This window comes from Pezoporus wallicus, unplaced genomic scaffold (assembly GCF_028554395.1).
Source record: "Pezoporus wallicus isolate ANWC-B61680 ecotype Strahan unplaced genomic scaffold, APGP_CSIRO_Pwel_v1 contig_5087, whole genome shotgun sequence".
Classification (NCBI taxonomy): Eukaryota; Metazoa; Chordata; class Aves; order Psittaciformes; family Psittacidae; genus Pezoporus; species Pezoporus wallicus.
The window spans coordinates 496,144-640,322 of record NW_026642916.1 but is presented as its reverse complement, the minus strand read 5'-3'; the positions used below and the strand labels follow the sequence as shown (position 1 = coordinate 640,322).

General features: G+C 38.4%; 1 long non-coding RNA gene across 2 annotated transcripts; it reads left to right on the top strand.

Moving 5' to 3' along the window:
• Positions 1-79,468: 79,468 nt before the first annotated feature.
• LOC130611951 (uncharacterized) lies at positions 79,469-126,212 on the top strand. 2 transcript variants are annotated; one of them, XR_008975360.1, is made up of 3 exons: positions 79,469-79,593; positions 122,624-122,709; positions 125,772-126,212. It is a non-coding gene; the product is annotated as an uncharacterized LOC130611951 (long non-coding RNA). The 2 variants fall into 2 exon arrangements; XR_008975359.1 differs by having other exon boundaries at positions 79,471-79,593; positions 122,645-122,709.
• The last annotated feature ends 17,967 nt before the right edge of the window (positions 126,213-144,179 follow it).

The following is a 144,179-nucleotide window of genomic DNA, read 5'->3' as shown; positions in this document are numbered from 1 at the left end:
CACCAGAAATTCAGCAACCTATCCAGTTCCCCTGTCTGAGTTGCATACTGATGTTTATAACCACACCAGGGTCCAGGCTGGATGGCAGGGAGCATCATAGAATTATCACAGAGTGGTCTGGTTTGGAAGGGACCTTAAAGCTCATCCACTTCCAACCCCCTTGCCATGGGCATGGACACCTTCCACTAGACCAGGTTGCTCAAGGCCCCTTCCAACCTGTGTCAGAGGTATGGTACTGTTTGAGCTGCAAACAAGCAGTCTTGCTGTTCAGGCTTCTGGAAGCATCTTGGGTGAGATCATGAATTCCACCATACCAGGAGGGATCTGCCGTCAGGTTTGGTGGGTTGCCCCTCCATGTGCTGAGCAGAGATCAGTGGCATTATACTTGATGCTTAGTCAGCCAGAGAAGGACCTCCTCCTGCCCCTTTATGCTCTTCCTGACAAACAGACCCATTATGGGTGAGTCCTTGAGCTGGGCTTGATGAGGTGAGGAGCAGGAGGCTCCTGCCCACCTGGTGCTCTGTCCAGCCAGGCTGCTCAGGTCTGCTGGATGCTGTGCCACAGCCTCACTGAGCCAGGGGTTTTCTCTAAGGAACTAAAGGGATTAGGCTTTTAAGGGGAAATCCAAGAGGAGTGCAGATTTAAGAGATGGCCAAAGGGGCACATTTACAGCTTTTTAATTAAAAGATATTTTGTCTTGAAGGCCAAACAGATTAAGGAATCAGTAAAACCAAGTTAAATGTCAAACGCAGGGTTAGAGCACAAATTAGGCATATTTTTAATGGATTTTTAGCTTCTATTTTTTTTTTTTTTCTGGTATTAAGCAATCCGTAAAGCTTATTAAGGTCATTTTCTATCAATCTTCTTTCACCACTCCTTCTCTCCTGCCCATATTTATGGCATTACAAATACATTTAAATTCAACAGAAGAATTTGGATGGCTCGTAGTATAAAAAGGATGACCTTTAACAGACAATGTCATGCTCACTTTTTTTAAGAAAAAGCTTGTATTTTATGGGAGTAATAACTGAATCTATATTTTTCAAGCGTAACCATGTTTGTTTTTTTAAATGGGATGGTCTTTTCTTTATTCCTCTTATGTCTACTTATTTTAAGTGATCCACAGTGTATGAAAGTCAAAGTGAGAAAGAAGCAAAGTATTGATCAGATTATACAACAGAAATTCTCACAGGCCTAATGCAAAAAAACTGTTCCTAATTTTCTCCATAAGCTCCTTGTCATTATACTTTCGAGTCATGTAGTACTATTTTGAACTGAAAGTGGTGTTAAGTCAAAAAAAGCAATTTTAAGTTTTTAATTATTCTACAAGTTATGCCCTACAGCACATTTTCTTAAATTTTCACCTTTTGTTCAGCACTGAACTGCATGAATTACTTACAAGTCAGGCAGATCAATATCTTAGAATGTCTTACAAATAATAATTTAATTCAGCTGGGATTTTTTCTGTTGTTGCTGTCCATTAACCAACATTTTATTCTCACAGTATTAATAGCAAAAAAAATCAGCTAGTGAAAGGTCTCTTATCAAATGAATCTGTGAGTTCAAGGACACAGCTAATTGTGGTGTGTTGATACTGCCACGCAGACATTTCCTAGCACAGCAGCCAGGACTGTCTCGAGTTGTGTTGTGTGTTTGATGCCTAGAGTCACTGGAGACGACACATTATTTCTTACCAGCTGCACTGGTCATCAGCTGCAGGAATAACCATTCCCACATCGGGGCTACACACCCTAGACCTGCTCTGCAGCTCAGCAGCGATAAAACCAGTAACAGGATTCTACCTACTAGAGATGTGCATAATGCATTGAGGAAATTTGAACTGTTTTCAGTATTACAGAATGGTGGAGAAACTTCTGGTCAATATGCTGAATGTATTGACAGGCATGTCAGGTGCTTGGCCATACATGCACAGATGCACTGTTTTGACTTCAGAGTTGCTAGCTGTATGACCTGACTGAGAAAACTATCTTCAATACCCAATACCTCTTCATTTGCCATCTTACTTACTACAGTCCAATTTTCTCTTTGCAATGAAGGCTATCAGAAACCTGAAGAAAAGTTATTTAAAATAATATTTAAGAGCTGCTAAAATCTTGACATGTCCAAACCATGAAGTAGGATAGATGAATAATTCTGAAAATTAATATTTCAGGTATACCATTGGCAAAAATTCACAGGAAAAGTGTTTTATGCATGGTAGATGTCTCTATCTGCTTGTGGTTTCAGTAAACTATATTATATTGTGTTAAGGTGAATTTATTAAGCTGTGCTCAGTCAGAAGCATCTGTAAAATGATCTGCTTTGAATATCTTTTGAAAGTAGCAGCAAAGTTTAAAATGATAAAAACAACCACCAGCAGCAGAGGAGGTAAAATGCTGGTTTGGCAGTCCCCAGAGCCTCTGTTTTTCTGAAGTCTAAGCAGAAGATATAGTGTCACTTGTGTCATTAAATTTCCACCAAAGGATTTCTGTCAGGACAGCACTGTACCTTTAGTGCTCTGCTGTATGCATGTCATTTGACCCAGTGCTTTCATCAGCTACCTGAAACTGAATCTGAACTAATCCATGCAGCCCCATTGCTCACTGGGTGTCTGAGAGTAAGTCAGTCAGAGCTGGGCAGGGCTCTGCTCTTCACTTTATGATACTGTTGCTATATCCTGAGCAATGCTAGGATTTACCTTGCTGTAAAAGACAATGGCTTCTGACCCTATCTCTCCATATTCTTTGATTTGTAGGATTCTCATATCAGTCCTAAAGCAAAAATACTGTCAGACCCCTTTATTTGTGAAATTTGTTGACCTGATGCAATGAAAAACATCTGAAAATATGTTCATCCATTGTTTGCTGCTTTCTGATGTTTTAAATAGATGGTGCAGTCAGGTTGGCTGTATTTTGCTTTCCATTTTAATGCAATGTTCAGGTTGGTGTTTACTGCTAGCAGTCAAAGGTTTTGGCATTTCAAACGCAAGTGTTCCTACTGTTTTAGTATCAGCACTTCTGTGTGTAGTCTAAGGATAGAGCTGGGATGAAATGGTGTTGAAATTTTGAAATGCTTGTGTTATTAATCTCAAAGGTGGGGATCCCCGTGAGTTGCCTGCCCAGCCTCCATGACTTTAATTAGAAATACGGTGTCTACCTGATGGGTTGCCTGGGCTTGGGGGTTTCTGTCCCTTACAACGTCTGGAGAAAAGACTTCCAGCCCCACCTTTTCTGAACGTGCATCTTGGATACTTGTAGTCTCTCACCTGGGTTGTAATTTTGACGCTTCCTTATTTTCCAGAAGAATCCCATTACTCACCAGCAGCCCAGTCTGTTGTGTCCCAAAGCATTTTTCTTCTTAAAAGAAATGATAACAGAAGAGTATTCCCCGGGTGCCAAATTGCTCATCCTGCTCTCCAGTCCATCAGGAACTTGGGAGGCCCAAATCTTGCCTCAAGTTGTGTTTGTAGTTACACAAGTTTAAATCTCTATTCAATTGGGATTACTTCATATTTACATTGGTACAGCTGTGCAGTACAAAACTGAAATTTGCATATTTTCCCTTTATCAACGTGTTAGGGTGCTTCTTTGTTCTTCCGGGATGTTTATTTCCATTAGCTCCTGATACTCTTTTCGAAGAATAATTCCTGCCAATATGTGGGAGGATAATTTCTTGCTGATTCCTGATTACAGTTTTTCTCTTTATTTTCTTCTGTTACATCTATATTTATGACATGCTATATATAAGGGAAAGTCATATTATCCTCCTATTTTATTTAATAATTTCACCCTGCATTGTCAGCTATTATTTTTGTATTGATCTATAACAGGCTGACATTAGTTACAGTATAATTATTTAATACCAATAACATCAGCCTATAAAACAGTCAAGTAGAACAACCTAAACCACATAAAAACACCTGCTTAACATTTTTACAACACTTTCTTCCGTAACAAACAGACCATGCTAGATTTCAACATCTGGTCTCCAACAATTCTTCTCTTTGCAAATGCTGGCCATTTTTTCATCATCATTTTTATCAGGGCACAGCTGTTACTACAGAGCACCACATACATCTGAAACATGGCTGATGCTCGCTTCTGTCTACTTCTACCTGGCATTGTTTTCCATTGGGTACAATTCATGAAGACAAATGTCTTCACTTTAAAAAGGCATCTCATCGCCATTTAAAAATCAACCTTTTCTTTGTGCTTATATAATAACCACAAAAATATGCTTCAGCACTTTGTCTCCTGAACAGAAATCTGGAGCAACTTCTTTCCTTGAAGGGATGGACAGTGGAGCAAACTCCCTTTGTATGGACTTGTGCTTTCAGGCATTATGGTGGGTTTTTTTAAACCAAGCCTTCAACTTCCCAGGGTAACTGCATTTACTTAAATTGGTCAAAAGAGCCCAGTCCACAACCATTCACAAAATACTGTGGTGATGTTTTTTTTAAAGCACCCCAAATACCTTGCATTTTTAGAGTACCAACTATACTTACTTTCACTTAGAAATGAGAATCTTTGTTCATCAAAAAATATGCTACAAAACCTTGATCTAAAAGAAATTTTTCTTTTTTTTGTCTGAAACAGTAGCTGTCACCATTTAATGTTGACTTTTGAACAACATTTCAGTAACCGTTTGAAAGACAGTTGCAGTTTTCAAAGGTTGAGCAGTTTTCATGGTTTTGAGAGTATTTTTTGTTTTGAAACTAGTAGAGTGGAGAATTATATATATAGTTCCAGTTTCCCAGCTCTGCATACCTGCAGCCCGGTAGTTTTTACGTATATCGATACCGTCATTTATGAAAAGTTGAACTTCAGTATTCTAAGGCTTAGTGCCTTAAACAAATAAGAGCTGTATGTTTTTGATAATTCTGAGTTGGCGTTGTGCAAAGCCATCAAAAACCTGAACTGTGCTGCAGTGAGTTAGCATCAGGTGAACAGTTCGATTCATTTTTCTCATATGCATGAGATTGCAGTTTAGGTGTCAGATTTTGTTATACCTGCTTCTTCCCAGCAGACAGCAACACATTTCATAGAATCATAGAATCATAGAATAGTTCGGGTAAGAAAGAACCTTAAGATCATCTAGTACCAACCCCCTGCCATGGGCAGGGACACCTCACACTAAACCATATCACCCAAGGCCTCGTCCAATCTGGTCTTGAACACCGCCAGGGACGGAGCATTCACAACCTCCCTGGGCAACCTATTCCAGTGCCTCACCACCCTAACAGGAAAGAATTTCCTTCTTATATCCAATCTAAACTTCCCCTGTTTAAGTTTTAACCCCTTACCCCTTGTCCTATCACAACAGTCCCTAATGAAGAGTCCCTCTCCAGCATCCCTATAGCCCTCTTTCAGATATTGGAAGGCTGCTATGAGATCTCCATGCAGCCTTCTCTTCTCCAGGCTGAACAGCTCCAACTTTCTCTAGCTAGTTCTCCTGATTGATATCTTCTGGAGGGGGCCTATGTCGTCCCTAATCTTTCTTTTATTTGGTACATACCTAGCGAATCCCTTCCTGTTTTCTTTAAAATCCCTAGCCGAGTTTAGTTCTAACTGGGCCTTAGCTTTCCTAACCTGGTCCCTAGCTTCTCAGACAACATCCCTGTGTTCTTCCCAGGCCACCTGTCCTTGCTTCCAGCTTTTATAAGCCTCTCTTTTCCCTCAAGGTTTCCTCAGGAGCTCCTTATCCATTCAAGGAGGTCTCCTGGCCCTCCTGCTGCACTTCCTTCTAGCTGGGATGCAACACTCCTGAGCTTGTTGCAGGTGATCCTTGAATATCAACCAACAGCCTTGGGCCCCCCGGCTCTCTAGGGCTGTATACCATGGAACCTTCCTAAGCAGGTTCCTGAAGAAGCCAAAGCCTGCTCTCTTGAAGTCCAGGGCAGTGAGCTTGCTGCACGCTCTTCTCACTGTCCTGAGGATCTCAAATTCGACCATCTTGTGATCGCTGCATCCAAGGCTGCCCTGGAGCGTCACATTTCCAACGAGCCCTTCCCTCTTGGTGAGCACGAGGTCAAGCATGGCACCTCTCCTTGTCAGCTCCTCTATTACTTGCAGAAGGAAGTTGTCTTCTACACAATCGAGGAACCTCCTGGATTGCTTGTGCCGGGCCATACCCTCCTTCCAACAGATGTCAGGGTGGTTGAAGTCACCCATGAGAACAAGGGCCTGTTAGCATGAGGCTGTTCCTATCTGTCTGTAGAGTGCTTCATCCAGAGGTTCTCCTTGATCAGGCGGTCTGTAACAGATCCCCACAGTAATGTCTCCGATAGCTGTTCTCCCTTTAACCCTGACCCACAAACTCTCTGTGGACTGCTCACCTGTCCCCAGACAGAGTTCCATACTCTCCAGCCTATCCCTAACATAAAGGGCAACTCCCCCTCCCCGCCTGCCAGGCCTGTCATTTCTAAAGAGCCCGTAACCTTCCATTCCAACACTGCAGTCATAGGAGCCATCCCACCATGTTTCTGCAATGCCTATTATATCATACCCCCGTAGACGTGTACACATCTCTAATTCCTCTTCTTTGTTCCCCATGTTACTGGTGTTTGTATAGAGGTATCTGAGCCGAGCTACAAATGAAGTTGGGTCATCGTCTGGAGAGGCTGGAATATCTCTACATTGCTCCAAGCATTTATTATAGGTGCTGACAACTGCCTGGGTCTGTTGGGATGGAATGATGCCTCCCTCCCCCAGCACATCTAGTTTAAAGCCTCCTTGACCAGTCTGTCAAGCCTCCTACCAAAACCTCTCTTCCCCTTTCCCCTACCTCTTCTCTCTTTTCCTGCAGTCAGTCTTAAAGAAAAAAAAAACCGAGGAATTCGTGCAGCATGGGCCTAACTTGTACAAATATGGTGTCCTGGGTTCAGCAGTAGCAGTCATGTTTCTCCTCCTTGGTAGCTGGTGCAGTGCTGTGTTTTGACTTTCGGCCTGGGAACAGAACTGATAGAGATTGGTTTGGCCAAGGACTTTGTGAGGCTCATGCTCTGCCAGGGAGGAGGGGAAGCCGGGAGGAAGCAGAGACAGGACACCTGACCCAAACTGACCAAAGAGGTATTCCATACCACAGCACGTCATGCCCGGGGTGGGGGGTAACTGGGAGTTAGCCGGAAGGGCTGGGAGACTGCAGGGTTGGAGGAGGTATGGGTCGGAGCTTGGTCGGGCTTGGGGGCCGAGTTATCGGTCAGCTGGTGCTGAGGTGTTGTATTCTCTTCCCTTGTTATTTCCTTTATCATTATTATCATTGGTGGTAGCAGTAGTGATTTGTGTTATACCTTAGTTACTAAACTGTTCTTATCTCAACCCGTGGGAGTTGCATTCTTTTGATTCTCCTCTCCATCCCTCCGAGAGCAGGGGGAGGGCAAGAAAGGGGGGGAAGTGAGTGAACGAATTACCTGACTGGGTTTAAACCACGACATATGGAGAGGAAAATAGTAAGAGGGACCCATTTCTGTAGTAACCAATTCTGCTTGAATGCCTTCCAGGTCTCTGAGGAATAACGTGTGTTTAATGGACATGGAAAATGTGGGAATCCTTGGGATTTTTGGCTCATACTGTGGACTGACTTTTAGCCATTGCCTGTGGTGTATTATCTTTTTATGGCAGACACCACCTGAATGCATTGGAAGGTGTAAAGGTATTTTACTTAGTTTTGTCTAATTTGTAAAATAAGGCTTTTTGGCCAAAACGGACTAAATCCTGTCTCCATTACCACTTTCCCCAGGTAAGTGTTTGGATATCTAAATTCTCTCCTTATCTCATTAGTGGAGAAGGAGGAGGTTGGGGATTTTTCAAGGAAACTTTCCCAGTATTCTCAATCGAGTGAGTTTCCACAGTGTTATGGGAAGTTTTTTCCACTCATTTTATAGTGTAGCATGGTTTTAAGTAAATTGTAATATAGCATTTAGCTATTCTGCCAACCTAAAAGCTCAGCATCTTCATGCTGTCTTTCAGCAGAAGATCTTAAAGTACTTTGATGAGTATTAATTAAACTGCAGAACATGCCATGTACTTTTATTCCAATTTTACAGAAGAAAAAACAAGCTATCAGTAAAATTTGCACAATGAATTCAAGTAAAAATGCCTACATGCAACCTGCTAGATACGTTAGTGGGTATTCCTCCACTGGGAGAGCTTTTAATAATGTATCTGTAAATGTTCTGGGCAGAGGCAAGGGAACACTGACAGCAATAAAAGGATTCAGAATTATATTTGATAAGGTTTATGGTGTTTATCGGTTTATGTTTTGTTTTTGTATATAAGTATTCATCTGTTCTATTTTTCTGGCAATTCAAATTAATTATTTTTCATAGATTCCCAAGATGCACTACACTCCATTTATTTGTTATACTGCTGACCATATTTAATGACCAACCACCGTTTGAACATCTCATTTTTAATGATCATGATAAATTGTAGCCTATCATGGTAATTTAGTATGCTTATCATGCAAGATCTAAGCCAGAAAACTTAAAATTATATTATAATGAGGAAGCACATCTTAGTTGGGAAGCACAAGAATAATTTGCCATTTTAAAACTTGCAGTACCATTCTTTCCCTGGAAGGGTTTTGTAGCACATCAACCTAGCAGTTCTGTTCCGTTCTTGCAGGAATATAGGTCATAATCTTTTCCATATTGCATCTCATACTGCAGGTATGTCTTTTTGCAAATTCTTTAATTGCAGTTTCCTTTTGAACCTAGTTTATGATTGATGGGGATAAGAGGAGTTCATCAGACAGGTCAGATGAAAGACTCTGTCAGGTAGCAAGATGAAACTTGAGAAGATTCTTCACAGGGCCTCTAGATTGAACAAGATACGTAACGGTCAGACTACTGTTTGCTTATAGCTATATACAATATGGTGCTGCATTCCCCAGTGTCCAGCATGCCCGAACTCCATATCATACTGAGAGGGGGTGAATGGTATCACTCCCATTTTTACCTCCTTTGATTTCACACAAGTAGGCTAGAGAGGAGCTGCAGCACATATGCACTGTGATATGGGTCAATGAGATATCAGGCATCACCCCATCAAGTAATCTAAATTCAGCCTTTTTGAGTGTCACATTCAGTATCATGCTTTCTCATACTTAGCTTCTCCCTACTGTGATGCCTTCCCTCATTCTGCTGTTTTTCATCATCCTTGGGATGACAGTGGAAGATGAGAGCACAGAACCATCAATCCCAGCCCAGTATCACCTGAGGCTACACTTGTGCTAAAGTTAATATTTAGCATAACCTTTGCAGTTTACCACTTGGTTTTAGTTTTTATGACAAACACCAAGCTCAGTAATGAAGATGGTAATTCGTATTTTCAGTGATTTTTTTTTTAAATTGCCACTATAACATTTATGGTTTCTCTAAACACATTTGTCAAATCATCTTTGAGATGGTGTCTTGCACTTGGCAAAATGTTATTTTGGAATGGTCACTGTGTTTGTATTTCACATCAAATAACATCATGTACTATACTGACTCAAGAGAAGCATGATCAGCAGTCAGTAGAACTAAAATTGGCTATAAGAAAAAACAATCAATTAACAGGATTTTTAAAATGCAGTATTAATTTTGTCAGCAGTCATGGGAGGGTAGTTCTTTAAGTCTTAAACTGCTCTCTTCCCGTCCCTGCTCTTAGTGGGGCCAGGAGAAGAAAAATCATAATATTCCTTCATCACACAACAGGTAGATTCTGTGAAGTGGTGGTGGGAAGAAGCTGGAGGGACAAGAGTTGGACCTCTCTGCTGTCACTGACAAAACAGCTCTATCAGGCGAGCTTTTCTTAATTTAGTAGTCAATACAGTAGTCAATACTTTGATCCTTAAAAAGGAGATGACAGAAATGACAAAGGTTGTGTAAAAGACATCTTAATAATGGTGGGAATTGGCAGAATAGCTTAAAGTGGACATCATTTAATCACAAAAAAACCCACCATGATTTAAAAAAGATTATTTTAAAAGTTAAAAATGGTTTTGCCAATGGAGATAGCAACATCATCTTATGCGATGATATGCAGAGAGCCCAAAACTCATTTCAGATGCATATTTTTTAAGACTAATTTATGGGGTCATTTTTAAAATACTCACTTTCAGTGCCGTCAGTGTTGTCTTAATGTTTTGTAATCATAATGTGAATTTGTAGTGCTCTTAGAACTTTAATTACAAAGCTAAATTGTACTAATATCCATTAGGTACTTCCTAATTGAAGCTACATCATATGTCTGATGTGGTAGTACTAATTGGTATAATTAAATTCTAATATGCACCAGTAGACTATTGGAAAGAGAGTTAAGAATAGAAGGAGGAATAAGCACAGCCACAGAGAAAACAACATGGATCTGAAAGTCACACCCAAGAGCATCCTGAAGAATGTCCATTTCAGAGATGGTGTGGAAGAGGCAGAGGCACCAGCCTCTCCTGGAATCAGCAGGCAGGCTGCAGCAGGACAAGCACAGTGTTGGGCACGTGCCCTGCACAGCCACAGAGAAAACAACATGGATGGGAAGGTCACACCCAAGAGCATCCTGAAGAATGTCTGTTTTGGAGATGGTGTGGAGGAGGTAGAGGCAGCCAGAGATATGCAGAGAGTGTCTCCTGTCCCAGCCGTTCCAATGGACACCAAACTGGCAGCTTCTACACTGGGTGGAGCTGCAGAGGAAGTGGAGCACCGCACACCTCTCACACCAGTGTCACCAGTGGAGGAAGTACTGGCACCAGCTTCTCCCGTCTGTGGCAAGCAGGAGGCAGCACCACAGGCACAGAGCAAGGTACGTGCTCTGCTCAGCCCAGATGCCTACGAGATGGTTGTAGAAGAAATGGCCAAGAACGTCACTGAAGAGGTCCTGATTACGTCTCTGGCTGTGGTCCAGGGAGCCAGCCAGCAGCTGGTGAAACATCAGGACATGAGGCAAAACTTATATGTGGTGATGGTAGTAATGACATCTGCAGGAACTGTGGACACTGAGTCTCTCATTTGTGGAGACCATCAAGGAAAGGCTGAAACAGCCATTATCCCACCACAAGCACACCAAGAGTAAGTGGAAGCTTCATGGACTGAGATCCCTGTGGCAGAGGCTGGATCATCCCACTCTACCCCAAAAGCAGCTGACAAAGGAGCTGCAGGAGTTTCTTCCTTTGCTCCTGACTCTCAGCACCCAGTGAGCAAGGCACGTATGGCTAGCATCAGAGATACTGAGGAGATTCAGGCAGGAGTCTTGCAGGGGCTACATGTGGCAGGGAGATTCCTGCTGCTCCCTATGCCAGAGCCTCTGGAAGAGCTGGAGAGGAGCAGCATGGCCCACACCAGGCACAGGCTCAACATGCAAAGGAGAACCAGCTTGCGTTGGTTGCTGGGCAGCTCTGTGAAAAGGGAGCCCCAGCAGCAGAGGAACAAGCGGCCTCATCTGTCCTTCTGGCACAGATGGATGCCCAGTCACAAGCAGATGAGTGCCAAGGACAGGATGGGACAGGACAGGGGAATGAGCCTCTGCCTGTGGCCAGCCACTGCTCCACCCAACTACAGCACACTCACCTCCTGCAACCTTATTGTGTGATTACAGGTGGTGCCAGGGACCTTGGGCAAGGAAGCTGATGATGAGGACTTGGACAAAAAGGAAGAGGAGGAGTGGGAAGAGACCACAGACAAAGAGCTGTCTGAAGGGGAAGAGATCAGCACCTCCAACATCTTGGTCAACCCCTTGGTCCAGGACCTCTTCCAGGACTCCCACGCAGATCCCCAGGAGGGATCCAGGTGCCCCACCAGCATGGCATGGATGCGACAGCGGAGGCTACTGGAGATCTGCAGAGAATGTCTCCTGTCCCAGCCATTGGACCCATGGGCACCAAACTGGCAGCTTCTACACTGGGTAGAGCTGCAGAGGAAGAGGAGGACCACGAACCTCTCACTCCAGTGTAACAAGAGGAGGAAGCACTGACACCAGCTTCTCTTGGTGTTGGTGAGCAGGAGGCAGCACCACAGGCACAGAGTCAGGCACTTGCCCTGATCAGCCCAAATGTGTATGAGGCGGTTCCACAGGAAACAGCCATGCTTATCACAAGGGAGCCTCTGGTCCAGGCTGTGGGTCAGGGAACCAGCCAACAGCTGGTGGAATATCAAGACACAACCCAAATCCTGAATGTGACAATGGCAGCATTGCCATCTGCAGCACTTGAGGACACTGAGTCTGCTGTGGCTTCAGAGCTTCAGGGAGAGGCCAGCGAAGCCGTTGCCTCCCCAACAGCACTTGAGGATGAAGTGGCTGCTTCATTGACTCAGATCCCTGCAGCAGAGGCTGGAACATCCCACGTTCCTCCAGGAGCAGATGACAGTGGAGATGCGGCAGCTTCTCCCTTGTCTCAGGACTCTCAGCGCCAGGTGAGTGAGGAGCGTGTGGCTGGCACTGGAGATCCCAAGGCCCTGGATCACAGCTCCCAGGGTGTTTGTGACAGGGGTATTTCTGGTGCTCCCTGTGTCATTCCACTGACATTGTCTCCATCCCCTGCCTGTGCTCTTGCTACCCTTCAGGGAATGGTCAGATGCTTTGTGAGGAAATAGGCTGGGCAAGGCTGTTACTGTCATCCAGGGAACCAGAAAGCAGCAGGTTGAAGAGCCAGACATGGCACAAATCCTGGATGTGGAGTCACCATCAGTGTCGCCCACTGTAGTTCAGGACACTGAGGACAAGCCAGGTACTTCTCTGAGTTGGGTGGCACCCAGGCCAGGCCAGCAGCAGTGTGTGCATGAGTTTAGGAGTGCCCCAGCCTACCCTCCATGGGTGGAAAGGGCCACAAGGATGATCGGGGACAGGGGCACCTCCCATATGAAGACAGGCTGAGAAAGTTGAGGCTGTTCAGCCTAGAGAAGAGAAGGCTGTGTGGAGACCTCATAGCAGCCTTCCAGTATCTGAAGGAGGCCTATAAGGATGCTGGGGAGGGACTCTTCATTAGGGACTGTAGTGATAGGACAAGTGGTAACGGGCGACTGTGAGGGTGGTGAGGCACTGGAATGAGTTGCCCAGGGAGGTTGTCAATGCTCCATGCCTGGCAGTGTTCAAGGCCAGGCTGGACAGAGCCTTGAGTGACATGGTTTAGTGTGAGGTGTCCCTGCCGATGGCAGGGGGGCATTGGAACTTGATGATCTTAAGGTCCTTTCCAACCCTAACTATTCTGTGATTCCATGATTCAGTGAATGCCCCTAGGGAAAGCACAGGCATGTGGTCTGGGCAGAGCAGGTGCACGGCTATGTGCCTGTGGTGCTGCTTCCTGCTTGCCACAGGCAGGAGAAGCTGGTGCTGGTGCCGCCTCCTCTTGTGACACTGGAGTGAGAGGTGCGCGGTCCTCCTCTTCCTGCAGCTTCACCCAATGTAGAACCTGCCAGGCTGTAAATCAGAATCACCCCCCCCCCCCCCCCCCCCCCCCCCGCTCCCAGAAGGACGCAGAGGAGAATTGAATTGAAAGAACGCAACTCCCATGGGTTTAGATAAGAACAGTCCAGTGACTAAGGTGTAGCACAAACCACTACTGCTGCCACCAATAATAATAATGATAAGCGAAATAACAAGGAAAGAGAATACAATACCACCTGTCGACATGTAGCCCGATTCAGCAGCTAGCCAGCCCTTCCAGGTAACTCCCAGTTACATCCCGGGCATGACATGCTGTGGTATGGAATACCTCTTTGGCTAGTTTGGGTCAGGTGTCCTGTCTCTGCTTCCTCCTGGCTTCCCCTCCTCCCTGGCAGAGTATGAGACTCACAAAGTCCTTGGTCAGACTAAACATTACAGAGCACTAACTAAAAACATCTGTGTTATCAGCACTGTTCCCAGGCCAAAAGTCAAAAAAACACAGCCCTGCACCAGCTACTAAGGAGAAAAAATGAGTGTTACTGCTGAACCCAGGACAAGGAGCTGCTAGGCAGAATTGTAGTAGACAATTGGAGTAGACAGAGTCTTGGTGACATGGTTTCGTGGGAGGTGTCCCTGCCCATGGCAGGGGGGTTGGAACTAGATGATCTTAAGGTCCTTTCCAACCCTAACTTTTGTATGATTCTATGCTTCTATGTGTGTGAAAAGGGAAGGAAGGCTGAGATGTGGTCACTTTAAGATGAATGTGGGATGAGGAGGAGAGGGAGAGTGCCATGAGCTGTAACTGGTAGCGCAGCTGATGTGTCTTGGCCACAGAACCTTGGCACCAGGTTCATCCATTTGTAAGGGTGAAACTGATGCTAGTCCTCAGAGTCAAACTGCAGTGGAAAAGGCAACAGAGAAGGTCTGGTGTCAGCTGAAAGAGCTGCTAAAGCTTACCAAAGGGGGAATAGCATATTAACAATAAATAATGTATGGAGAAGAATTTGGGATGTCAACCTATGAAAATTTCCCCTCCTACTATTTATAATGCTGTTTCCATTTCTCTCACTTTTATTAATTTTCTCCTTTTTATTTTCTGTTGTTAAAAAATCTAGTTTTTCCTTTTCATTCAGGGTGAACACGAAAAAGGCATGTTTGTCCTAGCATAAGAAATCAAAATCAGTGTCCATAAGAAATAAAAATCAAGGCCAAAAATATGTCAGTTCAGCAATGTTGAAGATAATAGGCAAAATTTTTACAATTATGGGAGATTTAATAATTGAAATACCAAGCTGATTTTTTCCTGAGAGCCTCATTTTCTGAAGATGTTCTGGCTGGAAAATATTGTAGATCTCACTGGAGTCAATGAGAAAAACTGGGAGAGAGAGCTGGCAAATAGAGATCCTTCAGCACAATTGCATGCTGCTGGAGCAGTCCCACTGCCAGGCCTGACAGAAGATGGGTAGAAGGGATAGGACTTCTATAGACATAGAGTTTCCTCTCTTCAGAATGCCTCTGAAAAGTATTTAGTAAAGCAGAAAGCAAGTCCTACAAGTCCAAGGAAATGATTTGTAGGGGAGAGATTTTTTTCCATTCTCCTTAGTAGCCTGAGTTTTCTGTGTTCAAAGAGCCTATGATGATCAGGTTTCTTCTTTCTTTATGTAATCTGAAAAAACAACAACAACCTGTTTTTGAATTTTAAAGCCTTTTGGCATGTCTCCTTACAAAAGGTGTTCTATCTCAAAGCTTCTGCCAACTCAGGATCCCACCAGAGAAATCTTCGAAGAATTTACAAGTTGAAGGTAACTCCACAGAAGATCCGTTGTTTATCAAATTTTCTTTGCCCAAGGTCTTTCCTTGCCCTTATAAAAAGAAATTCAAGAAGTACTCAGTTTTCTTAATCCTACTATTAGCAGATTTCTGAAAACAGATTTTAAAAGTAATTAGCAAAGTAACTTATAGATCCTTTGAACATCAGGGAAAACAACCTCTCTCTTGGGACTCCTTATTTAAACGGTGAATATTGAATTTGGGTATTTGACAGCCCAATACGTTTAACATTTAGTTAATCCTGCTCTGTGCTAAAAAGCTGCCCACTCCATTTTAATTCAAATTAATGGAACAAAAGCATTCATAGGATGCCTTGGAGCTCCCAAACATTAGATGCTAGAAGGAAGTGAAATGAAGTTTTTATGTACAAGGGACTGGATGGATTACATCACTTTCAAATATTCATGAATGAACTATGTTTGGCTAATTCAAGAGGAGTAAAAATAAGTGGTTTTATTCATCTTCTCATTATTTCACATTATAATCTCATTATGCATAAGCCAATTGCTTTTATGTCTTTTTAATTTACTTTTTTTTTTAAAGTTCTTGCAGGAGGAGTTCTAAGGCCTCTGTAAGCGGCTGTGCTGCTGTTAAATTTAATGGGCTCCAGCTGTGCAAAGGGTATTGTCAGGAAGAATGAACAAAACTCCTGGAAGAACAAACAAGAAAACAGGATACTTTTAATGGATTATTTGTTCATTGGGAGGAAATGATACATATGTGTGGGTTTGTTAAGCAGAACTGAAATCATAGTTACATATGTGTGCAGAATAACTTTGTTAAACAGGAGGACTCTGGTGATGTGATTAAGGATCTACAATAGAGTAACTTTTAACAGCTAAATATCCTTTCACGTATTCTTTGCCTAAAAGGGAATTCAGAATCATGTTTCCCTGCATGTTAGCCAGCTGCTTTAAGCTGGTTCAAACAGAAAGCCCTTCTGCCCTTTCCCATGGAGCTACAAGCAATCTCCTCTGCCACCCTTGACACCACCACCTCTTACTTGCTTCAGTATATGCACAGAGCTGCATCGCTAGCTGTGTTGCAGTGGCACTGACAGCTACCTAAGAGGACAAATACCAAATTCTGTCTCCTGTTACTCCCTGTGCTGCCTTATTTCTGGGATAGTTTGGGATGGGTGAAAAATGATTTGGCTACTGTTGTTGCTGTGTGCCCCTTTCCCCCTCCCTTCCCTATGACCTGCCATGTGTTGCATTTCTTGCAGTGTTTTGGTGAGGCAGCTGTTGGAGGTGACTGTGCCAGCAACTGTTCAGCAGAGGGTGATCACCATCACCCACACTGGACACCATTTTCTTGCTGAGGGGCTGCTGTTGCCTGATGATGACATCTGCCATGGACAAGATATTTGTGATGTTTAAGTGTGTCCATCATTCTCACATTCCAGACAGTGTCTTCCTTGCATCCTCATCCTTGCTTGTATTACAACACATAGCTGGTTCAAGCCAGTAGAGCATGAAGAGTGCAGTTAAAATAGTGTATAGGAGAGAGCAAGGAAGATTTAAAATTTGTATTTGCCTAACTCCAGGGACTAAAAATCTGATGCCATTAAAGAAGGTACTGATTGCCAATCTTATGAAAAATCAGACCTTTCTAGCCTTTTAATAATAACCCAGAATGCAAGCTACTTTCCTTAGTGCCTCCTCTCTAAACATGATTCATTTCTTCTACCTTACTGATTGAATAAGCTGATCTTGCACAAGCTGAATATGATTGAGAGAATAAGGCCTGAGTGCTCCTTGTTTACAAGTTAACTTGGAAATACTGTGAAATATATACCTTTGATTCCACCACCACCATCACACACACACACACACACACACACACACCAAACTATTACATAAGTATTTGAAATGAAATACAGAAAGCAAAGCACTCTGCCTCCAGAAGCATTTCCAACACTGGATGGAAAGTGGCATTGCAAGGCAGAATTGGTTAGACCAGCAGTTTCTTCTGTAGCTGGGCAAGGCCAAATACATACTTCTGCACCTCTGCCTGACCAGGTACTTTAGGTCATGAGTTAGAGACATCATACGTACATACCTGCACATGACATCCCCAGACTGGTATCTGGTGTTTTGCACTTGCCCACATCTTATGCAGTGCCATTTTTGTCTCCCCCATTGTTTATCGTCTAAGTCTGTTCCAGTTTTAAAACACTACATTAATGAGATATGAGACTAAGACTAGCAAGCACATTAAACTTACATTTAAAAATTGATTTTGCTGGAATTATCTAGTGCACTAACCGAAGTACCACAAATTTAACTATTATCTTTTGTGTGTAATGATGTGAGTTTGAATTTGCTTTTTAAGAAATACTCACCATGAATACAAAATGTTAACCTTCAAACATCATCACAAAAAGATCCATTTTTTCAGTATGTTTTTTGTCTTTCAGCTACGCTTTCAGGTTATTTTTAATGCTTAATCCATCATTTTGTGACCTCCACCATGGGAAAGGTAAATGTAAATCTTTCCAATACCAAAGAAACAAATGGAATGAAAAATAAAACTGTTTTGTGTTGCCAGAAATGCTAAAAATTAAAGCATAGAATGCAAGGGTAAAGCTCTGCTCTTCAGAGGACTGTCTGCAGACTTCATAGTAATTACTTGTTTTATGTGCTTGTATTTAGGATAGATAAACAAGACCACCTTCAGATTTTTAAACTGAGTCAAGGGAAAGGTTGCAAACCTGTAGGAAACTTGTGTGATTTATTGCTTTTGCTACATACTTAACCTAATGTTTATTTTTTTGTGTAACGCAGGCAGAAGCAGATGATTGCCAGGGTGCAAGGAGAGAGCAGCAAAGACTTGTGATCATCTCAACAATCCACCTCTACAGTCTCAACAGATCAGGCACTACTCCCTTTTGCTGTGTTCATCTTTTGCTTCCATACTACCTTCATTAATTGTGTTTCTCGATGCTTCTTCTCCCAGCTCCCCACGCTGTGAGGTAAGGAATGGTGGATGTCTTAACGCTGCCTCGACTGGTAAAGCCTGTTTCATTAGACCTGTCCTATCAGGGATCAGAAATGTCTAACTGAGGATAGATGACTGAGCCTGCATGATGTTTTTTAAGAGCTGATAATTTGTTGTCTGGATCTCTCTGTGTCTGGTCAACACAGGCTCTATATTTCATTCCCACCCATACCTTAATTATTGTTGGAAATCTCAGTTGTTAACTTTGGGACATAAATGAGATGCTACCTCCTACAACAAAGCTGGTAAACAGCTGTTTTCTTTTTCCCCTTCCACGTCACATCCAGGAAATGCGACACAGGGCTTTTAGTCATGAATATATTGTTGGCAGATTTTATCTGACTGCTGGACTTCTAAATCACTGAATGGTTTGGCCACTGCACAGTGAAGAGGCATGCCTCTATGATTTGCACAGATTTGTGGCAACAGAAGTGGTAAAGCTTACACATGGTTTTCAGACTAAAGCTCTTCTCACCTTTGGTGTGATCTGGATACCAGTTTTTCAGCACTGACCTTAGCCAATCAGGGTTAGCAAGGATATGTTCTCCACACTCATACTGTAGTTATCAGTGATGGTGAGTGCCACTTGAATGTAATGCTGCATCAGCATTGCTATGTTAGTAGTAGTTGTTGCCCCAATTACACAATATTTTCTAAGTGATTTCTAATTAGACGTTATTCGTTTTCTGTACATGTGGAAAAGGAAAGATACGATTTTCAGATAAAATCTAAGATGGCACAGCTTTTTTTTTTTTTTTATTTTTAAGACCTGTCAGAAATGTTTCCTTCTGGCTTTTCTTTTGTGTTTTATAAGTCTGGTTCATCTGACAGTAGGTACTTGTGTTGTTCTCTGACAGGGGTGCAGAAGGAGTGTGGTCATCATCCTGCTTACTCGCAGCAGAATTGTTTCACTGAAACAGCCTCAGTTGCAGAGATCTTTCTAAATTTGTGCTTAGCTTTGTAGAGTACTCAGGGAATCATACCAGACCTTAAACAAAAATAATGAATTACCTGCTATTCCTCTTATGATTGATTTTGTTCTTATCTTCAATTTATTGAATTAGTACCAGTTATTCCAAATAAGGAGACTGACAGAAAACTGGGAAAAGTGACAAGCCTGTTGACTTTTTTGTGCGTGTTTGAAGGACATTAGTATATAAAAAGGGACATGTTTCTCAGCAAGCTTGCTCTATAAGAGGAATTCTCTTTGTCTAACAGGAATAACTTCACTTAGTTTTAGATGTGTGAAGATGCTGATGTCTCAGATGAAATCCACTCAGACTAGTGTACTCAGCTAACGGTGAATTCAGGCTAAGACTAGCTAATACAATACAAGACATGCCTAACATGAAACCAAAGAAATTGCATCACAAAAGTCAACAGAGTGTTGTCACTGAAGTTTAAATGGTGTTCATCGCTTTTGAAGCAGGGAAAAACAAGAATATAGCTGCAGTGGTAGTTGGGCAGTGTCCATTATTTCTAATGTCCTTACAGAAATGTCCGTTCTGGTATTTACTCTTTTTTTTTTTCCCAGAGGACAGAACATGGCCTTTGTGGAAGTTCATGTCATAAGTAATGTTATACAAGGCTTTCTAGTGCCTGTTCCCTGGTTCTTACTCTTTCTCATTTTAGCATGTTAACGTGATTGGATGGAGAAAATGTATTATCTATATATTTTCCAAAGTCTCTGATTACTGTAATAAGTGGGCTTTTTTATGTTACTTATTTTTTAAACCACTTTAAGTATCTATTTATTTAATTACTTTGCTTTTCTTTTTTTTTAATTCCCTAAATACTGTCACAGGTGGAAATGAGATAACATTGTGGTTTATCTCAGGTGGAAGTTAGATGATATTATGGTTCTTAGCACTCTTATGGGTTCAGAGTATGAGTTAATCACTCTCATCATCTCTGAAATAACGGTAGGAAGTGTGAAAGTCCAAATTAGTTATGTACTAATAATTTTTTTAAAAGAGAAGGCAGAGGGGAGAGCTAGGTTGAAACAAGTATTTTATGACACTTCACTGAGTAGCTAGTAATCTGAAAGAGGACGAAAACAAGAAATCAGGTAAGGGTCAAGTAGAGACTTCAGGTAGAAAACTAGAATACCCACAACCATTGTAACCTGGTGGGAAAAAAAAAAAAAAACAAACAACAAAAACCTAAAACATTTAAGCACTTAGGGTACAAATCAATTTCCACCTACACAGTTAGGTATATAAAATTCTGATACTTCCTATACTCAGTGTTTCCCACATTTGTTGAAGCAAAATATCTTATAATATAGGAAGGTTTAGCTAAAAATTATTTGGATTAATCTGTTTTAGCTTACATCAAATTATTTTAGGTGTGCTCACAGCGGCATTGAAAATATCTTGGCTATGGGAGGAATAACTTCAAATTTTAAATATTTCACCTTCATTTGCCAAATTGTCTCCATTATCAGCTCCTATATTCCTAGCATACCAAGAGCACTGCAGCACAAGAGTTTTTGTACCAAACCATGAAGTATGATGGTCTACCTTTAGATAACAGTTTAGTGATGTTATGCACTCATTGGGCAGTATAACTCTTCAGATGCAAGTGGCTGAAGAAGGCATCAAACTACGATAGATGCTTTCCATGCTTAGCCAGATGCTCACAAATTAGGGCAGAGATAACACTGAATAGCATTATCTCTGTAAACTCAATTTAGATTAGAGCCTTTAGTCTACATATTCTACATTTGTGAGTCTGTAAGCTTGCTGGAGGTATGGGTTCTTGCATGTCGTCTCACAAATAAGCTTTTCCTTCCTGGAATACATTTAATGGTTCATATTTCCGTGTCTGAAATAGCAAATGTTCAGTAGTGCTTAATCTTAGCCACATCATGGGTCTTTCTGGTTGTACCCACAGAAGCAGCAAACTCTTGTTTCCAGATATTTAAATGGATAGAACAACTCTCACTTCCAGCCATTGACAATTCTGTAACATTTGCATGGGAATACACTTTCATGTATTATGAAAATTACATTAAAATCTCAAAAATCTCTTAGAGTACTGAGGGTTTGTTTTTGCAGGGGGGGTCAATGGCAGGCCATATGCACTTCCTCCTATCATTTGTGATTTTACAAACCTTCAGTTGTCATCCTTTCCAGGATGATGATTCTTGGCCAACTGTAGTTTAACTTAATATAGAAGTCATACCACTCCTCTCTCCATGCTGTAGGCAATCTCCTTCACATGGACTGAGCTGGTGCAGAACAGCAGCTAAAAATCATTATTGTTACAGGGGCTGAAAGAAAAAAATATGTCACTTTGATGCACTTAAAGAAATACCTAGCTCTTGTCCCTCTCCTCTCTTCGACCAAGAGCCCTTGGTTATGAACCTACACTTGCAGAATATCAAGTAGTGTGCATTCAGCTGTCTTCTTAAAAAAATGCTGGCAGGGACTCAAGTCAAATCTTGTCAGCATTCATTTACAATCCAACATTTAAAGGAGACAAGATTAAAATCATTTTCCCCCACTGCACAAAGCACCAGATAAAAGAATCTTTTCAGTAATAGTATTTCATTTTGAGTTTCACCAGTCCGTTTAGTTTTCATATTACAAGAAGCCTATTAGCTTTATATCCTTGTGCTGAATGTTGATGGATTCTGACAGCTGTCACTGAGAAACTGAAAGAGATGAGATTTTCAAGCGGAATACAAATTCTACTGAATAAAGGTGAAATTTGCTTCACTCACATAAATCATGAGAATCAAGCTATGGATGGATGGAGTATGGATGGCATGAAGTACATGCCCTTGCCTCTACATCTTGTCTCCCCCATATTATGTCACAGTCACTCCACAGTGGGGGAAAAATAAGCCCAAAGCAGGTACTTGGGGGGTGGGGAGGGTGGCATATGAGAATTCAATAACCCTTAGCAGGCCTGGTCTTGTTTTCTCATACTAGACAAGTCATCTGGAAAATACTTTTCATAACGATGAAGGGATGTGACAGTAACAGAATCTAATTCCCAACAACCTATTGCAGTATTTTATGTAGTGTGAAGGGCTCCTTTGGACTTTCTGTTATCCGTGGTATCACCCTCACAGACTACAGAAATAACAAAAAAAATCCCATTTGTTATATCTCATATATGGTCTAGAGAGAGCATGCTTCTGCCATTGACCACAAATTTGTTCACCTGAATTTACTGTTATCTAAAGAGCTGTCTTTTGTTGTTGTTGTTGTTTTAAGCATAAATATATACTTTTTATATTTATTTGGCACTAAAGAAGAATTTATAAAACTTGATCCTTCTCCTGATATTTTTTTACAATGATGGTCTCAGATGAGGTTTCAGAATATTTTGCTTTTTCATTTTTCTTTTTTTTTTTGTTTTAATGGGACAGTAAGAATGAGTAATTTGTAATCACCTTGCAAAAGAGATACATAGACTGGTGGAGAGATGAGTTGATGAGTTTTGGTAACTTGTTTAAAGCTAGTTCCCTTATGAATTCACCAGTTACAAACCGAGTTATTTAGCAGGATATTGCAATGCTGAATCTTTCTGCTGCTTTACCATGGAATCTCAAGCATATTTTATTTGAATTTTTGTTTCAGTAGTTGGTTTACTGCAAAGCAGATAATATCAGTAAACAATACAGTCAAATATTTAATAGTATGGCATTTTCAAAAATAAAATTAGTTTCTTTGTATTCTCTGTATAAATATGTTTTCAGAAGGATTTCTATGGTTCACTTTCATTATATTCTGTTTGGCTTATGCCTTTTGAGGCAACAGTTCCATTCCTGCAGAGCTACATTTAAAAGGCTGTCATTATTTAGAATGGATCATCTAATTAAGCTACCACAGGGTCTGTAAGTAAAATTAATCAGTGTAGGTATATTGCCTGTATGAGTCACAATTACTAGGCAAACAGCTTACTGCCCAATAGAGTTGCTGTAATCCAACTGTAAATAGCCTTGTAGAATTTAGGGAAAGGTTTTGTTTACTCTTAATTATACCTAATGCCATTTACTTCAGCTAGGCTGTAGCCTTTGTTGCTACTAATTAATTTATGTAGTTGATAAAATACTTTGGTTTAATACCAGTATGTGACACAATCTGGGATGAAACTGCCTGTCCTATAACTGGAGGGAATAATTACAAAGAAAATATATCAATTAAAATGAGCTTTATTAAACTATATTTATGTCACGAACATGGTTACCAAAACCTCCAAAGATCTGATCTGTATTCTTGGCCTTGGGGCACTTACTTAATAAAAACTTAATAGAACATCTTCAGTGATTCATACATTATGGAGCAATTGAATCATCAGGAAAACAAAGCAGATTGATCTTTCGTGTCATGATCTAAGCTCACTTGAGCTGTAGTAGACCAGGACTCAGTTTAGCTGCTGTTTCAAGAGTTGCTAAAGGTTCTCTAAGACAATTCAATTTTAGAGTGCTGAATTTAATATAGCAAATGGTGCGACCTCAAGATGAAAAGCACTGGTAGAGTATAAATTCATGCTACCAATGCAACTTTTTTCCAAAATGTGTGGAATATGACTTTGAGCTCTACCCAGAAATTATCCTAGCATTGTCAATCTCTGTACGCTTGTTGCAGGAACCAGCAAGCTTTCCCAGCATACCCAGCTGCTGTGTAGAATGGTCAGATATTTAATGCTAGTAGATTTAAGAATATTAGCAATGTGGCAATTCACTAAAAATCATATACAGGAAAAAATGCACTCAAAGAAGGTCTCAAAATCACATTTCTTGAGGCTTAAACTACTGTCCTAACTAGTGACTGATGTTCTTGTTTCTCTTACATCAGTATAGGAGGGTAGCTTCAGGGTCACTGTACTACTTGGAATAGGAGCAATACCTATAGGCGAGTAAGGGATTCTACACATACTGCTGGCAATTACAGTGCACATAGGGAGTTGGGATTACAAACCTGAAGATCTTAATGTGCTGGGTTTATGCAGCTATACTTGAGAACCACTTTTTGTGTCTGAATACTATGAGACAAAAGCATGAATTAACAAGGTACAGTTCAGTATGATTTTTTTTGAGTCTGAAAGTTAACATCAGCCTCTAGATATTGTGCGTGCATTTATCTTATAACTGCTAATGTCTAGTTTTATATGTCACATCTTTGCTGGTGAGAGAGTGAAGCCCTGAGGCTTTTGGTTAATAAAGGCATTTATGCTGGAATGAAAAATGGTAACATGGTAAGTATCCTTCAGACTCAATCATCTAAAATTTGCAAGCTCAGCAAAGAAAATCTGTTTAGATGTCTGGGGTTCACATAACTCTGTGAACCACAGTGAAAACAAATGTGGTTTTTGACAGTTCAAAATAGACGCTAGATGTTACAGAATTTATGGCTAAGACGATGCTTCAGAATGTTTCAATAATGTCTGGTAAGCATTTGCTTTTGCTTTCCTGTTTAATGATTTATAATTTGCCATGCTTTTCTGAATTCAGAATTGCGCCAAAGAAAAGTCTTCATGGTTTAGATCTTATTAGTGTTGGCACTAGCCAAGTTATGATAACTAGATGGCTAAAAATTAAGAGAGGTGATTTGTCAGTGAAGATTTCTGATAAATAGGATGGGCTTATCCTGATGTATGAAATTCTGTGTGGCTTTTCTGACAGGCCTGCATAAACTTTTAACTGATACCTAAGATACATACACCACATTGTTTCTCCTTTTTATTGCAACAGGTATGTCATATAAATTGATACAATTAAAAATGGGTATCTACAATAGAGTATTTTCAGGAAATAATTCATTTTCATGCATAGACTAACAGTCAAATTTTGTGGTGACATTTTCTAAAACAACAGTTACATTATATGGGGTGCTTCAATCTTCTGACTAGGGATTTATCACTAAATAACAGTATGCTTAGGGGAAAAGTGACATACTACACAGGAAGAAAAAGCACATACTTAAAGCAAGTAAACAAATTGTTCATTTGTTAGAATTTCATTGATTTTTAGTTGTAATCAACTGAAAATGCTGTATATGACTAAGAGAAAATAACCATTTTATTTGACAACTTACATTTTTAATCTCTACACCATTTACAGAGAACATCTATTGTTTTTACAATATTACCATATTTGGGGACATTACATTGTTCACATAAATTACATTATTTTTCCTATATTGCTTTATATCTCAGGCAATCCAGAAGTCCTCTACAATTACTTGTAATGTTTACTTAATCAAATAGTTTATAGTGAATTAATAAAGATGTATTTCAAAAGGATTAGCAGCTAATTTTAGCTAAAACCAGCTGGCTACATAAAGCCATTACTAAATTTAAACAATAATTTTAAAGAGTTCATAAAATACCATTTGTTTTCTCTTAGTCTGTGCAGGTATTTTGCTGGAATTACAAGTTTTTTAAGTTTAGTTTTTAAGAATGTCCATAAAATGTTTTTGTGTCCTTAGAAGTTTGTATATACATTTGTGGTGGATGCAGAAGACATCCATGCTGGTGACATCACTCATCTGGCAGTAGTGGGCAGCTTGCTCTGGCAGCACAGGAAGGCACGGCTGGGTACTCCATCCTGCAGCCACAACCAGGTCACAGGGGTCTGTGGGTGCTCCGGAGCTTTGTCCTGACTCAGTTTGTAAGGCCTCACGGCACAGTACCATGTTTTGTGGACTTCATCGAGTCTCAGTACAGGGTAATTGGGTATACACTATCAATGGGCTGATATCAGTGTAAAAAGCTACAACTTAATATGTGGTTTTTGTTTTGGTGGGAATTTTTGTTGGGTCGGGGTTTTAGTTTTGTTTTGGTTTGTTTTTTGTGTTTTTTTTTGTTGTTATTGTTAGTTTGGGGTTTTTTGGTTGGTATTTTTTTGTGTTTGATTTTTTGTTGTTGCTTGTTTGGAGTTTTTTTGATTGGTGGGGTTTTTGTGGTCTTTTGCTTTTTTTTTTTTGTTTGGTCACTTTTGGGGGTTTTGGTGGGTTTTGTGGTGATTTTTTTGTGTGGATGGTTTTGGAGGGGGATATGTGTTTGCTTGCTTTTTGTTTTTTGGGGGGTGGTGATTTTTTTTTTCTTTTTTTGTGGTGAGGGTTGTTTGTTTTTCTTTTATTTTTCCATCGAAATAGTATCCTGTTGGTGAAAGCTCAAGTAGGCAATGTAGAACTGAACCAAGACAAGCCTCAAAACCAGGCAACATACTATCTATTTAAGAGATTTAGTTATGAACTGGGTTTAAAAAGAATACTGTAAATTCAGATTTCTGCTAGAAAAAAAGTGAAAAGTTTAAGTAGCACTTATAAAATATATACACTCCTGCTCCTTATGTGTTTAGATTTTAACAAATCCTTCATCCCAAGCAAAGTACAAAGAACCCTAAATGAACAAACCAGCCAACCCAAAAATCAACTGTTAAACCTTAAGTTTTCAGATAAATTATTCCATGCAATGATCTGTAACATTGTTTAGTGGATATTTTTCTTCACTGTTGAAATTGTTATCTTAGAATTTATGCAATTTAAGTTGGAATTATCTAAAACCAGAACTCCAGTTCTAATTTTATATTGTCATTTTCTTCACTTCTGTATCTTATTGTTAGCTCATGTTCTACTTTGCTAGATTCAAAGATCTTCCTAAGTAGCGATTCACAAAGCAGTTATCCTCTTAACTTGAGGACTAACATAATTTCCAGAGTTTGGCTTATTCTTGAAGCATGTTTCTGAAACATCTTCAGTTTTATCCTGCTCTGTCTGAAGTGCAAAGAGCAGAAATGTACACAGCAGTTTTCTCATCACTGCTGGACAAGAGACAGCTCACAGAACAGCTTGTATATCTGGAAAACATGAGGGTCACAGAGTCACATTAGAAATTCATAGTGACTCTTTATGAAGGTATTCTTTTCAAAAATATCCTTGTTTAACATGACGGGATGACCATGAATTTCTCATCTTGCTTAAAATTAATGCGCACTCACCCATTTTCCTAAAATGTGGAATAGACTTAAGCAGCACAATAAAAAGCCTTCTCTTATCCCACCTTACCATCTTAGGCAGGGATTTATGCAGTGAGTGAAAGAATTCTGCTTTCAGGGCCATCAAAAAAAAGTAGTTTAGTAAAAGGTTGTGGAAAGAAATTGTTAAGTTTGTACTTCAAAGATGTGTTTTCTTGTTCTTTATCTCTATCACTGTTCTTTTTCTTGGATCAAACTAGATCCAATAACTGACAATGGAGAGAACAGCATTGTGTCCTTAGCACCACTATGGAAATAAAATGAATCAAGAAAATATTTTCTTCAGGCCAAAGAAAAATGATAAGTACATTAGTTTCCACTTAAATCACAACATAAAATCTATTAGCTTCAAACAATTGCTGCAGGAGCCAAATAGTTTTTTCAGGCACAATCCACTTAATGTTATAGTAATCGTTGCAACCTACAGCAAGATTGCTTGCAATATACAGCAAGACTTTAAAAAGGTTTTAGTATATAAAAAAGCATTACATAGACTGACACTGGAAACTAAATGACTGAGTCAACTATCAGGTATAACCAGAAGTAGCTGCAGGAAGAGATTCATAGAAAGAAGTGTATATGCTGCAGACTATAGCATAGGCTTTTGGTGTTCTAAGACTACTGAGGTGATGTCAATGCTGAAATCAACTCCTGTGGGAACAGAAAAACTAGAGTTCCTCCTGTAAGACTGGATACAAATTTCATACATTTGAATACAATTTTCAAGCAGTTCAAATGCAGTTGCTGAGATAGGATTGTTATTATGTGACCAGCTCTGCAGATGTGCTTCCTGGAAGACACTGATCTCTTGCCAGGCTATAGAGCGCTAGAGACCACACGCTGCTGTTCTCAGTGCTGTGACCTAAGTCATCAGTCCCATGGTGTGGCAGTAGCAGAATGGCTTGGAAATGAGGCTGGAGGTCAGCCATTATCTGCTTTCAATGTTTCCTCTTTGCTCCCTCTTGCATGTGTTCTGTGGCTCCTGATTAGAGGAAGATCCTGGTAGGGTAAAGGAAGGTTGACCACCCTGAAACGGTCAGAACAAAGAAAGGGCTCCCCTTATGTTCTCTGGGGTGGTTTGGTTTGGTTTTTTTTGTTTGTTTGTTTGTTTGGGGGGGGGTGTTCTGTTTGGTTCTTGGCTCTTTGGTTTTTTTTCGGGGGGGTGATTTGGGTTTTGGTTTTTGGTGTTTTTTTGTGGGGTTTGTTTTGGATTTCTTTGGTTGTTTGGTTTTGGGGTTTTTTGTTTGTTTGTTTTTGGTTGGGTTGGGGTTTTGTTTTTTTATTTCTTAATTGTTCATTATTGTTTGGATTTTTTTCCAAACATTTTCCATGATGGTACAATAAGGTATTTATAAAATGTGCAGCATTCTAGTATTTAATAGACTGTATTCAAAGAATTATGTTTAATATTAAAAAGTGTATTTCAAATGATATCCAGTGCAATCTAGAAACACAGAAAATTTGTTTATATAAACAAAATGGAAAATGCAAATGTAGAAGTAACATTTAATTATACCATTCCAAAAAACAAAACCAAACAGACACCAGAAACCAAATTCTGTGATACTTTGGGAGATAATGGAATTCCTAAACTAACCACGGTTTATGATGTTAGAAGTTTCATCTGTTGTCAGGTAGTATGATCAGAATAGCTGGATGCTACAGTATCCTTATCATTTTTACATTTTTCAAGCAAGTTAGAATCTAATGAATTTGAAGAGTAACTCTACTGTTACTTCACTTATATGTAAATACTGATAACATAGGAGGCTGCATTAATCTTCAGAAAAACTTGTCTGGCAAAAAAATTTCCTTCTTTTCCTTGCTTTCATTTTTACTTTCATTTTTCTTGAAATTTTTAATTTTGCAACCTAAAATACACACATTTTAAGAGGCATAAATTGCAGCATAAAAATATTTATGCTGTCAAATTGTATTTTTTCTTGTTTAGGAACTGAAATTCCTGTAATCCCTATACTAAAGGATACAAAATATAAAAGCTAATCTGTTCTAAGATTTAAGATGCTTTATTTATTTGGGGGAAAGCTGACTGGCATCTTCTACTTAAGTATGAAATACCCACCAAGAGTGCTATTTGTTTTTGTTTATTTGCTTATAGCTCACATTCTATTGCTGTGGAATTCAGAAGAAAATTGACACAGAATTCTTTGGGCATCAAACATGAGATGAACTTCACCTTTAACAGTAAGGTAGCTGGAAGAGGATTATCTCCAGTAACATTTTCTCACCCTCAGGAATTAGTTCAGGTTGAAGAAGCCTGTATATTCACAGTTATGAAAGGATCATTCTGATAATCTCATACAACTCCTCAGCATAGTCCAACAATTTATTCATCACACCAGTAGCAGGTGGCTGAGCTATGACATTATTTTAAGTACTTATCTACTGTGTGGGATAAGAAAGAGAACTGACTGAAATCTTCTGAGTAAACCAAAATATACAGTTGTAAATTCTGTTTTTTTAATGAATATTTAGTCCTGTGCCTAAATAGTTTAAAGCATCCCAGAAACATTCAGAAGTCCTATAGCTTCAAGAAAGGATAACATCACAGAAAATAGACCTGAATGATTTGTTAAGGTAAATAATTTCTAATTCCAGTAGCTTGTACTCTGGAAAGCAAACATGTCCAGAAGATATTGCTTGAGCTTTTGCTAGGGTGTTTCGTCAGGTTGGTGAGAAATGGCTGATTTTTGATGGCCTGCCAGAAGGCCACCTGAAATTGCACAGAGTGACTGTAAGGTCAAATGTAGAGGTAGAATAAAAGAAGAAAAACACCCTCAACAATGAGAAGTGTCCAAATAAAGGAAGATGATAAAGGTCATAACTCAGAAATCACCGCTGCCCTTAAGTCAGCCACTGTCAAAAAAATTTCCCTTTGCCAGGATCATGCTTTGCATTTGTCAGTGCCCAATACACATGGGCCAAATACATGTCAGAGAAAGGAGCAACCAGAAGCCTGAGATACTCCAAAGCAGAAGCTGTGAGAAAGAAGGCACAATTATTTTGTCTGTGGAACTTAGCTCAAATAATGTTTTAAAGCTATCCACTTAGGACTGGCTGCATCTTTCCATTATTTTTTTTTTTTTATCCCTAAGTAATAATGTGATACACTGATTTGTTCAGGGTGTCCCAAATCATCCCGTTCAATGGAATTTTCTATGAATTCAGGAGCAGCAGACCATTGTCAGAGAGTTCACCTTCCTGTCATTGACAGAATAGAGAAAGGTAAGTACAGGTGTGGTGCTTCTGTCTTCTAGAAAATGGTAACAAATCCTTAGCATATTTTGTCCCAGGAAAACACACAATAACCTGTGGCTCTTCAGGTTTGTGTTGGGGTCTAGAGCAATGTATGGTCACAGCTATTTTATTTGCCCTCCAGGGGGATGCCACTGAGAAGAATGAACCATTGGAGCTGAAATAGAGTACAAGTTGTTTAGCAAAATCACAGTGGTTTGCTTGTTTGTTTGTTTGTTTGGGGGGGAGGTGTTTGGGCTTTTGGTTGGTTGGTTTTCTTGGTTTGTTTTTTTTTTTTGCCAATTGGGAATCTTGAGATGCTTTACAGGAAGAGCAATGGTCCTGTGAAAAGCATGGAGGCATTACATAACCTCCACAGGCCTCATCACACTTCTGTAGGGAGCTCTCTTGCAATATACTGCCCATTACTGCTTTTAAAGCATGCTGCTTCCAGCCCCAGTCTCCTGTTAATCTTTTCCTTCAGTTTTTAATGCATGTAAGAGGGTGTCAAGTTAGAGGCTGCTGCTTGTTGGCTGCCATCTGAATGAGCTTCACAGATCATTCCTTTTCTTCACAGATCAAGATCTGTGAGAAGATTCAAGCAACTACTAAGATCCTTTCAATTTGCCTTAGTCTCAACAGGATTTTCTCTTGTTGCCTCTTAAGTTCAGCGGAGCAAGGAAGGAATGGGAAGCACACTGTGCGCTTGAAGGCACAAGATATGTGGAAGGGAGGAGAAAAAAACTATAGGATGCATGCTTCAGAGGCAGGCTTCTTGTACAACACAAGAGAGAGATACATCCAAACGTTTAATTCATATGTAACTGGTGAGCTACTGCTGCCCTGTTGTGTCTTTCTCGTCATAGAAGTTATGTTCTTTTTATCCATGATGCCTTTGAAGCACTAACTGTCCTCCAGCTGACCAGTCTACTATGCTATCTGCACTGAAGTCAACTGCAACTGCAGCTCAAGTTTTGCAAGAGCACTGTGGAACTTGAAGCAAGCATCTAGTCTTTATTTAGACACTAGAAGCAGTGCAGCCTGTAAGGTTTGTAGAACCAAATCTTTTACAAGAATACATTATGGAGAAGAAAAATCCCTCCCTCCTCCCCCCTGCCCCTCCCTCAGTTACTTCTGTTCTTTTTCATATAATCTTGCTTCTTTCAAAACAAAAATTTTACTAATGGAAGTAAAAGATAATATCCAGAATGCAGAATTTTAACATTTAAAGAAGATTCCCAAAATAACCTTTCTAACATTATTGAAAGACAAGGACTTAAGATCTGCTGCAATCTTATTTTTTTTTATTAATATACATTTTCCTCAGAATGTTGAATTCACTATGGAAACATATTTTTCTGAAATGTATGTGAAGGCAACTTCACTAAAACTGGCTATCAAGGAGTTATGTGTAATTTGCACCAAAATATAATGTATCTCTGAATCAAACCCCTTGAGATATTTGGAAAGATTATCATCACCTAGAGTGTGTTTGAGCCAGCCCCTTTGTTAAGTACCTGAAGGTAAATCTCTTTCTGACTTTTCATGTTACTTCACTGCAGTAACAAACAAAATCCTCTCCTGCACTGCATAGGAGCCTCCCATTGTAACAGGACAAAGCACTCAGGCAGGATATGGTAATATAACTCACTAGTCTTCAAGTTCAGCAATAGATTATTTACTGTGCTGTAAGTATTTACAGACACTGTATCTGATTTATATAAATCTCAAAATCTACACTTTATGATTTTTTTTTATTACATATTCCTCTCATTGTGTTTTCATTTCTAATTTACTACATCCCCCCAAAGGCTTTCCTTTAACTAGTTTGCTTGTTGTAAATTCAGCAGTGATATTCTTTAAATAAACAGAAGCACAGAACATAATTTCCTGGCAACATTGCTTAGAAAATGGATCAGAATAAGGCCCCAAAGCTATTCTGATGATGAATTAATTATAAGATTCCAGGAAAAACACAACATTGACATTTTACAAATTTCTGCATGCCGCCTTGCATAATGGTGCACACTTAATAAAGTTGTTTTGATGCTTACAGTATGAATAAAAGCTTAACTCTCCAAGAATCACAACGTATTTCAGCATAATATAAACTTAAACAGTAACCTTCTCCACCTATTTCTCCATTTAAAATGTATTTTTATTGTGCTAACAGAACAGTAGAGTGGATCTTAAAATGCTGGGCCTATGGTAAAATATCTTGGCTGGCCTTTTCTCTTGTGCGTCAACTTTCAGCAGCTTTTGCTTTACCAGGAGAAGTTTTCTGGTCTTTTATCATTAAAATGATCAAGGTGAAAAATTATACAGTAGTACATGTTTTTTCCTCACGCTATTTCAGTAGCAGTTTGATCCTTTTCTGTTGTACATTTACGCATTTTTATGTAGCCTGTCTATAATACTCATACACTTGTGTCTTCAACTCAGCTGCTCTTCAGTAATTAAAACTCTCCAAATTCTTGTTAAACCAAGGTATGTTATACCTGTTTTGCAGTTTGGGAATGGAATTTAATCTACCCAAACCCAGAATACCCATCAGAATGCAATTCTTTTTGAATAAAAAATGGATTTCTAATGCACCTTTTGCTGTTTCATTTGAAGAAATAAATCTACTGGCAGTTCTTGGCAAGGGCAACAAAAAATGCAGGTGAGAACTGCATGTAATGAAAGTAAAGCCCTTTAGTACTTCTAAAATTTTTACTAGCTGCTTAAGTTCTTTTGATACATCTTCACAACTCCTTCCACGTTTCTTAGATGTCTGCCTCCATATCTCTCACCGTAGGAAAAGTTACTTGAATACTGAAAAAGTTTCTATTCCTACTTTCAGAACACTGTGCTAGAAACTCCTGTGTTATGTGCAGGCAAACACAAGCACCCCTCTCTTTCAATGTTCCCTCACTGACTGGAGACTTGTGGCCAGCACTGACCGCTACTGCTCCACGGAGCGACAACCTCAGCGGGCGGCAGCCAATACCTGTGGCACAGCCGGTCACATACCCGCGGCTGCCTTACAGGTACCCGCGGTTGCCACACAGGGGCGCCGGAGCCAATCGGAACGCCGCACTCTGAGGGGCGGGGCGCCATGGCTGACGGTGGGGCCGCGCTTGTGAGAGGTGGGAGGCTGCGTCCGTGCGTTGTGGGCTCGGGCCGCGGGTGATAGGGCAGTCTGTGCGAGGAGCGACAGTGCAGGGCGAGCTGGGGTTGTGGCCGCAGCCTCCTTGTGCCATCCTTCTGAGCCCCATCTGTAGTCTCTAAGTAACCTGCCCAGCCCAGCAGTGCTGGGTGACAGGATCCTCAGAGGCTCTTGGCAGTCTGAGGAACTGCAGTGGTGCCAATAGGAAAATTTGAGCAAGTTTATGACTGAAGAGAAACCTGACTTAAGAGTTTCCGTGAGGAAGCAAGCTAAAGTTTATCACACAGTGGCTGCATTGTTTGTTTGCTCTTGCTTTTTTCCTTTCTTTGAAGAGAGTAAGATGGAGTAGTCACAGCTATTTTTGCCACCTTTGTTAATGTAGGAAACCTTTCTCAAGTTCTCACAAGTTGTAGGCGCTGCAGAGGTTCATTATCATTATGCTTTGCCGAACCTGATTAGCTCTTTTGAGAGCAAGGATGTACTATACCAGGAAGACTGCTCTGTTACGCTGCAGTTATCATGTTTATTTGATTAGTCCTAGCTTGGTTGTCTGTGAATTATTTGTGTGGCTTATAGCCTAGGAATTTTGACAATGTGGGGATTGCTAGAGAAACCTCATTAAAGTCTTTGTGAGATAATGGAGTGGAATCACTTGGGTGTGAAAGTATAACACACCTGTCTGATCCTTGATCCTATTCACCACCTTGGAAAAAGGGGCTTTGTACCTCTGTGTTGTGGTGTTTATGCATCTAGCTGTGGCCAAGAGGGTGCCATAGTCTGTGAGAAATAAAATGAACCTTCTGAATTGTTTAATAATCTCATAAAACCCAAATGATGTAGTGACGGGCCATGTAATTAGTCCTTGTTCTAATTTGTCTGCCTTTTCTGACTTTGGTATTACTTAGCCTTGGAAATTGCCTTTATTTGGATGATACTGATTTTTCAGTTATAATGCTTCCTACACAAAGCCAATATACTACATTATGTATTGAACTGTTACCCAATCTATCTGGACAGAGGACCTCCTTGCAGACAGAGACATAGGTTGTGGTAGCCTGTGCAGGAATTAATAATTAGGTATTTTCTTCTCCCTCTTGAACTTTGGGTAACTTGGGCTTCAGGTCAGAGTAGTAAAAACCCACATAGGCCAAGGATGCAGATATTTTTGCTTTCTTGGCAGCAAGTTGCTTATAATATTATCTCAGAGTACACTGTGAATTTCTGAAGCTCTTTTTACCTGTGCTGCCTGTGGGGTAGCTTGGCAGGGGCTGAGTATTTAGACTTCAGAGTCTAAATCAGTAGTAATATGTTAATTGCAGGTTTTTCTGATTATGCTGTCAAGATACAACGTTTCACAACTCTGCTGTTGCTTTTTTGATGATACTGTAAATAAGAGCGAAGAAAATTCTCTGAGCCGCAGTCAACCCTCTAAGAAGTAAATATAAGAAAATGAGCCTTTTTTTCTGCTACTTACAGTACAGTTGAATTAATATCAAACATCAGTGCAAACAATCCATTACTGCCATCATACACCTGTTAAACTCTCATTAAAATTTATGCTCTTTTTCTTTACTGTGGGGTTAGAGTCCAACCATTACATCACCGTTACAAGCATTTATGCCGGTGAGAATTCCATAAACTGACTACCACACTTTTGTCCTTACTTGCTACCTTCTGACATCTTCGTATTTTAAAAAACTTCATTTCCATATTTTTCAGTGTCTTATTGTTTCTTGCTACTGTTTATCAATAATATCAGAAGGAATGTTATTTCTTAAATGAATTCTTCAAGTAGAGAAGTTTTGGTCTCCTATTTGGTCTCAATGTTTACTCTTTTTAGCATGCTTAAGCACACATATATATGCAGAGGTACATTGTGTCTCTTTAATGCCTTAGGGTTTTCTGATGATCTTCTTTTTTCCTTCCACATGTTATTTGATACCACACAGCACTGGCCTTGGCCTAGGAGAAAATGGGGAGTCTGTTGGTTAAATGACTACGAGTAATCTGTAATTCTGGATGTGGTTCCAGGCAGTGTTACACAGATGATAGGTGTAACTCCGAGCAAGCCACTGCGATTGCAACTTAGGCTTTCTGGGATAGCTGTAAGCAAACATCCCAGTTTATCTTCCATGTTTATGATTTTCCTAAATGCTGAATATAAATGCTGAGTACAAGACTAATGGTGTTATCAGATTAATTAAAAAATTGGCTAAACATTTTCTTTTTTAGGAAATTAGTATTATTAAGAAGATATCCATATATTTCTACTAATTAAAACCAATATTGCACTGCTGTCAGCTATTAGTTCTAATAAAAGAATAAAAAGGAAACAGCTCTAAGGGTCTGGGCAGTACATTTACTTCTTAGTCTATTCTCTCAGCATGTTCCATTACACAAGAGAAAACCCTTCAATTATAAGATCCTTAATTTACCCAGGAAATTTCATAAGGAAAATGATTAATTACTTTAAGCAATCAGTTTTACAGATAATCACAGTTCTTTATTTAAACTGAAAAAGCAAAAGGGGATCTTATGAATAAAACATAAAGGAAAAAAGAAAAAAAAAAGCTTTTAGTTTAATAAATATGAAGTCACCATTGAAATATTTCTTCAAATAGAAAAATCTTATTAAAATTATACCTCTCTTCATATTAACTGTCAGTTATGGAATTATTTTGTGTTAATACAGTTGGAACATGGGCTTTAGCATGAGGTGTAAGTATAGTTTCTGTTAAAATGTCCCATTCCTACATATTCTTAAATATTTTTAATTCAGTTCTGTTAACCCTAACAGTCAGAAACACACAGAACATATGAAACCGGTACTGAAAAGCAGAAGAGTATTCTTGTGGTTGGACATGCTTGACATTTATTCAGTGACCTGTTGTTTTTTTATATTTTCCAGAGCAGTGGTGGGAAAGCCTTAACTTTCCTGGAGAACCATGATCAGAAAGTGAGAGGTGTAAGTAAGTTGCATCCACTGAAGCTACTTTGTAGCTCTCAAACCAGCGCTGCTTTCAGAGTTTGCATACTAGAGCAAGCTTATACAAGCAGGTAGACGAATTCCTGCATCAGCTTTTGTTTGTTGGCTGCTGCTCAGGTCACTCAAGAGCTTTGTGTTATGAGCACAACCATAAATATCCAAGTAATTTTACTGTGAAACCCCAAGGCACTTGTGCTGGTAAATGGCAAGTAGGCATCCTGCTTCAGAAGTGCTATTTTGTACTTAAGTCCTAAATTCTGCAGGCCTTTCACACTGGTAGCGTGAATAACATTTGGGTGAAGTGTTCTAAACACTACAAGAAAATAAAGAAGGAAAAATTTCCAGAAATTCTCATATTATCAGCTTTTACCTGATGTAGCTAAGTAATTTGTCCAGTATAGGGTATATTTGGTACTGTTATTATAGCGGACCAGGAATCTGCATGGCCAGAGACAGAATAAAATGATGTGCTTTTCAGCACAGTTACACTGCTCTTACTGGAACAGAGGTGTAAGTAATATCAGCTGAGAGGTTGCTACTTGTTTACGTTGAGTTATACGAAATAAAAAAATGCTTTCAAGTGTATGTAGAAGTACTTCACAGGGGTAAATTGGAAGAAATGTGTAGGTTATTAGGTTCTTCTAATGTTAGGGGAAATATGTGTCATAGCTATCCAGATCATGTTTATGCATCTTGGATTAAGCATATAGGGCTCTTGTTTTGGTAGATAACAGAAGGAAAATTGGCTATTTGAAGTGGTAGAGGCCATTGCCATTCTTCTGCAGTGGCATCCTGCTCTAAAGCTTTCTGAATGTCTCATTAAAGCAGTTAGGTTTCAGCTGAGAGGCATCTCATTTGTGGCATGGGCATTTGTCATCCTATACCTCTGATGGACAGATAATGTTTGCTGTTATTTAAAATTTTCCTCTGCAGTGCAATTTTGTCAATTGATAGGATTTCTTTCTGGAACTGTGGACTCAGGGTTTTTATTTTAGTAAGAATTGATTATTCTTATAGCTTTTCTTAGAAGGAAATACTTAAAGCATTTCTTATCAGAGTGGATATCTCCTCTAAGGAATACTCTGAGGTACTTTGGTTTTCAGGTTTTCTATTGACTCAGCCCCTGAGAATAACACAGCTGTTTTGAACTGTGGCTTGAGTGGCTTTGTAGGCTCGATGTAAACACCAGATTTGAGTCATGGGGCATGACAATGAAGAGACTGGCAAAAGAAAAAAAAACAAAACTACCTGCATTCCTTAAAAAACCTCCAAAAACACATGGGGGAGGGGTGGAAAACACCACCACCACTGTATTCCATGACTTATGCACAATTTTGCATCTGTCCATTACCTTTTCCATTCTGGGAACGTATGACATGTGTTGATAGAAAGCATGCTATTGATTTCTTAACTGTGTGCATAGTTGCCATACCTAGCAGCCCCTAGCTCACAGAATGCATTTGGTCATTCAGTGCTCCCTCTTCTTTCTGTTCTAGTTTGAGAAATCCTTTATGCATGCTAGGGAAGAAAAAGGTGCTTGGTGAGGGCATATCTGTCTTGATCCTAAGGGAAAGAACAGAACTACTTTGCAAGGAAGTGGTCTGCAAGCACATTTTTGGTGGGAACTCTTTTAGTCCTTGCACTGCTTATCTTTCAGTTTGCCTGTGACCTTGAGTCAAGCAATTTAATTTTCTTGCCAGCACAAGTGCCCATTTGTCACACAGCTGCAGAAGAACTGAGGTTGGAAACATGCAATGCTACTTCTAGATGCCTGAAGAAGACCGCTTCTTCCTGATGAGGCAGTTTGTACCAGACATGCATATCCATATCTCCTCCGTATCCTGTCTTCCCACATTCGCCAAAGATGTGGTATGGAACCTGAGTCTTGCTCACCAAAGCCTAGTTCATATTAGCTTCAGCCAGCTGAGCTGTGCTGATACTGATGTGCTCCATCTAGATACATGCTGTGTGCCCTTACCCTTGCATCACTGCCTTAAGAACTGCTTTGTCCAGACCAATGGTTTTGCCAGTACAACTTCTGCCTAGAGAAATTCTTGCAAAGCAATGGGTACATATATCGCATGTTGGGACCGGTCTTGTTTAACATCTTTGTCGCTGACATGGACAGTGGGATTGAGTGCGCCCTCAGCAAGTTTGCCGATGACACCAAGCTGCGTGATTCGGTTGATACGCTGGAGGGAGGGAATGGCATCCAGAGGGACCTTGACAAACTTGTGAGGTGGGCTGATGCCAACCTCATGAAGTTTAACCATGCCAAGTGCAAGGTCCTACACCTGGGTTGGAGCAATCCCAGGCACAGCTACAGGCTGGGCAGAGAAGAGATTCAGAGCAGCCCTGTGGAGAAAGACTTGGGGGTGCTGGTTGATGAGAAATTTAACATGGGCCGGCAGTGTGCGCTTGCAGCCCAGAAAGCCAACCATATCCTGGGCTGCATCAAAAGGAGCGTGACCAGCAGGTCGAAGGAGGTGATCCTGCCCCTCTACTCTGCTCTTGTGAGACCTCACTTGGAGGGACTGTAGTGATAGGACAAGGGGTAACGGGTTAAAACTTAAACAGGGGAAGTTTAGATTGAATATAAGGAGGAAATTCATTCCTGTTAGGGTGGTGAGGCACTGGAATAGGTTGGCCATGGAGGTTGTGAATGCTCCATCCCTGGCAGTGTTCAAGACCAGGTTGGATGAGGCCTTGGGTGATATGGTTTAGTGTGAGGTGTCCCTGCCCATGGCAGGGGGTTGGAACTTGATGATCTTAAGGTCCTTTCCAACCCTCACTATTCTATGATTCTATGATGTTTTTGAAATGGGAAGTGTAAAGCTTAATGCTTCTGCATCATCTCTTTGCTGAGTTCTTGGTTTTTGTTACTGGTGCTCTAAAATGTTGCTTTATATTTAATAAAAAACCAAAACCAACCAACCAAACAAACAAAAACCCAAACCAACAAAACCCAGAAACACACACCAAAAAATAACCAAGCCTCAAACACAGGAGTGACTCCTAATGATTTGATCTAGATTTTTGTCACTTGGGTCTGGGTGATACTGCTAAAACCAAAATGAGATGCTAGACAGCATAGACTTAAATTTATATTTTGCCTTCTACTACTGTGTACTTTTATTACTGGAGGAAGTCTAAGATGAAAGATCTGAAGGCTTGTATACTAACATTTTAATTTAAAGTGCTTGCATACTGAGCATAGTCTGAAAATATAGTCTGAGACACAGTTTTGTATGTTCTATGTGTTAACACACCATCTGCTTTCCGTGCAAGAAAAGGGGACAAGAGGCTTTTCTGTAGCCATCATCTTTCTAAACAGAATAAAACATACTTTATATTGGCTTAGTAGTTTGAGAAAAGATGCAGCATTAATTGAATAAAACACCTTAGCCAATTATTGCTTCAGAATTTTTAGAAGCATTTGAACCTTATTTGGTGCAAGCCATTGAAAAAAAATGCTGGAATAAATGGAACTACATGGAGACCCATTATTATGCTCCACCAATTCTTTTCCTTCTTACCTGTTCCACAGGATAGGAAAGAGTTTTTTTCAACTGCTGAAAAATCTGCCCTAGAAAATTTTTGGGGAAAAAGGTAAGGTAAATGTGCCAGGAACACTTGAACGAACGTAAACAAAGTAAGCCTATTTAATGTACAAATCTGGTACCTTGCAAGTATTCTACCTGGAAGCTTTGGGATGCTGAACTCCCAAACGATTTTATGAAAAGCCACACCCAAGTGAGGATGTTGTAGGAATGCATAGAATAACTATGCGCCAGGTTAGAGCAGCAGATGGAGTGTAACATTGTTATTTTTGAATACCAGAATCAGGAACTCTGCAATTCTCATGTCATTATATATGATTAGCACTTTATATGAGGCATTAAATACTTCATTAAAAGAAAAATCTCAGTTGTAGCTTATGTGTAATAGCTTCCTTAAAGTTTTGATTTCGGTTTACAGTTTGTTGTAGCTTGCACAACTCTATTGTCATAGTTTCCAAAACAGGCAGACTATAATAAGAGGGGAGCAGTAGTTGACCACATTTATCATGTTCTCATGTATGGACATTAAAAAACAAACAAAAAAAAAGTAGAAATAAGCCATTGTGAAAAGGAAATATGAGAAGATTATGTATTAAAAAAAAAAGTAATTATGAATAAAGCTTTTCTTAGGGTGTTATGCCAACTGACTAAGTGTTGTGAAATATGGGCAGACAAAGAAGAATGAATTAGGGATTCACTGGTAATTGGAACTGTTGATAAGGAACTGTCATTAAGGTCCAGAGGATAATCTGATAGCAGAGGAGCTATTCATACAGTTTATCACACTCAATTCATTAGTAAACAAAATACCAATCCAGGGAACTGCTCAGAGCCAAAAAAAGCCCAAAACCAAAACACCCTTCCCACCCACCCCACCCCCCGACAAAAATTAAAAAAAAAAACAAACCACACACAGAAAGAAACCAACAAAAAAAACGCAAACAAAAAGCAAAATGAAAAAACAAAATACACATACACACACACACACAAAAAACCAACAAAACACCAAACAACAAAACACCTAAACCAACCAAACAAAAAAAGCCAGTCCAGTAAAATAATGGAGTTAGCAGAGCAGTGTGTGTAGTGTAAAAAAACAAGTGTGCTTTTATCCACCCAGCCCAGAGAGGAGAAGAGTCCAGCATACAACAGAAAATGCAGCAAGCAATTTGCTGTTTGTCAGCCAAAATGCAAGAAAAAAAAAAAAGTAAAAAAAACCCCAAACTTTAAAATGTTTAATTATGCATGAAAATTTGCATGAGACTACAGCAGCATGCAAGGCAACAAAATGCCAAGATTAAAATCATGATGCTATAACCTCAATTTGACTTCAGTGGAGCTATGGTAGTTTTCACAGTCTGTAGCCTGACATTTTACATGGTGATCTGAAACCTATCCCAGAATTTTAAGACAGCTTTACAGGAGCACACGTTTGCTGCTCTTACTGTCATGTCTTACATAAAAGTGTATCATTCATAGATCTGTAAAACTTAATGCTAACTGAAGATTTGCCACTACCCCCACCACCACCTTTTGCATCACCTCTGCACTGTAAATGCTTCAGAGCAAAGTAACTGGGAAGATGCAAGAATAGGACTAATGCTGTTATAGGAGAAGACAAAAGAAATGTACAGAACATATTTAAAATATAATTTCTATTAAAAATCAAGAAAAAAATAAGTGCATTGTGTTGTGGGTTCAGCAGTAGCAGTCATTTTTCTCCTTCTTGGTAGCTGGTGCAGTGCTGTGTTTTGACTTTTGGCCTGGGAACAGAGCATCAGCATCATTGTTATCAAACAATGATGTTTTGGTTTGGCCAAGGACTTTGTGAGCCTCATGCTCTGCCAGGGAGGACGGGAAGACGGGAGGAAGCAGAGACAGGACACCTGACCCAAGCTAGCCAAAGAGGTATTCCATACCACAGCACATCATGCCCAGGATGTAACAGAGTTACCCAGAAGGGCTAGGAACTGTGGGGTTGGACAAGTTATCGGTGGATGCTTGGTCTGGTGAGGTGGGGCGAGTTATCTCTCAGCTGGTGCTGAGGTGCAGTCTTCTCTTCCTTTGTTATTTCCTTTATCGTTATTATTAGTGGTGGTAGCAGTAGTGATTTGTGTTATACCTTAGTTACTAAACTGTTCTTATCTCAACCTGTGGGAGTTGCATTCTTTTCGATTCTCCTTCTCATCCCTCAAGGAGCAGGGGGAGGCCAAAAAAAAGGCAGCGCGGAGAGTGACTGCTTGATTTGTGGCTGACTTTGTTTAAACCACGACACATTGCTAGATAAACAAAAAACTACCAATGACATAGACATGGTTCTTTGTTAGGAAGTAATTTATCCACAACTTTCAAGGTTATTATATGTCATTAAATAAAGCATATTGCATTTATCAAATCTTTGTCTGACTATTTCAGATAATAAGAGTAGTGACTCTGCCTATACAGATTTCTACCAAAATAAGTAATTGTGATCTAGCTTATAAAAAAAAGCAACCTGTTATTCAATGTTTGTTGGTAATTAAATCCCTAAATTCCAGAAAGATTCTAAAGCTTTATGCTACCAAATATGGTGCTTCAGGTTTTGCATTCTCATGAGCAGATTTTTAACCTAGTCATTACTAGTGAAAACGTTATTTAGATCAGTGTGTGCAATCTGAATACCAAATGCACAAACACATTAATATGTATGGCATGCAAACCATGAAAGTGTGCATTTAATCTTTTTGCTTTCAAGCAATAACTTAGTTAAGAAAGAAGCATGATGTTGAAAACTAACTTCACACAAAGGTATGATTTTGTGAAGAACACAATCCTAATCTGACAAATTAGAATTCTTTGATTGGTAAAATGCCTGTAAGCACAAAGTTAAACATTTTTATATCAGTACCTTTGGTGAGATTTGAGATTTATCTGATAATGTTAACTAGCATGTCCAGAGAATGCTTTCCAAACATACTTGCACAAAACAGCTAGATGAGGCTGTGAAGCCCTGCTGCTCTGTCCCTCACATGCCCATGAGTTGTAGGGCTACAGTGAAGAGCTTGGAAACCCTCCTGGCTCGTGTTTTTCTGCCCATGCGCTGTCAGTGTCCTGGCCTCATGTTGCCTAACCACCAGTTCTCCCACCCCCAGAGACAGCAGTTCATTTGTCGTGGTTTAAACCCAGTCAAGTAACTTGTTCACTCACTCCCAGTGACTGGTGCCGAGCTGACAACAATCGAGGTCCATGTCCGTCTCCCCCCCCCCCCCCCCCCCCCCCCCCGCACAGGGGCTCTCCCCTTCCCCGCTTCCGGGGGAACGGGGAGGAGGATCGAGAGAGTGCAACTCCTACGGGTTGAGACAAGAACAGTCCAGCAACAAATCACCACCGCTACTATCAGCTAAAACAATGATAAGGGAAAATAACAAGGGAAGAGAATACGATACCACCGGCCAAGAAAGAGAGTTCCACCCGGAAGCCCGTGTCCTTCCGGGTAACTCCCAGTTACCCCCCACCCCGAGCATGACGTGCTGTGGTATGGAATACCTCCCCGGCTAGCCCGGGTCAGGCGCCCCGTCTCTGCTTCCTCACAGCTTCCCCTCCTCCTTGGCAGAGCATGAGCCTCACAGAGTCCTTGGTCAGGGTAAACATCACTTAGCAACAACCGACAACATCGGCTTCACCAACACTGTTCTCAAGCTAGAAGTCAAAACACAGCACTGCACCAGTTAACACAAAGGAAAAACATGACTGCTACTGCTGAACCCAGGACATTATCCACCCCTTATTCCATACCATTCACGTCGTGCTCAGATCCCACATTTTCAATACACCATCGCTCTCCCACATATATACATCCATATACATACAGACCAAGAGGAAAAAATCATTTTCTCAGTGCATGGACCAATCCCTATAATGCTGCCGAGTCCATTCGGTCCATGATGTTCCAAGTTCATTCTCTGTTGGGATGATGGCTGGAGGGAAGTCAGGGCCAGTCGCTGGTGACCTGGAGACATCTAGTTGATGGGCTATAAAAGCATTACACAGCAGGCAACAGCATACAGTTGAGTTCACTGGCTGTTTTCCCCTAAAATCAAATCCCCTTGAGGTATACATCGGACTTCCCCATCTTCCCGCATTACCCACCAAGTATATCCAGGTCCCTGAGCAAAAGCAATCCCACGAGTGGGTTTGCCTTTACCTGAAGCAGGAATTACCCAGACTGTCTTCCCCAGCAAATTCTTCATATGCACCACGGGAACTTTGTCCCCCTCTACAATATGTAAAAGTTCTGACTGGGCTGGGCCGGCCCTGTTGGCAGATCCTCTGGTGTTGACCAACCAGGTGGCCTTTGGTAAGTGTGTATCCCAATGCTTGAAAGTTCCCCCACCCATTGCTCTCAGTGTAGTTTTTAACAGCCCATTGTACCATTTGATTTTCCCAGAGGCTGGTGCATGGTAGGGGATGTGATATACCCACTCAATGCCATGCTCTTTGGCCCAAATATCTGTTAGGTTATTCCGGAAATGAGTCCCATTGTCTGACTCAATTCTCTCTGGGGTGTCGTGTCGCCACAAAATCTGTTTCTCAAGGCCCAGGATGGTGTTCCAGGCAGTGGCATGGGGCACAGCGTATGTTTCCAGCCACCCGGTGATTGCTTCCACCATGGTAAGCACATGGCGCTTGCCTTGGCGGGTTGGTGGCAGTGTGATATAGTCAATCTGCCAGGCCTCCCCATATTTATACTTCAACCATCGTCCTCCATACCAAAGAGGCTTTAACCGCTTGGCTTGTTTAATTGCAGCACATGTTTCATGATCAATGATTCTATTGTATTACAAGTCATTACCATAAAGTACAATGGGATAAAAACCTTAGCCCAAGCCCCACACTTGAAAAACACTAATACAGCAAATACCGGATGGACGTAAGATATGATATACTGAAACTGTGAGATCAAGAGGAACAACCTTGAGAGCCAATAAATCAGCATTGTGATGAGTGACTATCAATCCAGTCAGATCTGTTCTTATCTCAACCCCTCGCGCCCCACGTTGGGCGCCAAAAAAGAACTGTCGTGGTTTAAACCCAGTCAGGTAACTTGTTCACTCACTCCCAGTGAGTGGTGCCGAGCTGACAACAATCGAGGTCTGTGTCCGTCTCCCCCCCCCGCACCGGGGCTCTCCCCTTCCCCGCTCCCGGGGGAACGGGGAGGAGGATCGAGAGAGTGCAACTCCTACGGGTTGAGACAAGAACAGTCCAGCAACAAATCACCACCGCTACTATCAGCTAAAACAATGATAAGGGAAAATAACAAGGGAAGAGAATACAATACCACCGGCCAAGAAAGCGAGTTCCACCCGGAAGCCCGTGTCCTTCCGGGTAACTCCCAGTTACCCCCCACCCCGGGCATGACGTGCTGTGGTATGGAATACCTCCCCGGCTAGCCCGGGTCAGGCGCCCCGTCTCTGCTTCCTCACAGCTTCCCCTCCTCCCTGGCAGAGCATGAGCCTCACAGAGTCCTTGGTCAGGGTAAACATCACTTAGCAACAACCGAAAACATCGGCTTCACCAACACTGTTCTCAAGCTAGAAGTCAAAACACAGCACTGCACCAGTCAACACAAAGGAAAAACATGACTGCTACTGCTGAACCCAGGACATCATTGAAACAGAAAGAGGTCCTTTCGTGAATGACTGGGAGATCGGCTTTGGGGTTGGCCATGGTGTCCCCGAGGAGGTGGTGGGCCTGCTAAAGGACAGTGACAGGAAGAGATGTGCCAGGGCTCTGTTTCCCTCTCATCCAACCCCATGCACCTGATACTAAAGACCCTATGATGGGATGGAAGCACATTTGGCTTCCTAATAGCTCCTGAATTGCAATGAGCTACAGAAATCCAAAATTCATAATGTTTTTCTTCTTGGCTTTGGTTAAACAGAAGTGAAAACTACCTTAATATTTGCTTACGTAGGTATTTCTGAATAATTTAATACTTGTGTGTGGTAACATTGGGAGGGCAGAGTTCAGTCATTGTTAATTCTATTTAGATTCTGCAAGTTATCTATGTCATACCTTGGGGAGATGGCTGGTTATTAGATAGCTGGTTCAGTCAGCAGGGGCGGGATTCTTATTGTTAAACATTAAATTATCAGAAAATGCTATATAGGTGTTCATACTACAAAGATACAAAGAATAGGATATAATCCCATTTCTTGTGTTTAAGTACTAACCTCGTTTGTGTCAAGTCGTTGAAGTTACATGCATTACTATATTGATGGCATTCTCTTAAATTACATTTTATATATGGTTTTGTGTTTTAAAATAGATGGTAAGGGATTTAAATTAGTCATGCCAATCTAGATTAAGGCAGACACCTACAAAGGTGCTTTGGGTTTGTGCATCCCAAGAAAAACTCATTACAATTTGAAGTAACTACAGATTTCCTAAGGGCCAAGCTGCAAGTTTTTATTCATTTATTCATTTATTTAGGCTTAAGAACTCCACACCAAAAAGGTGCCCCTCCAGTGCTCAGAGGCCCTGTGAAGAAACAGAATAAAGGTGAGCTGCACAATTGATCACTGTTACCTGAGCAGTACCAGATATTTAGGAGTTTCCTTGTTTGATTAAAAGACAGCTGTTTTGACAAAATTTCTGTTGCTGATCATTGTTCTTATTCACCTTTCTCCTGTTTGCACTTAAATTGCTATTCTGAAGTAAAGAAAACGACACTTAAAGCTGTCGTGGTTTAAGCTCAGTCAGCCACACAGTCTCACTTGCTCACTCCACCTCTTCCTTGCCTCCCTGCTTCTGGTGGGATGGGGAGGAGAATCGAAAGAATGTAACTCCCACGGGTTGAGATAAGAACAGTCCAGTAACTAAGGTATAACACAAACCACTACTGCTACCACCAATGATAATAATGATAAGGGAAATAACAAGGGAAGAGAATACAATACCACCAGCCTACTGATACCTATCCCAGCAGTGAACCACTCCTTCCGGGTTACTCTCAGTTACATCCTGGGCATGATGTGCTGTGGTATGGAATACCTCTTTGGCTAGTTTGGGTCAGGTGTCCTGTCTCTGCTTTCTCCCAGCTTCCCCTCCTCCCTGGCAGAGCATGAGACTCAGAAAGTCCTTGGTCAGATTAAACATTACTTAGCAACAGCTAAAAGCATCAGTGTTATCAGTGCTTTTCCCAGGCTGAAAGTCAAAAACACCAGCTACTAAGAAGGAGAAAAAATGACTGCTACTGCTGAACCCAGGACAAAAGCATGAAAACTACTGCCATTGTTTTCCATTACACTGTAGATGTTACCTAGTGTGTAAAAGTTATAAAGGGAATAATTACACAATTTATATTCTTTCTGGGTCCAAATTAGCAGGTGCTTTGAGGTAAAACATGGATGAATTTCCCATAACTGGACTGATGGTGCAAACAAGATAGCTAAAAAGTGCCTGCAGTTATCTTCAAATGAAGTTATATTAGAATTGTGTCCAATGTTCTTTATTACAAGGTGAAGACACTCAGAGCAAATAGAAAGTGATGGGTTTTTTTTTCATTCTCCATAGCTTCTGTTCAAGCTTTGCTTTATAATGTTATTTATACTTAGTTTTTGTTTTATAAAAATTAACTTTTGAGAGTGACATTTTAAACTGCTTGCAACCTCTTATTTCCTAACAGAGTTAGTCCACATATTAAAAATGCAGAGACTATGTGTGGTTCAGTTTTTCAGCTCTGAGTTCATGGCAGCAGCCAGCTGTGTCATGACTACCATGATGTTTTTAGCTATCAGCAAATGACCTTGTGAGCAGAGCCAGCCCTCACACTGCCTCCCCTTGTACATCGTCCACTCTGGTTTCCCCTGCATTTTTCCCTTGGATGGTGATGTGGCTATTCTTGCTTCACAGTGCAACAGTTTGAGAAGGTCAGGTCAGATTTACATTCGCACACTTTCTCTAACAGTTGTTTACGAGGAAGAATAATACCCAATAAGTCCCTACTTTCTGTTTGTGGTCCCTATGGTAAGTCAAACTGTATTGCACATCATTCATGTCTTATAGGCTGTATCTATAATTAGGTGCTTGATTGTACTTTGCAGGTTCCCAGGATTCAGGTCAGCTGCTTATACTGTGTTCTCAGTTTCTTTTCCATAAGGAACATGGGGCTGTTTATTCTCTTAGGGTCTTTTTTATCTTGTTCTAAGGATATCATGATCAAGCCAAATAGTTGGTTTACAAAACAGAGATTAGTGAATTACTTTGACCACTGTTTACCTAGAATAATTGTATTTTTAAACTTTATACTTTTAGAAACTTTATTGTATGTTTTTAATGTATCTTTTTTATATTTTTTTGTATATGTATGTATGGTTTTTTATATATGTTTTTATACTATCCATATGGGTGTCTTATATTCCATACCAGATTTATTGGTTCTTTCAAAATGTTTTACATTACCCCTTTCATTTTACTTTGTTATAAATGTTTGAAACACACTTGGGATTGAGTCTCATGGTTCAGTTTCACACAACTGCTCCAATGAGTGGATCAGATGCTTACCAAATATAAGAGTAAAATAAACTGAATATGAAATATGTTTAGAATGTCACCCTTTTCTACCTGAAAATAACAGAAACATCAATTAAAAGCAAGTTAGATGTGAGTGTATCATGCATACTGTGGTCTCTATGCAAAATTATTTAAAAAAAAATGTGGAAATACATAGTATGTCTACATTAGGCAAAGGCAAAACGATTAGCTTTTCCTCGAAATTTTCAAGAACATGAGAGCATAGGAGCTCTCTCTGAAAGTGATAATTCCTGTTAGGAAAAGAGTAATGCTGACATGCGGCATAATGTGAAATAGGGATGGGCTCTCCCCATTTGGATGCTTAGATGAGAAATGTCATCCTCAAGATGGCCTCACTTTTCAATCTTACTGGTAAAAATGGCTTGGCATCATAAAGGACAAGGGAATAGAATAAAAACTGTTTCAGTAGCTCCTGAACTATTTCTGTGAAAGTTAACCTGGCACCAGAGGCATTGTTTCAGTTTCTGGTAGCAATTACATGACCAATCTGCAGTCTCAATGCTGCCTAGCATTCTGACTTCTGTGTATCTTGGCTGTTCGTTTTATGGTGTAATGTATGTTTGAGGAGGGTGAGAAAAAGTGGGCAAATGAGAAGGAAGTAATTGCTTGTATAAAGAAGCCTTGGTATATGAAAAAGAAAAATTAGTCATTTTCTGTGTAATTCTGTATGTTTCATTTGTTGAGGTATACAGAACTTAAATAGGTATAAGCTGAAATCATAACCTAAATACAGACATGTAAACATATAATTTTATTGTTTGATTCACTGATTTACATATTTTAAAGAAATAACAATGCTATCAGTAAAATCACATCAGAAATATGCTAAAACCTCTAAATACCTTTAAGTACCAATGTAAAAAAGGAGGACAGAGGGAAACTCATGAAAGTGGAAAATATTTATTATAAAGAAATAAATCTTATGCTTCAGGGGATGAAAATGAAGCCCCAAAGTGATTTTTTTTTATGATGTCCCTTCTTTTCCTTGTTACTGTTTAGCTACAAAGTGTGCTGAAAATGAAATTAACTCTGACATACCCACCGCTTATCATCTAAATGTAGGCTGACATGAAATAGCCAATAGAATCAATTGAATCAATAGTCGCTGCATTTAAAATTCTATTTAGAAAAGCACTTGAAGAAAACTGAGAAACTGAATTATGAAAAGGAATATCAGCATTGGAGTATAAAGCCTGTTTCTGACTGAAGTCTGAAAAGGCTTCATTATGTGTTTCATCTGATTATTTTTCAGATGTTTATTCATAGTTATGTTTGCTATGAAGGAAAACTCCCATTTAATTACAATTAGTGTAGTACTTTCAAGACAGAGAAATTGTATTACCAGAAGTTGGAGGTCATGCTGAGATGCTGCAGTGATTGGCAGCAGCGTAATCCACAAATAGATGTAAGATGGCCATTCCTTCTCCTCTCCTAGCCTGTAATAGTCCTGTAAGCTATTTTGCCATCTCATCTTATTCTGGTGTTCACAAGGATGTTGGGTGAAGCAGCCATACCAAAATGAAAGGAGAAAAGTAGATTGTAAAATGTGTACATAAAATTATGGTATTTTTCATAGCTAGTTCATCTAGCAGCAGAAAACCACCCTTGAACTGTCTAGAAAAAAAAAAAAAGATAGGTATAAAGAAGCATTAGATCAGAATTCAATGTCACATAATAGCCTAAGTTACATTTCACTACTTAAAAATACTTTTTTTTTTTTCTTTTCCCCCAAAACAAAGATTTGAGAATGTATTCACACTTTCATGTATTGTGGTGGCTACACGCATTCTAAATTTTCATTACATTCTATAAAGTTTCTGTTTAATCTTAATTCTTTTTCTTTGATCCATTTTTGCAAAGTTACTTTCTTTTAGATAAGATCTTTTTCAATGTAGAGGCAAATTACTGCTAAAGATTGATCAAAAATCATTATTCTTACTATGCTTATTATGTTTTTCTGTATTTTAGGAATAAGTCTGTTCATGGCCTTTAAAAAAGCTTTATGTGTTTTAAAAAACTACATATTTCAGGAAAGGGGAAATGAACAGAAGTTCTTCATATTAATTCCTTTTTAAAGTCTGATCTTGTTAATTCTTGTGTATGGTCTCACTAAAAATATCATGCCTTTTTGACTGTAAAACAAAGGATATTTGCATAGTTGTCTAAAGCGTTTAATGATTCTTTCCTTCCCTGTGAAATTAAGCTGAGCTGATTTTGATTGAAGACAAGTTTGAGTATGTTGTTATTCTGAATGACAGTATTTGTCCTTTCAGAGAGCCAGACAAAGTGGTCAAAAGAGGAAGCAGGCTCAGACCCGCACTGCTCACCACTGGTATTGTGGCTGCTCTGAGCTGATGGGTATTTTTACTCTTTTATCCAGGTCACCTTGTTTCCTTTTAGAGTTTTTTGTGTGTATTGTCAAAAAAAAAAACAAAAAACAAACAAAAAACAACCCAAAGCCAAAAGACACATTAAGTTTCAGGTAAATTAATAGGAAGCATTACCATTTTATTTTTGGGTTAAAAATAAGCAAAACACCCCAAACACCTAGTAATACTCCTGGTTAGTTTTTTCACATATGCTAGAGAATTGTTTGATTGTAACAGAAGATCCAAAGAGAATGGCAACAAGCACTTTTTTCCTGAATGCTGTGACACAGATGACATCTGTTATTATTAAGATCTAGCCGTAACCTATCCATCTGTTCATCTTCTTGCATATGCCATAGCAGGTTATTTGCAACTAATGGCTGAGTCAAAAAAAGATTTTATGTCTTTATGATAATCTTCTACCAACACAGGATAGTCTGTTTATTATCTTTTCTTTTGAAAATGAGAGGTTTTGAACATTTATGTGACACAGTCTTGTACTTTCAATGGCTTTTTTCACTTACTGGTTCCTAGGAGAATTTAGTCAAAATGAAGCAGCATACTTAATGTCTGTAACATGCGTCCTTTAAAATTCATTTTCGTAACTTTAAATTAATGCATCTCAGGCATCTGAGGAGAGAAGAAAACAAGTCATGAGCAACAAGCCATAATCTTTCAACATATTTTGCATCCCATTCAGGCAGATGTCTGGCCTCAAGACATGTAAAGTGGATAGATCTGATTCTCTCTTGATCTCCTGAAACTTGAACAGGGGAGATGAGAGAAGCTTACAGGAAATGCTAAATAAAGTAACTAGATAAGCAAAAGCAAAATGCTGGAGAATGTTGTGATACATAAATCAAAGACTAAATATATTTTTTTTCCAATTGTATAAATTCTACTAAAACATGGGCATGCTAGTATAGTAGTAGCTTGTCTCTGAAAGGGCGTGATAACCCTATTAGGGTATAATAATACTTCTACTGATAGATGAGGCTTTGTTTTCTTTGTCTATAAATCTAAGACTAGAGTCTAGTCCTAGACTGGTCTGAAGAACAAAAGTCCTTTCTTCCATGTTGTAGTGTACTGGATATGCTGTTTGATTACAGAATGATTTTTATTACGTTAATGAAGACCAACTGTATTAAACATTCAGTTGACCCTGACAGCCAGTTTGCAGACCCAGGGCAAAATCTGGAGCATCTTAATTAATTCCCTCAACTTGATTGTTGCAATGCCTTAAGTCACACTATCTGCATTAGGCACCCACTGTGCCAGGACAGACAGTGGAGGTGGTCAAGTACCTCAGAACGATAATCCAAACATCCCAGACGAGATGTGGAGCAAATCAGTTTGGAAATACCAGGCACAATTTTTGCCTGGCACAATTTTGCAGGCACATAATTTCTGACCTCTGTGTAAATCTTAGATGTGCCCGCAGCTGGTCGTTAACTGTCTCAGCCGTGTGAAAGCCGAAAACAAGGGCTGTGCACACACACTATTCTCTCTGTAGCAGTGGTTAACCAAGCTTGGCTCCTCCTTACTAAAATACAGCCACAGGAAAAAACCCAAACTGTTCATTTTAAGTATAATCACAAAATGTTTAAATTATCTACTCGAAACACAGGATATTTGAATTAATTTCTCACTGTTGGGGTAAGAACCAAAGATTTTTTTGTCCTTCTTCCAACTTTCAAATGATCAAATACATGGATCAAATAACAGTCTTGTTTTGGTCTTTCATATTTATTTTAACAACTATTTGTAATGTAAAATTATCGATATATTTTTAATACAACTTTTGGGGTATATTTTATTTATTTAATAGCAGCAATAGAGAAACCTGGAAGACAAATTAAAAGCACTATACAAGGTGAGAAGGGAATTGCCTTTCTCTGGCAAAACAGCCATGAATGGCACACAGACCATGAAAGTTGCCAGCAGAGCCCATCTGTTAAGCAGCAGAGTAAATCAGATGCTGCAAGTTTCCAGTGATTTCAGCAACAGAAAACACTGAGAAGATATGAATACAGGCAGGAAGGTAATTTTCACCTCAAAGGTCTAACAGGGATTTTTCTCTCTATAATCTGTGCTTAAGTTGGTCCTTTCCTGCACAGCACTGTAGTTGGTCAGTCTGCTTCAAATGGACCTATCTTTGTGTCCCTGGCTACATCTGGTCAAGAGTTCTGAAAGTTGAAGTGCAATATGGTCTAAGGTGCAAACGCACCACTCTTCACTGGCATGTGATTCTTGAAAGATTTCGGTGTCTGGGATCCTCTGAATGCTTCTCATTCACAAGCACAAACACTGCTTTGGGACTCTGAGGAGCTAGAAATGTCAGGTCTTTAGTTTGCTTATTTAGACAGAAATTATAAGTCCTGAGGAAGCATTGCTTGCAGTGATTCTTTTGTTAATCCAGGCTCTATTACTTTCACATGCTGCGCTTACAGTAAGTGTTTTATGTGAATAATGATTGAAGATTCAAACTCTTGTTGGGCTTTTCTGTCTCTGTTAGGTATGTCGTGTGTATTCAGTTGCTTTAGCAGGGAAAGACCTTTGTAAAATACTCATGTTCCATGGAACTAGGTCATTAGTTAAGGGATAATTTAAAACAGTGATTTAAACTGGTCTTGATAATTTCTCAGTAAGGCATTTGGCAAGGAGTCCTGTACATTCCCCTGATCTGACCAGTGCTTGCCTTGGAAGATCTGACTGCAGCTTGGCCTGCAGGAGATTTTTCCACTCAGAGGGGAAACAGTGATATAAGTGGATATTCTGTCACACCATTTTTTTTTCTACAAATGTAACCACTGCTTTATTTCAGGTTAGGACATATGCAGAAAGTGTTGAGTGGGAGATAGGCTGCTGTATCCTACAGTGCTGCATTGCTTCTGGTACCTCTTTTTAACTTTGATATGACTCACACCATTTTGTACATTTTAAGACAATATCCCATGCTCTTTCTAATGTACGACTGCACACTGGAGTCTGTTATCAGGCCCATGATGGCAAGCCTTTTGGAGAATTTTACAGAAGCTTGTTTGTAAGAGTGATAATTGCTACCTAGTTGTTTTGTTCTGACACCACTTACCCAAAGCACACACATCTAGTGTCAAAAGAATGCAAGATTTTGCATTGTCAAGACTTTACTGTTGGACTTCATAAGTTTTTCCTGATACGCACTTTAGGTATTAATTGTCATGAAGAGTTGAAGCCCAAAGTAGCTTTTTTATTAGGATAATTTAAAAAAAAAAACAAAAAGCAAAAATCAGCCCTGCTTGATTGAGCCACAGAAAAGAACCAAGCAGAAAATTTCAGTGCAAAAAAGAAAGTGAACTGAAACTAATTACACTAAATAAGTGTAATTCCCCCAGTGCAATGCGTATCTGAGCTTCAAGAAATCTTAGAGTTATAGTTAGAATTAGATTCCTTATCCTAATACCTACCAGATTTCAAAAGCTGTATTACTGTCTTTTGCATGAAAAATATTAACAAGGAAAAAATACGATGCATATGTCATCTCCCGAATGGAGAAAAAAGTAATAATACAGTAGAGCCCTTTTCTATTGAATTGTCTGACACTGTAAATGTTTCTAAATCCCTGACTACCTTTATTTAGCTTTTTTTTTTCTGTCTTTCAACAGAAAAGAAAGAAAAACCTATTGCATAGTGTGAACAATAATGTTACAAAGCTTATTCTAAAGGACATACATTCTATGCATTCATAACCTTCTAATGCTCATTGAAGATGACCATAATTCACTACTGCATCAAGCAAAACATAGAAGTAGAAATGTGTGTTCTATATGTATATGTTATCTGTACAATAAAGCATTCATCTTCCATTTTCACTGCAAACGTGTAGCATTTTTTTTTCTCCTATTGCATGTCTTTCTCACTTCATCATAAACTATGCTGACATGTACTTGTCCTGGACCAGGCTGTAAGAAAATGGTAACCAGAAAGAAGTGGTGCAGCTGGAATGTGGAAATGCTTATAAATTACTCTGGGTTTACTAATATAAAGTTGAGGAAATGAGAAAGAAAACATGACCAGCTTTTTACAGAAATAACGAAACTGTTGATTCATTCACTCGATTAAATTGAATTATTAGGATGAGTTCTTTTCTGTGAATACTTTATGAAACGCGACTGTCTAGTTTCAGCCCTTCTGAAGGGACCACAGATGTCAAAGCTCAATTCAGCATCTCTCTGGCACATTTATTTTTATCTATGTTGAGAGCCCACAGCACAGAGTACAATGTGGTTATCAAATGTCTGGCAGAATATTGACAGTCTTTACCTTGGTTTTGCTTTTTGGATAAAAATTAGAAGTTTTATTTAGCTCACAAAATGTGTATTGATCCCACACTGCTTGCGTACCTTGAGTATACTGGCATCAAATACTGAAGTATTATTAAGGGATGGTCATGATGCCACATGCACAGTGGCCATGTTGTTTTGTGTAGCTTTTGTAATTCAATAAATGTACAATATCAACATACAGTATCAACTGTCTTACAATTCAAAATTAGGTTTTGCAGAGAGAGTAGAAATTCAGTTACTAGCCACACTTGTCAAAGTTAACCACTCTAGAAGCTTACAGCGCACCTACCGTCTTTCTCTGTGCCTATGAAGTGTCACTTTCAGCTGTTTATCAGGAATGTGTACACAGCATACATGTAGAAAATTGCTAATGGAGTGGGGTTCAAGCTCAAATAGTTTGACATTGAGTTTATAATTAAGGTGTTTGTACGAAATTTAGAAATTGCCTTCGCCTAAAAGATCTGGAGCAGCTGCTTTTATGTGTCTGGCAGTAATGATAGTTAGAAATTGCATAAGTTTATGAGGAAATGTTTTGAGTAAATGAAAGATGAAATTAAAAGAGAATTGTTTTGACTGTATCCACTATATTGAAGTGTGTAAGTCTGGATTAGCACTGTTTGTTACCAGTCTCTGTTCATATTATTTGACATTTTGCTAGAAAATGAGTTTTCAGTCTTAAATCACTTAAGTAATCATTTAATGGTGAGATACTGAAGGATATTGTAGAAAAAAAAGATAAATATTTAAAATCTTTTTGGTAAGCAAATGGATTTATGAATTTTTCATAGAGCTGACAAAGTTTCTGTTAAACAATAAACTGATTTTAATTAAAATACACTACAATAAAACCAGAAAGGCTCTATGCATATAACTTCATTTAAAATATGAATAAAAAATATATGTACTTTACAATGAACCTAGAAAAGGCAAATATTCACTCATATCATATATATTTAAGTTAATAAAAAATAACATCTCTGAAGTTTTAGGCTGCCTTCTTTTCATGGACAGCTGTTGGGCTTCAGCTGAACAATCAGTAAAAGCAGGAGGAAAAGTGAGCAGTGCAGCTCCACTGAAAGTATGGCTTTCATACCTTTTCCAGGTACATGCCTTTTGTTCCTCTGTAGCAATTTGCAACTCTTCTATGAGGTGCCAGTGGCTTGTATGGCAGAGACTTCTTCTGGAGTGAAGGGTATAGCTCTCATATCTCTGCCTGGAAGATTCAAATAAAATTTCCTGATTAGCTGTCGCTTTGCATCTCTCATTCACAAACACTGAGAATTCTTTGAGAAGCTGGAACCACAGCATGTGTGGTTTTGAGGGAAACACTTTGTAATCTCTATGGTAGCAAACTGAGGTGGTTAAGTACAGCCGTGCATAATGTTGTACTGTAAATATACTTATAATTGTCTTAAGTATCCAAGGATGCATGGAGATCCTTGTATGGCAACAGGCATGACTCAGTGCTGTTACACATATTTACAAGTTCTTCCTCTTACTAAGGAATCTCAAAGACAATTAGTTTGAATGCTGCTAGTTTTATGCCACTGTGTTTTATTAGAAATGGTTGGAAATTGGCTCTTGTGTGCATTCCCAGCCTCACCCCTCTGAACAGCACCTGTGTCACTACTGCTCTGTCTCATGAATTCAGACTGAACTGCAGAACTGGAGTGCCCAGCATGAGGTGCTGCTTACCTTGGCCTGGGTTCACACTTATGAACATGACAACAATAACAGGAGTCCTGTCAATGTGTCTGCCCTTAGAAGCCCATACAAGTGAGAGTAAATAGTTTGCTGTTAAAACCAAAATTATGTGAGTTTAATAAAGAAAAGGACCGACTACGAGTAATTGTAAAGGAACAAAAAAAACCCCAACAGACTGGGTGATAAAATGGCTGATGAAAATAATAGTATGTAATGCAAAGCAATAGAAGGAAAATATTTTAACTTTATATATGCAGTGATGAGTTCTGAGCTGACTATTATTATTCAGGGATGGGATTATGTGACTGCAGCAGATAAAGCTATCCACATCACAATAAATGTTTTCTGAGAAAGCAGCATTTCAATGTAAAGTGTTACAGAAAAGCAAACACTGTCAAAAAGGAGCAAGCAGAAATTAAACCACATTCTGCTCCTCTCTAAAACTATGGTATCCCCTTCCTTTGGAAACTGCACAGTGCTCTGGTTCATCTTCTTGAAAGGGATAGAGAAGACCTGCATGGCAACGTGTGACAAGGATACAACAAGATTTAGGGCTTGCTTGAGCATTTGGTCTTGCAAGTTGTGACTTCTGAGAAGCCTTCAAGGATTTGCATATTTTCATGGCGGATTCCCACATCTTGTTGGCCTGCAAAAAATTCCTTCCCTGAAGCAAGACTTATGTAGAGTGATGACTTCACCATCTAGTAATTTTTGCATGTGTAACAATGAATCTTGAGGGAAGGCAGTGCATATGACTCATAACCATAACACCTTTAAACATAAATATCCATGGAAAATAAAGCTAACAATTAAATCCCCATAACACTTTCTCACTCTGAAATGCACCTAGCAAATATATGTCCCTGTGGTTGATTATCTGTCTGTGGCTTTTATTTCATTATTAAAATTAAAAGCAGGGTAGCTTTCAGTAGTAGTTAAGATTTTACAATACACTTAACTTTACATCATCACACTTCTGCATTCTAAATCACACCATCATGCTCCCTCAGTCCGAACAGTTTTACTTGAGGGCATAAAGATGATCAGCTTGTGTCTTCCTAGTGCATATGATTGATCAAAGTAAACCGTTAATCAAATAGATATGCAAATTAGAAATAATAATATGAGGTGTTAGATAACACAATCTGCATGCAATAGCAGCTTGATCTCTCAGGAAATTAAAATAATTCAACAGAAAATGCCATATTTAACAGACTGCATGATGGAATTAAGAATGAAAATCTAGCCTATTAATCATGCAAGAAATTGCAATTAAATTGTATTTGTTGATTTCGTAGTGAAGTTTTTAAATTAAATATTAACCATTTGCTTGAATCTTTACTTCTACGCAATTATAATTCAGATGTAACTAAAATGCAGTTTTTAAGGGTTAAAAATGGTTTTCTATACAATTGAGTTAATTGCCTATAAAATAGGTTCTTTGGGAAAAAAAAAAAAAGAAAAGAGGTACAGATCTCAAATTGTGTATCAGTTTGTCTCCCCAGTATTTGTCTCTTGGTTCTTTTGGTTCTTTGTATCTCATTTAGCCCAAGCAGCACAGTAGTTTTATCTTATTCAATATGCTTTTATTTCAAATACAGAAAAAAAAAGCATTGTCCAGATTCTGACTCTTTTGCAGTGAAAGTATTTTAATAGTCTATGTGTATTTGGAAGCAAGTTTTTTAACATATGAAATGAAGACAGTGAAGAGTGCTGTATTTGTAAAGGCAATGGTCCTCTGTAGCAAGTCCCACTAGTTCCTCGGCATTTTTAAAGCATCAGTGTTTCTTTTACACTTTACCACTACAGCCTGAACATGGCAAATGTAAACTGGAAAACTGCCCTAAATTACATCTCATCTTTGAATATAAAATGAAACAAAAATTGGAGAATAAGCATCTAATATCAATATTTCTGCTGAAATGTTCAGTGTTATCACTATTGCTAACAAGTAAGTAGTCTTCAGTCTTTAGGGAGAGCTGTGAAACCCCATCCCTACTAACTGGAGATAAAGATTACACAGATGAGACCAGACAGATGTATATTTCTGATGAGGAATTAAGTTACTGTATGATCTCTAAAAACTTTAAGATTAGCTCAGATTTTTTGATATCCACAAAAATCTGAATTCAGCCTTTGGAAGGAATTTGTCCCCTTGTTTTCACAAAATATGTAGGAACTGATTATCTCTGAAACCTCAGTCTCACTAGTGTTTTGTTTGATTGAGCTTGGACACTGCTTTTAAAAGTAATTTTGAGAGAGAAGGATGAAGAGGCAGAAACTCAGTTGCGATTATATATGTCTCATTTACTTAGGAAATAAAGCTTAAAATCCATACTCCAGGGACTACCAGTCCATTGTAAATTATACGGAATGTTCATATCTTTTGGTTGGTAGTAACTAAGGAGAAAGATCTAGATATTCACAAAAGAAGTAGAAGAATCTGATGTTGTGCTGTAAAAATCACAATAACAATCACTCTCATCTGTGTGAGGAGGTTTTCCCCAGTAAAGTTGTGCAAATAGAGGCCCAGGAGACAACCACAGTTTGTGTCATCAGTACGTAATTCAGGCCAGAAGAGACACCTGAGGTGGGATGGTAGATTGATTCATAAAAGCTTGATGTACTTCACAAAACAAAGGCTGCTGGAGGATGCATTTGTTTCATAAATATAGCCTTGTAATAAATACTTTCCCTCTCTGATCTCTTCCTATTCACAATAGGAGGTTTTTATATTTTAAATATACTGATTATATAGTGTACTTGTTATGAGTCAGTGTGAATTTAGTCTTTACTAACTTTAGCTGCTGTGAAATTGTGAGTCTGAATATCTGATTATGTACTTTATCTAGATAATATCTTAAGAAACAGATTCTTCTCTATATAAAGTGCTCTAACTTCTTATGTGTTTGGTTTTAGGGTGAGAGAGATTGTTTCTGAGGTGCTTATGTCTCACTTCTACAAAAAGAGAGACTAGTAAGTAAAAGAAGGTGCTTAAGGTTTTATTTAGAAGAAATTTCATGTGCTGACTGTTTCTCTTAAGAAGCCTTTGAAAATGAAAAAAAAGAAAGTTCTCAAGGCCAGAATCGGACCCAACTTCCATATTAATTTATGGTTTACCTTGGATTTACCAGTTTTGTCTGGATTAACTTCTGCCTTGGAAATACATGCATCTTCCACATACTAATGGAATCTAATGGGGGAAAAAAACCTCATTGAATTGCAATATTAAGATGATACTTCCCTGGAAAGTGAATTTTAATATAGTGTATGAAGTTTTATTCTTGTATAATGAGTGTAACTTTGTGGCTGTTGTGAGGGTTTTCTTTGTCTGCCTTCCAAACCAGTTGCCAAATCTTCACAGTTCTTATTCGTCATAGTATTAGGAAGTCCAGTATTATTTGTGTAATAAAATATATTTGTTCCTTCCTATCAATCATGTCATTTTAAAGCATGGTAATATTTTTTATTTGTTTCTAATGGCAAATGGTCTTATTGAAGAAGTCTCAGAGCTCTGATTTCATACTTAGAAAACAAAAGTAAGTTACAACATGTATTTTTAAGGTAGACAGTTTCTAAAGCTACACCTTACTTTCCTACTTAGTGTTCTCCAATGAGTCTTGATTTAGAGAAACTCTTTATGACTAAGTGATTTCTTGTTTTAGTACTGGAATGTGAAGATTAGGTTTCATAGCATTCTCAAATATCTTCTGTCTGGATCCTGTTTAAGGAGTATTCTCAGTTTTCTCAGCACCACCATAATTTACACATTTTTGTTATGCTAATAGGATTGTAGCATTATGCATTGTGTCCTTTATCCTGGTGGATTTTGTTCCATCCATTTTGTCTGTTTCTAATCTGATAACAGAATATATTAAAAACATCTGTCCTTGTGTTACAAGTATTTGTTATTTGTACGAGATAGGAAATAGAAATACGAAATTAATTTTCATTATGAATTGTACTTGCCCTCAGAAGAAGTTGCTAGAGATTTCATGTTTTTCTGCTTTAGAGTAAGAAATGAGATTATATCATATTATGTTGTTTAGAAATCCACTGTTAATATGAAACCTGTACTTACTGGGAAAAAAAAAAAACAAAAACACCCGTTTGTTTTTCTTCACTGAAAGACTGGATTTCTGTCTCTCTGAAGGCAAGTACAGTCAGGATTTCAATCAATTTTATCATATATGACAATTGAAGTGTGTCACAAGTTATATGAAACAACTCAGACAATGATTTGCTTTATTGGATTAAATTTATGCATCAGTTATATTTGTATGTGTCTGGAATCTTTTAACATAAGAAGTTAAAGCAAGTTTAGGTAAGCCTATGTCAAAAGACTGTTTTTTTGTCTGAATGAAGAGGTCCTTCTTATTTGTGTTATTTGCTTGCAAAGATTAATACCAGGTGAGTTTCTGTGACAAAATTTGGGAATTCAAGGCACAATCAAGCCTAGAAATACCTTTGCTAAAGGTTTTTATACTGGTCAAACTCTTCAGTTCTCCTCAACAGGCTGGTTGAAAATGTTTCTGAGTTGTAGGGGATTTTTAATTGTAAAGAAGTAATTGAAGATCAAAGACTCTTATGAGATTTGGAAGACCGTTTCAGTTTTCAAGTTTTCCTGTGGGTTTTGATTTTTCTTCTTTTTCAGTTCCTGAATTCTATAGCTTTTCTTGAGGAAAGAAACATTTCCAGTATCCTGAGAAAGTCTGAGAAACCATCAGATCCTAATCGTAAACTGACTGTACTTATCCTATGGGCTTTTTAGGTGTTTGGGGTTTTATTGCTGTAGAAGGAAATATGTTAAAATGGATTAGCTCCAACATGGCATTTTTTAAATCATCACAGGCCTCCTGAAATGGCAGTTGTGGAAAGTGGGAAATAAATTAACATTTAATTCTTCTGTAGGAGAACATAAGATTCTTTTTCTAGCAAAAAGGATTCTTTATTTCTCTCCCTCTTAAAACTTTTAATTTCCATATTTAATTTATATGTGGCAGCAGTGCCACATGAATAGTTTTCTAACTCAAGAAGTCATGAAATTCAAGCTGTGGGTTTTTGGGTTGTTTTTTTTTTTTTCCCCAAGAATTTTGTTGTGCTAGAATAAATGGATATTCAAGACTTTTTCCATTGAAGGCTTCTTGTCTAAGAGTCAAAATTTGTTGGTTTTATCTGACCCCAAAAGATAACTCAGAGTATACTAAATCCTAAAACACTGAAGTAGTAAAAATGGCAGCTATGCTGCCTGATCAATAGTGCAAATTCTAGCACTAAAATGTTTTAAAATGCTTTAAAATTCCAAATTACCTTAACCTCCATATCATTTGATTTAATAAAGTTTATTGCTTGGGCTTTCACACTTAAGGATCACCCTTCATGCACACCATCATGCAATAGGAATAACATCTTAGAAATCTTGTAATACAAATCTTTAATTCGTATAAGTGATACTTGCAATGAGCTAGTGGGCTAGTGGGTGGGTAGGAACGAGGTTGAAGTTGAGATCATATCTGAAGAGGAAGAGAATTTTATGCACAGTGAAGTATGGATGTCCTGACACATTTACCAAAAATATATGAGCTGGTGTTCTGAATAAAACTGCTGTAATTAAAAGCAAAATTTTATGGATAAAAACATTTAATTGCATGATTAATTGGAAAAAAAAATCTGATTTAAAGTAAGCAAAACTGTATAAATAAATCTAAAGCACATTTCAGATATAAGATATTGCTTTCTTACTCTGGCATTTCCAATTTACTGAATATTTCATAACAGCAATATTTTCATAATAAACTGTAGCCTGTTCTTATTGTCTCAGCTAAAGGTCAGATGTTTTACATGACTTGAGTATTTTAATAGTGTTGAAAGCATAAGAAAACATTCAATATATAAATAACAGAAGTATCTTTATATAAGCCCAAGTGAGTGCAGGAACAAAGGAAGATGAATATACTGACAAGACTACAAATGATGGATCTTAGCACATGGTAAGAAAATACATGGCTCAGTCCTGCAGTTTTAAGATACAAATCTAGTACTTTTAGAAATTGAAATATCAGAGAAAAATATTACAACAGTTGATCATTTATTAGCTGTTAACTGATGCAAATGGAAAATACCTAAGGGTTATTTTATTCTTCAAATATAAAGTGAACTACTAATAAAAATACTCAACTTTCATTAAGAAATATGACAATATATCAGCTTTTAGTTCAGTCTACAGAATTTTTCTGGGGAATTACAAGTTTGAATGCTTATAATGAGGTTAATTTCAATCCAGTGTGTGTACATTGTGAAGTATGCTTCGATATATGACACAAGTGAGGGACCGAAGAGCCAGCTCCCAGATGTGGCTAACTGACCATTACTATTTGGGATATAAGGTTTCACTCACAGCAGAAAAACGCAGCTGCCAGGAAGACTGAGAACTGCCTTGAGGGTGAGCATAAGCAGGAAACTGGCAGAAAGATGGCTGAGGCCAGAAATAGGGCAGAAGAAAAGCTGCTTTCATAAGCTTTGCACATCTCTCTAAAATGCATCTCATTTTAGATGCAATATGGGCTTGGTAGCCCTACTGAAGATCTTCCCATTAGGATGTTCTTTTTGTTCCAAAGACAGTTGGCTATGGGACACAGCCAAAACAGGCTACCAAAGAACAGCAGCAGGAATAACAGATGAAAACACTATTGCTGGATACCAAATCAGCCAAGTCAGGCAGACACAAAACAATGCAATGTGGACAAACCTTTTGTCCCATTACGAGAACAGTACTACAGAAAGTGGTGTGATGGCAGTATAACACTGAGCAATGAAATAGCTGACCTGTGGTCAGAAGGGCTGAGGACAGTTTGAAAACTCTGTTCTGAGGGATCTGTAGTAGCCCGGCTGTAGTCCTGTGCTTTTCTTGGAGGCTTTCCTGGTTTTCCTTCATCACCAGTTCTATCCTGCATTATGGACTATTCATTTGATTACAGAAATGGAGACAAAGATGTGAAAACACAGGCAGATGTTATTGATGTTTTGAAAGAAAAAATATAGGCTTACCGATAATCTCAGGATAAATAGAGGCATGTATAAATAGTGTATATTCAAACTAATGAAATAACAACCTCTAATGGGTTCATTACTGTGCAATTTCAAAGATTTTTAGACCTCAGTGCAGCTGAACTTAAATGGGGTCTTGTTTAAGAGCAGAAGTGATTCCTGTTCTTTTAACAGACTCCAAGGTTCCCTATGAAAATTTAATCACTAATCACTGGAGTTTGATTATGTCAAAGTGAGGTTGTTAATGTAGTTGTTCGCCCTTTTCTTTTTTTTTTTTTCTTAAATCAACTCTATTTCTTAAAAAGTGTTGTTAAAAGCTACAAAAGTTCTTTTTGAGGGATCTTTTGTTCCTATTAATAGAGTTCCATCCCTTTCCTTAGCTGAATCGCAGGAGAAAAAGAGAAGGGGGGGAAAAAAATAGAGAAAAGCTAATGGATATCAAGATTATTTTGGGTGACAGACACTTACAAAGCTGCTGTGGAATTCAGACTGCAGAATTCTTTTCCAGCATCTTGATTCTTCATCAAGATCATGTCAGCTCTTCAAGGTAGAAGCAGAAGACAGTAAAACAGCACAGCAGCAGAATAAAGAATTTTGCCAATGAACATAGTCGGATGGAAAACAGCTTTCATGACTAGAGAAGTGGTCTTCCTCACTTTGCCCTGGAAATTTCCCTGCTTAAATTTAAGACAGACCTTCTTGTTAAACAGTTAAACCAATCTAGTTCCCAAACTTTGAAGGTTTTTTTTGAAAGGAATTTGTGGCATTAGCTTACCAAACTTCTATGCCAGGACATTTAAGGTTAGAAAACTTGCTTCCCTGTTTACTTTTTTCAAGAGTTTGGGAAGGTGATTAGTTTTTTTTACTGTCTTCGGGATTTGCTGGGGAAGCTGTTGCTGGTATCTACAAGGATGTCTGTGATTTCTTAGTAAACAGGTGATAGAATAAAAGTCCCAATGGCTGCCTTCTTCCCGCTTCCTATAATACAGAAAGCCCTATGCACAAGAGATCTGAAGTGTGAAAGTAGTGGGGTTTATTTTGACAGAATAAGGAACACCAGAGAATCAAAGATGTTTGCCTTATTCTGACACTGGAGAACATTAAGGTTTTGTGGAAGATTCAGAGTTTTTAGTCTCTACCTTCTAATTCCCATAGCAAGCTAACAGATTTAAACAAGTTATTAACCTTTCCTAGTAGGTCTGACTGAGATGGAGTTAACTTTTTTTTCAGAGCAGCCTGTACAGTTCTGTGATTTGTATTTGTGGCTAAAATAGTGTGATAACACAGCAGTGTTTTGGCTATTAAACACTACTTGTACAGTGTCAACAAGGTGTTCTCTCCCTGCTCCCTACGCCCAGAGAATAGGCTGGGGGTGAGCAGAAGGTTGAGTGGGGACATAGCTGGGACAGCTGGTACAAATTGACTGAAGGGATATTCCATACCATGATGATTTGCTCAGTAGTAAAATATCAAGGAAAGGAAGAGAAAGAGAGGATGTTTGTGGTTATGGTGTTTGTCTTCCCACATAACCATTGCATACACTGAGGCTGTGCTTTCCTGGATGTGGTAAATATCTGCCTGGCACTAGGAAGCATCAGATTAATTTCTCTGCTTTGTTTTGCTTTCATACACAGTTTTTGTTTTCTGAATTAAATTGTCATTTTCTTGTTTTGTGAACTTTCTTGCCTGTCTTCTGTTTTCTCCCCCTCCCACAGGAAGTGCAAGTGTGAGAGAAGCTGGATGGGTGTTTGCTGTTGGCTGAGGTCACTGACCACACCTTTTTAAGCATTGGAGGAGGAGGAAAGAGAAACCGAAACAAAGTCTCTGAAATGTAGAGCTTTAAGTGATATTTCCATTGTAATAGCAGTCCTGATTGCAGATGGTGTTCACTGTCATGCAGAGGTAAAAGTGGTGGAGCTGAGACAGCTGATGTGCTAGAGATGATGTTACTGCTGCTGTTGTTCCAGTTTTGCTTTCTTGAAAATGTAACAAACCAAAGGGTTTGCATGTGGGTAGGAAGACTGAGGGGTGACCTGGAGGATACACAGCTTCTGTGTCTAGACTCATGCTGATAGCCTGATACGATACTGAAACAGCATAGGAGGTACTGTTACAAGACAGTCAAAGACCTGGCAAACTCACAGGAGCATCAAGGTGCTTCAGGTGTTGATTTTTAGCCTCAGTGGCAGATTCACATCAGCAATGCAAAGGATAATTCTTTGCTGGCTAAACCTGATTGTCTTAAAAAAGAAGGCAGAGAAGGAAGAAGAAATAATATAAAAAGAGTAAGTTTGGGTAATAGAAAAGAGCAGAAATCCAATTCTGTCAGTATAAGCCCACAAACCTTGTGGAAATTTGGTAATCTTTCTCTCTGGTCCAGTAAGATGAGGTTACTCCTGAAGAATAGGAGGGATGAGTTTCAATCACAGTGTATTAAAGAAAATTTAATAAAGCTACCTTTTTCTTACTGGTTTCCTCGGTTTGTCTTGAAATTAAGAATGCAAAATTGCATACAGTTTTTTGACCGAGTAATTGTCCTTTCAACTTCAGTGTTTCATTTCATTGCTTCATTGTTTTTGTTTACTGTAGTCTTAAACTATCGTTGAATGCTTCGTTATAGTTATGGCCTCAGTTTCAGTATTTGGTTTGTTTGAATGCTTTTTCTTTCTGAATTTTACAGACAATTGAAGGTAGCAGAGTGAATTTTGAATCTTTTTGCTTTGAGCAACTTAAGGTGTACATTACCTAACAGAAAGCTACACTGACAACTAATATTCCCTTGTTACCATCTATTTCTTGTCACCTTTGGCTACATCACAGGAATTAAATTGGTAATCATTTTTTCTGAGGAAGTGAGAGGAAGAGTAGACCCTGAGACTCTCATTCAATGTACTATTTGGTTTTATGTAAAACTGGGAGAACTGAGGAATTCTTTTGTTTCTTAGTCTGGGGAAAGCTTAATAAAATAAAGACAGCCAATGAATGGAAAATATCTCTTATTTAGGGATTACAAATGAGAAATTGTTAATGTGGGTAAACTATTAATGTTGTCAGATAATCTGGGGAGATGAGCTGAAATTGCCTGGAAACAGAGTCAGGCCAACAAGACTCTCAGTCTGCTATGTGTCTGGACACTTTGATACACAAGCCAGAAGAATATGCACTTGTTGTTGCCTATATGTGTATCTTACAGCATAAATCTCAAACTGTTTCGGTGAGACAGGAAGAGGAGCAAGTTATTTACTATTTCCTTACAGAGAAGTTTTGACATGTCTCTTCTGAAGCATCTTGGGTTAGTAACTCTCAAAAACATGGTCTTCAATTAGAAGAATGAGGATGACAAATCCATTAATGTGTAATATATTATTGCATAAGTGGGATTCGTCTTGTGTTATCACTTTAATATATTAATCATTATTAAAGATTTGAAATTATTTTCCATCATTAAGCAAAGGGGATGTCTTGTGAAAGTACAAAAAATAACTATATAAAAAAAAGTCTTTCCTTCAGTTATGCTTTCATTTCACGGAGTGCCAGTTACTGCAGAGTAGTTCTTACTTTAATCAGCAGTGAAACCCCGTTACTGAGTTTAAGCTTAATATGCCTAGGAAACAAGATTTTTTTTTTAGAATGAGTGACTGATCAATATTTATCCATATGATCTTTAATCACTCTGCAAAGAATTGTGAATGATAAAAGAGCTTAAAATAATATAATTTATATCAATGTTCCTTAATAGAATGAATCAAGTATTATACAATATAGAAGTTGTTTTCAAAATTCTGTGAAGACATAGTAAACACAAAACCATATTTATAAAACATAAATTGTAAAGCCAGTGTAGTAACATTATCAGGTTAATTTAGTCTGTGTGTAAATGTCCAAACATCAGTATTTAGCAAGGATGCACATAGCCTTCTTACGTGGAAATTGGATTTTCTCTAATATTGTTTATGTAGCTCCAGGGAATGCACAAATCTGAAGTCATAGTCTACAATCTTAACTCAACCTCCTAAACCAGAATGAGTTTAGAAGGTGCCTCATGTGGAAAACTCAATATTAATGCAATTGTGTGCTGTTGGTACAACCTTCTTACTGGGTATAAACAATCAGTAGAAGTAATGTTTTTAATTTACTCCATGTGTTTTGATATTCTTTAATGGAAGAACTTAGTTCTTCCTTTAGTGCAGATTTCCTTCTTAGAAAAAGTATTGTTTCATCAGGTTGAGAGAAGATGGTTCTTAGTATCCAGTTAAAGTAGGATGGGAGTGCACAGTGTAGAAGCAGCTGATTAAGAAAGATTAATAGGTAGTTCTGCTCTTCCTTGTTCATTCATCAGGAAAAGCCCTCACTTCGAGCCCTGGTAGTTTTTTGTCTTCCTTTCTGCCATGCGCTTTGGAGAATATTTGAAGTCCGGGGATCCAAATCTTTCTTGAAAACAGAAAACTTTCTTTCTGAGACAAGTTTATCAGGGGCTGCTTTTTAGTATCTGAGAGATGGAATGTGTGATAAGGTAAAGTATAATGAGGCAACTTCACAAGATTTTAACTTAGCAAGTGGAGTCTGAAGTACAGACGTAACTCGCAAGTGATATCTAGTGCTGAAAAAAAATGACTCACAACATAAACATTAAGTGGTAGTGCTGAGAAGGAACTAATAGATCCTATATGTCTTCAATGTGTGTGTATATATATATATATATATATATGTATATTTCCTTGCCTTCCATGTGGTTAGAGAATGAAGTAATCCAGATGCAGAGTAACTCCAGATCACTGTCTGAAGGAAACCCAATACCAGTATCATTAGTACACTGGAATACTCTGTTCAACCCAAGAAATACTGAGGCCAGGGAAAGGATTTTAAAGCATTTTAAAATAAATTCTATACCACATTAATGGATTACTGTATGGTATTTTATTTTAATCTAAAAGACTCTGGTATTAAGGGCAAGACAATTTGTCTAGAGCTTAGACAAGGTGAGATATAGTCTGATTTCAGGCAAGAATCTAAGACTGGAAAAGTCTTTAATTGACTTAAAATAATTTAGAATAAATGAGTACATGACATCAGTCAACATGAGAAGTTTAGAGGTGAATGAGCACAGACTTGGAAATAGCCTGAAAAACAATTTGGTTTCTCATTATGGTGAATAATAGCAATGTAATATCATGCACAAAACCTAAATGGAATAACAGTAGTCTTTAATGAGAAGATATGAGAAGGGATGATCTCAAGGCAATTTATGTCCCTTGCATTTCTAAGTGCTGCTGTTACAAAGTGAATTTCGAAAGTGGGACTTTGGGTTGTGACCATTTTTTTTTTTAGTGGAGAGTAGGACTTTATAATTCAATGTACTAAAAGAAAATCAGAGACAGTGGTGCTTTATGGCTTTCCTTCACAAGGAAGAAGATGTGGAAGTGATCGTGTTTAGTTCTTTGGATGTGTTTAATCTACTCAGTACTGAAAAGAGAAATGATATTATTTGCCTTTCATTGGATCTAAACATGTTGGCACTTTGCATGGGTTGTTTTGGTTTCTAAGTTCAGAGAAGTAATGTGATTCAAGATATATGAGAATGAAGACCTTGGGCCCACTGTAGGAGAGGATCTGGTTCAAGACCATCTTAAAAACCTCAACGTGCACAAGTCCATGGGACCTGATGAAATCCATCCACAGATCCTGAAAGAGCTGGCAAATGAAGGGGCTAAGCCACTGGCCATCATATTTGAAAAATCATGGCAGTCAGGTGAAGTTCCCGATGACTGGAAAAAGGGAAATATAACCCCCATTTTCAAGAAAGGGAAAATGGATGACCGAGGGAACTACAGACCAGTCAGTCTCACCTCTGTGCCTGGCAAAATCTTGGAGCAGATTCTCCTGGAAGGCATGCTAAGGCACATGAAAAACAACAAGGTGCTTGGTGACAGCCAGCATGGCTTCACTAAGGGAAAATCTTGCCTGACCAATTTAGTGGCCTTCTATGATGGGGCTACAGAACTGATGGACAGGGGTAGAGCAGTTGATGTCATCTACCTGGACTTATGCAAAGCGTTTGACACTGTCCCGCACGACATCCTTGTCTCTAAATTGGAGAGACATCAATTTGATGGATGGACCACTGGGTGGATAAAGAACTGGCTGGATGGCCGCACACAAAGAGTTGTGGTCAATGGCTCAATGTCGGGCTGGAGACCAGTAACGAGTGGTGTCCCTCAGGGATCGGTCTTGTTCAACGTCTTCATTGCTGACATGGACAGTGGGATTGAGTGCACCCTCAGCAAGTTTGCCAATGACACCAAGCTGTGTGGTTCGGTTGATACCCTGGAGGGAAGGAATGCCATCCAGAGGGACCTTGACACGCTTGTGTTGTGGGCTGATGCCAACCACATGAAGTTTAACCATGCCAAGTACAAGGTCCTACACCTGGGTTAGAGCAATCCCAGGCACAGCTACAGGTTGGGCAGAGAAGAGATTCAGAGTAGCTCTGTGGAGAAGGACTTGGGGGTGTTGGTTGATGAGAAAATGAACATGACTTAGCTTCAGTGTGCACTCGCAGCCCAGAAAGCCAACCGTATCCTGGGCTGCATAAAAAGGAGTGTGACCAGCAGGTCGAAGGAGGTGATCCTGCCCCTCTACTCTGCTCTTGTGAGACCTCACTTGGAGCATTGTGTGCAGTTCTGGTGTCCTCAACATAAAAAGGACATGGAACTGTTGGAACAAGTCCAGAGGAGGGCCACGAGCATCATCAGGGGACTGGAGCACCTCCCGTATAAAGATAGGCTGAGAAGGTTGGGGCTGTTCAGCCTGGAGAAGAGAAGGCTGTGTGGAGACCTCATAGCAGCCTTCCAGTATCTGAAGGGGGTCTATAGGGATGCTGGAGAGGGACTCTTCATTAGGGACTGTTGTGATAAGACAAGAGGTAACGGGTTAAAACTTAACCAGGGAAAGTTTAGATTGAATATAAGGAGGAAATTCTTTCCTGTTAGGGTGGTGAGGCACTGGAATGGGTTGGCCAGGGAGGCTGTGAATGCTCCACCCCTGGCATTCTTCAAGGCCAGGCTGGACGAAGCCTTGGGTAAGATTGTTTAGTGTGAGGTGTCCCTGCCCATGGCAGGGGGGTTGGAACTAGAGTATCTTAAGGTCCTTTCCAACTCTAACTATTCTATCATTCTATATTTAAGTCCACTATTGTAAATGTGTGCTTGAAAGTTTTGATCACTAAATGAGGTCAGTTGTTTAGTCTTTTAGATTGATGTTTTTTATTTATTTTGTTTTGGTATTCATATCATGTGAGGTTTTTATTATTTTTATGATCCATTGGCCAGTTTATTTTGACTGTTTAAATGCAAATTCTGAATAACAGGATTATTTCCCTGTATTCAATTTGATGTCTTAAGTCTTTACTGCGATTTTCATTTTATAGCAGTTTTGAGAACTGGTGTTTTTTTTTTGAGTGAATGTTCATACTAGCAGATCATGAATCTGGACCTGAGAAAGTTTTTGTTATTCATTTTGATAACTAATTACTTGTTATTTTGTTATTGATAAATGATCTTAAAATAATTACTGAAAGATGACCTGTGGATTTTTATCCCTGTACTTCTATGCTAACTAGCATTTTTCATATGGAATGCTGTTGAGTAATTGAGGTTTACGATTGCAGTTCAGGAGTCCATGGAAAGATTTTTCATCTGATTCCTCTCTTTTCTTAGGTTTCACTATATGAAGTGGCATGCAGATTTTTAAGCCTATGTTGCAAACATGGATATGAACAAAAGCCTTAGTTTTTGTTATAGATTTTATTATGTGTTTTGCCTTTTTATTTTTTGAAAACTTATTTTATCATAGTGATATAGCAGTGATTCAAATTTAAGAAGAATTTATTTGTAATGAGTTATAACAAAACCATTCTAAATTACTTCTCATTTTTCGGTGCGGTCATTGGGAAGAAAAATATAGGAGTGAAAAGGTGTTAATTGGAATTTTTGTACTGTACTTGATGCCATTGCAGTCCATCTGTATCTTTGTGGAGAAAGAAAGGCTTGCTTCTTTGCTGGACTAAAACCATGTTATTGTGTCTGTCTTTATTGCCCAAAAGTCATAGGGTGCATAACATACTTCTGCAAGAATTCATTACATAGGAAGTAAGGGTTGTAACCTTCATTTGCTCCCAATGAAACTGTGTTTAAGGACATAGGACTAAGACAGGAAGGAGTCCTTGTCAAATGTGAATGTTCCCATTCTTATTTCAGTAGGTAACATTTCACTGCCACTGCTTACATGCAAAATGTGGTAGGAAAACTGTATTCTTCCATTTTTGTAAAAAAAAAAAAGGTCTCTTTAATTCTGACATACTTTACATAACATAGAGAGGGAGACAAGACCAATACTATATTTATGAAGACATCAAGCTCACTAAAATATGTTTTTATTTACACACTGGCTAATGTAGAAATCTTCCATTGTTTTCACGTGTGAAAACTGAGAAGGAGCAAAACAGTAAATCTGAATTCTCTTACAACCAAATATATACATAAATAAAATCCGTCTCAGTTAAATGACACTGAAGTAACTCTATAGCATTTTAATTTCAAATGCAAAGGAAACAAAAGTATTTGTCACAAGTGCATTTTGATAAGAAAACCAGCTGGTCCCTGGTTTCTCTCTTGATAACTAAAATCCTAATTATCTTTAAGTATATCTAAATTATTAAGACCTGACCAATGGGCAGTAAAAATAGCCTCATACCTGTCAGATTTGTTTCAGATTCTAATTCCATATATGAGTTTTTAGGATTAGTTTTATTGTAGCCTTGTACTATTGAACCATTTGCCTATTTTTGTTTTCTGATGTTGTGGATAGGTAGGATCATAATTTGTGTGTGTGTGTGTGTTTAACCTGTAGGGCTTTCTCAGTTTCTCAAGAAAGAACAGAGTTAAAAAGTCCAAGCGCAGACTTCCATTAATCTCTGACTAGGAAAAGCACCAGCCACTGCTTCCCTATTATTTTTCTATGTTAAGATTTCTAAGCCTTCAATAAATCCCCAAGATTAATAAGTGAAAGAACGAATACAAAATGTTTTATTGCACTCTGCCACTAGCCTTCCACACTTTTATCAGTGTTTTAAGTCATATTGCTACCAATAAACATGCACTATTTTGTCACCATTCTACTTACAAATTTGAAGAGGGGTTATTCAATAAAAATCTGTAATGTAGTATATTATTTGGAGATGTGATTTTGCTACTGTGGTCAACATTATCGTCTGAAAAGGCATACTAAAAAGTGTTTTGGAGAACAGTTAAGAACAGCTTCACAATTTCCTTTTACATTCCTTGATTTTATAAACAGCCTAGCTCAATGCTTGAAGCAATTAAGCAAATATATTACTGAAGGCATTTTTCTTTTTTTTTTTTTTAACTATGAGAACATGTTGCAGGAGAAGACATGATACTTCCCACTCATTTTAGAAGTGAAATGAGTGGGAAGTATCATGTGGTAACTTAGCAGTGTGGTACAGTGGTGTGCACACTCAGGCAACCCACTTCAACCTGATGGCGCATGAGACCATCCCCTTCAGACTGGGGTAAGGTTTTATGTTTTATCTATAGCAGAGCATACACAACAGAAAACCTGGGAAACTGGGGCATTGAGAACAGTCATTCTGCTTTGTTATACTTCTATATGCTTCTATTAGCATAGGATAGACAGTTACAGCAAAGTAAACTGAAGATGATAAAACATTAACTGGCTCACTGTTCTGTAAGGCACATTGATGTAGGTACTGTAAGCTTGAACCAGAAAATCCTCTTGAAGTTTCGGTTTCCTTTTTGTTTCTTCCTTTGTACTTCAAGCATTTTGCTAATTAATTACTAAACAGACTCCTACCCGCAAAATCTTATCAAAAGAACAAATGGCTCTGCATTGTGTTGTTTACATTTTGTAATTAGTTAAAGATGTTATAACCTTCACTATTGGATTACAGGGCAATCTGAGCCAGGGTGGTTATACTAAAAGTGAAGAGATTTTTCTATTTTTATCTTACCTCGTTTACCTGCTGTCTGATGTTAAATCGAGTAAGTGAAACTGGTAATACCCTTGTGATAAGAAGGCATGCTTAAACACCTTGTTTTGAAGAGATTTATGTTATGTTATGGGGAGCATCTTGTTCCCCAGCTTCACAGAGGATAAATGACATGTTGGAAGGATACTATTTTCACTATTGTTTCTTCCCTCCTACACCACTTTACTTTCTACATAGTTAAAAAGAACCTTACACCATGTGAATAAGTATAGCTTATGCATTTATTCTTTCTGAGTATGCGAAAATGAACACACATTTATTTTTTCAGTGTTCTTTAAATGAGTTCTGGGTGGAGTCAAAATAATAATTTTGGCCCAGTTACAAAATAATATAGATTGCTATAGAAAACCTTTATGTGCTACCCTGTGTCTGATAATAAAATGGGGGGGGGGGGTTAACTGTTGAGTAGTCTAACAATGTAGGCCATCACATCCATGCAAAGATGCTTTGGGATGTTTTCTCAAAGGCTTTGTTGAAGTGAAACTAGCAGTAGAAATCTACTGCTATCCCCTCATCCACAGATCTAGTCATTTTGTTATAAAAGGCAGGTTAGACAGAATCTTCAGAGACATTTTCTCTGAAGGAGTGATGGTGGTACCAAAGTTCAAGAACAGGATCGTGGTGAAACACTTCAGTTCTTAGTGTTAAATCTCCCAGCCAAGTAAAATTATGAATTATTAAATAATTTCTAGAAAATTGGAAGAGCTTAAACTCTTCATACATAGTATAGACTGTTAATAAGACATTCCTACGGAAAATGAAAAATGCTACTTTGAAAAAATGAAGCATCTGTCTTTTGTCTGATAAGTGCTGTGTGTAGTGGACCGTATTATTTGTATAACCTTGTGAATCGCCAAAGCAGATATTTCCAGTTGATTTTTAGGTCTAAAAAAATATGAAATCCAAGTTTTCAAAATTCCCCTACTGATTGCCTTTCAAGTTTCCTTGAAGAGTGTTCTCCTGGTAAGCAGGTTTCTATCTGTTTACTTGACAAGTTGTGATCCAGGCATGACCCATTCTCCAGTTGCTGGGATTCTGATTTCCTCTCTGGGTGCTGGATGCTGGAAATATATATGTTGCAATAGCCAGCATTTTATGTCTAAGTCATATTTTGGAAAGAGGCCTATATTCCTGATATATGTAATAGCTGAAATGATTTTTTCAACATTCCTAACAGCCTTTCTGTGTAGCTCAGATAAAAACCTGAAGGCATTTAAAAAAGAATAATCAGTTCTAAGTTTTTCATGACAACCTTGTGAAGCTATTAGTACCATGATTTGTTAAGCTTTGAGCTTGCAAACATATATAACTTGGAAAATGCAATTCACGACTAGAGTTCGATAAATGATGTTTTATAGTGAATACAAAACCTGTATAAATCTTCAGTGGATTTGCTTGTACAGGCTTAAAAATTGCAAAGATACTCATTCAGACCTTCAGTGGTGTGATGCTTGTGGTAGTGAAAAAGATAAGAACCTCTTGATGATGCTACAGAGAATGGCTGAATGTCAACTGCATGCATCTGAATGTGTGACAGCAGCCCTGGGGTGAAATATGGTGGCATTTATTAAACATTAGATACAATACTCAATATATTTATATATTAAGCATAGATTTTCGGCTAGTGCTTTGAAAATCACTGACAAAATTGTAGTAGGTGCTTGTTACGTTCTTAAAGAATTTTTACAGTTTTTCTCAAGTAGGCTCTCAACATGGAATGTCATACACGTGGAAGCAATGGTGTTTTAACTTAAATATCTGAATTGCTTTTATAGTCATACAGAAGGACACAAATATTTAATAATGTAAAAAAAAAAAATGAAAGGGAATGAAGAAGACAGTTCGTTTGAGCTCTTGGGACTTAAAATGTGCAAAAAACCAACACTGACCAATTTTTTAGGGGAGGAATTACAAGTAGACTGAGGTCTGTATGGTAAATCTCATCCTGAAAACCTCAGATGGATGAGTCATAAGCCTCTGAAAATGAGATTTCTAATGGAAACACCAAATCAACTTATACTATACTGTCAGGAATATGACATTATTATAAAGTACACTGATGTATCTGTATTTGCCTTTTGCAAATATAATGAAACTGACTTCAGCCTAGAAGCTGCCAGGGTATTCCATCCACATCTGCTATTTTACAGTATAATATAACAATATTCAGACATATAATGCTAGGTGTCATGTATTTGCACTAGTGTGGAAGACGATCAATGGAATTTTTTTTAATCATGACTAGAATAACAACTCTGCAAGTTGCTCTGTGGAATATGGCATCTAGTGTTGTCCACATGGGGACAAGTGGAAGTCATCAGTACTTTTTATAGCAAATATTAATGAGCACCTCAGAGGTATATACTGGCGCAGTGTTGGCTCATCTCCTGTCTGACCTAGCACAGACACAGCATGAACCTATCCACCCGCCATGCTGTTTTGTTGCTGGCATTTACTTTTGAATGTCTGTCACTGCTCTTGGCAGGACTTGGGATTTTTGTTGTCCCATGTTCCCAGCTAGAGAGTGCAGTTTCAGGAACCTGAATCCAGGAGTTGGGTGAATGCACATGAACATCCATGTTGGTCCCACTAATCTGGAATATGGGCAGAGGACAGGAACTAAAATGCCATATTTGCCCAGTGCAATCTTCTCATCCTTTACTGATCTGTGCCCCAAGAACTTCCAGTGACATCTTTCTGTTGGATAGTTTTTGATATTTTATTTTTTTTCTTCTATCTAACCATATTTTATTTGCTGATGGAAGGTCTTGGAGCTGTGCCCAGAAGGCATGGGGAGAGCCAGTGCCCCATGAAACGAGGGCACCACAGAGGGTGTGTGGCTCCAGACTGGCTCCTTGGAGAGCTCAGTGCTCTTCAAAACTGTCTGCAAGAAGAGCAGCCTCACTCCTGCTGCCCCACAGTGGGAGTCCCTTCATCAGCACAGCCAGCAACGCTCATGCAAAAGAAGAGGCACCACACAGGAATCACCTCTTATGGTGGGAAGTACAGGAGTTGCTCTGCAGATGCCTTTTCCAGGCAAAGTGGGGTAAATTTGTCAGGAGGGGCCTTCACTCCATATTTGTCTCCTTGGGGCCAGCCCGCTGGTGCAACCTCAGGAGATAGCTGAGTCTGTCCAAATTTGTTATAAAAAGATGTTGGGATATTGGTTACCTTTGTTTTATTTATGAGTCAGTTCCTTAAAGAGAATCTAATTACAGATTACTAGACTAAGTCACTTCTTGCTGCTGCCATCTCCATACTTACTCTGGCTGTTCCTCCCTTTGAAATGTAACAAATTATAGATTTAACTTTCATTCTTTATTTTCATTTTCTGTGATGAACTTTGTTTTGTTTTTTTTTTTGCAGAGAAATAGAGGATTCCTATTACATGTCTGAAATGGTACTTTAGTACATAAAATCAACAAAAAAATGGACTAAACAATAGCTAAAAACATCTGCAATTATGGATATCTGAAAAATTTGGAAATTATAGAATCATAGAACAGTTTGGGTTGGAAGGGACCTTAATCTTGTAAAATGAGAAATAAATAAAAACTTGACTGTAATATTTTAGCAAAGAGAGGAATATACTTACATTATTACACTGAAAATAAGTTTAGGCCAGGTGATGATTTACACCAGAAGGTGCTAGTCCATTACAATCCCAGTAAGAAAGGCACTTGGGCTCTGTGAGGTATCATTTAAAATGCTGTTTATCAGAGCTAGCTTATAAATTTGGTAAAAATCTGGTTTCCATTCATAACTCCATCTGTATAAAGGTTATAAGGGGCTTAATCCATTGCCTATTGATTGTATGGTTGTTGGATTGTGTCTTGAAGTGGTTGCACTTTTTTTTTGTGATTTTTACAATTAGCCTAATCTTTACACAGCAGTGATCCAGGTAAAAAATTCCTATCGGTTAAATAAAAAAATCTTTTGAAAAAAGTTAGATATGTTAAAGGCCCTTATCTGTGATGTTTCCTCCTATAAACAGAGAATTATAAGAGCTGCCTCCTCATTCCCTTTTCGTTAATGTGTACTGAGTTTGCTTTTCAAAGAATTTATTTATATATGCATAAGCATAAAAATGCTACCAGAGAACAAAATGCCAAAAGAAATATTTTCCCTATGCACACAAACATGCAGAGCCATTTCTTGAATTCAGATCCACTTGAGATCCAATAAAAGATATCTGGAAGGCAGCAAATGCAATTACTTCTTAACACCCCTTCCTCTGGCTCCAAATGTCAAAGATACATAGAGACAAATGTTTAAATTAACTGAGAAATATTTTCACTTGTTCTGAAATATTAACTTTTAGACCTTTACTCATTCTCTTCTGATATTATTATTTTATTTGTTTGGAAGCTCTGGAAAAGACAATTTTATGATCAAAAGTTTCAGATCTTAAGTAATATATTCTAAGCAAGAGCTGTGACAATGTATTAGCCTAAGACAATGTTATTCAACTCGTGATCTGAAGCATGATGATATTCAACTTCTTTCCTACTAGTAAATTTAATTGTGCCCAAAATCATGAGGCATTTGGGTAATTCAGGCACTTTGAGAATGCTGTAGAATAATTTGTATTTTATTCTAATTTTATGGCTTCACTTTGGATATAATTGCCTTATATAGTTGTTCAAAGCATGGAATTTCTATTTTGCAGGAACTTTTTGATATCAAAACCAGAAATCCCTTTTACAAATATAAAAGTAACATTTTTTTTTTTCCTTGAAGAAGCAAAACTGAGGAATTAATTAGGTATAAATTTAATAAAACCACACGTGTGCTGTTCTTCCATACTAAGATTTCATTTCCCATATGCAGCACACATGCATCAGTTCTGTTCCTCTGCAGTAACTAGTTCCATGGATCAGTAGCAGTAGCTGTTTCCAGCACACTGGGGGTAATTTACCATATATATACCACAGCTCTGGGGAGAAAGAATGCTTAGATGCAGAGGCAGGCTGTTGACTTGCAATCCTCATCTGCACATCAGTACATCTCGAAAAGTGGTAGTGGTGAAAGTGCAAGAATTAGCAACAAATTAATTGCTTAGGTGTTTGACCAGCCAGACATTAAGCTTTTGGTCCACCTTCTGGATATGCTTTGGTGTCATTAAAGAACTGTAAAAACCAGGTAACCCTCTCCATGACAGTAACCCCTGACTCAAGGAATCATGTTATAGGGTTCTCTGTGATGCTTCTGCATCTGCTTCTTCCCAGGCTCAACTGGAGTCTGCATTTGGGTGGAGGGGCTTCTGGGGCCACCATCGTTTTAGACTACAACCTGGATGGGAAGATGCAACGCTGCACATGGCTTTTATTTCCACAACCCCCAGAGCTCCTGAGGAGGGTAAGTTATAAATACGGGTTGTTCTTACGAATAAACCAAGCTAAAGAAGTTATGCTTGTATGATTCTGCTGCCTCTGGATTGCTATCTTTTAAAGTTTTGAAGGTAATACTTCACAATTTAGGCTTAAGAAGAGTTGCAATAACTGTACTTTTCATTTGATTACTGTGCCACATAATAATGAGGTTTATAATAACTTTTGTGCCCTGTGAATATAACTTATAAACATAGATTCCTTACTTCTATTCCATCCTCAGTGCTATCATGCCTTGATAAATTTGACATGCCTGCTCTTGCTAAAATAATGGAATTTCTACTTTTTCTAGTAGAATGAACTTTAGAAAGTGTTTAATCATAGATGCTGTGCTCTGGAGGACCTTCAGAACTCAACTAATTTGGAAAGTTGATATTCTGAAGACAAAATAGTGTCTTAGTTATTAAAGGAAATTATCTGAACAGGAGGAAAAAAGCTTTAAGTCTTTTTCTTCCAAATCGCAAGTGGTTAATGCATGACTCTGCATGAATCAGAAGGATTCATTTGATTCCCATGCTGACCTCTTCCAGAAAATTTAATTTCTCCATCTCAAACATATTATTTTTCTCTAATACAAAAGAGCACTAACCTGAACCTTACTGTGCCCTTCTGCAATTAGTCACCCTTTTGTTGCCTTAATCTATTAGAGTAAATGGAAGGATTAGTGTTTGAACACAATACAAAGCAAAGTCTGAATACAAAATAATTGTAGACACTCTTTTTATTTTAGTTTGCATTATAGTGGGCTACTGATAAGTTTTTAACTTCATTTAATCTCTGATTTTGGTTTGATCCCAAGGGTCAAGAATTAAAACAAGAATTCTGTTAATAGACTTAGTAGAGATCAGGGGTATATTGTAATTACTTCTGAGAATAGGAGATAAGCTTTTATTCTTAATAAGGCTGATTACTGAAAGGATGCATGGGGCTAATTCACTAATGATAATTCTGAAATACAAGTGTCAGCTTAAAGTGAAGACTGGGATACCTTCAGCTTTGGTTCCTTCCAGAAAGGTCCAAAGTAGCAGTTCACTTACATAAATCGCTCCAGAGGCAAACTGGTATAGTTGATGTCAGAATCTTCTTCATTTGGCTCTTAAAAAAATGGACCTAAAATGAAAATCTAGAAATTAAGATAGAAATATTTTAAAAACTGTAAATGGCCAGTCATGTCTCTGTACACCTTTGTGAAACAAATTCCAAACAGCAACCTTTGTTAATTATATCCAAGAAAGAAGGAATTTTAAAACATGGCTGATGGCACTAGATTTTTGATTCTTACCTGGTTGACTGCATTTGGGATACTAGTTGATAGGAAACTGTAGATTGTAAGAACTTGTGTATAGGCCTATTTTTGCTTGACTGTAAATGGATTTCTCTTCCTGGTATAACGAAGCATCTGAAAATAATCTATGTGATTTCAAAGTGTTTTACGATTTCAAACTGGGAAAGTGAGTCCATAATTAAACCAATTCCATTTCCATTATGATTTTAATAGATGTTAGCTGATGGCACCTTAGAGGAAGCATAAAGAAACTTTATTAGAATTTTGAAAATCTGCTTTTTATACATTACAATTTATTTACAAGGTTGCAGTTTTCTGTATATAGTACAATGGAGTACCTGCAAGAAACTGAGTGAAATTCAGCTGAACTTTCCATGAATATGGTGAGCAGATCTTCCAAGAATTTCAGCAGATCTTCAGTCTGATGAAGAGATACCACAAAAATTTCTTTGAGTTTGTTTAAATTCAGCCTCAGCCATTCCTGTAATATTTGAGGGTAAATTTACCTCATAAGGTTAATTAGGGTTGAATTTTGTCTGTTAAAGAGGTGCCTTTCTGTTCCCTAGAGTGCTGGAGAGAGCTTCTCCATTCAAACTAGTATAACACAGTTTATATTAGAATATCCATTTATAGTAAAAGCTATAAATGTTAACTTATATGGGGACACAATGAGTTGCTGCATCATGATCAAAGTAAAACTTTGGATTGTAGAAAAATAACAAAAAAAGATCAGGAGAAATCAATAGGATGAAATTTCTTTACTCAGAGTAGTAGAAAGATTGATAATTGTGAACTAAAAGCTGTGTACTGTTTATAGAAAATTAAGAAATGAAAAGATAGCATTCATCAAATAAATCATTTGGTGAATCTGTTTCCAAAGAATGTGTATTGTTAGAAGAAATGAATGAATCCATGAATACAATGCAGACATATAGAAATTATAAATAGTGACATGGGTTTATCATCTTAATAAACTGTATAGAATATATTTCTATAAATTACATTGTTTGACTTAGCAGCAATAATACAGCAGAATATGGTTGTTATTGATACATGCATCTGAAAGACAGGGAAAAGATATCAAAAAATAGTAGTCTTCACTGAAGTGTAGAAAGTACAGTTCCTGCCAGTCCAATTGGTGATAATGTCTGTCTGTTGAAGAAATATTTTATTTTTGTATTAGAGGACAACTTAATAGATAAAAGCTAGAGGCAAATTTTCAGAACCATTTTTAGGTAACAAGAGACATTGAGTGTTGCAGTCAGTTGTGAACCTGCTAAGGTAAAGTTTGAATACTAAAAGTAATGTGAATTCCAGTGTCACATTTATCACTATTAAGAATTAGCAAAGACCTTTTTCATTCATTTGGTTGGTTGAAATCTGGAACAGATACTAAGAATGTTAACATCTATTTTATCTAATGAGGTTCAATTTGTGGAGCCTAGTCTCTCAAACCTGTTAAAAGGACTATGTAAGTTTAAAAGAAATCTATGAATGTCTGAGCACACAAATATGCTTGAATTCATACCTGATTCTTTAGGCAATATTATTACTGGAAAGGGCACTCGTACTTAGATAAATGATGCAATTTTCTGTATTAATATATACTAAACTCTCTACAAGATAAGATGGTGGATGAAATGGTCACTTCTCTGTTCCAAACCCAGAACAATCCATCTGTAATAAATTATTATTTCTAAATAACTGTCCCTGAGTTCAGCTGTGGAGGAATAAACAAGCTAAAGAAACACTAACTTGTTTCCAGGAAAAGAGGGAATTGCTCTGTTACATTTAACTTGTCTAAATAAACAACCACTTCAGGCATGTTCAGAGCAATTGGCTATCATGACTATAACCTCCCAAGAATGAGGGTGAGATCTGTGATCACTGCACACTCTTAATCACCTAGTCTGCTCTCTCTCCTTTGGATAATCATATTATACTAGTTTCATCTCAGCTGGCTAGATCATTGCAAAACTCCAGAAGGCAGTGCTGGGATAACTGTTCTGTTGCCTTCCAAACTTGAGAGAAGTTTAAAAAATAAAGTAAATAAATAAATGTAGTCAAAGTTTTCAGGAGAATAGATGTATTTTTGATTCTGAAGAGAAAATTTAGGGTGGATTCTAGCTGTTCGGTGTAATAACCCTTAACACCAAAGGGCTGCAAGGAGAGTTGAGATGGTGGATTCATTTCCGAAGATGAGGATTTTCAGGTTTGGAAGTGTTAACCTCTGTGTTGGGGCTCAAAGTCTCCTGCTAAAACTCTCAAAGAAACACTGCAAATATATATTTAATTTTGCTAAGGCTTTTGACAGGGGGCAAAAGAAAGGCCAGAAGCACTGACCTTCCTGATGAGATTGCTGCTTCTTTTCGTCACCCCTCAAGCTCTGTGTTACACAATATGTAGAATGAGCAAGGCACACCTACCTCCAATCCCAGATCCACCTGTTTGAATGTAAATCACTACCAAAAGCAATACCTTCTAATAGCAGATGATCCCTCACTACTGGCAGAGGTGATCTGATAGTGAAGCATTTTCTTCTACAGCTGTCCAAACAGTATTGTGTGACAAAACCGGACAAGTTACAATTCAGACATTAGGGATCTGGCCTGAGTTTTCACTAAGGAAAAAAAAAAAAACAACAAACAATTGAAGGAGATTTGATTCTGTAGCAAAATGCATGCTCTCATTTCTCTTTGACTTATGAGTACCATGTTCTGAACTTTCCCCAGTATTAGTTCTCTCTCCAACTAAGGAGTTTTCTGAGGACTGCTATTCCTGGGTCCTTCTATGAAAGGCAATATGTTAACTTTATAGCTCTACATTTCAATAACTCACAGGAATGCCCCGAGAAAGTCTAGGATCTACTGAAACAAGCTGCTCTGATTATATTTGTCCCTTCACTTTACCATTACTAAGGATGTTTTAGCAACATGATAACTTATAGAATAGAATGGTCAGTTGATAAAAATCCACTTTACATGAAATACGAAAGAATTTGCATATAAATAGGGTTTTATATTTAAATGCCCTGTGGGTGAATGTGGTCCAATATCCCTCAGAAATCAAAATCCCAAACTGTCTCATTTAAAGTTTGCCTGCTAAAAATAAGGTGAAGTTGGGCAGCTTTTGATTAGCATGTCATTCCTTTCTGGAGAGTGCTTACAAGACCAACAAATCACAATTCAATTAAACTGTGCCCTGTATAGCACTTTTAATGTATTCTTTGTGGTTTCTTTTTCCGGTGTTCACACTTTCCCTATTTTTTTTCTTGATTCATTTGGCAAGACTTTACATGTAAAGTCCCATAAGAGAGACAAATGAGGAACATTCTAAAAACCTGATTGAAGATCTTGCAGCTTAAGACACAGTCATTGCCCATGTCTGCCATTGTGTCAGCTGGCTCTTTAACAATGAAATAAAGAAGTAATAATTAGGCTGTATTTACAATTCTCTAGTGACATTGTTTGCTCCCATATAATTAAAGAATCTGCCAGCTTTTCAATTATGAACTCCTATTTTTAGGGCGGTGAATCTTAACACACAAATCCACACCAGGGCTTTTCAGGCAGTGAAACCCATCCCACTTTGTGCAGATGATAAACACCACTGCCCCATTCTTGCTGCAGCTTCAGGCTGTTCATGGCTCAGACCCCCACTGTGGAATGTAATGTTGGGTGGTATCATTCTCACTCTTCAGTACCTTATGCTTTCTTAACATCAACTATCCCTCATGTAGCTTGTACCTTTCCAGATTAAACTGCAAACTCTTCAGTTTATTCTGTATATGCATATGTGCACTCACCTGTGCACCCTGAATTATATATGCCGTAATGCAGTCTCCTTAAAGAGTCACCTTTGCAGCAGCTGCCCAGTCCCCATCCAGAAGCACTGTAGACATGCCCCAGGAAGCCCCAGCACGCTGAGCTGCTGCATGTTCTCTGGGACCTTCTATTAAACATCTGAAGATAATTTGAGGAAAAATTACAATGAAAAAATTGACTTCTCTAGAGCAAGTAGTTTAGCGTGGCATAACAATTGCATTTAAATTTTAACACTAAACAAAGCTTTATCAGTTGGGTTAATACCCTGAACATTTTACAGTATCACAAAGTAAATCTAAATGGAAAGCCAGCAGCCAAGGAGAGATCCTAGGATATTTCCACAGAGATGCTTTCTGAGAGGAACCATACTCAGTGTTTTGGTTGTTATCTTGAGAATGCATGCTTTTCCAGTGAGCAGGTGAGACATGTATTTCCTATATGACTGTCCGTACATGGGGATGCAGGGAGCTGGGTCTCCCTGAAGCTCTGGTTTTGAGAGCTCTTCTCACTAGCTCCAGGGCACACTGATGCCCAAAAACAGTGTTAGTGCTCACCACAGGGAAATAAAATTGGTGAGACTCAGCAGAAGAAAACACCCTTTCTTCTGCTGACTAAACTGTCAAATACACTGGAAATTACCTTAGGGCAGATAAAGTGGAAAAAGACACAGGAGCAAGAGCTGAGGGCTTACTGCCATCTCTGTCAGTAGCCTAGCAAAAGTCAGCAGGACCAGGGGGAAGCATCTCCCCCAGCACGTGTTTGTCTCTGGGAGGAGTGCTTGCAGAAAGAAGGCAGTAGAGTAATGTATATTCATTTGCAAATTAATAAATTACATATAATTATTTTTCGTTCAATTCCATTAGGCTGTTAGGTGCTAGGGTTTTGGGTGCAGCTTGCATGGACTCCTTTAAATGGATGCAAAGTGTGACATACATCTTTAATCTCTGAGTCTATATTAATGCTTTCTTTCAATAGGTATGTGCTGTGTATACTGGGAGCACTCAAGCTTTGATTAAATTAAATTCAATCCCCAAGTCTTTCTAATGAACTGTAAAAACTCACTCTAGTTTACATTCAAACATCACTATGCTCTCCATACTGTAATTATATTAGCAATGATCTATCTGAAGGCTTCTTAAGTTTTATAAGACTTTTACTTGCAATTATAAAAATATGGAAAAGAGATAAGGGAGGCAAAATAAGGAAGGAAAGAAAAAGAAGACAGCTAGGAGGGAAGAACAGAATTGAATCTGGAGAGACAGCAAGAGCAGAAGAAACTGTAATAACGTGGCAGTGTAATTGTATAGCCATGTCAGAATCACTTTCTTGCATAAATAAATCAAAACATCAGAAGAAAAACACGCTATTGTTTTATGAAACTAGTAGTCTTTCCATTTAAAGTTCAGGTCATCAGAGAATAAATATATTTAGTGTTTTTTCGTCCTCTTTTGTGAGCAGTATGAGAGCTCCTATTTGGACTCTACAAAGAGTTAAATTCTAGCTGGCTATGAAATTACCTCAATCATAAGTCAAGCTCCTGGGACAGGTTTAAAATGCTAATCCTTTTTTTTTTTTTTTTTTTTCTTATCCTCTCTGCTCTTGATGAGCAGTTTCTCAGGTTCATTTCAATGAGAAATAGTGTCAAAGTGTTCAAAAAACCAAGCATTTCAATTATAAGCCTATCCCTGGAGATAGCACTGATATAAAAGTAATTTTTTATCCGGTTAGGATTTAAATTGTAACTCTTTGTGTTTTTTAAATCAAAAGTTGAAAACACATGATGATATTTATTGTGGTATCCTGGCAGACTAATGTAGTGTGTCATACCGTATTTGTGTCCTGTGGTATGATATACAATACACACTGAATTTCATTGTTATTTAAAAATGTTCTGGTGCTGTGTGATGTGCATTACATTGCAGAAATGGGAGTTAACATTAATAGAATTCAAGAATATGACTTTTCTGGCTCATGGTAAAGCAATACAATAAAAATTCAAAACATAGTATTATTTTCTTACTTTTGGGTTGTTTGTTTTTTGTTTTTTTTTTTCTCAGTAGAATGTTCTCTTTCTTAATGTTTATTTAAGAATACACAAAGATAGATTAGGCTTTAGTCTAAAATGGATTTCCTTCTTCTGCACATCCCTCCTTCTCTTTCTCAAGTAGGTGTTTGAAAATTCTGAGTTAAAATTTGGGGTTTGTTTGCCTGAAAGCACTTTGCAAGCGTGACATGAATAGTGCCATGCCAAGGAAAAAAATGGTGAAAGAAATAAAATTATCTTGGTTTGATAACATTTCTTTTTTCTAAGGGATTATGCAAAGCTTTCATTATCATTGATATTATTGTGCTTCCAGTGATTTGCCCTGCCATTTTAATTCCTGTTACCAGTTACTAAGAGACAAAGCAGCTCTTGAGGATCAACACAGCATACATTCCCAAATTATTAGTCATATTTTCTTCTTTATTGCATTTTTGTTCTCCTAAACCTTGCAGTGAAAAGGGTTATTATTGTTGTGACAATAAGATAGGGTAAGAAAAAAATATTCCAAGTAGCAGCAAGGATTTAAGGAGAGGTTGTCACAATCAAAGGCACTGACAAGGGAAATTGCATAGTTAGAGTGGTGGATGGATGGAAAGATGAAAGTAAGAAATGAGAAGACTACATAAATAATTACAATAATAACTTATGTAAATAATGTGTGACTGAAACATAAGACAGGTCTCTACCCTCAGGCACTTACAAGCTTTTACACATAAGACAGCAAATAATGGTAAATAACTTGCTGTTCAGGGAGAATTATTATCACCATGTGATGTCTAACAAGAGGCTGGCATGTTGAAAATATCCTGTTTTGGTTTTAGCTGCATTTAAGAAATAAGAACTGAATAAAATGTGAATAAATGTGAAAAGATGGGAGGCAGATGGCAATGTTATAAGGCCAGCCATAAGTGCATGCAGGAAAGAGGGTTTCAGTGATAGCCAAGGAAGGTAGTTCCATCTGAGGCTGCCCAAGAAATTTGTTCAGTTTAGGGATTTTTTGGATTATGGAAAGAAGATGTAGAATGTAACAAAACTGTATGCATAGAAGAAAATTAGTTGGTGGGGTGTGTAGAAAAAATAAAAAAGCAAGAGCTCACTGAAGGGTTGATATATCAAAAAGACTGTAAAAGTGTGCGTTGCAGCAAAGAAATGGTTAAGCTTCAGTTGAAGAATTGTTATGTGAACTAAGAGATGGCCAAGAATGGAGAAGAGCAGAATTAGTATTTAGAAAGGGGGGATTTGGAAAGCAGTGGACCTTTTTCAGGTCTCTCTGCAAGTCCAGGATATCTTCAGTGTTATCGGAAACAGTGAGGTCAAATAAGTATTGCACAGTGATAAGGGAATCTGATTCAAAATATTTGTACAATGCTGCTTCTATGAATAATTAAGTGAAAAAAGAGAGAAAGAACAGTCATTCTGTTATGTTCTGAGTATACATTTCTGCTTCATGGATAGTTAAAAAGTATATTGAAGTTATATTTATATATAAAATATTATAATAAAAAATTCTGGTATGTTAGTTTAACTTAGTGTTGGGATTTTACCTGTTAAATTGAGGTACATACAAGACTAAAGCAGTAGAGACTTCAACTCTGCTGAATTTACAGCTGTCTCTGCAATTGGCTTCATTTCTTTAAGATCACAGAGTGTCCTTTTTATAACTGTTATCATACATCATTATGCAAATTCACAATGCCATATAGAAAGCTAAATCACAACATGCAGTTTCATTTAAGCCAAAACAAATACTAGTTATTGGCAAATGCGTTGTGTTCATCACTGATCTCAGCTCTAGGAATAAAGAAAAGATGAGAATACTTGTCTAAACAGTTAATAAATAATTTAAAAGCAGAGTAGCAAGAACATTATCCTAAAAGCCACATACAAATAGAAATCAAATTCATCTACAAATACAAATTAACTTTTGAGACACCCGTATTTCATGAACAAATACCAGTGTTTGTTTATACTGCCATGTAGTGATTTGTACTTTGAATTATATGAGCAGAAAAATAATCTGCATTGGCAATAACAAATTCTGCCTTTAGCTTGGGTGGATTTGGTAAAGCCTCAATGTCAAGTTATGATTGTCTTGAGATCTTAGAGGCATTGCCTAAGACTCCAAGAACAGACATCAAGACTTAACAAACTATTTGGTGGACCAAGAATAGCTCAATGGAAAACAAAACCACACGTTAAGTTGTTACATTTTGTGGGGAGCAAAGCTCACATATAGCTTAGGAGAATGTGGTCCAGCCCAGGCTGGATAACCTCAAATTTGGTCTTGACAGCAGCTTTCAGGGTGCTTGTTCTTGTCCGTGTGGGCTTATGCACATAGAGCAACGCCTGCTCAAGCAGTTCTTAAGTACTTCTGTGATAGTCACTTCTTTAGAAATGTATAATTTTCGGTAGTGCTGCATAATCAAAACAGTGCTCTAAGCATAGCTGGCATGACTTTGAGTTAAATAAAGACGTTTAAGTCACTCTTGAGATCATAGCAATCACAATAAACAATAATCTAATTTTACATTTTCAATTCTAAGCATTTTTCTGCCATTTCCTTCTGTTTAATGGTGGCTGCCTGTGTATTTAAAACTGAGGTTTTTCATGTTCAGTACTGGGAAACCTCAGGGAGACTGCTTCCCTTTATTCAGAAACTGAGCTAACAAAAGTCTTCTTTTCAGTACTTAGGCAGGTATCTTTATGCCAAAATCTGAGACTGGCCACACAATGAAGCCAGAAAGACTTATTCCCCAGTAAGATACAATACCACTGAGACTGCCGCTGTGTTTTAATGGCATCTCTCAGGATTGCTGGTGGGACAAATGGATGATACTGTGGGTTTTATGCATTCTTTTGTCAGTTTATGGATTTGTTCTGCAGCAAAGCTACCCATACTATAAGTCAAATTATCAGTCTAACAGAGACCACCAAATAGCTCTGAAAGACAAGGTTTGAATAAGATTCTCATATAACCTAGATATTATAGTCTAGTTGCAACACATATTGCAAGGATCCTGCCTTCGAGATTTGATTTTGTAGATTAAAGCTAAAGTAAATTCTGTGTATAATAAAGTTGGTGTGTAATAAATAGTGTAATATTTGTGTACTTTTCACATCTTCAGTTTCAGATATTATGTGAATTCTTTGCCCTAGCTTAAAACTAATTACAAAACCCTGCAGAAGTGGTAGCAAGAGTAGTTTAAAATCAAAAAGACATTCTATCTGTATCTGTGCAGCAGTGAGTGAATAACAGCACAGAAGGTATAAAATCAGAAAGACATTACATCTTTGCAGGTTAAATGTTACTAACATCTCTCTGTGACTAATTTGATGTGACTCAGATTCCTCATAAAAAGATTTGTCATTCTGTCAATTGCATTTCAGCTGCATTAAGTGACAAAGCTAGTAAGCTGTCTGTTAATGGTTGGAAAGAACATGTTGTGATTGCGTGATTGAATTCTGGAAATACTGACTAAACATTTTCTCATATCTTCATAGCTGGTTAAATGGAGTGACAAATGTCTGTAATTTCAAAACTGCAGTTTCAGGAAGATTAAAAACATAGCAATACTCCATCAGTTATCAATTACAACATAAGCTGTATGCAGGATGACTTTGTGACCTGAAGCCTGGAAAACTGAATGCAGAATAATTTTAGGTACTATCTTCTTCAAATCAGAAGGCATGCAAAAGACAAGAAATTAGATGACAGCTAGTTTAGTTGAGGCTATTTTCAGATAATTTGTTTTTAACCAAATTTCCACTGAAACAGTTCACGGTAGAAATGATCTTTAAAGTCAAAGCTTTGTTTTTATGTATCTTTTTCAATTCAAGTTAAAAACATTATAATGAAACTACTTTTTTTCTACAGTGATTGCTAGTTCCATAACGTTTAGCTGGAATAACTGAATAACTGAATTTTAATGTATGAAAAAAAAGTTTTACAGTATGGGATAGGTGGGAGAGATCTAACCTAAAATGCAGAAAGACTGTGGCTTTTTAATGCATAAGTTAAGTACTTCTTTAGAATCGTAATAATTGTACAATACCAATAAAAATTATTCAAGCTGAAAATACCATAACACTGAAAATGCGGGTGTGATCAGGCAAAAATGGGGAAATGACTGAGTTCTCACAACTAATGTACCTGCTGTCTAAAAATAAACCCCTAATCCTAGAGGAATTAATTCTATGATTTCCTTCCATATTGTGAGTTAGACACTACTTTGGTCAGGAGGCCTAATCAAGGCCAGTCCAGTGATTAAAAGGATGCTTTCACATGAAGGGTTCATGATGACTTGTTCAGGAGGTAAGTCACTGTCTTTAGGAGCCATGGTAGAAGTCAATGTAATTTGAATTATAGCACAGCAAATTAAGCCTATGCCTTCATGTAAGCAGTTGGGAAATTCAGTAGGGAAAAGGAACATGTGATACAAAAATCAAGGCTTGGCTGGGAAGGGGAGCAAAGTTCTGTTTGAGATCTGGGGGGCTACTTAGAGGGTTAAAGAGTGATTTAAATCTCTGGGTTTGAGAAAAATAAATGCTGTCAAGGAAGAGTCTCCCCATTAGTTTCCATGAATATGAGGAAGACCTATTTTTAGATATCATTCTGAGTACAAACAGGAGCCTATGTTTTAAACATTCATTTGTGTATACCTGACAAGGACTTTGTCTTAGCTGCCATTTGCAAAATTCTAGTGCTTTGGAATAGATAGAAGAGAAAAAAAGACTAAGTCCTTGATGGTAAAAGCAACTAACTACCAATGTAGCTTTACTTTCTTTAAAAGTAACTAAGAAGCTTAAGAATTTTACAAGCTGGTGCATTATTTTAGAACATGTGATATACAAAAATGCTTATTAACATTGAAAAAAAAACTGAATTATTTATTAAAAGCAATAAGGATATTTTGTGCAATAAGGAGAAAGAACATTTTTCCTCTTGTTCATCTTCAATACATCTGTAGCAATTTTACCATGCTTGTGGTGGGATAGGACCTTGAGTCTGAATCTATACTGCTTTGCTCTAATATGACAAGAAAGTCTCTGCATTGTTAAATGAAAGATTTTCATGGCTTTTGACAGTTAATGGGCTTTTTTTGCCATCACTTCTTCATCTAGCAATGTTAAATATATTCCCTAATTTTATAGGTTTTTTTAATGTCTGTGAGTTGAGCTGTTGTTCAAGACTTCTGCTTGTGCTCACTCACTAATTGCAGTACCCATAAAAAGCTCTTACTAACTGTAAATTACCTATCATTGTACTCAGTTGTTTGAAATTACTGAAGCATTTATCAATTTATGAGATCTGCAAGGATATAAAATCTAATACTTTAAAGAAGTTATAACCAATCCAATAGCATTCATTATAACTTGCTCATCAGGTGGCTTATTGCACCACCTGTTATATTTATTATACTTTAATGAATCTACATAAATAATTATCATGTCTTTATACTGTGGCAGGTACCATTTCAGAGCAGCTCATTTCTCTTGAAAAACCTAATAGTATCAGGCTTTAACATTCACACTGTTCCAAGACCATAAGTGCTATAGATCTGAATTTATGATTTATAACTTCAGTCCTTTCAAACTCTGGCAGTGATGGCATTATAGTTCAATTAAAAGTCACCTTTCAAAACAAAACCTGGCATATCACATATGACAAAAGCTTGTCCTGACAACATGAACTGCATGGCAAAATGATGAATTGCTGCTCTGTGAGGTGCAGAGTTACAGCCTAGATTTCACTGTCCACAGTTTAATTAGGCAGGCAGATTTGGATTATGTTGAAGGCAACTTATCTCAGGTCACTGGTAGATGTGAGGGTTTGGTGGAGAGGGGAGGGTTGGTTTGTTCCCCTTCCCTGGGCAAAGGATTAATTCAGAAAGTTTGGAAGGGTTTATTACAATGCACAGGAGAGAAATGGATAAAAAGAGTTGGGAGAAACTGCCCTTTACTGTCTTAATGACTGCATAAGAAAGATGAAAGCTTCTCTGCTGTAAGACTTTGCATTAGGGAGACTAAAGTATTTGAATCTGTAAGAAACATGAAAACCAGTAAGTCAACAAATATATCAGAAACATGGAAACTGGACCTCTGTATTGTTACACGGTTGGTTTTAATGACAAGGGGATGATACGTCATAAGGTGGGGTTAGCACAGGCTTGAAATTGCTGCTAATGACAGGCTTAAGTGGTTTCTGGTATAAAAATGCTTGAGTTTAAACAAGACTTTGGACCTCCAGCTTTAAAGTATTTCAAAGTTCTTTCCAGAGCAATTGCTGAAGGAGATGACAATCTATATCTTAGCAACACTGAACTCTGTTTCATCTAAAGGCCCTTTGCCTTTAATGCCACTGTAATGTACAGTGTGGGCAGAGAAAGAAAATACCACCAAAAGTTGTGAAAACTAAATGAAGATACTCCTTGCAGGGTGTATTTTAAAGTAAGAATTGTAAAAGAATGTAGTTGCCCATTTGCTGAGATCTGAAAGCATGTTTACAGTTGTTGCTGATTTACTTCTGCTCTTTGGTAGTTGTCCATGTAGAAAGTTCCTCCACACTTGTCAGCTGAGCCAACAGCTCAGCAGGACAAGTCACATTCTGGGGAAGGCTTTTTAGTGGTGCTGAATCTTCGTTGCAAGTACAGAGATGCTTCTCCCTGCCAGCCCCTTTGATTTGGTGCTGTTCATCTTAAGGCTCTTCCAAGTGTCTTATTTTTTGGTGACAAAGGAGGGGAGTGGGACACTGAAATGACAGGTGATGAGTGGAACACAGACAGTGGCTGGGAAGCCTGGCTCAGCTGCAGTACTGCTGGCTGCTTGATGTAGCACACTATAGTGATGTGATTTGATGCCAATTCCCATTAAATAGTTAGAAGATTTTCTCGCTTGTCATTTTCAGTAAAGCTGGCCAGAATTTTTCTGATGGAGTATTTCTCAGTTAGAAAATGCTGATTCATTTAAAGTGAAATCTTTTGCAGAAATGTGACAACCTGAAGAGAATTTCATTAAAAAATGGGAATACTTCATTTTCACTTTTTAGAAAGGAGCAGTAGAATTTTCCATTTAAAAAAAAAAATTGCCCTTTTGCATTTTTTCTAAACTTTGCAGGTATGTATAAGGTTCTGTTGTTTGCAAATATAAAAACTGAAGCAGTATGAAATACTTTGTTAACCAAAACGAACTATTCTGAATAATCAAAATATTGCGAGCATTTTATTGAACTGAAAAAAAAAATCTGCTTTTTGGCATTTTTCTTTTTAAAACTGGTTTTGGTAGAATTGTATTAAAAATTAAGACTCATAATTACTCTTAGAACAGAAAATAAACTCACCATTCTTTTATTAAGCCTTGCATTTGATCCTTGAAAATATTATTACTTTTTGCTATTTATTACATTTCATGTTTCTTAGTGTGTACAACAAAGATGATTTTGTTCAAGAGGTGCTTTCATGGCTAATTTTGTATTTTTTTGCCTTTAATGGTTATCTGAAAAATGGTCTGTGGTTATTTTTATAATATCCAGGGGCAACCTCTTAAATGAAATGAGTTCATAGTAGTTTCACATCAGAAGTTACTTTTCAGTTTATTTTCATTTCCATGAGTTTCTCCTCACAGGAGTTCTGTTGAAGCTCTAGCATGTCTCACCCTGGGTCTTACTGTATTTAGCAAGATGCTTTTAGAGGTGAGAATCTCAATTAGACTTAGTGTGACTGCATGTTAAAAGTATTTTCTCCAGAAACAGCAAAATTAGGGGTGTATTTACTGAAAACAGAAGGGAATGTTCAGCTTATTGAGCACACACTATGGTCTCAACTAAAAAGCTATAACAAAGTCATTGCAAAGTCAGTGTTTGCTGGTTGTTACTGCATACCAGACAGCCTCAGTAGCTGACCTTATGGTGAACAATGAATATAAACTAAATCACAGTCTATCCATGGTATAAAGATCTGAAAGGACAACATGAATATTTTTTCTTGCATGAGAAAAAAGTTGCAATCTAAGGTACTGATACTTCTCACTTCCTGCCCTTACAGTAGCATATTGCTCCAAGGACACTAGAGAGATGGGCTCTGTGAGCCATGATACCAAACACCAGGCATGCTGTGGAAGAATTGGATGCATCATTTGCTTTCTTCTGGCACCTATTTGGATGCCTGGGGAGGAGCTGTGCTGTTTCCAGTTTTCTCAGGGGAACCGTAGATCTGTTACTCTCTGAGCAGTGTAGTGAAGCACTGGCTTAAACATATGAAAACTCTTTCTAAAAAATCATAAATAATTAAAAGACTCTCATAATTGGAGATTATGCTAATCTCAAATACACCTATTTCTCTTAATCCAAGAATTTTAAAAGGGAATTCTGGTTTTAGCTATACATACAAATTCTTGTAATCAATTTTAACTTTGAGCGAAGTATAGATGAAAACAAGAAATATCCTTATTTAAATACTAGTGTTCAAGGATTGGTGGACTTTTCAACATTTTCATTCATTTGTGAGATAAATTTGTTTGACTGGCAGTATTTCAGAATAGCATATCTAGCTTTTTCCACAACAATCTATATAATCTACACGCTTACTTCCCATGGTATTTTTCTGAATGCAATAATAACTAGAACAGAACTGACATATTTAGCTAAAGTTTGCTTTTCAAATATGAGTTCTGAGTTTCTTTTCTTTACCTTCCCCTTTGCATGTCCTACCTTCTCCTGATTTTTTTGAACAACTGTATGGTACCATTGCTGTTCATTCTTCTCAAAAACAATATCTTGATGGACTTCCCATTGGTCAGGTACTAAAAGGAAATACTTTAATTTTATCTTTAAGTTTAGGGAGATACTTAAAGTACCATTATTATTTCTTCTTACGTCTAAGTAGAGAGGCAAACAAGTTAGTTGAAAGAATGGCTAGGCTAATGTAGCCATATTGATATAATGCTAAAGGCTGGAAATGTTCAATCAGAATGTGCAAAATACTTTTTCACAAATTTAGACTATGAGAATATGGCCTGTGGTTGTGTTTGTAAGTGTTCGGAAGAACTGGTTCTGATCTTCTAGGTTCATGGTGGCATTTTGATTTCTATTAAGAATTATGAGAATGTTTAATTCTATTTCTCTTACTACATTTCTGGAATATTTATAAAATGTTATTTTGTGTTTGCTTTTGTTTAATACTGCTGGGGTGCATGAGGCTGGATCATGCAACATAAGACAGCATTTGCTTTGAATTGGAATATCATAGATGAGAGAGTGCAGGTTTTCTGTGCAGGTTTGAATCAAAGAAAATACGTTTCCCTGTATTAAAGGATTAAATTGATTGCAAAGATAGTATCTTCTAAAGTGGCATTTACGATCTTATCCTTTTATCACTTTCAAACATATTTGTACCACTACCTTTTGTTGTATAGTTATAATCCATGCAATGGAATTGAATTAGGAAATTAATAAGGCCATTCCCCTTCAATTAAATCTGCAGTGAATCAAATGTATAATGAATTGTGTTTCGCAAGGAGGTGGTGTTTTAAAGTCCGGAGAAAAGCAACTTTGCTAATGCTGTTCAATTCAAGATGTGGGAGTTATAGGATACATTTTTTAATATCTTTATTAAATGAACTATTTCAGAGACCCTGGAAGACAATAAATGAAATACATTTATTTAAATCTATTTACTTATATATATATATATATTCTGCACTGCTTAAATATGAATTAATAACTTTCCATGTTATACCATGGGGTTTGTTCTTTTAGATGAAGTGAAAGAAATTAGTTCCTTGAACTGGATGCAGAGCTTAAGTACAATTCAAATACTCATGGATAAAGGTAAATCACTTATTATAAGAAATACTAGAAATGCTGCCTTCAAAATAACTTTTACAGTGATATTATGAAGGAATAATGAAGTATATGAAATAAAATTAACAGTAAAATAATACATAAAATTTCTAAATATCAGGAAATATTTTTTAAGACTAACAAAGCACGTAAATTGCTTTGTTTTCTTTGCATCAAGCTATTTCGCATTTATTTGGGAGTCCATTTTCTATCATGTTTGCTAGTAACATTGTTATGTTCTTTGGCATGGCTATGCAATCCTTTCTTTAGTGGGAACTTACAGAATAAACTTAACATTACCCTTGGAATGAGTGAGTATAAATCTGAGCAGCCCTGCTTTTCCTCTATATTTTTGTCTTGTTTTTCTGGAGGTAGACCTAAAAAGTAGTAAAACATGGAATCGGTCACGGGCAAATGAAGATACCAACCTGTCTGGAATACAGGCAAATCTGGGCAAGGTTTGTTTGTTAGCCCTTCTCTGGACATCTTCCTACCAATAGAAAAAAAATCTTCCAGTAGTTTCTTCTGTATTAGTGCCCGTTGTTTGATCACAATATGAGTGAGGAAGTGCTTTTGCTCTGATACAGAAAGATTAGACATGGCATTACCTACATAGCCTTACCAAATTCTGCAAGCACTTAGTCGTGTGAAGACTATTGATAGTCTTCAGTTCATTGTAACAAAGCAATTGCATGCTTAAATTTTGTGTGTTAACTTAGTGGACCCAGGTCTGCAAGCTTCAGGACAATTATCAGTTCCCTTGTTTATATTTTCTAAATCCTTATTGTAAAGCACAACGAAAATACTTTAGTTACTCTGGAAGTAGGAACTGAGTGGGGGTAGATGTTGAGTATGGAGTACCTTCCCCAGAATTCACATTCAGCACTCGTCAAGCTAAGCTCTGGGTAAAAATTATACCAGGAAATCCCTTTGCTTGATTAAAAAAAAAAAAAAATTAAAAACTGTGCCAGTTCTCCCTTTCTTAAGTCTTTACTTCACGAGATATTAAAGTTTTAATACTATTAAAGTTTTAAAACTGCTAGTGTACATGATATGGTGTAAACAATATGCTGTAGTCATTATTTCAGTTGTTTGATAGGCATTGGTGTGTCATTTGTTGCTGTTATTTTCTCTTTATTTTTTGCTTTATTCTCTGTGATGCTTTTGATTCTGTTTCTCCATAGATTCTGAGTAGTTTGTTCTCCAGTGTGAATTTTATGCGGCCTAGTTTGTGATGGCCCAAATATTACTGCCATAGCACATCTGGGTGATTAAAGCTGAGTATGTGCTTTAGTACCTTGTGAATCAGGACCCGTGTAGATAGAATTTGCCATAGAGCATGGCAGAAAAAATTGGACAGCTGAACTATATGAACCTAGTGTGATTTAATCACAGTTCAGTTACGAGAAGTTGTTCTTAGCAGACTACTGTGCTCATCGGTGGATCTGAATTTGTCTGTAAACTGGTACAGATGCTCTTGTTTTGGAAATCCAGGTAGCAGTAAGCAGTTGTTCAGGCCCTCCTGCAATTACCAACAAAACACACAGGACTTTATTGTTCTTTCAAGATGTCTCAGCTGGATGAATTTATGCCATAAATTAATAACTGCAGGCATCCATGCTTGTACTACAGTCACTGTGAATAATTGATAGTGCTTACAAGTTTTGATGATTTAGTATCTGGGCAGGCAAAATATGCAGAATGTCGTATGTTTTTAGGCAAAGATTTAAGGACTGAAATTTATCTGGATCTTCAAAATGATAAAATCAGTACCAAAATAGTTTTACAAATCTTCATTGTTTGTCCTTCTCTGTATCAAGTGTGGTATCATATTCTAAAAACCCAGTCATTCCAGTAGCAGAAAGCACTTTAAACACTATAAAAATAATATCATCTTGTAAGACGATGCCTTGTGTACTAGCTCTAGGCTTCAATTGGGTATACTGGGGTTTAAGGTCCAAGCAGTTTGTGTTGCTTTCTAGTTGGCTTTCCACAAACCATATGCCATTTGATGTGCATTACTTCTACTTATTGGTTCTCTTATCTGAAAAAATACATACTCAGGTAAAAGTGCCATGCAGTTATTCTCCTAGGAAGGACAATTCTTTCAATGATTCAATAGTCACCAACTCTTTGGAGCACACCCAGATGGCTGTTACTAATCTTAAGGGGTTTTATTCACAGTTTAAACATAAACTTGACCCATTGATCAGAGATATCTGTTTAGTATTGCCCAATAAGAGTGAGGTCAGTTTGGGGAACAATAGTATCTGTTAATACTGTTAGGATTCACCTAAGCTGCATCTACCACAATTTCCTCATGCGTCCTCTGTGTCAGGCTCCAGTGCTGGTTTTCCTACAGGAATGGTCTCTTTAAAAATAACATTATTTATGTGCCTTGCATGTAAATGTCTCTGAAGATGAACGGGGGTGGTTTTCTCCATGTAGTTTTTGATGGTATGCAGAAAATACTTGGAGAGGTTTCTTGGTCTGCTTCCTCTTATCTGAGCTAAATCTAGTTCAACCCATAAGTTTCCTGAGACAGAGTGAGTATTTGTTTTCCCCTCTCAGCTTTTTATTCCCAGTCTTAGCCATGATTCCACTAGCAGTAGTCTAAGACATTGAAAGCACCACATCACAAAAAATATGTTGGGTAAAGTCCAAAGGTTAGTTGTACACTTACGCTTCAGTACTTTTTCTGATGAAAAAAGCTAATGAAACATTAACTTTAAAATAGAAAGTTTCCTTTTGACAAATGATAATATAGTTTCAGAGAGAAGAAATTACTGTTCTCTGTCAGCATTTCTACTCGAAAAAGGTTATGGCAATCAGTGTTTCCTGTATCCACCACCCATCATGGTTTTGAGAATGTGAATATTCTGCAGCTAAGATGATTCCATGTAATGTTTACTTTGGTTTGCAGCTGTGGTACAAAAGGCAGCTTGAAAAATGTCTTCCTTTTGAGGTTTATTTTAATTTCTTTTGTTTATGTTTTTTTAATAGTACTAAATTTACGGGGGGGGGGGAGTTGTTTTTGTGGGTTTGTTTTCCTACTGCTTTCCAAAGAGAAAAATCTTGTGTTGGGGATGTGTTTTCAGCTCTTATTTCTTAGAGAGCTGGAGAAAGAAAATAAGAAAATGTCCTGTTTTGGTAATCAGAATGGTGCTTGCTTTGATGAAGCAACAGAGACTACTTATGCCTACTTATGCTAAATGATTAAAACAGGTTTTAAAAGCAAACAAAAGGAAAGCTGAAAAAAAAACAAAATGTTCTTGTCATTAGGTAGCCTAAGTTCAATTTGTTAAAATCCCTTCTAGCACAAGGAAAGTGCAGAGAAACTGAGTTAATGTTCTAATTAAAGTCTTGTCAGTTAGCTGGGAAAAATCATCTTTTACTTGAAAGGTGATTTCATGACCAGAAGCTAAACCCAGGTTAAAAGCCACCTCGATTGACAGAACAGACGCTTTGCTTCTGCTTACAGGCTTGGTGCTGTTTGAGCAATTGATGAGACCAACATTAATAAGCAATTCTTTTCACTGGAAACTGCACAGCAAGTTATTTAGGGCAAGTTGAGATCTGGTTTATATGAAAACATTGAAGAATAATTTTTAAATGGTAGCAAGAAACCCCACCAAAATTTAACCTGAGTAATACGAGTGTCCTCCTGTTTCCTGGTTCTCATGAATTGTTCTAATAATGTTTTTAGGAATCAATAGGTATCTCTGCCTACTGACAGCCAGAATTGAAAGGGAGAAGAGTATTTACTTCTACTGCTATTAGCCCAGGACTTTGACATAGCATTTCAGGGTTGCATGTCCTTCTGTAACAGCCATCATTAGAGCATGGGTGTATTGCAGAATCACATAGTGGTTTAGGTTGGAAGGAACTTTTAAAGATCAGCTAGTCCAACCCTGTGCCATGTGCAGGGACATCTCTCACTAGATAAGGTTGCTGAAAGCCCCATCTAACCTTACCTTTAACACTTGCAATGATTGAGGCATCCACAACTTCTCTGGGCAACCTGTTCCACCTGTATCTCACCATGCTCATAAAAAAATGTCATCTTTATATCCAATCTAAATCTACCCTATTTCAAACAGTTGCTCCTTTACCTCTCACCTTGGTAAAAAATCTCTTGGCCTGTCTTCATCAGAGAAGTGTTCCAGCCCTCTGTCCATCTTTGTGACCTGCCTCTGGAGCTGCTCTAGCAAGTCCATGCCTGTCTTGCATTGGGGGACCTAGAGCTGTACACAGCACTCCAGGGTGTAGTCTCAGGAGAGCAGAGTGGATAGGGAGAATCACATATTTAGAGAAGTGTTAGAAGTAGAACTGAGATAGGATGTTGATTGTATCTTTATATATGTCATGGTTGAACAGAGAGAAACAGAGAGAAACAGAATAGAGAAACTGAGTAGAATTGGGGATTATCTGCAATAATGAAGAAATCTGGCTGTCTTGTCATACAATTGTTACTCTCAGATATTCCTCAGAAACCTTAGGGAGCCAGTATGTTTGGAAGGGGTGATACCAGATATAACTCATTCTCCTGATCACCCACTTTTCCTCATCCTCTCAATGGTTATATTAGAGACTTGATTTAAAAAAAAAAAAAAGGAATATTGAAGAATGCTATAATGAATATAAAGTATATATGCTAATGCAGAGCTGTAATAGTGTGAGACTCAAAATGGAAATAAAGGTTTGGAGAAATGGTTTAAAAGAGCAACTTACACTGTGGCTACTTGGGCTGTGTCTCCACAGCCAAGTCAGCAAAAGCAGTGGAACAGTGTCTGGAGAAGGCAGAACATTTTGAAATAAATCTACTTTGTGGATATCACAAAGAGCTCGCTTATGTTTATGGACTGAAGAAAGGATCTCAGTTTGAACTGATCAAGCGCTAATCAGATCAATGAACCAGTCCAGGAATAGCGTACTGAATTGAACTGACCGCTCAAGCAAGCAGCTGTGTGCATTGTAGTACAAGAGCTACATGCTTCAGTAAAAGCCTTTCCAACATAATATAAAGATAGCTGAGTACCTAATTTCAAGAGAAGAGTCTGTATCTGCAATCCAGAGAGAGAAAAGAGTTAGCTCTGTTGCTTGCAGTGAATAGACTGCAACACTTACACGGGCACCTGGCACAGACAGTGAATCATATTTTCTTATCAAAAGTGGGAAATAACCTTTTTCTGGTCACAAACTGATACCCCAGTGTTCAGATACTTGTGTTTCGTTGTTTGTCAAAGTACATAAAGCTCTCTGACTCAGTCAAACTGAGAACCTTTTTTAATCATCTATTAATGTAAGAAAACTCTTACAATAAAATCACTGACAGTTTTGTAAAGATGATTAAGTAAGTATGTGTCATCTGTAATAAAGTGTTGCAGAGGGTTATTCCCATGAGGTAATTTTTACTATCTTTATTTCACTGGTTACTGAAAAGATTATATGATATGTTCTTTGGGTCAAGGTCTTCAAACTGCAAGATTTCAAGGTACTCAGGGCACTCTCCAATACTTGTGAAATTCAAGATAAAAACCCCTTACTTCTGATGAAGCTGAAGGGTTATAGATGATAGATAATTCTTGATACATGAAGGTGTCATATTAGTGTTACTGGAAAAGAAGAAAAGCGTGTGGTTTGTGTGTATCTATGTGAGTAAAGATGCACATGCCTGTTGTTGTTTGGATCTTTGAAGAAAGAATGGTTGCTGAAAGTAGAAGTTTGATATGTGTCTAGTATGTATTCCTAAAGAAAAGCAGACAGAAGCCAGATACCTGCATTGCATGTATACTAATATGATTTAGTTTGCAGTGACACTCTGAAATTGACCTGGCCTTCTTCCTTAACAAGGATATGATGAATATTGTGTTACCTGAATCTGTCATTGTTTTTCAGCAAGTGCAGCAGTGAGTGGTTTATTCAGTGGGAATCCTAAGAAGGTGTTTATGAGGCAAACAGTATAGCTACAACCTTTTGCATTCCTCCCTGGTTAGGATATGATGCTCAAAGAAGTCTGGTATCCCAGTACCTCTCCCACTTTGGAAATAATCCACCAGACAGGTGAGGGAAATGAGCTTTCTATTATTCTGGTGGAATACATGCAATGACATGTAAAGCAGTGAATCCTGAGAACTGAGATGTAAAGCAGTGGATTTTGAAGCTGTGTAAATAACTGCTGCTGTCACCTGAATTACCAGTTACAATCAAAGTTTTTAATATACTTAACCCAGTACCCTAAAAAGATCTTTCCTGCAAAGGGGGGTCTGTGTCAAATGACACTTAAGATTCTGGGGTAACTTTGAGATTACCCCAAAAGGGTTTTCTTTCCCTCTTCAATCAGTATGAATTTGCCTGTAGAAGCTAAACAGAGACTTAAGGAGTGACATCACTAGTCATAGTAATAATTTTCACAAACAGCCACATTTGGTAGCTCTATCTAGGAAATCTCTTCAACATGCAACTCTCTGTTCAGATTGCTCATTCGACATTTTAAGACATTATCCATGTGCAAGAGTCATTTTAGTATTTTTTATCACCTCATTCTCTGCTCCTGTCTGGACCCCTCCATGGCTGATTTCCCAGTGCTCTCAATACTTTTGGTGCCAGCATACAGTAAAGCTGTGTCCATAATCATCATAAAAGTAAATCAAAGATGAGATAGATGAATATCAGCTATTTCCATCTGAATTATCCATATTATATACAGACCATTTAATTTAAAATAGATTAATGTTCTATTGAATACATTTTTATTCATTGTTTCTCTTCTTAATTACTGTCTGAAAAAGGAACAAAAAGAGTATCAAATGAATTATGGCTAGAGATGCATGTATATGTTTCAGTTAAGATCTGTCAGGTCTGTTAAGATTCTGCTTTTTATTATCCAGTATGTGGATAATGAACATGTATTTGCATCAATGAAACAGTGCTGAAAGATTTAATACTCTATTTAATATTTTTTTCAAGATCTTTGCACATAGCCATATCCTACAGAATAGAAGGGAAGAGTTTGATCTCTAACTCTGGTTTGCAATATGGCATCGATGAAATCTGGGTGGGAAACAAAAATTAAATATTAGGGACTTCAGTACAGGAATAGATCTTTTAAAAATCCTGAAATTCTATGCAAAAGCTACCTTGGAAGAGGGGAGCCCATGCAATTCTCCATACAGTCTGCCAGAGAGAAGGTAGGCTGATTAACAGTAAGTCAGGATGCATTGGGATCAGAGAGATACCTGCTTTCCAAATTGAATTTAACATCTGGCAGGGGCATCTGTTTAGAATGTATCTCTACCAATGACTCTGGTTCAGTTTAGCTGTGCATTCTTACAGTGTATCTCAATCACACCTGCTTAAGCATGCTTTGGTTAAGTATCTAGGAGTGGTCTTTGAAAGCACAGGGTGTATTTTTGGCATATGGCAGTAAAGTAAAAGATGTGCTCTGCAAGTGCACCTTGTAACTGTCAGCCCCTACAAGGCAGCCATTCTGCTTAACCAAGCTGTCCAGAAGTAAAATCTGTTAAAAAGCTTGAAGCAAGGCCTTGCACAATGACTTTTTTGCTCTAGAGATCTACTTCTGTATGTGAACTGTGCAGATACCCTCTTCCTTCACTGGACACTACTATAAGCCCGTGCCAGAGCAGACAGTGTCCTGCTAGTGAGGCTGTGTGATGCAGTATGGCTGGAGTGTTTGTCGCTGTTCTATTTACTCTGCCATGGATGGAGCCACTAAACAAAGCAACCAGGGACACATTTGGCTCTGTATACAGTTTTTACAGGCAAAGTCCAACACAATATTGAAATAAGTTCAAATAAATTCCTATTCAGATTCCACTAATCAGACTGAGAAAAACTGATGTATACCAATATAGCATACCAGGAGGATAGATACTATTTATGTTTCACCTTCTTTAATGCCAAGATATTGGAAAAAATAAGAATACTTATTTTATTTAGGATGTACCAAAAAATGCATATCAATAGGAAATTATTTTTAAAATGTGTTTGGGGTTTTTAATTAATTTTAATTAATTTTATAATGTTGGTTGAAGCTTTCTTTTTTTCCAGTTACCTTCTCATAACACTCACCAAGCTTGATCAAGCACACACATACAAATCTAGTTAGTTTTGTTAGAAATTTTCCTATGCAAGTAAACATTCTAAAAATCTTTTAAGAAAAAGTAGTTATGAACCTTCTGTGGTATACAATGTGAAACTGTTTCATTCTTAAGTAATGTATTGTAGTATGAATTAATGGAAAATCAGTTCAATTTTTAGAAATGGGCAAAAACTCTGTAAAGCTTCTGTTCTTAAGTGTAGTTTGCAAGTCTACATTTATAAAATTTTCTAATGAATTATCAGATTAGAATTTTGGGAAATACAGGTTTTCAAATGTTAAAACCCAGCAGAAGACATTTTTTACTAAGTCAATCCAAGTTGCAGTGCAGAAAAGAATAGGGGAAGTTAATATATTTCCACAAAGATATAATACTTAGAAAGAATAATTACCTGAAGAAGAGGTTTCTAGGACAGTGTGTGTGAACCTTTCAAGATAAGCACTTCCTCCTTCAGGAACTTCAAATATAATAATTAAATTAAAAATCCAGTTACAGAGGGAAGCTCTCTTCCTCTCAGAAAGCTCTTTAAAAGACCTACCAACTTTTCTCTCCTATCTGGATAGCTTTAAATCTTTTCCTTTGACTGAAAAAAAATCCCACAAAAAACTCCAGCCTGTTCACGGGTGTTTAAAAGAGCCTTTGCTAAGCCAGAATGTCTTAAATGAGTCTTTTTTTAGTGGCTCTGAACATTATCTAGGTAGTCTCTCTTTTGGCTGCATTTTTCTCTAATGAAAGTTCATATTATGTTGGGTTAACTTGGATAGTTCATACTTGACAATGTTCACCCTGCCAGTACTGCTGAGCTGGGGAGTTTAGGTTACTCTGTGAAAGCAGCATTCTAGAATGAAATTATTATACTACTATGCCTTTTTTTGTAAAATAGTAAAATACTGGCAAAAATATCAGGGGCTTTGCAGAAGGAAGTAATACTTGCACAAATGTTAATGGAGACAATACTTTCAATACTTAATGAACAATTAAAAAAAAATAAGCAAGAAAGAAATAGAGCTGCACCATTTGGGAAATATACTAGCATTTATTTACAAAACTCTATCCTAAGGAAGAAATAAATCATTCTATTTGGGATAAAAAAAATCTAGTAGTTTTCACACGCTTGGTTCAACTCAGGTTAATCTTTTTAGCAAGATGTGTTATTTTTCAGACACTGAGAGTATTGTAGCTATGTCATAAGCCATGTTACCTTAGCAATTACATTACAGAATGGTAGTATGTACTTCCCTGGGTTTTGAAGAAGACCTCAGCAAGGCATCCACAATGGGGAAAAAATACTCAATACTGTAATTGCAATGGAGTCACAGGTAGTGACACTCCAGTATGAACTGTGGCTTGTCTGTTTGCCTCAGCCTTTAAAGCAAGTACCCGTCTTCAGAGCTAAATCAATTCCCTATGAAATGCATGAGCACCTACTTCTGAAGTCCTGAATGCAAAGGCACAATGTTTATGGGTCTGGTTTTGAGATCTCAAACCTACCGTGGAGGCTGCAGGCAGCAGAACAGCAGGTCTCTGAGGCATGTTTTCAGTGACAAGACACTGCTTTGTGGCTCAGGTTCCCATTAGGTTTGTGAAAGGGAAGGAAAAGGCACTTGTGTTTACACCAATTTATATCAATACAGAGATGGCTTTTGAGTGATCTCGGATACTGTATCGTGTCCCCTGAGGTACTGAAAACACAGCGATAGCTCTGAATGAAAGTGTGGATTTCTGAAAAAAACTGTTTATAGAAAAAGGAAGTGAAATTACTTCAAAACCAGCTTGATATTTGGGGTTTCTCATCTTCATTTGCTCTGCTTTTGCATGTATTGAAACCCTTACTCGAAGTTAATGCTTGTGTTAACAGTTTGAATCCCTTCACAGAAAAACTGATTTTCCATCAATGTTCACTTCCTTCCAGTCTCACTGTTACGTGGTCAAGGTCAGCCCTTGTCCTCATCCCCATTTAGGTTTCTGTTATCCAGTGAATGTCATTTCATATTTTTCACTGTGCAGTGCAGTATCACATATTCTTACTGTCAACTTTTCTCTCTCATCATTGGGCTTAGCTCACACAGGTTATGTTTCTGAAATGAAGCCTTCAGCATTTCCCTGACTTTAAGCTGTGACTACTCAGATGAGCTTTCTAAGGAGCTCTGAAGCTAATACTATGTCTAGGTAACTGTGTGCTTTCTGATCTGAATGTCCTCTAAATTTGTTTTTCCACTGCTTGATTCTGTCCCTCTGTAATTTCTAGTTAAGTGATTTTTAGTCCTAGTGCACGCACCAGCCATGATGGGGACAAGGTTCTATAAGACCCAGAGGAGGGGTTCTGGCTTTTGTTGCGTACAGAAACTCTGATCTGGGTTTTTCCTGCTTGGCTTTGCGAAAACTGTCATGGAAAACTTCATGATAGGAAACTAGGTCTGAATTACAGACATACACTCAAGTGAGCCTAACTCACTTCATTTTCACTATTTTAGGGACCACCCCCCCCACCCCCCACCCCCTACCCCCAGTTTGTGTTGAGGATCAGCAGTCTTCACTTTAAAGGCATGAAATAATGATTACTAAGCTGCTTAATAGAGGATGCCTTTCTGTAGGGCTTTTAAATCAAATATGGAACAATCACCAAAATGACACAGCATTTCTAATAAATAATATTTTAGTTCCATGTACTAACTGTGACTAGTATTTTTGTTTTAATAATGGACTTTTCACCTGTTAGCAAATAAATCAGAGATTCACTCTAGAGTTCCTTTTTCACTCATTTTAACTGCAGGTTGCAGACATGTAAAAATAATTGGCTGCAAATTTGTCGTGGTTTAAACCCTAGCCAGACAGCTTGTTCACTCACTCCCAGTGAGTGGTGCCAGGCTGACAACAATCGAGGCCCGCCCCCACCCCCCCGGGGGCTCTCCCCTTCCCCACTCCCCGCAGGATGGGGAGGAGGATCAAAAGAGTGCAACTCCCATGGGTTGAGACAAGAACAGTCCAGCAACCAATGTACAACACAAATCACCACTGCTACCACCAATGACAACAAGGATAAGGGAAAATAACAAGGGAAGAGACTACGATAACACCGGCCAAGAAACGAGTCCCACCCGGAAGCCCGTGTCCTTCCGGGTAACTCCCAGTTACCCCCCACCCCGGGCATGACGTGCTGTGGTATGGAATACCTCCTTGGCTAGCCTGGGTCAGGCACCCCGTCTCTGCTTCCTCACAGCTTCCCCTCCTCCCTGGCAGAGCATGAGCCTCACAAAGTCCTTGGTCAGGGTAAACATCACTTAGCAACAACTGAAAACGTTGGTATTACCAGCACTGTTCCCAGGCTGGAAGTCAAAACACAGCACTGCACCAGCCACCACGAAGGAGAAACATGACTGCTACTGCTGAACCCAGGACATTATCCACTCCTTATTCCATACCATTCACATCATGCTCAGATCCCACATTTTCCATATGCCATCTCTCTCCCACATACATACATCCATATACACACAGACCAAGAGAAAGAGATCATTTTCTTAGTGCATGGACCCAATCCCTATAAGGCTGCCGAGTCCATTTGGTCCATGATGTCAGGTTCCATCTCTTGTACCAATCTTTCAGGGCAGGAAAGGCTGTGTGCAGTATTGGATCGTTGCCTGCTGATGCTGGTTATTCCTTTACTGCGGAACTCATCTGATTCATCAAAGTTCATTCTCTGTTGGGATAATGGTTGGAGGGAAGTCAGGGCCAGTCGCTGGTGACCTGGAGACATCTAGTTGATGGGCTATAAAGGTATTACAATTAAGTTCATTGGCTGTTTTCCCCTAAAATCAAGTCCCCTTGAGGTATACATCGGACTTCCCCATCTTCCTGCATTACCCACCAAGTATATCCAGGTCCCTGAGCAAAAGCAATCCCACGAGTGGGTTTGCCTTTACCTGAAGCAGGAATTACCCAGACTGTGTTCCCCAGCAAATTCTTCATATGCACCACGGGAACTTTGTCCCCCTCTACAATATGTAAAAGTTCTGACTGGGCCGGGCCGGCCCTGTTGGCAGATCCTCTGGTGTTGACCAACCAGGTGGCCTTTGGTAAGTGTGTATCCCAATGCTTGAAAGTTCCCCCACCCATTGCTCTCAGTGTAGTTTTTAACAGCCCATTGTACCGTTCGATTTTCCCAGAGGCTGGTGCATGGTAGGGGATGTGATATACCCACTCAATGCCATGCTCTTTGGCCCAAATGTCTATAAGGTTATTCCGGAAATGAGTCCCATTGTCTGACTCAATTCTCTCTGGGGTGCCGTGTCGCCACAAAATCTGTTTCTCAAGGCCCAGGATAGTGTTCCGGGCAGTGGCATGGGGCACAGCGCATGTTTCCAGCCACCCGGTGGTTGCTTCCACCATGGTAAGCACATGGTGTTTGCCTTGGCAGGTTGGTGGCAGTGTGATATAATCAATCTGCCAGGCTTCCCCATATTTATACTTCAACCATTGTCCTCCATACCAAAGAGACTTTAACCGTTTGGCTTGTTTAATTGGAGCACATGTTTCACACTCATGAATAACCTGGGCAATAGCGTCCATTGTTAAGTCCCCCCCTCGATCACCGGCCCATCTATATGTTGCATCTCTGCCCTGATGGCCTGAAATGTCATGGGCCCACCGGGCCAAAAATAATTCACCTTTATTTGCCAATCTAAGTCCATCTGAGCCACTTCAATCTTAGCCGCTTTATCCACTTGTTGGTTGTTCTGGTGTTCCTCAGTGGCCTGACTGAGGGGCAGTCAACATGGCTTCACCAAGGGGGAAATCGTGTTTGACCAATCTCTTAGCCTTTTATGAGGAAATAACACGGTGGATGGATGATGGCAGAGTGGTGGATGTGGTTTACCTTGACTTCAGCAAAGCATTTGACACAGTCTCCCACAGCATCCTCACAGCTAAATTGAGGAAGTGTGGTCTGGATGATCAGGTAGTGAGGTGGACTGCGAACTGGCTGAAGAAGAGAAGCCAGAGAGTTGTAGTCTATGGGGCTGAGTCTAGTTGGAGGCCTGTAACTAGTGGAGTGCCTCAAGGGTCAGTACTGGGACCGGTATTATTTAATATATTCATCAATGATTTAGATGAGGGAATTGAGCGTACTATCGGCAAGTTTGCTGATGACACTAAGCTGGGAGGAGTGGCTGACACGCCAGAAGGCTGTGCTGCCATCCAGCGAGACCTGGACAGGCTGGAGAGTTGGGCAGGGAATAACTTGATGAAATATAACAAGGGAAAGTGTAGAGTCCTGCATCTGGGCAGGAACAACCCCAGGTTCCAGTATAGGTTGGGAAACGACCTGTTAGAGAGCAGTGTAGGGGAGAGGGACCTGGGGGTCCTAGTGGACGACAGGATGACCATGAGCCAACACTGTGCCCTTGTGGCTAAGAAGGCCAATGGCATCCTGGGGTGTATTAGAAGGGCAGTGGTTAGTAGGTCGAGAGAGGTCCTCCTTCCCCTCTACTCTGCCCTGGTGAGACCCCATCTGGAATATTGTGTCCAGTTCTTGGCCCCTCAGTTCAAGAAGGACAGGGAGCTGCTGGAGAGAGTCCAGCGCAGGGCAACTAAGATGATTAAGGGAGTGGAGCATCTCCCTTATGAGGAAAGACTGAGGGAGCTGGGTCTCTATAGTTTGGAGAAGAGGAGACTGAGGGGTGACCTTATTAGTGTCTATAAATATATAAAGGGGGAGTGTCACAAGGATGGAGCCAGGCTCTACTCAGTGGCAAACAATGATAGGACAAGGGGTAATGGGTACAAACTGGAACACAAGAGGTTCCGCTTAAACTTGAGAAGAAACTTCTTCTCGGTGAGGGTGACGGAACACTGGAACAGGCTGCCCAGGGTGGTTGTGGAGTCTCCTTCCCTGGAGACATTCAAAACCCGCCTGGACACATTCCTGTGTAACATTATCTAGGTGTTCCTGCTCCGGCAGGGGGATTGGACTAGATGATCTTTCGAGGTCCCTTCCAATCTCTAGCATACTGTGATACTGTGATACTGTGACTCTTGGGTACATGGGCATCTACATGACGTTCCTTCACCACCAGGTTCTGCACCCGGGCAGCAATATCTTTCCACAGTGCAGCAGCCCAGATGGGTTTACCTCTACGTTGCCAGTTGCTCTGCTTCCATTGCTGCAACCACTCCCACAGGGCATTTGCCGCCATCCAAGAGTCAGTATAAAGATAAAGTACTGGCCACTTTTCTCGTTCAGCAATGTCCAGGGCCAGCTGGATGGCTTTCACCTCGGCAAATTGACTCGATTCACCCTCTCCTTCAGCAGTTTCTGCAACTTGTCGTCCAGGACTCCATACAGCTGCCTTCCATCTCCGATGCTTTCCCACAATACGGCAAGAGCCATCAGTAAACAAGGCATACTGCTTTTCACTTTCTGACAGTTTATTATATGGTGGGGCCTCTTCAGCACGCACCACCTCCTCCTCTGGTGACATTGTGAAATCTTTGCCCTCTGGCCAGTCCATGATGACTTCTAGAATTCTTGGATGACTGAGATTTCCTATTCGAGTTTGTTGTGTAATTAGTGCAGCCCATTTACTCCATGTAGCATCAGTTGCATGATGTGTAGAGGAGACCCTGCCTTTGAACATCCAGCCCAGCACGGGCAGCCGGGGTGCCAGGAGGAGCTGTGCTTCAGTGCCAATCACTTCCGAAGCAGCTTGAACCCCTTCATAGGCTGCCAGTATCTCTTTCTCAGTTGGGGTATAGCTGGCCTCAGATCATTTGTATCCCCGACTCCAAAAGCCGAGGGGTCGACCTCGAGTCTCCCCTGGAGCTTTCTGCCAGAGGCTCCAGGTAGGACCGTTCTCCCCAGCTGCAGTGTACAGTACATTTTTTACATCTGGCCCGGTCCGGACTGGTCCAAGGGCTACTGCATGAACTATCTCGCATTTAATTTGCTCAAAGGGTTGTTGCTGCTCAGGGCCCCATTTAAAATCATTCTTCTTCCGGGTCACATGATAGAGAGGGCTTACAATCAAACTGTATTTTGGGATGTGCATTCTCCAGAACCCCACTGCACCCAAGAAAGCTTGCGTTTCTTTCTTATTAGCTGGGGGAGACATTGCTGTTATCTTGTTGATCACATCTGTTGGGATCTGTCTACATGCATCTTGCCATTTTATTCCAAAAATTGAATCTCCTGTGCAGGTCCCTTGACCTTACTCCGTGTTATGGCAAAACCGGCTTTCAGCAGCAGGATTTGGATTATTTTCCTCCCTTTCTCAAAGACTTCTTCTGCTGTATCGCCCCACACAATAATGTCATCAATGTATTGCAGGTGTTCTGGAGCTTGCCCCTGTTCCAGTGCAGTCTGGATCAGTCCATGGCAAATGGTAGGCCTGTGTTTCCACCCCTGGGGCAGTCGGTTCCAAGTGAACTGGACACCCCTCCAAGTAAAAGCAAACTGTGGCCTGCACTCTGCTGCCAAAGGAATGGAGAAAAATGCATTGGTAATATCAATCGTGGCATAACACTTGGCTGCCTTTGACTCTAACTCATACTGAAGTTCTAGCATTTCCAGTACGGCAGCACTAAATGGTGGTGTGACTTCATTCAGGCCACGATAGTCTACTGTTAGTCCCCATTCTCCATTAGGCTTTCGCACTGGCCATATGGGGCTATTAAAGGGCGAGTGGGTCCTGCTGATCACCCCCTGACTCTCCAGTCTACGGATCAGCTGATGGATGGGAATCAGGGAGTCTCGGTTGGTGCGATATTGCCGCCGGTGCACTGTTGTGGTCGCAATTGGCACTTGGTGTTCTTCAACTTTCAGCAACCCCACAGCAGAGGGATCTTCTGAGAGACCAGGCAAGGTGGACAGCTGCTCAATTTCCTCAGTCTCCAAAGCAGCAATACCAAAAGCCCACCGGTACCCTTTTGGGTCTTTGAAGTACCCTCTCTTGAGGTAGTCTATGCTGAGGATGCATGGAGCCTCTGGACCAGTCACAATAGGGTGCTTTTGCCATTCCCTCCCAGTCAGGCTGATTTCAGCCTCCAGCACAGTCAACTCTTGGGATCCTCCTGTTACTCCAGAAATATAGATGGGTTCCACCCCTTGACAGCTTGATGGCATCAGGGTACCCTGTGCACCGGTATCTACTAGAGCCTTATGCTTCTGTGGGACTGATGTGCAGGCCATCTGATCCACACAGTCCAGTAAATACGATTGTCCCCTACCTCTACCTGGCTGGAGGCAGGGCCCCTCTAATGGTCATCACAGCGTTGGACACTTAAGTCGTGTTGAAAGGTATTGTTCTTCATTATCACAGGAGCTGGAGTAAAATCAGCTCTTCCACTCCATCTGGGAAACTGCTCGCCAGAGACTGAAGCCGTAGCTCTCATGGGACGATCAGTCTTGGCCCTTGCTCCCCTCTTCAGTTCACTCGCACGTTCCTCCAAAGCTGAAGTAGGTTTTCCATCCCACTTTGTCATGTCTTCTCCGTGATCCAGCAGGTAAAACCATAGGGTACCCCGTGGCGTATACCTCCTGTATCTCCTCTCTTGAACAATAGGACGCCTTTTGTTAATAGGTGAGACGTGTGTTGGTACACGTGAGGAGCTGGATAAATCAGATACATCGTCCCTCAATTTGTCGAGGTCCTGGGACAGTTTTTCCACGGCTGAGATGATGGAAGGGGTGATATTGTCTTCGAACTCTCAGAGTTTATGAACCATTTCATCCACTGTTAGTGGTACTGTGTCATTCCAGGTTACTGTTGGCAATGAATGGGCATATGATGACGGTGCATTCCGTGTAAGTTTTCGCCACATGGGTTGTGTACATTCAACTTCATCTGGATCTATGGGTATATCCCCGTTATTCATCTTGATGTGATAGATCATCTCTACGATGGCTGATTCTCTCAGAGACTGGATGCCTTTGTCTATAGTAGTCCACTTGGCCGAACGACTCATAACATCATCTTCTATGGCAACCTTTCTTTCACAGCTGCCAAGAGCCACCTCCAAAGACTGAGGGACTTTTTCTCTCTTGTAATTGCTTTGTCAATTCCCCCTTCTCTAGCAAGTGATCCCAGCTCCTTGGCTTCTGTACCTTCTAGTTCGTGACCATCGGCCCCATTGTCCCAGCATCGGAGTAACCAGGTGATGATGTGCTCCCCTGGTTGACGGGTAAAATCTTTTCGCATATTCCGCAGCTCAGTTGAGGTCCGAGGTTGAGAAGTCACCTCTTCTTCTTCTTCTTCGTCATGTGATGGTGACTCCTGATCAGATTCTGGACCGGGTGGTGAATTCATTGTTTCTTCACCCTTCTTGCCTCTTTTTTGCTTGTTCTCTTGCGTACAGGGGCAACCAATATTGGTACGAATTGGTCCTCTGGTTTGACTGCAGTGATTATCACTGTGGTTTGAGTAGTGACTGTACTTGTTGCTGGGGGTGGTGTAGCTGCTGTGCTTGGAGCTGGGGTAGCAGCGCTGTCTGATGCAGTCGAAGTTTGAGCATCTGCTGTACTTGCCACTGGGGTAGCTGCGCTGTTCATTGCAGCCAAAGTTTGAGTAGCAACTGTACTTCTTGCTGGGGGTGGTGAAGCTGCCGTGCTTGGAGTTGGAGTAGCTGTGCTGACTGTTGCTTTTTCCTCAGATCCACCCACATTCTCTTCCTTTTGAAGGTGCTGGATAGTGTTGAACAAGGCCCTGTAAGCATAGGCCAAACCCCAGCATGTTGCCACGATTTGTCCGTCTCTGGTACGGCCAGAATGACCCCACACCTCATTTAAGTGTTTTACTAATTCTTCTGGATTTTGCAGTTTTTCAGTGGTGAAATTCCAAAGTACTGGAGGGGCCCACTGACCTAGATACTTGCCCATACTATCCCACACACCCTGCCACTCATGACTGTCCAGTCTCAGGGAAAATCTCTTGGTCCTCCTACATCGTCGTTTGACCCCAGACAAGACCCAAACCTGACTGCTTAACTCTTGAAATCAGTCGTGGGCAAAACACACTCTGTATGGGTGCCAACATGGTGATCCCCATCACAATCAGCAAACAAGTCTCAACAGCATTAAAAGGCCATTCAAAAAATTCAAAACTCTCAAATGTAAATGGTCTGGGGGCAGGACTGGGAGGGTAAAAGAATGTCTCCTTCACAGGTTGAGCCCCTGAGAAGGTGAAAAAAGATGTGTAATTGCTAAGCACTCCTATTATATACCTCCCAAAGTATAAAGGTGGTGACCACACTGGGAACATAAGACAGATCAGTTTCATGATCAATGATTCTATTGTATTACAAGTCATTACCATAAAGTACAAAGAGACAAAAACCTTAGCCCAAGCCCCACACTTGAAAACCACTAATACAGCAAATACCAACTGGAACTAAGGTATGATATAATGAAACTGTGAGATCAAGAGGAACAACCTTGAGAGCCAATAAATCAGCATTGTGATGAGTGGCTATTAATCCAGTCAGATCTGTCGTTACCTCAACCCCTCGTGCCCCACGCTGGGCGCCAAAAGAGATGTCGTGGTTTAAACCCTAGCCAGACAGCTTGTTCACTCACTCCCAGTGAGTGGTGCCAGGCTGAGAGCAATCGAGGCCCATCCCCCTCCCCCAGGGCTCTCCCCTTCCCCACTCCCAGCAGGATAGGGAGGAGGATCAAAAGAGTGCAACTCCCGTGGGTTGAGACAAGAACAGTCCAGCAACCAATGTACAATACAAATCACCACCGCCACCACCACCACCAACAATGATAAGAGAAAATAACAAGGGAAGAGAATACGATACCACCGGCCAAGAAACGAGTCCCACCCGGAAGCCCGTGTCCTTCCAGGTAACTCCCAGTTACCCCCCCACCCCGGGCATGACGTGCTGTGGTATGGAATACCTCCTTGGCTAGCCTGGGTCAGGCGCCCCATCTCTGCTTCCTCATGGCTTCCCCTCCTCCCTGGCAGAGCATGAGCCTCACAAAGTCCTTGGTCAGGGTAAACATCACTTAGCAACAACCGAAAACATCGGTTTCACCAACATTGTTCCCAGGCTGGAAGTCAAAACACAGCACTGCACCAGCTACCACGAAGGAGAAACATGACTGCTACTGCTGAACCCAGGACAATATACCCTGGTTTTTCTTTTCAAGGAAAGCATTGTTATACGAAAGAAAAGCCACTGATTATTTTTTGTTAGTCACATTGTAAAAGCAGCTCCTAACAGTGAATCTCTTGCTGCTGTCATTAAGGGAAGACAAATGTAAGTATGAACACTGCTATGCTATGACTCATCAACACCATTCGGGAAAAAACTCCCAAGACCTGCTGTTCTAGTGTCATTTAGTTCATTTCATCAAATCGTGGAAATTCGGATACATAACAGTACTCACAGCGAACATATTTGGTAAAACACCGCTACAGCCTGTTCGAAATGTTTTAAGCAGTTAAACACACAAAGGGTATATAAAAGGGCATATACTTAAATGGGTACATAATTTAAATTTAAGAACATGCAGCTCTACAGATTTTGGAATGCTTGTTAAACTGCTTCTTTCTCTGTTAATGAAAAGCTTATATTGCCAGTTGTGTCCCCATTTCATTAAAGTCCTTTAGTGATTGGAGCCTCTCCATGAACAAATAAATATAATGTTCACTGTTTGCATATAAAAATCTGGGCCTATATATATTGCACATATACATCTATTAAAAATATCTTCTGGTAAGATAATTCTTTGCTCAGTAATCTGCCACCAAGTACTAATCTATTGGAATACAGTTGTTTCTGAAATGTTTCTGCTCATAAATTGCTTTCTTATACAATCTCCATAGTATAGGTGGAGGATTATCTCTACAGATATAAGGCTACACAGGTATTTTATAACTGAAATGTGTCTAAAACATTTTTGAAGTGTACATAATTTGTATATCACAATTATAAGTAATTTTCTTGTTTTCCTACAGAGTATTGAAGAAAGGTAGACTGTTACAATAACAAGCCCCTGTGTTATACACAAACTCTGTAGGTTCCAGCCCTCATCTTTCCAGTTACATTCCTAAAAGTATGATAGCTATGGGTCTGATTTATACTTAGCAAAACACACTAAGACATCTAGACTTTTCTGCAGTGTGTGTGATTTGTGTTTCATATTAAAAAAAAAAAACAGGAAAACATTTGTTGCTGAGCAGAGGCTTATGGTGCATTGTGCTTCACAGGTGATGATAAAAGGTGATCAAAAGATGATATTTATTGTAACGTGGTGTTATTTATGAATACTAGACCTCTCGTCTCATTTTGTGTGTGTGTGGTTTGTTGGTTTGTTTTATTTTCCCCAGGTGTCTCAGGTAGAAGATGAAGAGATGGGCTTGTGCTGGGAGTTAGTGGAGAAAATCAGAACAGTGATACCATGGATATGTACTGAGGTGTTAGATAAAAACATGCTGTATACTTAGGTCTGTCCTTGTAGTTAAGTTTCACCAATGGTGCTAGACGAGCCTATGTAAACATGCTGATCCTGATGCCATGTTATCTGCTTTACAATTAGTATATTTTAATGCTTTTAGAATTTATTAAAAAAAAAAAAATAAAAGGTATAGTAACATCTTCCTGCACTTCCAGAATTCCTTACCCCTGTGAGGAACTGTAGTTTCAGTGATTACAACACTGTTTACAATTCAAAAGCTGAATTAAGGAGGTCTCTGTCAAAATATGTGGAATATGATCTGAACAGCACAGTGGCACCTCCTCAGACTTAATAGAAGACACTTTACACGGTTACCTTAATACAATGACATAGAGATTATCTGGGAATTTTTTGTTTCTCTGGTGAAATTCACCTTCCACATTTAACATTTTAAACTGAGGATTTTGACTTTTCCAGGGTTGTTCTTTGACCAAGTAAGTAATTTATTACCTGGGTCTTCCAAAAACTGAAATCACCAGGATTTTTCATTAGTGGAATTACCATCTGATTTTCTTTCTTTCAAAATTTCTTCATAAATCCAGCAAACTAATTTAAGGCAACAGATCAATCTCAGTTTCACTTCAAGAAAAATGTTACAATTTTGATAGCTGAGTACAATAAAGTCTGGTTCTGTCCTAATATATTCAAACATGCATATAGAAGTGCAATTTCTGGGAGCTGGACATACGTAATCAAGAGCAGAGCTTGCTTCCATATATTTTAAGATAGAGTTTCCAAAAGTAACTCTGGGATTTTCCATCTGCTTGCTATTACTGAGCACAGAATCCTGTCCCTCTAAGCTTTGGTCTGTCAGCTATGTTTGCATTTTATTTAATGGTATCCTGAAAGGCTCAGTTACCTTAATGTTGACTGAGGTATGTCTGTATGGGTAAGTGGGAGATAAAAGACATCCTTTGTTTTGCTGTTTTAGCCCTAATATGCTCAGAACATTGTTGAACATGCTAAGTCAAATATTATGACATGGACAAAAGTAAAATTGCCTTAAAAATTCAGAAATTTTTAAACAATAAGACATACATTTCCTCATACAAGAATTTGAGAAAATACCTCAAAATTGAAAAAAAAAATATCCATTTGTTGGAAAAGTTACAACCCACTCCTTTTAATTTCAAGTTATATTAAAAACAATTTTCCTCCCTTTTTCAGTGTCCATCAACAGTCTCCTATTGCATCCCAAACCCTGTTCTCACACTTCAAGTAGAATCTAGCCCTATTCCCAACCATCAAGGTGACACCTGGGCTGCAGGTATGTCATAAGAGTGTCAGAAGACTGTAATAAAGGGCTTCCTGAAAGAAGAAAAATAAAGGTTTTGAAGTAGCTGTGGAAGTAATTTTAACAGGATGAGGAAATCGGTGGGAGAAAACCAAGAAATTTTCTTATGTGGAGGCATTTTTGCTCTCACACTGCTTTCTCAAATTTCCCCAAGTCATATCTTTCATAAGAAAGAGTGGGGAGGTGTATTTTTGCAAGGATTAGGTATTTAGAAAACTGAGTCCACTTAATAAAAATGTGATAGGCAGTCCTAGTAGCATAGCTGTTTCAGATGGCTCTACAAATAATTTCTTTTCTTTGCATACGTTCCCCATGTTCTATTTTCCTTTTTCACTGACTTTGATGTAAGAAGTTTTGATCAGCTCCACAGTTCTCATTACAATTAAACTTACTAGGATTTTTTGTACAAAAAAAAAACAAACCAAACAAAAAACCAGAGATCATCACAAATCCAACATAGGAATCATAAAAAATCCCTCCACAACCGAGCCCAAATTTCCACAAGGGTTTTGGCTGAACAAAGCATAGAAAAAAGAGCTTTATTTATGAGAAATTTATAATCTTCTGGGACCCGAGGTTCCTTTTACATGTACTGTACCTTGGTTTACACATTTCTTGACAATTAATGTTGAGAAGTGTTTATGTAAAGTATTAGCATAATTACTGTCTTCTCATAAAAATGGCACTTTTTAATTGTATAGTATGTGAGACAGACTTTTAATCATAACTGGAAAGGCCTTGGAAAAGACTTTAATGAAAATCTGAGCTGTCAGGAAGTATTGTCAATCTCTGACTGACTTGTGTCGCATCTGATTAGTTACACACTCTTTGAAGGGCTCCTTGGGGGTGTCTAAGTCATGTTAGATTTTGGGTTTAGTTTATCCTCACAGAAAACAAGATTCACTAAATATTTTTAGTATAAAATCTATTCTAAAAATGTAATTCCTATGAAAATAGCTGTATGGTAAACTACGTAGAGAAAATACCAGCTATGGTGTTTTATATGGTAGTCTACCATAGTCTTCCTCTGCCAATAGAAGGTATTTTAGTTTGCAGGTAAACTAGCTCAAATGAAACATTTATTTGCCAGCACATTTGCAGAAGAATTTTTGGGAAAAACTAATTCATTCACAAATTTTGAAGGGGAAAAAAGTACATCTAGCACTCATGGAAACAAGCCCACAAAAATGACTTAGAAGTTTATTTCCAGGATCTTTCTGACCTCGCATTTTTCTTTGAAATTATACAACACTGTCCAGGACATTAATAAGGATCTTTCATAATTTTGTGTGGCTCCTATCATCTTTAGTGCAGTCTGTGCCCATGAAGACAATGGCATGATTTAATTTTAATTTAATTGGTATTTTTTGACTATTTTATCTTTTCTCTGTAAATATGCCAGAGATAACCTCCTAGTAAAGGGAAGTTTTTAAATTAATTTCTGTTTGCCTCGGATTCATCGCTTGAATTCAGTTGCATGAGAAGTCATTGGCTAACACTGGAGAAGTATTAGTATACAAACTTGCAGCTACTGTAGGGTATGCCTTAGGAACTCTGTGTGTATATTTAATAGCAGAAGGGTGGGCAATTTAACTGGTTCTAAGACAGAAAATAGAATATTCCTAGAACAGAGGAAGACTGTACAGAAATGGTATCTATTATCATCAATTTAATATTAGACTTAAGTGATAGATTTTAATGACAACATTTTAATGAATTTAATGACAAAGTAACTTCAGTAGATTGTGATGTCTCCTTCGAAATACTCTGGTCTCATTTATTTTCAAAAAACTCACATATCCACGACAGACTAATTCTTGAGATGAAGATAACTGGCTGTGTTCCCATACCTGCTTTTTGTTCACATCTGTTGTTCACTGTGTGGGTTTATGATTTTAGTTCCTTTGGGGTTCTAATTTGGGAAAACAGAACAGGGCCATGAGCAAGGGTTGCAGTCCTCCAGTACAGAGGAAAATAAGTTGTTTTTTTTTTTCTTTAAAGCATATATGCAGTAGTTTTGTTGCAAACTTCCAGAGGCATTTATTTTTTAAGTCTAATAAATATACACCCATAGGACTCGGGGAATAAACTGGCTAAACACCTGAGTTTTTCTTATGCTTTGTAAGTGTCAAAACCCCCTTTAATGTGTTTCTCCCTTCATTTAGCTCCTGATTTGTTTCTGCCTTTGACCACTTTTACATCTGTTTCTCCATCTGCCGGTGCTCTTACAGCAGCAAAAGCTGTATCTGACGAACTGAAAGCAAATCAAAACTTGGGTGCTAGCTGCTGTTGCATCTCAGCAAATACGATTGTTTCTGATTTCAGTAAAGGCCACATGATGTGTATTAGGTCACCAGCACTGGCCTCAGAACTTGCCTAGACTAGTCTTGGCCGAAGTTCATTTCAGCTTGTTTCCAGCCGCAATAGCAATTGTCTGTCTGTCAGAAGGCTATTACCTACCTTGTTTAAGCTTATCTCTGTGCATACCTAATGCATACCTAGCAAACTTGCACAGTCCCTGCATAACAAGCAAAAGAATTTTTGTGATAACTGGGGCTGTGGGAGTTTGTGGTGTGTCTTTAGCAGCAAAGGGATGAGGACTGTCAAGCTGTAGCTGGGGTCCAGTGGAGAAAAAAACTACAAATGAGCAGACTGCCTTAAGAAACATGAAATAAAAGCCCTGGGCAGATCCAAGACTGAAGAGAAAGAAAACCCCACCATGAATGCCACTCTCCTCCCAGTGAAGCCCTCAGGATGGTACTAACAAGCTGACATGCTACCTTCCCTTCCAAGTAGCTTGATGGGCACTGTGGACCTTTGGACCCAGAGGGACACCCCCAAGGATAAGTGTACCACTGAATAAAAGGGGTAGATACTAGAAAGCAAATGCATTCCTAAAGAATTTAAAAGATATTATTAATGAGGTATTCATTTGGCCTGTGAGTGTTAGAATCACTGTAACTGAGCTAATAGAAAATGTTCATTGCATTTTGACTTAATTGTCAAGACCTTAGGGTTGTGGTAAGTACTAGGCTCTACATAAAATTCATGTTCCCTTTCATCCATAACAACATTTTTTAAGCATGAAAAACAAGACTTTGGAGTCATGATTGAATTGCCTAATCATAAGATGTCTAGTGCCTTTTGAGATCACTTGCTGAATCTGAGATATCCACTATAGATCACTGACATGATCCTCAAAGTAGATTCATGCACCACCAGAACTTGATGGGGAAGCCAGGTGGGATACCCAATGGCATTAGGCACCTCTGTCTCAGGAGCTGCACTGCACTCCACGACATATTATGAAAAGGCACAGTCAGGAAAGTAAAGAAGGGCCTGGGTCTTGCAAAGAAAGACTTACACAGGTGTTTAACTTCCCATAGCCCTTGATGCAGTACATTTCGCTGGGGAGGTTTACAAAGCTGTAGTGGTTTACAGCCACCAGTTTTCTGGATCCATCCAGAGCTGGCCAAAGATCAAGGGAGTGTGCAGGGGAAAGTAGACTGGAGAAAAAAAAACTCAGACCTAAGTTTCTCTCTCTTGTCAGGTCACTGAAATGCTTTCAGGGAAATACAAGAAACCCTTTTTTCATTCTTTTCTTACTTTTCCTTTCCCTTTCTTTTACCCTTTCCTTTTCTCTTTCCTTTTCCCTTTTCCTTTTCCTTTCCCTTTCCTTTTCCCTTTCCCTTTCCCTTTCTTTTTCTTTTCCCTTTCCTTTTCCCTTTCCCATTCTCTTTCCCTTTCCCTATTCCTTCTTTGAACTATGAGAAATTATGGAATTTATGGGGCTGGGGGTGTGAACTGGTGCATCTGAGGCCAGTACGAATACCAATAGTTATAAATATAAGAAAATTCATAATATCTGTACTACAGTTGCAGTGGGGTGGCAAGGAAATCATTAACAATGGTATCTCACATTTAATGTGAATTATGCACCTCTGCAATGTTTTCCTTAGTTCCTATCATTATGGCTATTAAAGCACTCTGGATCTATTATATTCCAAATTAACTATGCACAACACTATTTTAATATTAAGCAATATCTATGTTTAGCTGGGGAAGTGTATTCCTGGATCATGCACAATCCCAGAGTTCACATTGATGGTGTGTGTCTGTTTCAATACATGTTCCTCTGTCAGATGTTTTCCTTCCTTGCCCAGGATCCAGCCAGCACTGGTGTCATCCAGTGCACTCAGCCTGCACAGCCAGCAGAGCGATGTACAAGGTATGATGTGCACAGGGGAGATGTCCCTCCTCAGCTCCTGCTCCTGCCAGCTTCCTTGCAGCCGATCAGCCAAAGGGCATAACTGTGTTTCCCTGCTTTGTTCCTGTCTGCACACAGGTAACAGGCTCTGGATCACAGGACTTTTAACAACTACGGGTCAATAAATTTTATACAGTACATGCCATGACAGTTAGAGAGATACTGAGTGTGTCTATCTTTTCTAAGGGCTGCCTATACAATGCCCCTTGGTGATTAACAACCACTGTAATGTCCCCTGTCAGGAGTTTTACCACTTTGACTTCAAGCACTTTGGCCTTCAAACAGTTCTGTACAAAAGGTTCAGAACAGAGTTAGCTCTTTCAAAGAGTGAATCATTGTCTGTTTTGTTTTGTTCTGGAGAAGAATTAGTTAGAATGTCTTTTTCTCTCCTTAATGCCTTTCATTCCTGAAAGAAGATTGTGCAGCCATTTAAGCACTAGTTTATCAGTGCAGAGATGGAACAAGGAGTTATGTGTTCCTCAGAGGAAGATTCAATATAAGGAAAACAACTTCAGTTGCTGGACACATGTTTTTTTTTTCTGCATAGCAGCTATATTTCTGTTTCTCTTCATATTTATTTATTTATTCATTCATTCATTTATTAGAAACTGGGCTAATTCAAGGAGTCCTGGCAAAACTTTTAAGTGGCTCAGAAATGGAAAAAAAAAAAAATAAAATCAAAGTTAGGAAAGAGATGAAAAAATTTCTGTATTTTCCTACAGCCAGAATAAAATAACCAGAAAACCCTGTGGGCAATTCATCCTTAAGAGAGGAAGGACAAAAAGCTTTGTCTTTTGAGAAGTATATTCATGACTCAACAATAAAAGTCATGCTGGGCTACAATATTGTATGAAGACACTAGGAAATCTCATCTTGGTCTTCTGCTGCCCTAGTCAGTCACATTATACTGCTGAGTGAAGGATATTTGTGATTTGCACCTTCAGGTTATATTTTCTTCTAACATAAACATTGTTTTCCCTGAGAACTTTGAAATGCTTTTTTAAAACACTATATTCAGTTTAATCTCTCCCATCAATATAGCTGGAGATATATATATATATTTTTCCATATCCATATCCATATATATAGTCTCCCCGGAAGTATATATCTCTGAAATTTATACTCAAGCATTCTGTGAATTTTAATGTAGTGATTTAGAAAGTCGATGTCTGTAACTGGAAAAAAAAAAGCTAAATCAAATTCTTCCTAAAATGGTTGAAAAGTCCATGAATAAAAAGTTTCTGTGGACAACTTGACACAGTTTGTAATCCACGGTTCAGAGAAAGTTAGTCCCTTGCTTCCACTATTTTATTTGAAGAACAGTCGTGGTTTAGGTAGATGGGTATATGGACAGTAGTTCACATACTTGCAAAAACAAAATTGTAGGTCAACAATTTTCTAATCTCAAGTTGGGAGTGTTTGACTAGTAATGGGCAGATGACAGAAGAGAAGCAGGAGGCTTCTTTTAATCCTTTCCCAATTTCATAGTTGCTACCAAACACTTGTCTTCAAATATAAAATTAAGAAATTATAGTATTTCATGCTGATCATTCGCTTTTAACAAAACAAAGGCTGACATGCGTTGACTGTTGTTAGCATCATATTATGCCCATGACAAGGGAAGGGAATGACTTTGCATGTCAGAGTTAGCAATGCATTCAACTTAGATATACATTGTAAGTTGTCAGAGCACTAGTAGAACAGTAATAGCAATTTTCCAGTACAAAATGCAGTTGTTTTCAAGCATTTAATCTGCTCAGTTTTGCATATATTCACAGAGAAAACTCTGCTTTTGTTTTATAATCTACTTGAAGTGATTTACCAAAAATATATGCCAATATATTGTCATCCTGTAAACAGCTCATACTGTGGTGAGGGTTTTGTAACATACACAAACCTGCTGATTTTTTAACACCTGTGTACAATAAATAATGAATGAAACATCCTACACTAAAATGTAATGCAGAGATGTCATTGAGTACAAAAATTAAATGTGAACCAGATGTTTTTAGATTTTAAAGGTCTGCTAGATAACACCACTATAGTACAAGGACACTGTCAGGGCATCTGTTCTACACACAGGGTCCCAGTTGCACATGTGATGTACCTTTCTGTAAGCAATTCAGAATTGCTATAAATTCTATGCTAATAAGTTTCTCTAAGGCTTCAGAAGGACTCTGGCAATTACAGATTTCTGAAATAAACCAAGATTTACTTACTGGCAAGGTCTAGTATACAACATGTATGAGAAGTTAAATTTATAGTGAATGGTCACTCTTAAAAACATTTCATTTTTCATTGCCTTGGTCACCAGGCTGTCACATTACTTGTGCATAATTTATTTTTAGTAGAAGGAGTACTGTAATAATTGTGTCTGCTGATGGAAGATGAGGCTAGACAGTAACCCCTTTGATACAGAACATGGAGCAGGAAAATTAAAAAAGAACAAAAATTGTTTAGCTTTTGAAACAAGATATTTGTAACAGTGGACAAGTTGTCTGTGTGTCTTATTTTAAGCACCTCTGCCACTGCTTAGGTATCATACTGGGTGGGACCTATATCAGAGTTAAAGTCTTGATAGATTGAAGCCAATACAAAATAATATAAAGCCGCTCAGATTCCTCCTCCTATTTTTGGTTTGGGGTTTGTTTGAAGATTTTTGTTTGGTTGGTTTTGATTTTGTTTTGTTTTGTTTTTTTTTGTGTGTGTAAAAACTCTACTCCTGTTTGTTCTTTTAGCTTAAAGATTTACCTGTGGAATCTTCTATGTTCTTCTAAATTATTCTGTTTAGGGACCTTTCGGGCATCAAACATTACAAAGAGAACCAACAGCAGGCAAGAAACAGCAGTCCTTCATCTGAAACAAAAGATTCTGAATCTCTTGAAGAACAAATTTTAAACTTACATTGTTTCATCAGGAAAACCATAACAAAAATAGATTGATTTTAAAAGTGTACCAAAGGGAATTTTTATTTCAGAAAGTACACAGACCAATAGCAAATAAGGTTCTTTTATTCCCCACAGGGCACTGCTTCATCTGCTGCGTTGTTACGCTAGATAGCTTATTGCTCATGTGAACTGGAAAGGAAAAGAGCAGAAATAGTGCAACAGGGGGCAATATGAATTAAGGATGAAGAACAAGACAGCTTATTGTTGAAGTGTGCTGGTCATCATGAGGGGTATCCTGGCTTAGGGCATTTTCAGAGCATGTAGTTGAGGGTTTGTGTGAGTTATCAACCTTGTGACAAGCTGCTGAAGAAACTTGTTACTCAGGGGCCAGCATTTGTTGTGTATACTTCCTTGGATTATGTAGATTTTCTCTCTTCCATTTTTCTACATCCTGCCAGCCCTTCAGCAGCAGCATTTAACTCATGGCAAAGAAAATGAGGTCCCCGGGAGGACTTTGGCAATTGTTAAGTGCCGGTGTGGCCTACATTTTGCACATAGACCTAATTCACTAAATTCCACCCATGTCCCAGTTCCTAAACATTTCGTAGGAGTTGTCCTTAGTGTTAAAGTTGTATAGCTCATCTTTCAGGAAAGAGGTTTTACTTCATTTGACTAAGAAGTAGAACATAGTGTCCCTTTGTGTATTGCCATATAAAGTATAACAAAAAACTGTTTCTAACCAAACAAGAAAACCAACTATGTTTATTAGCAAACTTTGTTACTATTTATATAAAAAGACAAAATAAATCTGATACCTTTACAGGGAAGGGGAATTTGTGAAAGCTAAAGCAAAAAGATTGGGTAACATGACCTTTTAATGAGCAGCAGCCGATATCCTCAAATTGAAAAGGAAGCAGAAAGATGAAAAGGGAAAGATGATACAGCCTAGTCACAGCCTACAGCTGGAATGACAATATCACTTTGTGAAATACTGTTAAAGGCAGAAAGAAAGACAACAAAGAGCAGCAGTTAAATATTTACCATCTGAACCTTGTAAAGGGCTCTGCCATACAACAGCTGTGATTGCCCTCATGTCTTGCTTCAGGAAGAGCTGGGTTCCTTGGAACCAGAGCATAATTCTGCTTTGTAAGGCTGCAGTGTTTAAGGGTCAAAAGAGTAGGAGAGGCACAGAACTGCATTTATTGGGATTGTTGAAAGATTAATGGGAACAAAAAAGACAGTCAGGTATGCCATAGGGCCAAAAAAAACATGGGCTGAACCTCTCCCTCCCCCCAGCCGTATATAACACAGAGACAGACCAAAGCACTTAGAAGAAAATTTTAACAGTTAAACTCGTCATGAGCCTGATTACAGAGACACTTGTCCAACGCTAATACGGAGGATCAGCCAACCATAACAATCCAGTAACCACCATCTTGTTGCAAACATTATTTTAATTAGGATTGCCAAGTGCTATTAAAAAATCCTGTAAGTAGCAACCTTCTATGGATTTTTTTACATTAGCAGATTTCATGTACAGTGTGGAGCTCCATTCCACAAGATGCTAAGCATCATATATTTGTATGAAGCCCAAAAGACTAGAAATACTCGTAAGTGAATGCTTAGATCTGTGAAAACCTAGTTGGTTTATTAGCTAGATAGGTAGATAGACATATAATGCATGTGAAGTATGTAAGATGGGCATAGCCATCTTGATACAAAATTAATAACTGAAAATCCCATGTCTTGCTTGCCAGACTTATCAAGATATCCACTGTTTGTTGATACCCAGATATTCAAGAGTAACGTGTTGTGATCTCAAGATCTGTTTGCAGATATGCAAAAAATGAAAAAAGCTTTTTAAAAAGTTTACCAGCTATGTGTCCATACTTAGATCCAATACTTGAATATTTTCCAAGTGTATCTGCCATACTCATATGTCAGTTACATGAACTGTTACAGTTAATACAGATTTCCACTCAGTTACTTCTGGGAACAACTAAACTGTTGGCGTTTTGTTGGATTTTTCTTTAGGCTGTATCAAGAAAGTGATGAGGTCTGGACCCTGGAAGACAATGCTCATTGTCACTCCAGCTGTGACTGTTCTCCTCTGTATGGAGTAGGGACATACTCTGGATACAAGCATCTCTAAGGCCAAGCAGGAGTGAGGTGGTAAGATTATTCAGGTGAATCTTTGGTAAAGAGCAAAGTTACAGTTTTCAGGTCTTTGGAAAATCTCATTAATATAAACTACCAAAAAACGCTAACACATCCTTCTTTACCATAACACATGTGCAAAGTGATGGACTAATGTTCAGAAGAAATTTTGACTTTAAAATTCTGGCTGGAGGGGCATTACTCTTGCAGTACATTTGTCAAAACACAAACTTTCATGCCAGCTTTCTGGTATATTTCCTGCAAATAAAATCCCAAATTGATTACAACATCGTTATGTTGATGGCAAAAATATATACGCTATTTCAAGAACTGGCTATAAAATTGATACTTAAAGAGACATTAAGAAAAATAAAGGGGCCAATTGTTATTAATTCATAATGCTATGAACATATTTAATGTATTGTGAAACTAACTTTGTCTCAGTTTTCATGTAATCCTATTATTTAAAACTAGATTATCAAGCTGAGCCTAAGTACAAGCTGGCACACAGCCTGATTTCGTAGAGTCATTAAGGAGTATTCTTCTTGTTATTATTTGAAGATAATAATCATTTTGTGTGCATATATGAGGCCAAAATAGTGTTAAAACGTTGTACTGAGAAGTTTTATTATATACTGAGTCAATAACTTTTCCTGGTTTTTCAAGAGTCACTGGAATATTGTAGTAAATGTGAAAGTATGAAGTGCAGACTATATATTATGGAAATTTTTTGTTTATAAAGCAGCACAACAATCTTCTTTAATGTAGTGAAAAATCAATTCCAGACGTTCTCAAAGCAGTTTGTACCACTGCCATATGGAATTGCATGATTGGATGAAAAACATAAACACAGAGATCTAATTTTCCTTACCAGGGTTTTCAGGTTTGTCATGGGTCTGGGGGATCTTTGCAGGTGATTTTTTTTTTTTCTTTTCTTCTGCAGTATCTCAGCCTTTACACTCACAAGTAGGGAGTAACAGAAGAAATGTTATGGTTTTATATGAATACCAGTATATTAAAATTCTGGATGAACACTGGTTAGAGTGTCAGGAGTCAACAAACACTGTTTTTCCTTATCTTTTATACTGATGTATTACATGATGCTTATAGAAAAAAAAAACAAACAAACAGAACAACAGGTGCTATATAAACACAGCATAAATAAGACCGGATGGGGACAAAGGGGAAGGAAAAAGAAAGGGGGATTGAAGGGGAAAGGGAAAAGAAAGGGGCTTGGTTCCCAGCAGAACATTTCCAGCTGGGAATATCGAGGTCAGGACAGGAATATAGCTGTATTTTTTCAGTCCTACATGCAAATGCCATGGCTGCTGTAAAGGTCTCAGCCGTTTATAATTAGTTGATTACACTTCCTTACCAAACATGCCACAAATATGCACCAAAACTTAGGATTTTTCTGCATCCTGAATATATTGCAGTATTCTGTAGACCACACTGGACAATAATCTGACAAAAGGTCACTTTGTTCCAATTTAAACCACCTCCTGAAAAGTGGTTGAATGAAATTGTGAGAAGGATGATAAGTAACTGACACAAAAACATTTTATTTACAGTTATGAGATCTGGAAATAGAAACAAAAATTAATCCAGTTTGTGACAAACCTAGGATTTTAACCTTCAGGAAGGACCTCCTTAGGGCCACATATAAATGCTATTACAATACTTTTGAAAGGAACAGATGGCATTTTTTTTTCAAGAGGGTGATCTGGATATGGATGAAGTGCAGTGTTATTAATGGTCCTAAAACCATTTGCAAATATTTTAGACACAGGTATTTGCATATCTCAAAGTTGGCAAATACCCTCCTTTGCAGGAAATTGAATTCTGGAAATATGCTTTCCTTTCTACTGGGCATAACGCTGTAATTAATGAATTGCTTGGTCAGTTCAACTGAATGTTGAGGTAATGTCAAATTGCTGAAAAGTCAGCTAATGCAGAAAAGGCATTGCACATTTCTACATTGCTCTTTAACATCTAGCATTGACACATTTTTGAGAGTTTCATTTATTACATAAATAATGGATGGTAAATTACAAAGCTGATAATGAAAAACCTTAAATATATAGCACTATGACCCTAACTTCGATATTTTTCATCCCTTTTTTAGGTAACTTTTATATAACTTTGATACACTATTTGGGATGGAAAATATCAATAACTGATATTTTTCATCCCAATTAGTATAAAGTTATTATCCAATAATTTTATACTGGATATTAATTGTAATGTTGGTACTATTTAAGGTGTCAGGCAATGATCAGCAATTAGTTTTAAGTATAATTGACATTAAGAATTGGACATACTTAACAACAAGTATTTGTTTTCCTTGTATTGAGAGTAGCTGTACACTGTCATTGTTCCATTCCTGATGTTCCAGGTGAGCAGTAGAGGAGCAGAGTCAGTCCCGGAAATGTCATTCAGAGAACTGTTAAAGGAGAAATACATACTTGAATTAAGCTTTTCATTTTCAAAAGGTATCTAATCTATTCATTTTCTTAAAAGACTGACTCCACCTTACGATTTTTTGGGGGGGGGTTGCTCATATGGAGGTCAAAACTGTCTAGATGAAGTTGCTTATAGGTATCTTTTCCTTCTCCCCTAACTTTAATACTTATTCTCTAAACCTCCTGGAGGACTGGTAGAAATCGATTAAGTGAATAACACTGGAACTTTCCTCCTCCTTTTCCACCTAATTAACTGGTTTTTTTTCTGACTCTTAGCAACTTTAACTGTCACAGTATGTCAGTTACAGATCTTCCTCTCTGGCATTTTTTGCCTCTCCCCATTTTACTTTTAACATATAACTTATTTCTAGCAAAAAATCTCTGATTTTTATCTTCCTGTTACAGGCTATCACAGGAATCTGTCAGTGAGAAATCTGGTTGATGAGAACAGAAGGAGGAAAATCCCTGTAATTGTCTTGTGGTACACTTTAGACATTTGATGGGCTAGAAGCTTTTTGTCTGTTGGCTGACTGCGTGGTTAGGCTCCCAAGACTGACAACAGGCACTCCCCAAACCGTCTGCATTAAGAGAGGACCGTAGCTCTGAAGAGTTGTCCAAAACCAGAACTGGGATACTGAGACTTCAGGTTTTGGTTTTGTTTTTATTGCTAAGCTTTTTAACCAGTGACCTTTTGCCAGTGACATATAAAAGCTGCTAAATAAACAAGTACGGTGGGATATTTGAAAAGCTGTAGTAACTTCAACAGGGCTAGCATTGTTAAGCATTTGTTAAACTAGCTAAATGTTAAGCATTTGCTTTGGGGCACTGAATGAGGATTTCACTGTGCCTGGTTCCTAAAAGAGAAAATATGTACATACATATATATAGAAATAGCTATGCACTAATGACAATACAGTGCAGTGAATTCATCTTTTGTTCTGCTCTGAAGAGAAACACAACATCACAAGGCTACCTACAGAAGCTGGCAGTGATTTCAAACTGGCTTCAAACTGTATGGGCATTTTTTATCTTTCACAGGTGCAGCTGGTACTAAAACCTAAGAAATGACATAGCCCTGGCCACAGTTATGATGCTGCAGGACACCAGTAAGCATTTGTAGGTACCAGGTCCTTTGGTGTGGTAAACGTACAAAAGCCAAGCTGAATTTTTCTGTTAAGAGACTAATTTACACAGAAATAGCATCAAGTTGCAAGATTAACACAATGGGCTCACCCAGCAATGTATTTGTACCCATGGTCTTTTCTCTTTCTATGATTACCTGTAATCAAATTGCACATCACTTCTTTACTCTGACCTGGCTTCAGTTGCCACTCCTAAGTCATTGAACTCTCCAATACTACTGTCCTGAAGTCCTTGCACCCCTGGTATCCACTTTCAGCACTTTGAATGCCCTCTGTGCTAATGATGAGTTTTACATCATTGAAATGATAACTATTCATTATACTTTAGTAATCCACAATTTTGTGGAAAACATAATCTGAAAATAAACCTTTTCTTTTACATACTTTTTTATTAAATGCGTTGAGAATAGACTTTTATCCTTACCCTAATCAGGAAAACTCACCTGATATTTACCAAAACTGTCCCTGCACATCTATGTGACATTTCTCAGAAAAAAAGGACTACTAATTAGTAAAAGAATTTTCCTGACTTAAACTCGTTAAACACTTGAAATCTAATTCAAATGCATTCAGCAAATACTGCAGTTTATAATATTTGAGGAAATAAAAGCACACAAAAATGAAAATAAAGCAGCAAGAAGCAAGGTTGAGGTCAGAGTGCCAATGCTAAATGTGGAAGCTTGTATTTAAGTACAAGAAAAAATACCAAGAGGCTTGACCAACTACAATTTTGAACAGTCATAAAAGCCTCTAAGTCTAAAGATTCTTATGTCTTTGTTTGTGATGTGGCCAGTAACACTGCAGATGTTTGCATAGAATTACAGCTGAATAGTTCTCCCTCCCTTTTAGTTGCCATCAGCTTCACAAGTTGGCTTTATGGTGTTGGTGCAGAAGTCTGAAAAACAGGGAAACACAAGATAGGAATCTATGCAAACTTGACAGAGTCTTACTGATGAAACATAGCAAATGAAGTATTTCCCGAAGAGGCAGCTATTAGCATTTTACTTAGTAATGTTATTTAACCCTGACAGTTCTGGCTGGCTTCAGTAGCTTCATATGGCTTATTAACATGATTTTATGTCATGCTGTTATACTAAATGGTGATGCCATGGGATCAGCATTGATTTCTACCTCTCTCACTAGCTGGCCGTATGACGCCATCACATGAGGTTCCTGTCCAGACAGCCAAAGGCAGCCTGAGATGGCAGCAAATCCCTCCTGTGATATTTGGGCTCCCCTAGCAGAATCTTCTGACTGATTTCTCTGTCAACGTCAAGGACAGATGCACAAATTGATGAAGTGATAGAAAATTTCTGGAAGCTGCTTTTTTGACTCTGTACAGAAGAATAACAAGGATGCATTTTTTTTTTTTTTTTTCAGTCCTGACGCCTGTATCTGAACTTGAACTCGTTGCCACACTGTATTTATGTGAAGCAAATGTGGATTAAAGTATGGGCTTGGGTAACTCATAGGTACTGCTGAGAATAACTCATTTAATATTCTAAGAAGGATATTATGGAGTATCTAAGGCAATTCTGGGCTAATTTGTATGAGGAGGCAATTGTGTGGGTAAAGATAATCATGCAGTTGCTTTCACTTCCTCATCCGTCTTTCTGAACCATCCGATCTGGATACTTACAGAAACAGGAAATCTGGATTTGATTTACCATGGCAATATTTTCAAATAAACTATATTTTTAGGTATACTTGTATATCAGAGAGTAGCTCAGTAGTAATTATAAGAAGAGAATAAAGCAGCACTGTTCTACTCTAGTTGTTTCAACTCTTTCTTCCACAGTTCATTCTAGTAATCATTTTATTCTGTACATATAAGTCTTGTTTCCCAGACAATATGTAAACTGTCTCAACTCTAAAAGCAAAAGCCTGATGTATTTAAAAAATAATCAGTACTTTTCCTTTTCAAAGACAGTTTCAACAGCAGATTATTTTAAGGGAAATAACTGCCCGTTTTCCCTCTTCTCTTTCTGAGCGAATAGCTACACTGTTTCATCACTGTTTCACCTAGCTTTCAATTTTCACTTATATTCCATAACTTAGTAAAAACTATTTCACCAAAGAAATAAAATGAAAATAAAAACAAATGAAAAATAAAATTCCTCCAATGCCAACTTCATTGCCAATCCTTTATATGAGTTTTATCTAACTGCTTTCTACTGAGAATAAAACAAAACTTCAAGTGATGAGGTCAGTAACCTTATTTTGCCTGAAGCAATCAGATAAACACAACGCCAAAAGCAAGGTGGATATTCTGCAAATATAATAGGGAGAAGATGGAAGTCAGTCATTCAGGGCTGGAACTAGCTCAACCAGGGGCTTATTCAATTAGCTTTCAAATCCTTTAGAGTCTTTCCAGCTCTTGAAATATCAAAGTTTATGCTAAATGCAACTATATAATTTTCTCCTGTCATTAATTTTTCAACCCAGTCTGGAATAGTCATTGTAATTAAATTTTCTGTGGGAAAAAATAAAAATAATCACAACTATCTCTCCAAAGACAATGAGGGTTGATTAAACATCAGGAATCAGAGTGAAACATCTGCATGTAACATATTCTCTTTAGCGATGAACTTCAAAGGACTATAGATGAAAGATGTGCCTACTAATATGTCTGTGAATGTGTAAAATATGTCTCTGTTTAAATCTATGAGAGGAGTTAGATGAAAGTTGTTTTCTAATTTTAGCATTGCTCTTCAAGTATTCCTTTTTTCCTATAACTTTATCCAAATCAAGTAGACCCAAAGAGGGTATAGTGAGCATATTTCATTAGCTTAAGAGAAAGGTAAAGAAAATAGCAAAAGGATATTCCTAATTCCTTATCATTCAGTGATGAGCAATTTCAAGCAAAGTATATGCATTCATAGTGCAATAGATAGAAGCCTAGATCCCATTTTTTAGTCTTATAAACATATCACATACCTCCATTAGTGTCACCTACCTGACCTGTTATCAGGATCCAGGCCAGACTTAGCCATTCGGCTAATTTTTCTTTAGAGTCAATGAGGATGGAAGCTTCCAGCACCTCATACACCACATTCATTGCCTCATCGTAGATATTGGGATCCCTTTGAACATGAAGCATCCCAGATAACCATTTTATGCCAGGCACACGATTTTTAGAGGAGTCCTGAGCCTGTCACATTCAGACTGATACCACTGGGTAGCTACACACCTATAAAAACAGCTTCATAGGCAACTAAATACTCAACAAAAATAGAAATGAGTTTCTCAGTTATTTGAGTCATAATTCATCCCGGGTTTAGTGCACCAGTCATGATTTTGTATTCTCTTGTTATCAAAACTATACTAAAATCTCCAAAAATTGATCCCTTACCTGTGGTTTATCATGACTAGTAGGATTTCTTTGCTTACACTAGAGTTTTTTAATAGCTTTTGAAATGCTTATTTCTAGTAACTGAAGATCCTACTGGTGTGCTATGAATGCCTGTGCTAAATGGATTTGGAAGGGTGATGCTCAGACAGCTAGTTATCGAGGCCATACAATTCATTATTTGTCACTTTGGTCCTGTGATGAGAATGTGGAATTCAGCCCTTCTCCAGATAACTACCACTCTGGAATTCTAAAACACTAAATAAATAAAGCTAGAGATAGGTTGAATTTATCACTGTGGTTTTCATATTGTTTCATCTTATGTGGAGTGTTCTTTACAGTCAGTATCTTTATAGGTTTAGGCTATGATACAGTTCACTAATTAGGCGCTGATACCTCCTACTTGTTGGAAGGCACTTATGAAACACAATTTATGCCCTGTACTTGTTTTTTTCCCTCTAGAAGGTACCTGAAGCAACTCTAAATAATTAAGAGAAAATTAAGCCAGGTTTCAGATTGCTGGATTTATCAGACTGAATTTATCATTCTACTACTGATATATCAGTCTACAGCTCCCCTCTCCCCCCCCCACCCCCCCAAAAAAAAAGTCAAAACCAAACCAACCAACCAACCATCCAAACCCATAGTCACAGCACTGCAAACAGCAGTTTGTCCTCTGAAAGAAGGATCAGTAGCAGGAGCCCGTTAGGTCATCACCAATCTGTTTGCAGAGAGGTTTAGTGCTGGGAACTAACTTGAGCTGACACGACAACAGCTGTGGGTCCTAACAAGTGAATGGCATGCACAGACTGTCTCAAGCATGGACAAAAACACAAGCTTTATATATTCCTAATCAGATAGTGTGTGTAATTATGGTACATATGCTTGTAAGATTAAAGAAAACAGTAGCAGTACAGGCGCTTGGCCTAGGTATAGAATGAAAGCATTATTAAAAGAGAGTAAAGGAGGAAATTAAGCCTGTCATTATTTTTAAAATCTAAACATAATGCTTCAAACCAGAAAAACAGTTGTTTGATCAGCATGCATTGTAGTCTGGTCACTGATTTACCAGTCCTTTACAAAATAATAATATTATCAGCTGAATGTTATTTTAATCTTTTACCCCCACCTTTTTTTTTCATAATTAAACTTGTCTGATACTTGTATTTCTGTGCTTTATATCAAGAATGATCATTGTGTATGTTGCTGATCTTGCCTCTGCCTCCTGTGCTGCTGAAACAGTAAATAAGTTACAAGAGGCAAAGGCAAGTAGTGAGAGGAGTCAGACAGGCATTGTTGCCACAGAAACTACGCCTTGCACTCCACAGGTTCAGTGAGTTTCATTTCATTTCTTACTGACTGAAAAAGTTGGAATTCCTCTCCTGAAAAATGAAAACCCCTAAGCAATTGGAAAGTAACAAAGAAGGAAACAACCTAGACACCTGCCCTGCCTTTTCATTAGACACAGGACTGTCTAATCCCATGGGTGCTGAGACTGATGGTGTGGGATGTTTCCATTTTCACTGTGTGAAGAAACCTTCTTTTTTTTTTCTGTTTCTTTTTTTTTGTTAAGTGTGTCATTAGGTAGCCTTTTTGCAGCTATAGTTTCAAAGCTGAACTCTTTTTCTAGTCCCAGTGATGTTGGAAAACAATCCTGATACCAAATCATTGCATCCACAAATATTTCTAGAACCCACCACACAGCCATCATGCCATGTAGTAACTTTGAAAACCTGTTTCATAATAATTCATTTAGTAAGAGCTTGAAGTAGCTCAAAGGAAATGTCAGGCAAAAGAGCACTTACTGCAACTGGAGGAAGACATGACAAACCAAAGCCATGGAAATTAAGAGTGCACTTGATGCTGGGGGCATAAGCAAAAGCAGAATTAAAAGTTTATATTGTGCTCTCTTTTGCAAAATGAGAATATCCAACTTCATACAGACTTGCACTGCTACTTAGGGAAGCAGACCTGTGATACAGAAGAGAAAAAAATGGAGTGAATAGGGTGGATGCAGAAGAAAAAGATTAAATAAGGAGAGAATGATTTATTTTTCACTGTGTCTCATATTCTAAATGAAACTCATTTCATCTTTGTACTCTGCAAGGCTTTGCAGAACTTCTGTGCTATAAAATCTCCTGTGCAATCATAAAACATTCGAGTTAAACACATACCAGAGAAAATAGCAAAGTTAGTTATTAAATGGTGCAAGGCCTAAACTCATTTTTCTTCTTATGGTTCAACTGTGCTTTCCACCTGTTGCTTCTTATGATGATGAATTTTACTGCTATCATTATGGACATCCTTTCAAGGGAGATGATTATTTTTAATGAAGAGGAAAAAAAACTTTCCTTGCTATCTAAAATGCTAAAAAAGTCAGGTAGTTTTAATAAGGGTCAAGTAACTCACAGTGCACTTATTTTAATCTTCCTGCAATAGCTAATGTTTATGGGACACACACACAACCCTTGTATGAATCTAAGTTGAAGTGTTGGTTCTTAAACCATGTTTTTAAGCAAAGATGACATTGTTCTGTGTTTTGTGATTTATTATTTTGCCAATAAAGATGGTAGAGAAGATCACATAACAATGGAGTGACTTCATTAGTCTTCTTGCTGGCAAAAACATAGATTAAAAAATTTAGATTTTGTGTGTGTGTGCGTGAGTGTGTGAGAGAGAGAGAAACCCAAACAAAACCATGAGTAGTCTTCACTGAGCTCCTAAAATGACAGCCTAACATTCAGATTAGTAAAAGGCAAGAAGCACTGATGATTTTTGGCATTCCCATTTTTCTGAACTGCCCCTGAGTGACCAGGTAGATTAGGCTCTAAACTAGAGGACCGAAACACAGCTCTGAGGGTGCTTCACTGTTGCATCTTAACTCCAAAGTGAGGCAAGATCTGTTCTTAAACCTGCTCTTTGTTATGCCTGGCATGGAAGGAACTGTGATGGCTGGGCCTGTCTGGAAGAGTCTTCAGCTGGATGCTTGGGAGATTAGGTACCATGGGGTGCATGACAGAGTACATTTCCTTCTCAGTTTAGCCAACTGGCTACAGGAGCCAAGAAAATAATCAATTTGAGTGTTTCTATACGTAATAACTGCAAGCGTCTTTTTCTTTCCCTTACTCCTTACTAGGACTCTAAAAAGGAAGAAGGATTTGAGCTTTGTCACTTGGGGAAATAACAATGTACTACATTCCTTATACAGTTTTTAAAACAGTGTTTTGATTAATTTTACATTTCTCAGTCTACACAACTTTTAGGCTGTGTAGATGACGTTTTGTACAACTTGAAAAATAAGTGGCTCCTTTTGATTAGAGCATGTAAGAAACTCAGGGCTCCTATTGTAGTTCGCCTACTGTTCATTGCTGTTGATATTACCAGGTTATTAACTTTTAAAGCAAGGCTTCTCCAAAGTAGTAGGTTCAGAACTGGACTCATTAGACCTCCATCCACTGCTGGATTCAATGTACCTTCTAATGGATTTATAGTAATTTCACATCAAATACCAAAACCAGTAGTGGGAATAATTGTTAACAAAGCATGAAACAGTATAAATACCCACTTTAGCTGTTCCCCACTCTTCCTGAAATGTCAGACATACATTAGAGAAGGATATTAGGAAATGATAAATAAAAAGCATGAACAAATTGCCATAACAATATTAACCTCTTTTACTCCATTTCCCAAGTCATTTGTCTAGGCTAGGCCAATTTGTATACATAACAAGGAAAAGTGGGCATGATCAAGTGATGAAGGATTAACACTTAAAGAAACCAGTAATAGGTGGATATATTAAATTGTCTCCTGAATGTTTCTATATCTTTTTACTGCCAATACAGGGTCCTAACTTGTGGTTCTGACTTAAGACTTAGGCATAATTTTTATAGATATATGAATTTAAAGTTAGAGGACCTTAAGACTGTTTGAGGGAATTGGAGTTAATATTGGAAAACTAGAAAGAAAAAATTTGAGGGAATTTCATTTGCAAAATGCATTCTTTTAAGCAGAAATGAAGCCATACCTATTCTGTTCCTGCTGTCCTAAGCAAGTATTTAAAATCTGGCAATTACGCTAAACAGCATATTTCATTCAGCCATTGATTTAACAAATCATGAAAATAATTGACTTTCAAGGTCAAAATACATTCCTTAAGAATGGTAGATTTGCTAAGCTAACAAGGACTGGGTAGCTCCTATAAAATAAGACACATCCTTGATATTTTAAATTGTATGATGAAAGACAAACTTTGGCATGGGCAGTATCCAAAAACTCCTTGAGATATTGCATTAACTTAATTAAACTCTCTGCATCATTACATAGTTCAGTAGAGAAAAAGAAGAAAAATAATGATCAATTATTTTTTTAGGTCCAGCTTCTGCCACTCATCCCTTCATTCTGCATCTCAGCAAGGACTTTCAAGTGTGTGTTGCTATTTGTTTATCTATCTATCTATCTATCTATCTATCTATCTATCTATCTATCTATCTATCATCTATCTCAGATGGCTATACACAAGGATTAATACATCATCTGTTAAGAAATACATAAAGCCTGTGGTTTTGTCCATGCCGACACAGTCTGTGCATACCATCCACTTGTTAGGACCCACAGCTGTTGTCGTGTCAGCTCCGGTTAGCTCCCAGCACTGAACCTCTCTGCAAACAGATTGGCAATGACCTAACAGGCTCCTGCTACTGATCCTTCTTTCAGAGGACAAATCACAGACTGCACAGCACTGATTATCTATCTAGGAAGGAGAAAAACACATTATCCAAATTCATTTGATTTTAATAAGATAGGAACCTGAGATGACCTGTTTCTGACTTAATATCCTCATTTATTTACTATATCCACAGAAAGCTATCTTTTGTCTCCAGGAAATACAAAAAGTAGAACATCTCATACTTTCATTTTTAGTTCTAGTAAATCTAGAATTTTTATTCTGAATAAACATGTAATCTCTAGTGCTTGATATTGTGATCCTGTATCTGCCCTAACACGTATCACTATGTTGTATGCATTTTCACCCTTTGCACACTTGTTTGCCAAACTAACTTTTTTAAGCGTTGTTCTAATACAAATATATTTAACATCTCCTATATGAATCTACATTGATTCTTTTTTCTTATTACCATACTAATTAAATGACACAAAGAGGTAGAAATAAATTAAGCCCCATTGTTTTCATATTAGCATCAATAGTAATAATTTTGCATTTCAAAGTGTAAGGGAATCAGATCAGATCAGAATTCTTTCATACATATCAAAGTGCTTGGAAAAGCCTATAGCTGTTCTCCCCTCACAAATAAGGAAACTTAGGTATATACAGGGTATTACTATGCATTTTGTGGGGTGACATGCACACTGCAAAGTGCTACTTTGAATAGCTGGGTAGGCTTAATGTGTTTAGCCCAAAAGGGAAGGGCTGGAGGAAAAGGCTTTCATGACCACTGATGGAAAATAATACTAGGGTGGATGAACCAGCCCTTATGCGGGAATCAACATTGGCTTTGTAGTGTTTGTGCCTGGTAGTTAACCAAATGGTAATACTTTACAGATAAGAAAATAATTACATTGCAGGACAATGGAATTTCAAGTTCTAAGTAACTTATTACCAGCAATTAAAATTAAATTCTATGTGTGTTGACAAATCACGAACCATGTGTACCAAATAAAATTATTCAAAGAAGCATCACAAATTAATATAACCAAGTTCTCAAGATCATGCATTTTAAATACTGAATTATTGTTTAAACTGATTGCTGAGGTTTAATAAAAATACTGTAGATAAGAACAGCTGCTTGGTAATGATTCAAAAATGCATACACTATAAATTAATAATTCTTATTAGTTTATTAAACACGTAAGGTCTGTTCAAGCGTTTAATTGGCTTTAAAGGAGACAGCTAAGAGGAAATTCATTAAGTATTAGTTAATTACCAAACAAAGTAATTGGCACTTAAACTACTTTGATTGATATCTTTGTTGGCCTAGTTCTAATCCACTATTCCATCGGTGTGTTTTATATATAGGATTACAACTGGATTTCAGAATACAGCTGTCTTCTAAGAAAGTGCACTGATGTGTCATCCCTGACCAAGAGCAACAAAGGCATGAGGAGGCTTAACATATGTATGTGATGCTGTGAGAGGGGATATATACGTCTCCAAATGGGAATATGACTGAAGCCACTGATGCTGGGGCTTCAGCCCAGCAACTGGGGCACTCGGATTGGCAGAGCTGATTGATTGATTATAAACCTAACATGGTGCAATCTTTGGAAATCAGTCTGTAGCACAGGTATTACTTGCTAGGAAGTGCTCGTGCTCTGGGACTTAAAGGAAATCACTTACTTCTCTTTAAAAAAAAAACAACCAACATAGCTTTCAGCTCTAGGAGTTGAGCATAACACCTGAACCTATCTCACAGGAGGGAAGGTCAGCATCAGGAGGGATGGCAGATATTCCTGGATTTCCTCAGCCTAAAGGAAAGATTGATCCTTCCTGACACTGTCTTGACATACTGGTACATTTCTGGGCATGCACAGGATTATGAAGTATCTATAGAATTGAGGACTAACACACTTTGTGAGGGATTTTGAAGCTTAAGCTTTAGGTCAGGTTACAGCCATCCCCATTCTGCCAAGACTCTGCCTTCTGTTTCCTTTTCTAGAATTGTGTCTGTGTAACACATGAACATATCCTTCTTCCTAGAATGATTACAAAAATTTCAAATAATGTAACCCCATATCAAAATTGACATACATTTTGCAAAATCACTTCAAAGTAATTTTAAAAAGCAAAAGCAGTGTCAAGTAAAGCAAGTGAGAGTAGTGTGTAACCACTTGGTGCATAAGCATCATATTCAAAAACAAAAAAAGAATTGTATAGAAATTGCACCGGATTAGTAATAACATTGAACTTTTCTGTCTGACGAAAGAGCTCTTCCAAATCTTGTCTGAATTTACTTTTGCCTGTAAAGAAACAAAATAATCTGCTTTTTAGACAATCTGTTCTGTTCCACAGCTCACACTGAAAAAAGATACAAACTACAGTGTCATCTATTAATACCACTATAATTCAGTGAAAAACTTTCAGCTCAGAAAACATTTAAACCTTTTTTGGCTGTTTGACATTAATGTCATTCATATGACCATAAGCCCAGCAAGTTTGGACAGAACCATTTCTCTTCCTTATTTTTATGTATCATATAGCATTTCAAAATGGCAACATGGCACTCAGACTGAAACATTGCAGAGAGGTTTTTGGAGTTCTTGTGTTAGGATAGTAATTCGGCTTAGTGCCAGTTTACAACACCTGAGGTGTAGTATAATTGCCCAAAACTGCAATGCCTGTCATGTTTTATTTGTTAAGGGTCTAGCAACATTATCACTATAAATCCTAATTAACAATGACAGAAAAGTGACACTCAAAATGCATTAATATGTATAGGTATATACATTTGCATAAAGGTGTGTATAATGTATATAGTATCTATATGTGCATATATGGAGCTTATTTCTGTATGAAAAATGTATAGTACTCAAAATGCCATACATAAAACTATGTGTAAAATATATCGTAAAATACATATAGATACAAAAAGATTTTTCATACATATATATACCTTTTGTTAATATCAAAAATATATGAATATGTATTTATGTCAGTGTATAAACTGCAGCCTGTTTTAACTCTGATCTCTGCATGTGGCAGCTGAGCTAGAGCAATAAGAATAGCAGTGTCTTAAGACTACACTGGGAGCTACCCCTGATCATGTATCACTTTAAAAACGTCTCTCTGAATGCCATACAGGCCCACAAGTGTCACTCTTGCTAGCCAGAGGATGCATAGTCCAGATGACGGTGAATAACCTCAATTACTGTGAATAATCTGGCCCATTTGGGTGGGTGCAGTGCTAAGCTTTGGAAAACAGAAGGTGGTGTGGATCATGCAATGGGAGGGTTTAAAAAATGTGCAATCGGTGAAGCAGTGTCCTGGAAAGTACCACAGGCACATTTGGATTGATGGATTTGGATTGGTGATACATCTTAAAAAGATTCTTCTTTTTCCCTGTGTTTCTTTCAGGAAGAAGATTTTCAGGAAAACAATGATTTGAATAGGAAGCTGAGCCTTAATGATTTAAGAAAAATACCTACATGAATGTGTGTTACTGTTTAGCATGAAAATGTATTTTATTTTTACTAAGTAGAAGTACAGAAAACAAACTTTTCATCTGTTGCTTCAATGCTTTTTATACTTTACCAAGCAGGTTTTTTGTGCTGCCTCAGGAATGTCAAGCTGAAACATGATAGAAGGCTGATCTATTTATTTGAATGTACCCTGTAAAGTCTGGAACCATGTTAAAGATTCTTGACACCAGCAATTCTGAGTATTTCTGTGCTGTTTACAGCCTGAACTGTAATAGTTCAGTTTTAACAGGTATTAGCATGGAAAAAAGAAAAGAGCTTGAATCAAAGATTTAGATGTTGGCTGATGAAAGAGCTGCAGGTAATAAAAAGACATATACAGAAAAATACACTGTTTTTCAGAAAGCGCTATTACTCACATTTACAAACATTATTCATATCAGCTACGTGTATTGCTGTCTTCTGGGAGCCTCTGAAATTGTCTGACAGTATGCACTTGGTTAAAATATTTTGGAACACATAGGCTGTGAAGTGTGTAATAGATAGTTTAATGTTTGAACCCTTTACTTCGGAAGAAGAAAAACCTCAAAACTGTGAAACCACACTCCACACTCCCCTTCTTCTCCAGCCATACTAAACCCCAAACCCTTTTCAGCTTCTAAGCAAGCAATTAGCAAAAGACTTCATGGGACTATGAAACTGCTGTTACCCCAAGTCCGTGAAGAATGAGTGTATGATACACTAGCATACGAGATCCTCAATTTTTTTTTACATTGTCAGGGCACAGATTAAGCCATCTTGATTTACACTAGCTAGGGATATGGCAACATATTTATTTATTTTATTTTACGTATATATGCACTTAATCCCCCTTCTGCTCCATAGAGTTTTCTGTGCCTCTGTAGAGGTGAGGGCCACCCCAGGAGCATTCACTGCTTTTCCCCTGAAACATCTGCTGTGTTTCCACTACAGAGGACTCTTGACAGCTGTTGTTTGACTTTTAAGAGGCTTTAAAAGGCAGTTAAAATTACCATGTGCAAAATGATGTTGTATTTCGCTACTACCATCCTTCTAATGGTGGCTACTCAATACGGTACAATATTCTTACATAACAGCAAAAAGTATGTGATCAACAAGTTGGCCCCTAACTTACTGAGATTTATGGGTTCAGTACTAAGCTGTCTGGTTTAGAAAGTTCAACAAGGCAGCTGCTTGCTCCAGTAGATGATAAAGTTCCTCTAGCACTTTCTTCTAATTCACATTGACCACAGACAGTCACTGG